Source organism: Xiphias gladius, chromosome 5 (assembly GCF_016859285.1).
Source record: "Xiphias gladius isolate SHS-SW01 ecotype Sanya breed wild chromosome 5, ASM1685928v1, whole genome shotgun sequence".
NCBI classification, from domain to species: domain Eukaryota; kingdom Metazoa; phylum Chordata; class Actinopteri; order Istiophoriformes; family Xiphiidae; genus Xiphias; species Xiphias gladius.
Genome location: NC_053404.1, coordinates 5,768,554 through 5,912,732, shown reverse-complemented (window position 1 = coordinate 5,912,732; position 144,179 = coordinate 5,768,554). Strand labels below are relative to the sequence as shown.

The window sequence follows — 144,179 nt, the reverse complement described above, 5'->3', positions numbered from 1 at the left end:
TGTTCTGGCCAATTCCACTTGCCTTTCTGTGTTTAAACTACTGTAGGTTGCAATCATCAGGTTTGTTTCGGAAATGTCACAGTGTTTGAAACCAGCCTGGGATTTAGTTGAAGTTTAACAGGCCTCCTTTGGCCTGCATCACAGACTTTGTTTCTTCATGGCTTTGTACTCCTGATTAGTTCCAGTGCATTCACAGCTGGTACTGCAAGGATGATGAATGTGTTATTTTCAGCTCGCTGTTTTTGAGATGCTTCCTTCACTCAGTCTGTCCTTTTATCTGTTTTCGTTTCCCCTCTCTCTGGCTTTGATCAGACACATGAGGGGACAGGCATGTCTGTTTCTCCTGGCGGAACTCAACTGGGGCCTGTATATACACAGACTGGTCCTTTCGAGGGAGTATTATAGAAGCACAATAGTGAGAGAAACCTACATCATATGTATATTTTTAGGCAAAACATTTCTCTGCCCCTTTTCCTTGAATTGTTTTATGTGAAAACTAATTCCAAATGATCATACATTTTCAACACTGTAGTTACCTCATAAACAATCTGTGTGGCATTTCTTGCCAGTCTCCCTTTTCAACTGAAACTGGAATGGAAGCTAAAACTGCTGTATTTGAAGCTAAATTATGGGCATTCATCTTTTCAACTTAACCATTAAGTTGGACTGTAGACTAAGAATCCCACCCCTCCCCTAAGTGAGATACTCTAGATTCAGGCTAGTTGCCTAAAATCAACACTCTATGGTGTGATTTCTATTACATTTCTGCTTCTAAGTTTCAATCAAAAAATATGTGCTGTAACAGTTCCATTTCTATATTCCAACCCCTGAATATGGGTTTTCAACAGACTGCGCCAATGCAGAGAATATAAAATGGGTGTAGCCCGCGATGTCTGTAGGGAGCTTGGTTGTGGTTATGAGAGTCAGTGGCAATGAGTACAATGCTGATGACTTGATATATGTAAGCTATGAACTGTGCAGTTCCCTTACTGAAATAGCATGTATACCAGAGGGATATTTATCCCTCAGCCTAGTTTTGGTTGAATTAATTGGGAATTAGAGCAAATATTTAATTATTCTGGTTTCTGACATTACACAACCCAATTTTCTTCGAGTGAAACAATCAAGGGCTCACTTTCAAATATCTGTTTTTTTCTCTCCCACAGTTTCAGTTTTTTAAAGGAATAAACTTTACTAGCAGCATTTTGGTCCTAGGTTTTTACATTTCAGGTAGGCTGGCCTATAATAGCATTTATAAATTGTATTTACTTTTGATTTATTTACTTCTAAAAAATGTTTTTTCACATTTTCACAACTTAAAATTCACTTATTATTCATTACTATTTCTTACAAAGGTTTTCATCATATTTTTCCTAAGAATTGTGGAACTCCACTTCTAATTCCATTTGCTCAAATAGCCTCTCCTATTTTTGCGTAGAGGCACATGAAATTATCATTTCATATGCTTTAGCAGTGTCCTTTATCAAGCTGGGTGGTGCCTCAGGAGATAAATACTCTGTAAAGACAACATTGAGTTGTTACTTTAAATATATTTCAAACAAGGGAAAATGTTTTGCCCAATCTGTTCAATGTAGTGCTCTCCACATGTCCGCTATATCCATGTCTTCACAGGCCTCCTTTAAATGACATGTGATGCCTGGTACCTTTATTCCTCCATTTGTTTTGTTTTCACAGTGACATGCAGGTAGGCTGCCCTAACCATCTGTTTGGTGGTGACTGGTGGTTACCTGAGAGGCTGAAAAGCCTACCCTTACCTTATTTGCATGTTTTTCTGGAAGAAAAAAAAAAAATAAAAATATATAAAAATGTATTATATATTTTAATTTACTAATACATTGTGTATTTTTATAAACAGACCATAAATTAAAGATAGGGAAATCAAAGACGAGTTCTAGCTACACCTGAAAACAAATGACCCCCATTCACTTCACCACCTAGCTTTAAAAAGCCAGGAAAAACATACACATCTCTGGCCCTTAGACTCAGTGACTTAACACCATCCAAAATTACAAACACTGAGGAGCGCCAGAGCATCAAACTGATTTCATCTCAATCACATTATACACATTAAATAAACAGGCAGATGCAGACAAAAACTGTTATCAAAAGAAAACAGGCTGTGTTCTCACAACCATCTCCTAAAAATTACATTCATATATGAGAATCTGCAACCGCAAATACATCTTGTAGGAAAGTTATGTGCTGGCTAGATTATGTCCAGAGGCAATGTATTTTTTGAATGAATGAAGCGCTACATTTATTAATGGCTGCTTAGTAACCAGGAGATGGTTGGGGTGGACGGATTGCATACGGAGTGCACGACTGTCACAACAGACACAGAGGTTTACATCCAAAGTGGTTAGGTTTAGGCAACAAAAGCACTTTGGTTAAGGTTAGCATAAAATCGTGGTTTGAGTTACATGTAAATAAACACAAGTCACTGTGAACTTTTTCTGTATTAAACCAGACCACAATATATCCCTAACATCAACCAAGTGCTGTGAGTGTCTAAAGATAACCATAAAGGTTTAATGATGCTTTAGTCAGCAAAATAACGTAAATTAGCATAATTTATAGAAGACAGTTTTGGTTCTCATTGTGGTCTACAAGCCTTTTAGACAGAGCTTCACTTCCTCACTGAGTAGACCAAATGTTCCGAAATAAAAGAAGAATTCCTTTAAAAGCCAACATCATATATCCAGAAATCCTCCACCACACAAATGAGGGTAAACTGCATCTTGGAAGAAAGCAAAATAGTGTTCATGCCTGCAAAATATGTATCTGCCTGCCACACCCAAAGAGAAGACACATGAGTCCTCTCAGTCATTCTACTTTGTTCAGTCATTTTGTATTTGTGAGCACATGTTGTAATGGATTGTACTGTTTAAAGTATATACTGTATATCCAACCCTCTCTCCTAGAACTTATGTCTATATACAACTAATTACGAACAGTAAATACAATTTTCTAAGGAGACTGAAATTCATGCAATTATCCAATCAGCCAATCATTTTGCAGCACTGCAGTGCATAAACCCATGCAGATACAGGTCGGGAGCTTCAGTTAATGTTAACATCAAATGTCAGAATGGGCAAACACCAATGTGCAAAACACATAAAAAAGTAAAGTGAGAGGCAGCTCTGTGGATCTGAGTATCGTTGCTGACCATGTGGATTCTTTATGGCCACAGTTTACCATCATCTAATGGCTATTTCCAGCATGATAATGCACAAAGTCACAAAGCAAAACTCATTACAAACTGGTCTCATGAACATAACAATGGGTTCAGTGTACTTCAGTTGCCTCCCCAGTCACCAGATCTGAATCCACTAGACCACCTTTGGGATGTGGTAGAATGGGAGATTTGCAGCATGAATGTGCAGCTGACAAATCTGCAGAAATGATGTAATGCATTCATTTCAACATGGACCAGGATTTCAAAGGAATATTTCTAACATCTGGTGGAATCCATACCATGAAGAACTGAGGCTGTTTTGAGAGCAAAAGGAGGCCCTACCCGGTATTAGTATGTTGTTCCTGATAATGTGCTTGGTGAGTGTATGTGGCCAGTATCAACCTTTTTGCAACTTAATGTATCAGTAAAGTGGTCATAGACAATGCATATCATTTGTTTTCTGCCCAAATTTCTGTCTTTGAAATACTATATCCATTTTTATACAGCATTATTAAACTTTGTTATGGTTATGTGTAGGCACTTGTAGCACTGGTTTAATACAGAAAAAGTTTGCAGTGACTTGAGACACATTTTTAAAATTTAACCAAAACCATGACCTTTCCCAAACCTTAACAAAAGTGATTTTGTTTCCTAAACCTAACCACAAACAGCAGTCAGGATTTTAGGGAAAAAAACTGTTCCATGCTTTGAAGGCTCTCCAGGCTCTTGCCAACATAAATTGCTCAGATTTTGCTCAGATTTTCTGAATCTAGGGGTACAACCAGCATGCACGAACCATAAAAATAAAACAGCAGCAACAACAATAACAAAGGAAAGCACAAAGGAAGGCACAACAACAAGCTTCCTTGGTGGGGAGGCTTTGATTTATTGGCCGATTCATGTGCCTAAGTCAGCAAGGGCCAAAAATTTGGCTGAATCCAAATGTTCACACACCAGACTTGCAGACTGAGCCCTCGCGGAATCATGATGACATCTTCACTGTCATCACGTCAAGTCTGTAAGGGTGCAGGACCACAAGGGGGTAAAATTCCTATTCATATTCTGTATGTGCATTATGAAACCTTTCTATCAATAAACCGATACAACAAAAATGAAAAAATATGGTACATATCATTAATTTATTTATACACTGTCACATCCATATTGCCATGGATTATGGGTGATTTCCCAAATGAAGTCCAGTGAAGTTTGCACTGCAAGTGTTGTGAAGTCCACACATTTGGATTCAGCCTTTAATATTGCACAGACTGCCGACTGCTCATGCAGCAGAAAAGTACATTTGATGCTCATGTCGTGCAACATATATATGTCATTATGTATGCACTGTAATCCACATGCTTAGGTCATATTAATTTTAGGCTGTCACATACATCTTTTTGCTGTCAAGAGGTCGCCATCATACTTTCTAGTGAGCATATGTGAAATGTACCCACGTAAACATATCCCTGATTGGAGTATGTATAGAAGCACATGCGCGTCCACTGTCTGCAGTTGTCCGCGTCAGTGTCCGTCCTGGAGTCAGATCAGGGCTTTATAGCTGCCACTTACCTTAGCATAAGAGGAGCTGCTGTTTCAAAGTGAACAGCTTGTCAGTATGAGTGACAGATGATGAGAGGGGAGGAGGGCTAGAAGGACACCCCCTGTCCCAAGGGAAAAGATGCAGAATATAACTGTCACTATAATAAAATCTGGACTCACTGGTGTTAGTCCAGGTTGGTAAACATAAGCATGCTGCAGTTTACTCCAACTGTAACATGATACTGGTACTGTATTATGTTAGAGTGTTTATACCAGTATCAGTACAAATATGTAAAAATGCAGAGTTGTATGTTGTAGTTTTTTGTTTTTGTAGTTTGTTTTCAGGGAAGTTGTGTATTCACTCGTACTAAGAGAAATGGTTGGCATCGTCATTTTTTCCAGCAAATTTTAATTTTGTACTGAAACATCTGTTCCTCTTATTAATTGCTTTTATTCTCTTTTTGGTAGTTTGACATTTACATTTAACCACACAGACTTGTAGGTATATAGGTGTGTTCCACCTACTTGTAGATAAAATAATCATAGCTAAAAACGACATCAAGTTTGCACTTTTTATTTTTTATTTTTGAAATCTGTCTAAGGGTTTTGCACTGTTAGAAATGGTATATTGTTAGCTAAGTTGAATCAATAGACTATGGTTTCTATTGTCATACAAGAAAATTGTTAACTGCTTATGAGAGTGAGCAATATGGGCTTCTAACACTGTTCATACAAAATAGGTACAACATGGATCTGTTTTAAGACCCTTTTTAATTATTTTTTATATAAATAATTTTTTATTAGTTTGTAAATACTCTTTATCCATTTCATTTGCTGATGATTCCAATATGATTTTATCACATACCATACCATAAGTTATTCTATTAAAAAATTTGACAAGTAGCGAGTTGCAAGATGATTTTAATGGAATGTACACATTATCAAGAGCTTGTTATCCTTTGAAAGAAATTGTCAAGGTATTCAATTCATGAAATATAATTAATGGAAAAATTAACTAAATAATAAAGAAAATAATGTAATAATTATTTGTAATGCTCTAGTAAAATACACATACACAAAAAAGACTAAGAAGAAACAAGCAGCGAATGACAATTTCAATTGGTCATGTCAGTCTGAAGGCAGTTGCGTAACATAATGATATATAGTATTGCAAACAGTGGATCATTTGGAACATAATGATTGACATTATTACCCTTTATTTTTGGGTATCTGCAAACCATGTGGGAGAAGGTGCCTTGCAATTTTATGCCTTAGATTTGATCAGGTGGTTTCACTGAGAGCTGCCGAGAGAAATGAGAACAGAGATGAATCACACAACAAAACACAGACACTAAGACACAAACAGGTAAAAAGAGCATCAGAAACAATCACATACATATCTAAAAAGGTCCAAAATTGAAAGTTTAAGTTTGTTCTATTTATATGACGCAAAGTACCAAAGGTAGTCTTCTCAAGTTCAGTATTGGTGGGATATCAAGAGTTATCCAGTTCTGGGATCGTCTCTCATGAACAGTAGTTTTAAATATGAGAAGAGAGGTGAAATACAACTTTAGTTGGAGACATTTATAAACAAAACTGGTAGTCTGCTGTTCTCTGCTTGTTGCTCGAGGAGCAGCCTACTTTTTCATATTGTGCACATTGAAGAGTAAGATATTTATTTCCAGTAATGAAAAAGAGCACAATGGTAAACTGCATCATGTCATTTTAAGGTGGAATGAGCAATGTGACAATAAAGGATACCCTCATAGAGAAGCACAGTCAATTGCACAATGGCTCTCCTGTCTTCAAGAGAAAAATACACCATAACCTGATGTAAGAAACCCATTTTTATCTTCAGGTTCTCTGCCACTTGAGGTTTGAAAGTAAGTATTCTATCTTAGGAAATCAAAAGTATTTATAAGAATAAACAACTTTGACTTCAGTACGATTATGTGTATGGATGCAAGGAAGAAAAATGGTCAGTATTCAGTACAAGTATGAGGTTGCGCAAAGATGTCTGAAGAACATTAAAGGCAAATTGTAATATTGAGTTGAAGAAGAGCCATGTGCATACAAGATTGTATCATCTGCATAAAAAAGGATAATATAGCCGTGTTTTGGATAAATAATATTGTTTATGCAGACTGTAAATAATAATGGGCCAAGCACGGAACCTCGTGGTACCCCCGTGGTTATTAAAAGGAAGGTTGATGTGAGACCATCAGTACAGATAATACTGTGCCCTGCTGTTTGTAAACACAGCATTCAAAGTTGGCCCCTCATCCCCGGCTCAACGAGTGAGCGAGAGAGAGAGAGAGAGAGACAGCAGCGGTGATCAAGTGAGCTACAGCGTAAAAGAAGAGAGGGAGCAGCTTTAGCAAGAACAAAGTGAATCAAAGAAACAAAACAATATTTTCTGATAGTTTCACAGCGGTTACATTCTAAAGCAGAAATAAACATGCCCACACCTCCACACAACCCTGAGGCAAGGCGCTGCATTGCTGAATTTTGTGTGAATGCATCCAAAGTGCACTTTTCTTCCTGTCCACTGTGGCCTCTCTGTTCTGTGTGTGTGTGTCTCTCTTTCATAAACTACTTTTGGGGACAAATTTCAGACTAAAGACCAGTTAATTGGGGATGGTTTTGTCCTATTGGGAACAAAAGCCAGGTCCCCAATTCAGAAAAAGCAGATTATTGGGTCAGTGGTTAAGGTTAGGGTTAGGGTTACATTATTAGGGGTAAGGGCGAGGGTTAGGTAAGGTTAGGTAAGTAATGGTTATGGTTAGGGTTAGGGTAAGTCTTCAGGAAATGAATGCAAGTCTATGTAATGTACCCGAAAGTGACCAAGGTCAACGTGTGTGTGTATGTAGCTCAGCCCCATGCGCGGTCAAACAGACACGCAGAGCTGCAGCTCACACCCTGTGCACCGCTATTGACTGGGCGCTACACACCCACCGCCCAAAGGATGCAGCCCAGAAATGTCCCGAACACAGCAAAATAAGAAAAAAAATTTAAAAAGTACAGGAATAGGGCAGTGTCTCTGCAAATAAAGGCACCGCCAAACACTTCTAGTGGGTATTAGTGATGACTGAGAGGGATTATTTTGTGTGAGTCTATACATTGTTTTTTAGGAAAATCCTGCATCGTAAACCTTTAAGTCATAGTCAAGGCTCCTTTTCAAATCCACATTTAGAAAAGAAACAAAAACCACAGTTTTCTATTTAAATGTAAATGGAGCTCTGAATATACAGTTAGGCATATAGGTATTTGGACAGTGACACAATTTTGCCTCTGTGCACCACCACAATGGATTTGAAATGAAGCCATAAAGATGTGATTGAAGTGTAGACTGTCAGCTTTAATTCAAGGGGTTTAACAACAATATTTAGGAATGTTTGGGAATTACAGCCATTTTTATACATGGATTTTTTCTGCTAAAGTCTAATCTGGCCTTTCTGTTCCTGAGTGTTACCAGTGGTTTACACCTTGTGGTAAACCCTCTGTATTTACATTCATGAAGGCATCTTTTGATTGTAGACTGTGACAGTGATACACCTACAGGCCTTTTGGCTTTGCTGAGCTCACCAGTTCATTCCTTGTTTTTAAGAATGTACAAATTGTCGATTTGGCCACTCTTAAAGTTTCTGCTATCTGTCTGATAGGTTTGTTTTGTCTTTTCAGCCTAATGATGGCCTCCTTCACTTGCATCAACACCTCTATGCATATTGACAGTTCGCTTGACCAGCTACAAAATGCAAATTCACCACTTGGAATCAATTCCAAACCTTTTATCTGCTTAATTTGTCATGAAATAATGAGGGAACAGGCCCAACTGGCCATGAAACTGAAACAATTGTCAGTTGTCCAACTACTTTTGAGCCTCTGAAAATTTATAAATTGGTTGTAATTCCTAAACGGTTAATGAAATATTTTCGTTAAACCTCTTGAATAAAGATTAAAGTTTTTGTTTAAAATCCACCGTGGTGGTGTACAGAGGCAAAATTACAACAATTGTGACACCATTCAAATACTTATGTACCTAACTGTATTTCACTGAAAAATGTTTGGCCAAACTCTGCATACTTGCCACTAACGTCCATGCACTGCTTACAAACAACAGAAGAATGCAGAGTGAAAAAACAATTTGTCTAATTCAAGTCTTTGGGTTATTTCTGCGTTAAAGTGGTCTTGAAACAGCTCCACACCACAAACTGAGTGTTGGTTCTAAATGTGATTTTTTTTTTTTTTTTTTTTGTGGATAGGTCATCCCAGCTTTAGCTGGAAATTACAGCTTGTGTGGTGTCAGTGGAGGGCAGCCCTGAGGTCCAGGGTTTGGCTGAGAAGGAATGGTGCAGCATCACAGCAACTGTAGCGCTTATTTAGGTAAGTATGGCAAGATACACACAGTTATTTACCATACTTATTGCTGATTTTAGGGAAAACAAAAGTAAAAAGAAGATGCCCACAAACCACCACTACAAAACGGTCAATGTTAGGATGTCAATATGCCTGTCTGCAGAAAACTTAAAGCTGCACTAATCAATATCATTATATAACAATGGGTAGAATTACTATGTGTAATGTAAAAGGTGTCACTTATAGTAACAAAAACAAAAAGAATTATTACCAGCTCTGCAGTTCTCTCAGCTGTGCAGAGATTTTTAGTGTCTTCCAGCTCATTGTTTCAGTTTTACGGACCACAACTTTCCTGTTTGGTTCAGTCTCACCACTCACATCAACCTGGTTACCACCAGCAGCAGGCAGCTATTTTAAGTGGAAAAAGCTCTGCTAGACACACTGCATGCTACCAGCCCAGCACCAAACAACAGACGGCTAAAGTGCTAGATATTTTTCTCAGAGACCAAAACAATGATAAAAGGACAGTGAATATTTGACATGACTCGAAATACATGCCCATGTTGCATTGTGTCTTCTAGATGTGTGAACAGGTACCTGTGCTTACAATATATTTTGATAATTTGATATATATATTCTGTTTTAAGCTTGTTTATCTGCTCTTAAGTGGCTAAGAATGAATCTGTAGTTCTAGGGGCGCATGGTGTTGAGCATGTGATTTACATACTCTACATGCTCCGACTGGACAGTTGTTTACTGACGTATCTGCTGCCATCAGACACGGTAATTTGTTTCCTCACGTCACTCTTCTTTTTTATGTCCCATTCTTAAAGACAAATCGTACTGAATTAGGAGAATTGGACCATCCACAATCTACATACTGCATTAAGTTAGAATGTTTTCCACTTAGACATGCAGCCAGCTGTATCCACCCCTATTTATACAGTAGTGGGTCAAATATAGCCACATACAAAGAGCAGAGAACTGGTAATTGTGTCCTTAAAATGTTTTTTTATAGATGTTTTTCAAACATAGGATAGAGACTCTGTGGCAAGATGTATTATTTGCTGCACTGAATAGATGTAGCAGACAGGCTATGCTGAAATGATTTTGAATGGATTGGAGGTTAAATTCACCAGCTGCCTTGCACCATCCGAATGGATGATGAATAAAACAGATAAAACCCATCTACATTTAAGTTAGCTGTCATATTATATATTACAATATAGATCATTATATTATTTGTTTTTTACCAGTTGGGGGGGTGCAGAATATAAATACAACATTGACCATATTTACCAAATAAAGTTGTTAGCAGACATTTGCCTACTTACACACCCAGCAGACATGGATCAACATAAGCAATTATTTGGAGTTGTGTTTGTGGCCACCTAAGGAGTGCAGGTCCTGCATTCTCCCTCTCTTTAGTTTTTGCCCTCACCAAATTATGGAGGCTCTTTAGCGGCAAAATGCTCCACTTTGTCCATCAAGTTTTGGCAGTATAAAACTAAACAATGAATTGCAGAATCCTGTGATAATTGTGGGATCCTCACTTTTATCTCTTGTTGATATGAAAATATTTATTAGTGCAGCTTCAAATTTTAAATGAATACTGAAATTTAGACCTGAAATAGAGACCTGTATTCCAACGTTTGTGTCAACAATGGAACCTAGTAAAATGAACAATTTCCAAATATTCTCATGCAAAACTGCATAGAATCCGATTAAAATGTTCGATCAGAACAAATATGGCTTAATGGCCTCCCATACACAAACAGTGCAGGATTGTACTACAATATTACTGTACTGTAAATCCATTGATTTAGCTTCATATAAACAGTCATATACAGTACCACAAATAGATACTGCTTCATTTCTGTTTACCACATATGAAAAACATATTCTATTTTAACATATTTATATATTTTTTTTGTTTTTCTGACTCGGAGGCACATTGCACAAGCACAATGGTCAGTGATGCACAGAGCATAGTTTCTGCTTTAGGCAAATTCATGACCAGCAACATGAAATAATTATGGCAGAGTTTGACAGATGATGGCATTAGGCCCAGAGGAAGGACAAAAAGATTTTATACACTTTTGAACAGAAACAGCTTGGTAAATCTCAGAGCAAGAAAAGTTGACACCATTACGCATATTTAGTCATTACGGATATTTATTCACTCTACAAATAAAGTGAGTCAGTGTTTTTCTTGTTTATGGTGAGGTTCTTCTTTGTGCTTCAAGTCACACACATTTTCTCACCAAGTCATACCTGTTTGGTCAAATAGAGTAAACACATAAAGAACATGAAAACATAAACCCATTCCAATATATCTACAGAAATTACATAATTTACCATAGACAAAAACTACAGAGGCATTAAAACATGAAAAAGCAAAAGACAACAATCAATTTTAAATCTACAGGACTGATGTACTTTTTTGATTGAGTATTAGGAGGGCAGTTGTTCAAGTGATTTAAGTTATCATTCCTTTAATGGCCAATATAGGGCATTTCAAACCAGGACACTGTCCTGTAAGAAATGACTCCAGAGGTTGTTTGTGCAAGCAGCTTATTACAACCCACAGTTATGTTTTATTGTTAGGCAACCTCTACCAGCCATAATAGTTATGAGAGGAGGAAGTTAATGAAGCATATATGGTGTCAAAACACAATACTTTCACACAGGAGACCACTGTTCCCCGTGTTTCCCCTGTGAAATGCAAAGTCAATGTTGTGCCTTTAATCTATGACAATTCGACAACATTAACCGCATGTTTATTAGTGCAACCATGATAATGAATTTCTCTAATGTTAAGGAAGTACACAATGTAACCCAAACCAGAAACTTTTCCTAAACCTAACCAAGTAAATTTTGTGCCCTAACCTAACCAGACTGTAAACGTTCCACAGCCTTAACCACATGTTTATTATTGTTACCATGACAACGAAGGTGCGGTACACCTGTCACTGGTACATTCATATGGGTTGTATTATGGTTGGAAACCAGGGTATATGTGTACTTCTTGGGCAATAGTTCGATCGTCGAGGAACTATTAGTAGCAGCTGGACTGTTCAAGTACACTAGCGTTTTCTGCAGCATTATTCACCTGCCATTTTTAAAAACCCGCAACTACATATGCTTTTTTTCTGCTTCGCTGCTCTTTTTTACCACCAGGGGACCTACGACAAAGTTCAGACGCCCTTATGCATTTTTGCAGGTGATGACAATCAGCGTAAATTTGAGACAGTGATGCACCAATTTATTGCATTTTATCTTATGAGGGACATGTACCACACAATTTATAATTAAAATTAGTAATTATACATCCAAACGTTACTGGGACATTTCTGTCAAAACCCTAAATGTCATCCTCATGGTGTCACCAAAAAAAAAGTCAGGGGATAAACAAAGTCAATACAATTCATCATCTTGGAATCAGAAATGTATGTACAGAATTTCACAGCAATTCATTTTAGTAGTTGCTGAGATATTTCAGTCTGGACCAAAGTGATGAGAGACAGACTGACTGAGAGAAAGACATTGCCATGCACAGAAAAAACTAAAACCAAACTGTGTCCATGATATGGTCACACTAGCCAGAAGCTAGCAAACTTCTAATGGGTTAGGAAAAAAAAAACTGCATCCAAAGACTGCACTGAAGAGAAAAGGGAAAACAACAACACTATCCAGAAATACAAAGTCTTTTTTTTTTCACAAAAGTTATAATGTCATCAGTCAGGGACATGGTCAGGATTGAGTCTAGGCAAATATTTATCGAAATATGGAATGACTTGGGCCACCACTACCTCCAGCTCTTGTATTCATTATTGTGGTAATGCATTACAGTTGAGAATTATGTGCAGTTTGCTTTCTGTAAATAGAGAAAAGCAGTGGGTGGCGTCTGATCCCAGCATTTGCCTCAGTATGAATGAACGCCATGTTTATATGTGCTGCCCACATTGCTATTTTAGAGTGTTGCACACATATCTAAGGAGGTATTTATTGTGTGCACATACCACGTACGCACGCGCACACACACTCACACACACACACACACACACACACACACACACACACACACACACACACACACACACACACACACACAAGCAGATGTGGGCCTCATTCAATCTTCCTACATGATGTTCAGTATGCTAAGAAGTTTCCTGAGAGTTGTGATGCCTCTGACCTGCTGGAAACAGGTGTTTGTGTGAAACACAAAGAATAATTTCAGTTGTCTAATTTTTTCGTCTTTCATTTCCTTGTCTGTTGTTCAGGAAGCATCAAATAAACTTCTCCTTAGAACTGGTCATACATTAAGCTGTGTCTTTGTTTAGTTGCTTTATGAAAGCTTGACGTTTATCTTAACTAGTAGAGTATGTTACAACCGAGAAATACTAGAGGAAAGAGAAGCAACATCACAGTAATTAGGCAAAATAAAGCTATTTATTGTTGAAGATGATCAGAGATTTAAAATTAGGCACAAACACATTGGGAACAATGAAAGAAAGTTCCTGTCAATTTATAATTTGAACAACTACCTGGCTGGCTTACAAAGTAATAAAGTTTAAACAAAACCTGAGCTGCAGTGCTAATAAGATTTAAAAAAAAATTAAAAATTAAAAAATTAAAAATTAAAACATTTTTTTTTTAAAACTTGTGCAGTCCCTTGATCAAAGGCGCTTCAGTCTGAAAATGATTTGAGAAGTTTAACGTCAAACTACTGACATTAAAGAGAAACTTTCAGATTGGAAAAACGTGTTTCATTGTCCTCTCTTGTTAAAGATTTGTCTGTTTCACCTCTGACCACAGCTAATAGTGTCATGATGTACTGAACCGCCATGTAAAACGCTTATACATCATTGTGGCAAAGGGAAAAATTATCACATCAAAAATAACCATCAAGAGCCACAAATGCAGACTGTTCTGATTGATCAACATTGCACAATAGTCAAGTCTAGTGGCTTTTTGTAGTAAATATAGCACTTTGAAAAATTATTTGACATGAAGTAGAGAGAAGTTCTTATCTTTACAATATCATTCAGACATTAAGGTTTCTTCTGCTACTGTCCAGGACTGAACTGCCTAAGCTGGAGGACGTACTAAATTTTTACTTTAAAGTACATCTTGTGTATCAAACACTTAACAAACGTAAACTTGGAGGTTGCTGTAAAAAGTTAGTTTCATCCTCTGGCACACAGAGGCTGTAGTCAGCATAAATATCAGTAACAAAAGATTCTGCAGTGACCAGTTTCAATTTGTTGTGTTTGGTTTAGTTTGGACCCAAAAACAGAACTCAGACAAAAACAGGCGAGCAGGAAGCCTTGGGCAGACAAACAGGCAGAGGCAGGGACGAAGGCAGGACCGCTCTGTAGTTCAAGCAGGAAAGCAACAGTGAAGGCGGGATATCCCTTGAGGCTGAGCAGGAGGGTGACAGCATAGGTGGTCTTCTCTGGAAGACGGGTAGGAAAAACGACCAGACAGGTAGAGGATGTCCTGGAGACTGGTGACGTAGGTGGACCGCTCTGGAGAAGATTCAGCTGCAGGTCAAACCTGGGCGCAGGGCAGGAACTGGCAGGAGGGCCCCTTGGCAGGAGGGCCGCTTGTGGGATTAACATATTCGTGACCCACACTTCCATCTAGGGGCTCCGACCCCTCAATTTCTCAGGGCAGTAGCCAGACGAGTCCCAAAGAAAGGGGACTGCTCAGGGTCTTCAGGAGCATGATCAGGCTTGGAGGCAGGCTGTGAATCTGGGTAGTTGAGAAAGTCCTTAAACCAGTCAGTTAAGGCATTTTTCAACCAAGGCCACTCTCGGAAAAGCCCCTTTGTGGTCTCTACTTGTGGTCTTTTTCTTCCATTTACCATACAAGCTCACAAGGGAGTAGAACAAATCAAAAAAACTCATCCTCAGAAGACGAGTGTGCTTGGTCGATAGTGGTCAGATCATACTGTCAAGGAGTCACACATGTGGACAAGATGGCAGGCAGGAATACAGGTACAGAAAACATGGAAATAAACACAAGTACAAGCTACAAAGAAAACACAACAGGAACATGAGCAAGACAAAAGCAGGAAAATAGGCAGACAATCCGAAAGGAAACAAAGGGCATGAACTAAATTTTGCAAGGGAGCTGATGAGGGAAAAATGTTGAACAGGTGTGTAGGTAGGAGAAGCAGGTCTTTTGATTGGGACATCTTGTGGCTTTATAGAACCATGGCAGGAGACAGGGGCACAGTGGCCAAAATCAACAGGACTGGGGCAGGAGTCGTGACAATTTTTGGAATATGTTTGTCAGATTCATTTACTGTATACTATATGCTCATCAGACAGCACTTTACACAGAAATACAGACACATACAAAACATAGAAACAAGGAAGTTGAAACATTGCAAATAGACTCATCTTATTTGTGATTGTGTTTTTCTCTGGGTTTGGCTAAATTTCAACTGACAAAGCACACAAAGAGGGTAGGAACTTTGTTTCTGTTGTCAGTTAATATAAAATGTGGTTTGAATTTTTACATGGCCTTTATGAGCCTGTGGTATTTTTAACCCTGGCTGGTAAAAAAGAATGAACACAGAATGGAAAAGAAGAAGAAAACAAATATAGTTGGGTACCAATATGGCTTTCTGAAGGGCTGATAATACCCAAAATTTTAAAACAGTATTAATATTTGTCAATTTGTTCACCATTGATAATTCACCATTGTCCATGATGATATTACTATCAGCATGCATCCTTGTTACCCTAAAACTTTTAGATTAAGGTGTGAGCTCACCTCCAGTAATGTCACAGCAGGTATTTAGTTGATGGAAAACATCTGTTGTGACATCATTGATTGGCATGTTGTCAGAAGTGCACCAGCCTGTGGCCAGCGGCTCAGCAGGAGTGTTTTGCCCTCTGTGATTCAGCTGTGATCAAAGTTAAACTCCCATTTGGGACCTTGGGGACATTATTAGAGGGTAGGATCAGCGATATGAGATTGCCTGCAGTGGGCTAATAACCTTTACTTCCTTGTGCAGCAGTTACCTGAGGCATGAGCTGTAAATTGTTTGTGGTCAGCCTCTTCGTTCGTTGAATCATAATGCCAATGTACGTTAGGATGCTTAGATTTCAAGATGTTAGGTGTCTAAGGCAGTTCCTCTAATGGCCATTAGATGTCAACTCCAAGAAAACTCAGACTGTATTCCATTGACTCTCTATTATTTTATTTTTTTTCAACAAAGGTTTTGACCACCCAAGCCAAATTAAAATTTTCTCTTTGATTTAAGAATTATTGGTTCATTGAAAAAGATTAAAGTGAAAGTATGTAGTAGGGGAGTATCAATATGAATTTTGAGACATAGAAATGGGGTGATGGCACAGATAGTTTTGAGATAGCCTGGTCCAAAACTAATCTTAGTCTAATCTTTCAACACATGAAGACCACCATTTCTCCTGAATGATTTTCAGACTTTTTTATGATAAATTCACAATATAGGCATGTGATTTTCAAATGTTTCTCATCCATTTGATTGCACATGTGATATTTGCCTATGTAAAACATGGGCTTTTCATGTTTGTGAGCAACACATACATGATATTTCACATTATAAAGTCAAATAAAGATTTTCTTTTTTTTTTGCATTTCTGCAATATTTGATAGGGAAGGGATATGGGAAGGGCAGGGGATGACAAGCAGCAATGAGCCTGGGCCAGATTTGAACCCAGGACATTGCATTAGGGACTTAGCCTAGATACATGGTGTGCACTCTACCAGGTGAACTACTGGGGCATGCGCGCGATTGCATGCTCGCACTCTGTATGTAGGCGCAAAAGAGCATCCTGTGCATCATTATTATATTTTGACTATAAAGTATATTGGAGACTACAGACTATATTTGAATTTGGGAGCCAGTTGTTTGTTGATGTTAGCAGACTTATTTCTAAGCTAACGTTAGCTAGTGTTGTACCCTGTTAGTGCTGTAGGGGAGCGGTAGAGAGACATCAAGGCACTCAGGTGCAAGCATGAATGTCTTTACCTTTGGATTTTCCCAGAAAATTGGTCTTGTGTCCATTACATAGAAATCATTCCACAGGCTGTTATAGGCAACTGAGAAAATCTGGGAGGGTCTCATTTTTTAAGTTACATTACAATCCGTTCACACATTGGCAATAAAAAAGCGATTAATACATGTAAATTCCTTCACATTCATACATATCGTACTTTTAAAGAGAAATAAAGAGTAGCTGAATGGTTTCTGGTAGTATGCATCTCACTACTCCACTTAACAGCAAAACAAACTGAATTTAAAGCACACTTATTCTCCTGTGGGACTTTAAAGTTCTACTAACTGATATTTTTAATAATACTTGTTAATGTTTTAATTAGCATGTCTGTGTGATGATTGCTTCTTTTAATGGGATTTCCATGCATTTACACAACATATAAACATGTATTTATCAGAAAATGTTGCAGATTTATAGTTAAATTATTCAATTATGATGCAAAATTCGAATACATACTGATGGCATATACGTAAGTGTGGCGGAAGGAGAATGAAATCCCAAACAGCTTATCATGTGGCTTACTGATGTCTTCCTATAATTATAATAATACCGGAAAGCAATAAATGCCTCGGATGGGAATATAAACAAATCTAAAGAAATGATCATTGCAATGTTCAGTAAAACAGCTGGAAAGATGCTTCAGTCATTTTGTGTCAGTTAGATTTAATCAGCAGTGACATTGTGCCTGGGAAACACGAAAGAAAAAAACAGGGACTGATTCACACTCCCAAATTAGACCAGGAAGAGGAAGTTAGAGCACATGTGAGTAGACCTCAGCTCATTCTGGTTTTAGATGAAATGAGACTCAATCACAGAGTTCTGGCTCATTTATTGGCAACCTGTAACCACTAAGTACAGAGGCCACGTTATGGTCTGTAGGCAAGCTCTACCTATGTTTGTGTGTGTACGTGTTTTTTATTTTTTTCACTCCATGGTGTTTCTGAGCACATTTGGTTCACACATGGCCTCAAGGTGCACTTCCCCCTGGTCCCCCCTCCAACGTACTGTAGCCACACACGCATCACCCTGTGATTACTGTTAAACAGCTTGAAGTAAAAATAAACCCCTCTTTGGCTTTGTTCATGCTAAACACTGATTTATAATTTTAAATTAATCAAATGACTATGTTGTAGTGCAAATAGATGTCCAGACTGAAAAAAAACTAGATTACTGATTCTTTAAACAACTCCATTAATGTTGTTTTCACTGCCAACAATCTCCACTGACATCACAAACTAGTAGGAGAAAACACAGGCTGACCATGCTGACCAGTTTCATCTTAGCTACAGTGTAGCTCATGGTGTAGATACAGAGGCTGATTGTTTAATGCAAAGCTACAAATTCCACTTAAGTGCTATATTCACTGCCCAGCTCTCCACCTCTGTTTTGGTCTTCACCAACTTCTAAGGGAAATATACTGTATGTCTCATTAACAGCTAAATGATGTACTTCCTTAACTAACTAGGTGTTATCTATATCTGGTGTTTAGTGCTTGGCAAGTAGTGTACAATTGGTTTAACAGAGCTTTTTCACTGAAAACCACTGCCTGCTACTGCTGGAAAGGAGGCTGATGAGAGTGCTGAGACTAAACCAAACAGTAAATGTTCAGCTGTAAAACGAAAACATTCAGCTGAAAGATGCTTAAAAGCTTCACAGAGCTGCAGGGTGCAGTGATAATTCACTGTGGGTTTGTTTGCGACCCCTTTCAAACATAGTTATTTAATCAATTGTTGATATGAAAATATTGATTGAAGGACTTTCATTTTCAATAAATTAATACCCAAAGTTGAATGGAAGCCATTATGAAATATAAAGCTATCATTGAAGGATTTCCCTATTTTTCTGTCATTGTGAGAACTTTTGGTCCTCATACATTTTGAAATGTAACAACAGCCAAGGTGCTCTCAGCTGACCTGTCTTGGCTCCTAAGTGGGCCACAGGTGGCTAATGTTATTTTCCTTCATTCTACTTGCAGTGGCATTGTGAGTCAGGGCCTACCCAGCCATGTCAAACCCAGAGCCTGAGAACCAAGCAAACAGCTCAATAGTAAACGGGGATTTACTGGGTAACAATAGCAAACCATATGTTCCTGTTTCCCATCCATCATGGCTGACACCAAAACACTGACAGAGCCTGCTCTTTTTCTGCCCTTTCTCTCTCACTGACACACACACTTTTCAGTGCAAGGCACCCACAAGTATTTGTGTGTGTGTGGGTGCCACTTCAGCCATGGAGCTAGTATGAACACATACTATACATGAGCAGCTGGTGTGATCTTGACAGATGTTGTTTAGTTTGGGAAATCTAGGGTTTCCATTCACACCTTCACTGTAACCCTGGCCTCAGTCTGTCTATGTGTATATGTGTTTCCCCACATACTGACAGGTGGTGAAAGGCCATGCAATGCTGCCTGAGGGACCTACACAGAAACATAGCTCTCATACTGAGGGCATACACACACACAGCTGTACTTTTAATAACCTCAGGTTACTGCATAGGTGTGAATGGAAATCCCACGCACCAATAGGTCGCATGGAGTATCTCTGCTGAAAAGGAGGAGCTTAAGTCTTCCTTTATTTTAACTAAATAAGTCCTTCACTAAACATATTGGAGCGAAGGCCTTGTGTTTTTAACCCATTACAAGATGTACTAATAAACGGTGTTTAGTTGATGAACACCCCAGGTGAATGCATTGGAAGTCCTCTGACAAAGACAGTCACAGACAGATGTTGTTTATGACAGGGAGGTGATTATTTCTTTAGCTATACATGTCATTTATTGTATAATGTAAGTTTTTGAAAGGAAAACACATCAATAAACTTAATGGCCTGTCGAAAAACAAGGATCTTTGTCAACTGTGACATCACAGAGCAGTCTTTGATGGGATGTTCTGAAGCCTGGAATTTTGGTTAATGAAGCCTGAAAATACAAATCTGTCTTAGATAGACTGGCATCCCTGTCAGTCAGCGAAAAATACCCCAAAATGTCACTCTCTAACCCTTAATATCTTGTTATTGAATCACAAGCATTGGCGTGAAATTAGCTAATAAAAACTGAGTTGAGTGTATCTCCCCAAAAGTCCTCCAAATTAAATATCAGAAGAGAGTACTGTGAATGACACGTAGAAGCATTTTCTAATATAACACCAATACCAGCAGGATGACATTATTTGTCTGTGCCCTCTAAAAACATTACAAATCTCTGTTGAAAAATAAATCTGTTTTATGATGTGACAACACAATGGTTAAGGCTTGATTGGGTTTAGATACAAAAACCACTTGGTTTGTGAAACGATGTTTGGGTCAAAATGACTACTTCGCTAAGGTTAGGAGAGCTTTGTCATCATGGTGACAAATGATTAAGGTTTGGAAATGATCGTGGTTATGCTATGGTATGGGGCTCTGGCTGAAACGACTGATGCTTTCGTTTTTCTTGGAAGGGCTGTCTCTATCTTTGGCATCCTTTGAAGGGTAAATATATGATAAATATATTGTTATGAAATAATTTGTTTGCTTAAATTATACATAAAAGGTATCACTCTAGTACTTATTCTGTCCCTGTCTATAATGTAGATTATAATTCAGCTACAGATACTTAAACAGTAAACTGGTTTCACCCATCCAACCTGACTGAATGTGGGTCAGATTAGTATGTGTGTGTCCTTCTACCTTCTACCTCAATCTATCGTTCTCCTTCATGTGACTGATTTCACGATCACAGCAGTGTGTCAGTTGGGTTTGTAGTTCAACCATGAACAGAGCAGAAACTGTGAATGGAATTTATTGTTTGTTATTATATCAGTGAGCTATGTGTGTAAGTGGGCCAAGGAACACACCACTTTTGCTCGTGAGTTTAAATTTGTGTTCCCTTTATCATTTATACCTTTGCTCTTCACAGAAGACATTTAGTGAATGATTAAATCATTTTCTGAATATACTCTAGCTCAACTGATGTGGCTTAGCCAAGTCTCATACAGATACTAATAGTTTTAACTGAAAATGTTGATAAAATTATCTGCCAATATTAAGTATCTATAAATGTCACTTTAATGAAAGATGACTTTTCTGCATGTATTGTTTGTTACGTACCATATATAGGGAAAACTAGCAAACTAAATATACATATATATGTATATATGTGTGTATATATGTATATATATGTGTGTATATATATATATATATATATATATATATATATATATATATATATACATATATATATATGTGTGTATATAAATTTATATGTATATACATATATGTATATATGTAAATGTATATGTGTATATATGTATATGTGTGTATATGTATATATATATATATATATATGTATGTATATGTGTATATATATGTATATGTATGTATATGTGTATATATGTATATATGTATATATATATATATATATATATATATATATATATATATATATATGTGTGTATATATCTATATATATCCGCTAGTTTATAACTTATCTCACCTTATAACCTGAGAGAGTAACTTAACACTTTTAGTCAATAAGAAAAATAGCACTATTGAGCATCGGTTTGCAAAAAATTCCATGGTTGGAGTCCAAATGTTCATTTCAAAATGAGTAGTGTATATGGTCACATACTGTATATAATGCTTATACAGTATGAGACAACTCCAGACTCTGTGACAATCACTTTTGCACTGTAAAATAAAGGCTATCATCAGACTGACATTACTGAAGCCCCTTAATTCATTTCAGTTAGACCACTGTGTTGGCACAGCAGGGCTCTCACAGAAAAATACTGCCCGACAAAAGACTTGTACATTGCTCACCTTTTGTTGCAAAGCAATCCAACATGATTCAGCCATGCATATACCAGACCTATAAAATTATTCTTACAGTATTATAAACTGCTTTTTCAGTTATTTTGGTGTTTAAGAAGTCTTCAAACTTGTGTTTCTGTTTTTCAAATTTGTCCTCCTGGATCATATTTCATACATCTTCACCAACACAGCCACTTGTGTCTATTTAACACATTATAGGTTTTGGTCTAGTAATCCTTAAAAATTAACTTAACACTAAATACACTTTTTTGAGTAAGAACATTTTTTATACGGTCATTTAATTACAGTATCAGTTGATCCTGGTACCATGCTGTAGTGATCATTACAACAGAAATAATCTTCCTTTTTACAGAGTAAATCCAGTGATTCTGATAGTAGGAACAAATGTAAAATATTAATTTCTCCCTTGTGGTTTCTGATTTTTTCCTTAAAGGAAAACACATGGCGAGTGATTTACAGAGCAGATATGTATGCTGACATGTAGACAAAAAATGTGATTTCAATTTCAATTTCAACTGAACTTTAACCATAGTGATCTCACATCATAAACAGATTAATTTTTCAACAAAGACTTACAACAGTTTTAAGAGGCTCAGACAAATGATGTTGTCCTGCTGATAGGGGTATCAGTTCTTGCTCTATTTTCTTTAATTTAGAGGACTTGTTAAAATATCAGTATTTGAGAGTTCAAAAACATAAGAAAAAAAACTAGTATAGTACTTATGATAAGTATCCGTTAAAAATAGTTTATTATTTTAATGTTCAAGATAAATACCGATTAGGACATTTACAGTGTAAAAACAAACTTGTCAGTGACTCTTGTGGCTATACTATGTCATTATAACAGTTTCTGTGTGTCCTCAGTATCGGTTGGAGTCTATCACACACTAAATTCCAGGGCTTATACCCAAATCAGGACATTCAGGGCTTTGGTATTTAATTCGTCATGTGCTGTGGTTTACGCTTTTTCTTGTCAATAGATAATTTTTGTTTTATAAATACTCAGCTTTATTACTTAGGTCTTTCCTCAGTACACCTTACCTACAATATATACAGTCCTGATTGAAATTATTGGCACCCTTGTATTTTAAGTAAAGAGTTTAGAACATCTTCAGAAATAAATGCAAATTAACCAATTTTGTATAATCAGAATATTTAATAAAATGACCAAAGTTACTGAAAAAAAATGTATGCTTGACACAATTAGTGGCAGCCTTTTGATGAACTTAAATTAGTTCTTTAAACAAAAAAAACAAACAAATATAACTCACCTGTGCTTAATTTTCAGTGTTCACGTGACCTGAATTCACCAATCAATTATTGTTTTACTGCATAAAAAGGGGCTAATTGTTTCCAATTTCTTTTTTCAATATGGCAAAGACAAGAGAGCTGTCTGAGAGCATCAGAAATGCTATTATCAAAAAACATAACAATTCCAAAGGCTACAAGGCAATGATGAAAGATCTTGAAATCCCTTTTTCAACAGTTTGTAATGTTATCAAGAAGTTTCACAGTCTTAAAACTATTAAGACGCTTCTAGGACATGGTGCTAAGAAGAAAGTCAATGAGAGAAGTCTGCAATGGTTGATGCGGATTATGTAAAAACACCACGCAAGACATTTAAAAAGCTTCAGGCTGACCCGGCGCAATCTGGATTGGTGGTTTCAGCCTTTACTATACACAACACACTATACCAAGTAGGGCTGACGGCCAAGGAGGACACCACTATTGAAAGAAAGGCAGAAAAAGGCAAGACTAATGTTTGCAAAAACATTCATGGATAAGCCACAGTCTGGGATAATCTTCTATGGAGAGATGAAACCAAAGTAGAGCTCTTTGGAAATGCAGTGTAGTCAGTTCATTTATTGGTTACGAAATGAAGTGCATAAGGAAAAGAACACAGTAAAACATTGTGGAGGTTATATCAGGCTGTGGGGCTGCTTTGCTGCATCTGGTACTGAAGGCATTGAATGTATTAGAGGACTGATGAAATCAGAAGATTACCAAGGCATTTTAGAACGTTATGTGTTACCCAGTGTCAGAAAACTAGGTCTGAGGCGAAGGTCTTGGGTCTTTCAGCAGGCCAACGACCCAATGCAAACAACCAACAGCACAAGAGAATGGTTGAAAAGGAAAAGATTGACTGTTTTAAACTAGCCAGCAATGAGTCCTGGCCTAAATCCAGTTGAAAGCCTTTGGAGAGAGCTGAGATCTGCCATTGCAAAAAGGATTCCTGCAAAGTTTAAAGAGCTTGAACATATAGCAATGGAAGAGTGGCAGAAACTACCAGCAGACAGGTGCAATAAGCTTCTAGATGACTACAAGAAATATTTAGAGGCTATCATTGTAGCCAAAGGTTCTGAATACAAATATTAGTGAAGGGTGCCAGTAATCGTGTCAGGGGTACATTTTGTGTTTTTATTATTTCACAATTATTCAAGTGTTGTTTTTTTAGTTTTTTTAAATTTTGTTCAGTAACTTCTGACATTTTATTTAATATTTTGATTATACAAAGTTGGTTAATTTGCATTTATTTCTGAAGATAATATAAATTCTTTACTTTAAATTCACAGGCACCAATAATATCAACCAGGACTGTAACATGAGAAATACATATTTTTAATTTTGCCGCCCAGCTATAGTGCAGTTGACCGCAACTGCAGAGCAGCTATACCCTACTCGTGTCCTATGAAAGCTACATGAGTCTCATATTTCACCTATAAGATGTTTTAATGTCTTCGGTCATCATCTGTTATGTGAAACACACAGTCAGAGAAATAAAAAGTATGCGTCATGGACCTAGTTCAGTTATAAAATTCTCTCTCTTCTGCTGCTAACAACTCTGTCAGCTGAAGACTCAGTCACACTGTACAGCAGCAGAGGAGGTTGTATCAGCGTGGGTTCAGAGGTAGTTCGTAGTTAGTAGTTAGTACTACCCTCTCAAGCAGGCCGCAAACAGAAATGAGTCGCACTATTCTTTGTCATGATGCCCTCTGTTTCCATACGCCTTCTCTGTTCCAGCACAGTCAGTTTTATAGATTGGTACTTTTCAGACAAGACTTGGTTTGTAAGAGCTGTCAGCCTTCAGGTTTCAATTTTTTTTATTGATGCAAATTATCAAAATCAATTCATGCATTTTCTCCATAAATCATAGATGAAAAATCAACCTGAGTCACACCATTTTTGTGAATTAATAATGACTTCATTGATAGTCATGGTGTGAATGAGGATTTTGAGTCAGAGATAAACCTTATCCTACTAATACATTATAGTGTATACTTAAAATCAAAAGTGGACAACACTGACTGATTCCCATCAACATTTTAATAACTGGCCCACATTGGCTCTATACTTTATATGGGTGTAATTCAGATCCACACAAAGTACACATACACACACCCAGGCAGACAGCTGAAAAGCTGTGTAATAACTGAAATTAAATAACATCTGGTTAGTGGAGGCAGCAACAGACCTGATGGAAAACAACAACACTGAATTCATCATGATGTCTTAACTACATCTGCCATGACAATTGAGCTTTATGCTCAAGCTGGGAGCCGGTTGGTCAGTCAGTGATGGATGGAGCCTCTGGCCTCAGGGTTTGTACTGTGCGTCTGACAGCAAACAAGAGACTCTCTTCAGCAGACACTTCATTATCCAGACTCTTGGTTAGTCAGCTGCTGCTGTGGACAGATGTGTTTGTGCTCATTATTATTACTGTTTTTTGTTATTTTCAAATCAGTGAGAAATAAAAAATATTGACATATAAAATACTGTGCCCCACTTTACATATAATGTACCAGCCAAAGGCATACACACCACTGCAACGGAACTGAGTTTAAATCTACAAAGCAAATAACCAGTTCTGGATAGGATGGAGTGGTGGTAATGGTGGTATAGAATCAATAGAGCGGAATTCCTCTTAAAAATAATTCTAAAATTCAAAAAATGTTGTGGTAGAACAACGAGAAGGGTGCTGCAGGCTTAGATGAGCCATTTCTTCCTCCACCAAACTTTAAAGCAATGGGGGACTGGTAGCTTTCCATTTGAGAAGGATTCCTCTTGCTGGACGTGAAGAGAAAGTCATGGACTCTTTGGGGGGTTGCATGTAGTGGAGTCACCTCTGAGTCACCACTCAGATACCACTATTGTGATCAAGACTCTCCATACAGAGGCAGAACCTAGAAAAAAGTGTGAAGTGAGGCTTGGTGACATCTAGAACCTGAAGGAATTTCATCATTTAATCATGTATACCAGGGGATTATCTCATGCAGCAGGACTACAAAGATTGATAAAGAAATTAGTTTGATGGGGATAAAAAGGCAAATGTATTTATGCCTAATCCAAATGGCCACAGTTGAAGATGGGGCGAAAAGCCTGCCATCACAGAGAGGAACATAAATTAGAAATGCAGATTAAATAATCTTTATTTTTACCCAAAAAACATGTAGATGTGTATTGTTCTCTAGGCCCTGAGTAGTGTCTGCAGGTTTTTCTTTTGGGATGTATATAGCCCCAACAACCTTCCCCAGTAAGGTAGGGCAACCTGTAAGTAGCCCAAGAGATGAAGCTCAGGGCAAAAAAAGCATGCTAAGCCCTCTGCTACTCATAAAGTTTATTGCTCTAACCACACAGTAATAGCTGAGGGCAACTAAAAATGAATTTATCAACATTTTTAAACAACTCCTCTTTTCTCTCATCTGGACTGTGGTGGCTGGACAGTCAGATGGCACTGTTCAGAGGTTTTAGTGAGTATACGTGGTGGTTTTGGAAAGTTTCAATACTCGTCAGATGGAGCCCTCTAATTCACACTTGAGTAAGGTGTGGTTGGAGGGGTTTTCAGATGCTGTTTGGCATGGTGAGCCACAAATATTCAGATAACTTCACTATCCCAATTTATGAAAAAGGGACAAGTCCTGGACAAATGCGGCCTTGTTCTACAACAAATCCATTATGGCAATGGGAACCACCAACCTGAAAATAGTTGTGTCTTACGAGACCTCATCTACACCTGATGCATTCAAGCCATGTTTTTTAGCCACCCCTATAAAAGCGAATGTTGCTGACTGACTGACTGTATGATGATCATTTGGGTCAGCCAAATGGCACGTGACTGAGCGATGACTTTACACCACTGGTCAGCTGGCCATTGCTCTTTCAAAATGAATTGGCGCAAACAGCTTCTACTTTTCAGACCCCTTGAGTAACTTTTTTTCCTCAAAAAATTACCTAGCGACAAATCTAGCGACATTTTGGTGCATGGCAGCTGACATAGATGTGAATGAGCTTCTAACTTTCTCTCTGAGTGATCATTTTACAAGTAAATATAGCCACACAGTAAAGCTATTGACTTTAAGTTATGTGTATGGCGATTTTGTCAGACGACGTAACAGTAATAAAATCATGATTTTAGCAGTGCAGAGCAGCAGCTTGGATATGGCTAGGAAGTGGATGCTGGTTAACATATAGTCTTATAGGGTCACATTTTAGTCACTATTTCATACTTGTTATGTTGTCTGACAACAGAAACAGCAAAACATGTAAATGAGAACAGCTTGGGTATTCAGCTGTATTAAAATACTATGTAATGCAATGTATGCAAATACGATGCAATGACGTCATGAATTCACTAACCAGCGTATTATGTCATCTTTTGACATTTAGCAACTTTTCAAGCAGGTTTAGCTACTTTCAATTGAAAGTAGTTTTATACAGCGGTTCTACAACAGTTTTCAACTCCGTCCTCAAATTTCCAAAATTGATAATACACAGTCCAGCCATATACTAGGTTTTCACCTAGTCTTGTTTTCACATATTTCAAGTTTATTTATCTTCTGGCACTGACACTAACGAGGGACTGTAAACATTAGATTTAAAGGAATGTTTCGTTCACTGCACTTGACAACCATTTATTATGTCTTTTCACTGACCAGAATTCAGAATTCAGGGAATATAAGGTTATTCTCCTTTACACATATACTCTAAAAATGTTTACACCCATTTACTAAAAAACATAACAAAAATCAATCACAAATTTAATTATTGTCAATGATGATTTAATGCAGCCTAACTTTATTTACTGAAATTACTCAAGCTAAGTAAATATCAGTGATAGCAAACATTAAAGCTAATTAAAGGTTCCCTGTGGAGTTTTCTTCTTAACAAGCAAAAGTTACGTTACCATTCAGTGCTACTCACCGAAGCACACTGTATGAATCATTGAGGTCTACCAAACATGTTGAATGAAATACAAAAATCTTTTGATTGAATATGAGATTACAATGCAGCCATTTCATTAATTTTATATGTATTGAGTTAACAGTACATTGTAGTGCACAGAGTGCATGTCATATGTTTTTAACTCAAAGGACTATCTATCTCAGAAGACCTCAATACATTGTAATGAATACATGATTCATTCTCCTCTTCTCTGTTACCAGTTGGTCCTCTGCCTGTGTCTCCTCACAATTCATGCCTATCGACAGCATGATGAAGCCACATGGGGCCAAAGTGCTGACTACAGCCCCTTACATCCTCCTCACTCACAACCTTTGACCCATTACAAAAGGGGGTGTCTCCCTGAACAGAGATTTCGTTGTTGTATGACGGTTGTGTTCCACAAAAAGCCTCCTGGCCTTGTTGACACGGGCATTAAAAAGGACAATGAAGGGACAGACTGGGACAACACTTCCTGTCACTGGATGGGTATATTGAAAAATCACTACCTGAATGGTTATCTTCTCACGCTGAAACTTTCAACTTTGACACACTATCAGATTCAGCATTAGTATTATTAGAAGTGTTATAGTGTTAATAGTAGTAATAATAGTATTTATAGACTATATTTATAGTAGGCCTATATATTAAATGTAAAATTCACAGAGATGTAGGTTAATTGCAGATAGGATGCCTTCCCTTAAGTAGGACGGACTGTTGTTTTTAAGATTTATGATGAGCTATATATTTGATATAGCACCTGTTACCAAGCGCAGTTTTTGCTCTCTTGTAGAACAGCGGTCTCCAATCTGGGGGTCACAATAGCCCCAATGTTGTGTGATAAATCTAAGGGGTCATGAGAACATTTACAGCACAAAAAAAGCAGAAAAAAAGGATTTCTGCTATTTTCATATGAATTACTTGAGAATTTTACCTCTTTGTGCTTTTAAAAAGTATTCCAATAGTATAGTAAATAAAATAGTATTCAAAGGATTTTGAGGTTTATGCAGTAAATTACTTTATTATCAACAGAAAAATACAGTAAAATATTGTAAAAGTGTTAAAGAGTAGGACACTGTAACTTATGGGGCATTAAGGGAAAATTGTACGGCCTAATGCGCCAAATGTGCCCTCACCTCACTGTATTTTTGCATGCCAAATGGCCAATTCACAACTTGCTGACAGATGGGCTGCCGTGAAGACAAACAGCCAAGACCACTTCTCAAAACAGATGAAACAGATTTCAAACTGATTTTTGGTGGACTTTTACAGTGTGGATCTAAGAACAAAGCATTATGGTATTTACAAGTACTATGTTGTATTGTTTTGCTTATGCAATGAGGTCAATTTGTTTATTTTCAACTTTGTTTTCAGTCATATTGGAATTAAGACAACAATTTACACCTTCTTGTTTTCGTTCTTTTGTTTTGTTTTGTTTTGTTTTGTTTTGTTTTGTTTTGTTTTGTTTTGTTGTGTTTTAATCAGACTGGATAGTGGAGAGAGACAGCAGGAAACCTGGGTGAGAGATAAGGAGAAACCTGCAACAAAGGTCAGTAAAAGGACTCCCACTGTAAATATGAAGCTAATACACATACTTGTGTCTCACACCACTGATGCAGGACCCACCTTCTTGTTTTCTTTTCAGTAATAAACCAATATATATTAATTGAATACTGATCTAGGATTACATTTCCCTTGTCCATATGAAACTAATTATGTTTCCTTAAAAAGCTGCTTCTAGATCTTGCAGATGAGACTCTTTGTACCACAGGTGCAGATTAATCTGCTCAGCTAAACATCACAGCCAAGGTTGAAGATTGCCCTTTTTAAAGGCTGGTTTCTCTTCCCATTTCCTCTGCTTGGTCTTGAAATCAGTTATATTTTTGCAAACATCATTCTGTGTTGAGCCCTTCAAACTTTTTCGGGGCATGGTGCTTCAGTTAGGGAGCACTTTTGCCAGTATGTTCCCCTTGAAGACATTCTCAAAGCTCCCTTGAACCAGTCTTCTTTCAGACAACAATACAGTTCTGCCACGGAGTATGCACCAGGGAGCACAAATGAGTTGGAACATGTTAAAGATGGGAGAAACCACAAACGAAGTGGCCTTTTACAAAAATAAATAAATAGATAAATATTTGTTTATTTCTCTCTCTCTCTCTCAATACATGTAGTCTTGTACCAGGATTAATTTGAGGTGGCAAACCCTCCCCTATTGACCTCAGTACTTCTGAAATTCTTTCTACTGCCCATATAATGAGTAGTAATTCTGGTAAATATGAAGGAGGGCATACAGTTTACAGTAAGAAAAACTATTTCATTTCATATTAATGGTATACTCCCTAAAATGTATAAGGCCTGTAATATGTATCAGAAAGATTTATTTTAGCCTTATAGGATGGTGAAGGTCAACTTGCAGTATTACCCCCTACGCAAAATTGTTGCTCTTACGAGTAAAATTACCGGAGCAAGACGATTACAATGACTGTCACTTCTTAACTTTATTGAACTGAATTGAGTTCGGTGTTTGGTACTTTTAAAATCTGCCTTTGTCACCGTTAACCGGGCCCGTTCTCCGTTCTGCGCATGTCCTCTGCGGTCCACACACGAAACCAGGGGTTTGTGGAGCGAGAGCGAGCGAGAGAGAGAAAGAGAGAGAGAGAGAGAGAGAGAGGTAACCGGGGATCCATGGAGCATATCACAGCACTAGAGTTATCTATGTCTTCTTGTCCACGATGCACTTTAGAATTTCAATAAGATGCGTGTGTGTTTCCAGATAATCAGTTTCCTCTTCGCCTTAAACTTTTACTGCCAGCCGCTCCGAGCTCAGGGTAAGTCTGGGTCTATGATTTCATCTCTACAGCTGTAAGTCATATGTCCATACTGCTGTCTTTGTCTGTTTTCATGCATTGATTAACTTGGTGAAAAATAAAAGAACAGCGTATAACTCGCATAAGGGTATCTGTACTGTTGTACACGGTAGGTCGGGGCTAACTTGTTGATTCAGTGACAGCTGGCATCCTGTGTGGCCAAAAGATTACACTCCAGTGTATTGAAAATGTCACGCCAAACTCCATTCACAATTATTAAAATGTGACACTACCTTGCTTATTAGTGAACCTGGGCATACAGCAGACAAGTTATTAGGACGAGTTCTGAATAATAAAAGTTCTGTGGCAAATTCGGGCAAGGGAATGGTACAACAGCCAGCGCTATTTTCAATAAAACCAATACGTTTTAACTAGTTAAGAGCGCTAGCTACCGCCCACCACGGAGTATCTATGTGCGAAATGACTGTGGGAATAACGGGAAAAAACAATTGTAAAAGTTAAACTTTTATGTGTTTATTACACACCGAATTGAACACTGTATCCTTCACGTTCACAAAAAGGTTTTTAGTGGTGTATTTCTGGCATGGAACTTTGCCGAAAAGCAAAGCGGCGATATATGGAGTTAGTTCATTGTTGAGATGACTGTTAGCATGACGCTCAATCCTTCTCGAAGAACGCAGTGTATGGGGGTTAGCATCCTGTGTAGCGTTTTCTGAGAACAAGAAATTTTTTTGGATGAGCCTTTGAAGTTTTAGGACAACTATGTCGTATTTAATACAAACTTTACTCGCTGGATTCTTTCTTTGCTATATTTGTGTGAGGCGAGGCTATAAGTGTTTCGAAAGTAGATTGGGTCCGTTCTTCGTTCGAGATTACTGAGAAATAGCCGGGGATAGAGAGGAAACAGAGTTGACAGATGATCGGAAAGAACGACCGTTACCGCGATGGCAAACGCCATGGACAATTTGACGCCACCACTGGCAAATGTACGCCGCTTCTATGAATAATTCCCTAAAAATATTACGAATCAGTGGGAACCATTCTTCAATTCGGAACCCATCCAATACCCTCAAAAAACACATTTACTTCCATAAAATACCTCATGTTTTAACTGGTTCGTGAGTTATTCCCATATCATTCTCTTTCCAAAATACACTTTAGTATGCCCTTAAAAGCTTCGAACAGAAATTTATTTTAACTGAAACCAGGTATTGATAGGTGGATTGTCTATATGCCACGTGTGTAGCTTATGATTTAGTCCTAAATCATGTTTGATAAGCTTTCTCAGGTGAGAGAGAAAGGACACCAGTAAAGCTTCCGTCTGATTTGAATGAAGTCTGGTCAGTGAAAGAAAGCACAGAATGTAACCAAAATGTGTCTGAATGATTAGTGTATTAGTTTTTCAGGGTGCTAGTTAATTCACTGGGACTTGTTATGGCAGTAACACAAACACAGAGGTGTGTGTTGGTGCTGTAGAACAACAGTCCTTGAATTTGCTTTCACTTGTTAATTGGCTGAGTCAACATGGAGCTGCCACTTTGTAATTTGTTGCTACATTTTTAAGCCATTTGGCAAGGCATCTTCTCAACAGACCTTCAGCTGTTATCACGGTTTAATATTATTTTGGCTAATGCTTATCCTAGCTTCCCTTAGTGAGTGTTTTATCTAAGGGGGCTCCATGGGCAGGGTTATAAATTGGTCTAACATGCTCGTGGGTAGGTCTTTGATGTTTAGTCCACATGGGTGCAGGATGTGGATTTGCTCTGGCTAAATATCACTTTGTACAGTTTCCTGGCACATCTGCCTGGAACATGAAAGAAAACATAGTTCTTTGATCCTCATTTGGGGTGCACATTGTCTCCCAAAGGCTTGTGACAGTAATAAAGGTCTCAAAAAATTTGAAAAGGGTTATCGGTGTGATAAATGCCACCACGTGGAAAAGTGTTTTGCCCTTAGGAAGTTAGGGGTTCTTCTCCATCTTCTTGGCTCCACTTACTCTGTGAACAAATTTTTTACATTTTTTCACTCTTTTGAGTTTTGAATAACTTCTCTCCTTCATTTCTTTTATGTTGTGATTTGGTCATGGACCTAACCGTGAGAGAATGCATCTGGAACCAATTTGACTCCTCAAAGCATAAGGGAAAGAGGAGGGGGAGCAGGGAAGTGAACGGCAGCCCTTTCCTTTCTTTCGTTCTTTCTTTCTGTCCACTGTGAGCAGGCATGGGCTGGAGTCCAGCAAAAGTAATTACAGTTTTGTGAACACAAGATTAAAGTTGAATTTCTTGGCCATCCGTTAGTATAGTGATCGTTGAATTTACCATGAAATATAATGTTTTTCCAACCAGCACTCAAATGCTAGTGTTTTGTCAAGGCTAAATATAAAGAAAAAGAAATACACCCAGTGAATTTATAAAAGGATACACCTCTGTGGTTGACAGTTTACCATTTATATACATCAGGATGAATGAGAAATAAAGTTGAAGTAATACATATTCCTGAACAGAAACAGCATATGCTTGTGACAACTTTCTTTGATATTAGTGCTATTAAAAAAATAGGCTGTAATTCCCTTTATATTCTCAAAAACAGTCTTTAATTGTTTCAGAACAGTTTTGCTTTGACTAAGACCACTGTCCTGACTGTGTTCCCTGGAGACGCTGAGTTCAAAGCACTCTACTATCAAAGACAGCATCAGCAGTCTTGTCATAGTTGAGGTTTACATGGTAGTAAACAGCACAGACATTAGCAGAGCAACTGGAATGCTGTCAGAGTGCAGGTTTAACTGTAGATACACTGCATTAACTACAGTACACTATATCCAGGTGGGGTTATCATTAAGCACCAGCTACTACAGGTAATAGTGCTACTTTAAAGTCTACATGCACCTGCCACTAGTCTCTTAACTCTTTGAACCAACATGGATTTCATAGAGGCCAGGTTAATTAGTGTCAACTCATGTTGGTGGTAGCAGGTGTCCACACAGTACTTCTCTTTGTGACCACACAAATTGTGTTTTAGTTTCACTTTATTGCAGGTACCCTAGAAGAAATAAACATACTGAAGTTGAAATACATTTTCCTATTGCAAGTAAAATCAAATATTAAACACAGGGAAACTATTGAGCTTGTAACAACAATTAATCATTTTATCATCCAATATGTGTGTGTATATATGTATGTATGTATCTCTCTCTATATATATGTGTGTGTATATATATATATATATATATATATATGTATACATGTGTATGTATATATATATGTATGTATACATGTGTATATATATGTATATGTATACATATATTATACACACAGACCTTTTTATAGATAATCCCTCATTTTCAGAGGCTCAAAACTAACTGGACAATTTCACGACGTGGCCTATTCCCTTGTTATTTCATGACAAATTAAGCAGGCAAAAGGTCTGGAATGGATTTCACGTGTTGAATTTGCATTTCGTAGCTGGTCATGAAACGCTTAATGCGTGGTCAAAAGAGGTGTCGATGTAATGAAGGAGGCCATCATTAGATTAGAAAAACAAAACAAACTTATCGGACAGATGACAGAAACTTTAGGAGTGGCCAAATCAACAATTTGGTACATTCTTGAGAAGAAGGAATGCAATTGTGAGCTCAGCAACACCGCAAGGCCTGGCAGACCACGGAAGACAACTAAAATGGATGATCGCAGAATTCTTTCCAAGGTTAAGATAAACCCCTTCACAACATCTAGGTCAAGAACACTCTCGAGGAGGTAGGTGTATCATTGTCAAAGTCTGCAACCAAGAGACACCTTCATGCATGTAAATACCGAGGGTTTACCACAAGTGCAAACCACTGGTAAAAAACTCAAGAACAGAAAGGGCAGATTAAACTTTGCCAGAAAACATCTATAAAAGCCTGCCCAGTTCTGGAACAAGATTCTTTGGACAGATGAAACCAAGATTAACTTGTACCAGAATGATTGGATGAGAAGAGTATGGCGAAGGAAAGAAACGGCTCATGAGCCAAAGCATACCACATCATCTGTCAAACACAGTGGAGGCAGTGTTATGGCATGGGCATGAATGGCTGCCAATGGAACTAGGTCACTGATGTTTATTGATGATGTGACCGCTGATAGAAGTAGCAGGTTGAATTTTTAAGTGTACAGGGATATACTATTTGCACGGATCCAGCCAAATGCAGCAAAACTGTTTGGATGTTGCTTCACAGTACAGATGGATACTGGAAAAGAAACACAAGAGCTTCTCAAGGCAAAGAAATTTAATATTCATCAATGGCCAAGTCAGTCACCTAACCTCAACCCAACTGAGCACGCTTTTCACTTACTGAAGACAAAACTGAGGGCAGAAAGACCCACAAACAAGCAGTAACTGAAAGCGGTTGCAGTCAAGGCCTGGCAAAGCGTCTCAAGGGAGGAAACTCAGCTTTTGGTGATGTCCATGGGTTCCATACTCCAGGCAATTGTTTAAACCATCACTGAGTGCTTACAACCTCCACTAACCAATTTGCGTGCATCCAGCAGACATAGGTGAGCGAATGTGAGTCTAATATTCAATCCCTTTAAGTACTGTTGTTGGTCTCTACCAACTCCTAAGAAAAATACTGTATCTGGCTTGTATAAGCTAACTACTCCACTATGTTCAACAGGTAGTCTCTCTAGCTGTTTCTGTCTGTTATTTGGTACTGAGCAGGTAGTTCACAGTGGGTGTATCAGAGCTTTTCCACTGAAAACAGCTGCCGGCTGCTGCTGGAAACAAGGTTGATGAAAGCACTGACTGAACCTAGACAGTTAATGTTCATCTTTAAAACCAAAACAATGATCTAAAAGATGCTAAAAAGCTCCACAAAGTTGCAGAAAATCAATAATGTAGAAAAGTTTTGACCTATTTCAAGAAGTATTAAAATGAAATTATGTCATGGCAGTTATTACAAAGGTAACCTTTTATTTGTAGAAAATAAAACTATAATAAGGGAAAAGAGAGACAGGAGATCCTACAAGATTTGACATTCAGCAGGTATTCAGCCATCTTGATAGTTCCTGTATTTTGTGATGTAACAACTTCAACTCAAACTTTCACTGCTGTACACACAGTAAAATTGAATCTCAAACTGGATGCTTCATTAAGATTTCCAAAATTCAAAAAAAAAATTTGACCCTGAGATGTTTCCATGTACATTTGGTTGGTGCTCAGGAACCTACAGGTACACATGAACAGTGACTTTATGAATCAAGTCAAGGTAACATTTGAATTGCTCCAAAACAAGATTGTGAAAGCATACTGACCGTGGGTGTGCTTACTTGCATAGACTGACAGCCATGGCATTTGAGTTGAGCAGTTGAAGGTGAAAGTTTTCGAAAAAGGAGGAGGTTTACTCGCAAACAGGTTGGGCATAGATGAGAGGGGTCAGAATGCAGCATTGGGGCATAGCGGGGTTGAGTATCCTTGAAGGCCACGGTCTAAACAGGTAATGAGTGGGCATCCTACACTAACTAAAATAAGCATTTCTGTGCCCAGAACTGACCAGTCGAGTTGCAGATCAAATTGAGGCTTTGTGATATTGGTAGAATATGTTCTTGCCATACTTCAGATTGCTGATTAATGCCATGTATATGTCCAGTTCTTGATGGCGTTCAGGAAAACCGGAGCAGATAACATTGTGATAGACTGCAAATGCCACCAGAAAAACCCCTATTGATAAATCTTTGGATAATCTGGCATTGGCAGATATGAAGACGCCCACGATATGTTAGATGATGTGATGTTTTGATTATTTAATGATGAAGGCAGAATAATGCTAATCAGATTAATATCCTTGACCTATAGGATTTTTTGTCTCAGCCTAGAGGATATATTAGCGTCAGAAGAAATGTATGGCCTACTTGTGGAGGTTGCAGGAATGGCACTGGCAAGATTATACATGGGAAGTGCTTGGCTGTAATGCATGGTTGAGGTGGCGGGAAGATGTGGTGCCATTAAAGATCCGTGGGTTTGATTTGACAAGGAACGCGAGGGATTTTCTAGTGCATGCAGGCATATATCCATTTTGGATATCGTGTTGGTGAACTGGGGGATTGCTGAAAGGAAAACTAACTGGTCAGATGGTAGATTGGAGGTTTAACTTTTTGCACTTGGCAGGTTGAGGAAGTGGACATGACTTTTTTGCGCCCTTATGGCCTTGGTTTGGAGATGGTGCTGGGGTGTGATCATCCTCGACAGGGGCTGCCTTCCTCAGAAAACCTGAAGCCATGGCTTTAAGCTGGGACAGATCCGGGCCGGGTGCTGGATTCAGACCATTTTTGGCTAAAATGCTGATGAGCTGGGCTCGCTCGGATTGTTGGAGGTGATTGTCTGGGATGTGGATTGCTAAATGGTGATGTGTGAACAGCAGGCATTAAACGAAATGGCAGAATGGCTAAAAGTTCAGCATGATCTGCTAGGCCCTCATCAGAATCAGACATTCTGGAGCAAGATCTGTTATTAAAATGGGATAATTCGTGACAGAATTGGTGAAGTTGTGAGTAGCATAGATGGCAATGACAATAGAGAGAGACTATAGTTAAGGGGTTTAAATATTCTTCCACTAAGATGATCATTCAATGACAGGAAAGAACACGCACAGAACCCTGTGAAATCATTGGATAATAGTGGAAGACATGTTTCAGTGTGATGACAAGATAAGGCTGGCTGACAGTTGTCTTCCTGCTAGAACTTGCTAAGAGCTTAATTTGGTTGCAGCGAGACTTGGAGAGTCCAATGGGGACAGTAAAAAAAAGTTAAATAGTGGTAATGGCATTGTCAATAAATTCCAAAAATCCCATATCAAATGACGTGGAATTCTGATAGTCCTATCCAAAAGGAATATCAAGGCCATCATGATTGAAGCAAGAACATGTGAAGAAGTGCCTGTTTGCTTTATGGTGCATTATTACTGCTTTTAGTACCTAATAATTAATTGTTTATATATTTAAATTGTGATTTGAGACAGAGATTTTAATTGCAAGAGCCACAATTTAACTATAATTTGCACAATTAACAGTGTCTCAACAAGCTTTAGAAGGTTAAGTTGAAGCCAGTAACTTTTGAGGGATATAATGTTTTTGTCATACAAAAACTAAGTGCAACTAAGTTGCTGTTATCAATAACTACAGTGTAACATCACTTAAATGTCATGATTATATTGGAATTCTTTTGAGTAATATTAAGGATGCCACTAATGTATTATCGTAGTTGCCATTTTTTCCATTATAGCTACAACATGCAAATTCTAGAAACCAAGCCAGGCAAACCACCCTGCTAATCCCATCCCACCCCTCTCGCTCCCTGGTCCATTACGCTACGCCCAGCCCTACACCTACGTCATGTACGCTATCTCTGTTAATGCGGGAATCTGCCAGCCTGTGAGTCCCCTTACCATACTATGGCCTTCTCTTATTGGTTAGAGGGGCAAGGCTTGCTCAAAAACTTAAGAATGAATATCTCTGCACTGCTGCCAGCCTGTTCAATGAGTCTGCGTCACAGCCTCTCCACATTAAGATATGTTTTGTAGCATATTTCAACTAAAATATATTAGAACATACTGTAGCTTTAAAAAATAGCCACGGTCATTTATGAGTTAACTTTTTCTGACTGACTGATTTGAACCCTGGGTTGACTTTGACAAGAAGCAACTGCTTGGGGGCCTTGATAATTTATAGAAATACAAGACACCACAAAATGTAAAAAAGTAAAGATGTTGAATACTCTCTCAAATGTTGGCCTTTAGCTATTTATTGTATTAGAAATAAATAAAGGGCTATTCCAGGATAGTTACATTTTCTGCTCATTTCCTGAAGGTCTTCTGTTGCTCTTATAGTGTTATGACATACCATAGTTTGTGTATTTAACTCAGCGTATTCTTTTTCACAATTAAAAAATATGAAATAAATCCTTTCCCATGTGCTCTTCTAGTAGAAGTGAAATTAAGCTGTGTGTTTTGTGTACAATCAAACTTTATTTTCCAATTAATTGAAATGGACTACAACTGGCTATGTGTTAGCTTGACTGGATTGTGACTAAGTGAAGACAGATACTAACATAAAAGAGAATGTAGTCTGTCAGTTGATTATTTGGTTTTGAGGAAGGAGACATGGAAATCAAAGGTAACAGGAAAACAACACAGGGAAACTTTTTCTAACATTTTCAGTGTTTCTATAATATAAATCTGCAGGACAGCTGTGTGTTTGTTCATAGAAATTATTGAATGTTAACAGTTGGGAGCAGGTGTTGTACATTTTAGATGCTCTAGTTATTGTGGTGTTTTTACAAGATGTACTGCAGTTGAAAATTAGTCAGCTGGTTAACAGTGGCAAATTTACAGAAATGTTGATTAATGTTAGCTGTCCTTAATGGTAAAGGAGAACAGAAACAAAAGGACAGAAACATTAGAGAAAAGTTTGTGGGACTGTACAGCTTTTCAAACCATTAACTGCAACAATTTGGAAACATGTCAGTCTACTGCCTGTATGGGAATTATGAAATGAAAGTATAACTTAGCCACCACTAGGTTCTGGAGTCAGCGTGCTCTGCTGTACTGTTAGTAAGTCTCCAACAGCCTCTTTGTTAATAGCAGGGAATACCTGTAAAAAAAAAAACATAGTATCCAAAACTCTGTATGGATGCAGTTCTTTCTTGAAATGAAGTGTATTATTAACTGAGTTAGTATCTCATCGGATGAGACTTGGCTTAAAGTTCTTTAAAGGATGCGCTTTGGCTGGCTCGTTTTGTAGAACTGGAGCTCAGAGGTCCACTATGCTGTAATAAGTCTCTGAGTGATGGTGACAATCTGTTAACAAAAAGTTTTATTTTTGTCTTGAGATGTTGGTTTTTATGTTATAAAATCCAAAATGTGCCCAAATGCTTGCCTTCATTAAAAGTTTACTTAATATCTACTTTACTATCTACTTTAATGGATGTTCATTTCTACTGTCATCATCGGGAGTTAACACTGCTCTCGTTACACAGGCATTTTCACTCTGTAAAATAGTAAGAAGAAACCGTGACCTTATTAACAATGTACAAAAACCGACTTTTGGAATCTGTGAATTGATTCAGAATCATAGAAGATAAGAATTGCGATTTAAAAGTTAATTGATATTTTCCTTCTTCCCATAGAGCTTGACGTTAAATCTGGTTGAGGACATCCCTGCTATCACGTTAAATTTATGGTGAAGATCATTAATTTATTATTCATTTATTATTATATCTTTACTTTTACTGAATTAATACATGCTTGAGGAGATATACCTGCATACATTGAGGAAATTGAGAATTGAGCCTTACTGTGAGCCTTTGATCATATTCAGGATATGATATTCACATGAAACATAATAAATTAGTTAGTCATCCCCCTTTATGATTTATTTAATGATATGCAAAGTGTCAAGTGTGTAGTGCTGTTTGAGCAGTGGATTTATTGATAAATGATACGTGTACACTGGGTACCGACGTGACAGTTTTATTGGGATTAGGTGTCTGAAATTGATTACAAAAATTCCTTCTTTCTCTTTGGCACCCATCCAGTGGGCAAATGTAGCAGAAACATTGAACGGTTTTCCTATTGGTAAATCCCTTCTCTTTGCCTCCCTCCTTTCCCCATCTCACTCTCTGTTCTACTGCCGTTTGCCAAACTCTAGATGTCCACATGCATCTAATTTCCCATTACACACAAAGAATACAGTAGGTGAGGTCTGCCTCCTCCTTTGATTCTGCTAATTGAATATGAAATGAGGGGGCAGGACATTGTCTACCATCTGGAGGTCTGGGTCTGTGTGTGTGTGTGTGTGTGTGTGTTGGACATCTGGTCTTTCTCTGATAGGATTCAGGTGTTCCAGAGGTTTTTGTGGCTGTGTGGCTGGTGTGTGTTACTGTATATTGCTCAGTGCACACCTGGTTAGCATGTGCCTGGACTGGTCGCTCTTCTATGCATAACCATATATCCATACACACATTTCCAAAAAACATATCAGAAAGTGCAATTACAGTACATTATTATACAGAACCTGTAATTTATATGGTTAAACAATTAAAAAGGACCCAATTTGAAGAAAGGCAACAGACAACACACTTGACAGATAAACAACAGTTAGCACTGTGTTGTGAGGCAAAGCCCTACATCCTGTGAGCTTGCAAATTTGCATGTCTGATTGTCCCAAAACAAAAGTGAAAATCCATCAATAAACAATATGCCATTCAAATCTATGCTGCAGTCTCTGAGAGGGCAAAAGCCAAATTTTGTGGAAATGACAGATGTAAAGGCATGGTTTATGAGGACTGTAAACTCTGCACTAAACATCAGCTTAGCTGGATGAACTAGGTAATAATCACAGTACAAGCTTTTGCCATCTTTCAACATATAAGCATGGTGCACAAATCTTAATCAATTTGGAAAACATGGGAGACTACAGACATAACGAAACATTTAACTGATTTTTGAATATTCTAATTCTCAGAATGTACACACCAGACGATTGAGTTAAGACGCAGGACCACACACTTGGTGTTTATACTTAACACTTTCAGAGTGGCAATTCCAGGGACTACTAGCTAACTTAAGCTCCTTTTTGGTATATGTTATGTTGTATCTTTGTAACTCTGTATTGAAAAGTTGTAAATTCAGCCAACTGTTGACATGGCACATGGCTAGTGACCAAAGTCACAGACCGCTTATTGTCACACAATAGATCATAAGAGAACAGTGCTTTACCTTCTCAGTTCTTGTCAACAAAGTCATACCAAGGGTATGTAAAGATAGTGACTGTTTGCGTGCAGTCTCCCACCAAAATTCAACTGGTTGTGAGATTCCCAAACTTCCCCACCCTTACTTAATTAGCAAAGTGATGTGCTGATGTAACACTGGACAATAAACATACACACACACACACACACACACACACACACACACACACACACACACACATACACACACACACACACACACATCGTTCTTTTACTATATTCGTTGTGACCCGTCATTGACATAATGCATTCCCTAGCCCCTTACCCTAACCGTAACCATCTGATAAGACCCTCGGTCCTGTTAAAGCCATATTTTTACCATCACAGGAGCGTATTTTAACAGAGCAAGATGTAGGCCTGTACTGCTCCTCTCTCTGAAATCTGTTCATCATGTCCCTCTCACAGATGTCAGTCTGAGGCGTTTTGCAGATGATGTTAGTTCTGTATCAGAAGTAAGTAAATGAAGTAATGAAGTAAGTTTTTCATTGTCTCACATGTCAGTGAATCTTACCAAAAACCAAACATTTACTCAGTTTACTGTTTTCCTCTCCGAATTTCATTCTTTCCAATGTGAAACTCCTCAGAAAAGGCATTTGGACCATTATGGGCTGCAAAAGTCCAAGTTGATACCCTGGGTGAAGAAACAAATTATATAGGCTTGTTTATCTGCTTATTTTCTTTACATGATGAATAAAATGCATAGGGAAAAATTTTTACATTTTTCTGAATCTTCCCCTTGTTCTCTACAACTATCAAAACGCTCTGTTGATTCTTTAATGCTCAACTCTGTATGGCAGATCTCAATTAATCCATGCACAGGAAGTGACCTTTGACCTCCATCCATTAAACTCCCCCCAGAGAGTCTGCAGCGGCTCTGAAGAATGCAGGAAGGAGAGTGGTAGCATACAAAAGGCTTCTCCGCTCTGTGTATGTGTGGCTGTGTACTCCTGCAAACACTCTCACTGACATCTTATTTTTGTCATAATAATGCTCTTTTTTGTCATGTGCATGGTTGTTAGACATTAAAACTTACACATTTGCTATCAGTTCTGTGCTGCTATTCAGTTTCATTATTCTTTCAAGTCTGTACAAACCAAAGCTGTCATATACAAAGTTACTTATATGGTAAGAGATGGGGATACATATGGCCAAATGGGTATTGTTTCAGGACAAACTTTCAAAAATGCAAATCTAACATTTAAAACAAAAATGTCCTGTCACCGTGACATCCCTGGACTCAACTGACTCCCATAAAAGTAAGCCTCATTTTTTTTTTTTGTCACGAGTTAGAAATAGCAGTGTCTTTGAATTTTGTAGAATCTGGTATTTTTATAAAAAGAAGTTGAGTACTGAGGGACAGCTTATGCTGGCAGATAGATTCCCTCAGGTGTACTAAATTCATCACAGCAGCATTTTAAAATTTTATGGATTTTACCTGTAAGAAGTAAGGAGATCTGTAACTACTCACCCTCTGCTATTTCAAAAGCCTAAAAAGACAATTTGCTAATTTGCTAAAAACACAAAACCCTATAATAGTTATATTTTATACCTGCATTTTTGCCTGTGTTGCTTCAACTCACTCACACTTTACATGTATATATATGTGTGTATATATATATATATATATATGTATGTATACATATATATATATATATTTAAGAACATGTACCATGTTAGAACAATATAACCTAAAAGGATAAAATAAAAAACCTCAAAAGAACCGGTTATATGTATACAGTTTGATTTCTTTAAACTCTACTCACAACAAATTAGCAATTCATTCTATCAGTCATTGTATGATGCACTTTGCAGCACCAAGCAAAGATAACATCATGTCTATTCATGCATCTGACAGAATAGAAGTGCTTCTATTTTAATCAATCCAGCTGTTTACACAGGCTGTGTAATTTCTTTAGTTATATGTGTGTAATTAGAGTGATTGAGTGTTGAGCTCTGAGCGCTGCCAAAACGTGGATGACCTGAATTTGCTCCTGCTCTGCTAATGTGCTGATCATACTGCGACCCCTATGTAGATGGTTTGATGTAACTGTACCTTAACCTTTACTTTAACAATAATAGATAGTAAGTAGAAATGATAATCACTGTGAAGGATCAGCCTACTTTTTGGAAGTTTTAAGTTTCTGCAAGTTGTTTTAAATCATGTAGAGAAATGATTGTAAACCAACAGCTGCCTGGAAAAAAGGAAAACACACACAAAAAAAATGTAACAACATGAAACACTGCACCATGCTCTGGAAAAGTCACTGACAGTGGTGTAAAATATATGCAGTTTGTAAACCGTAGTGCTCCATTTAGATGAGTGACCACTCAGATTCATTAGTTCATTATTATGTCAGTGTGGTTGAGAGAGATAAAGCACAGTATTTGACACATTTGTTGTGGTTAGAGGCTCTTGCCAATGTCTGTTGATTGAGAAACATTTCTTCTATGATTAATATGCAGCAATTTATGTCCTACTGTCCTTTTCATGGACTGCCATGCCATGCAGCCCATTTATAGTGCTTTCTGAAACCTGCAAATATCCTGAGAGAGAGTGCCAAGTCACATAGTTATGTTCACTCATACATACACATAGGAAACTGGCTGGCAGGAAACCCAGAGGAATGTTACATTTACATAAAAGGGGGTGCACTGAAATTCCTCTCCTTATCGTCCCAGCAGTTGGCTCCCAGTCATGAGTGTGGCTGCTATTTCCAGATTGTTTGTCATAGTTGAAATAGTACTTTTTATCTTGGCCATTTGAAGTGGGGCAGCCCAGTGGCTCTGATGCAAGGCACTCCAATGGAGGGAAAACAAAACTGAAGAAATTAGTTTCTGTAATAGTCAACATACTGTGTTAAGTTGGACTGGTAACAGTACAATCACAACATCAAGAACTTTCCAAGTTGAATTATATTTATAATCAACTTTATACTCGGTTCTCTGTTTTTATTAAACTTTGCTTTAGTTTTAGTCTCTTTGTTCTGTCCTGTTGCACCCTGTTCTGGATTGATTCCTGTTCTGTCCTGTTTATAATGGTTCAATCTGTACTGTACTTTTCTGTTGGAGTTTATGGTGTCTTGTCCAATACTCTTTGTTTAGCAGGTTTTTTGTTTTCTCCACACCTACGCTAACGTGTGAGTTTTTGCAGTGATCATTTGTCGAAGTTGTGATTGTTTGGTGTGCCATTTTGTCCTGTGCTGTGAATACGTCCACACAAATAGTTAAATTTGAAAATGCATTTTTTTCTCTCCGTTTCAGCCCTCCATCCAGACTAAAACTGTTTTCTTACCCAAAAACTGAGCTTTTCCTTAATGGTTTCCAGAGTATCTTTTAATGGTGTTTCAGTGAGTACAGGGTAAATTGAGCTTTTGCAAAACCATGACCTAAGCTGCCCAGTGAATCAGGGGCTCTGTGCCAGTAAAGTTAAGAACTTTCTGTGGCCTCTTTCTCTGTGGATGTTCATTTTAAATGTCAAAACAGTTGAATACACTGCAGAGATGTTTTCATTAACCTGAATTTATCTTGATTCTGTCAGATAATGTTGCAGATATTAAAAACTACAAATTATAAAAATAAGGATTTTTTTTCCACTGCAGTGCAGCAGCTTGGGTGGTCATTAAATAACTATTTCATACTAATTCAGTTGTCTTACTGCAGAAAAAGAAAAATATGTAAATGACAAGAACTGTAACTGAGAATTTAGCTGTATTAAAACACGTTAAAGGTGACCATGGAGAGCAGGAGGACACTGACAAGTTGTAGCCAAGTTAAGAAGACAACTTTTTATCTGTGTGGCAGCAAGGTTAAGACAACTTTCGTACTCTGTGATTACACATTTTAAAATGTCGATGATACAGCACAGCTGTTGTTATTAATTTGTATTTATGTTGATTTTTTTTTTGACAGCATTGGAACCATAATATCCGATTTGGTCAGCTGTGCTCTGTCTTACTCCTTACCAGATGTTGGCTGTGGTGCAGTTTTTTTGTTTGCCAACTGAAAACAGGACAAAGAAGAAGATATTTTACTGTTTTTATGGTGTTCAGATGTTTCAGTGGGGACATAGGTCTCAAAATGGCCTGGAAACACTGAGTGGATGCATGTTCTTTTGACACAAATACGGCTAAAGTTTCGTGAATACTGCAGATGGAGTCTCTATTAAACAGGCACTCTGCTAATTTTACATATCAAAGTCAGTTCACAAGGAGTACTACTCTTCTTGTGATAGCAGTTGCTGTGGCACTGGAGGAGCCACAGCACTCGAGGCATTTTCTTTTCTTCAACGACCAGTTATGATTAAGTTATTTGTTATAGCAAAAGTGTTTGCAAACAGTTGCCTATTTACACATCGAGCGGACACACACAGCAATATTATCATTCATTCAGAGTCATGTTTGTGTGCACTTGATGAATGTAAGGCCAATATTAACTCTCTTTTTACCAACTTCTGAGAAAAATATCGGGGTCTTTAGCTGTGGCAGAAGAGGAAGAAACTGGTTCATATTGCCTCTAGATTAACTCAGCTGATTGCAGTAGGAATCAACAATCAGAGAATGCCAAACAACACTGAATGGTTTCGGAGTGTAAATGATGAGCCTTTCAGTATTCAGTTTACTAAATCCATTAAACTGTGATTGACTGTAAATGTGTGCTGTAAATCAGAGCTGTTGTCAAGTAGTAGTTGTTAGTGATGCGTTCAGCCTGCGTACAGACTCATCTTGATTTAACTTTCCCATTGGTAAACTGATTCTGTAGTTAAGGAGGCTTTGGTAGATGGGGTCTCTACAGTTGTGGAGTACCTATAAAAAATAGTCCCCAACAAATGCACCTTTCCCCCTTGTTTGAGTAACCTTTGCTAAAAACTACCGTGACCAGTTGTTTTAAGAAATCACTGAGCCTTTTTTTTTTTTTAATGAATTTATATTTTTGACTTGTTTGTTAAAGATTTAAGTCCTCAGTAAGAACCAGCATGGTTGGAGCTGAGATCCACATTCTTAAAGATTTATGAAAATGTTCACCTTTTAGTTTTTTTATTCTAAGGTGTCATTCCTCAATTTTTTTTTTTTTGTACTAATTTGATTATCAAAATAGTTCATTTTTCTTATAAGGGTTTATCCTTTGATTTTAGTCTTTCAGTCTTTAGCACAAACAAGAAATTTGGACCGATAAATCATCTAATATTAGTCTGACACAGACACTGTATATTGGTGTTGGCATATACTGTCTTTGAGCTGGAAAATAAATAGATAGTGTTTGGAAATGCCAAAGATACATTTGAAGCCATATAGAAACAATGTGTCCATCACATAGTTTGTAGAGCACACTTTAACACTTTAAAATGTTTCGCTTGCAATTCTTAGAAAAGAAATTTAAGAGATCCTGGACACAAATGTTGAGAAAATTAGATAGGATTCAATTTTTTTGTTCTAAAATATTGGTATCAGCCTTAAATAATCACTAATGTTCAAGCTCTGCTTCCCTCATTAAATGGTTTTTAATTTGTTAATTAGTGGCACATACTCAAGTAAAAGTATTTCTTATACATGCACTGTAAATCCATGGTGTTAATAGTAGTTAACAGTGAGCCAAAAAGTAACCTTAGACCGATATAATCAAGTCGTAAGATGTAAAATTTGAATCTGACAAATATTTTCTGTAGAAATTGTACAACATTTTATGAAATTTTCAAAGGCAGGATCTTTTCCGTTTCCAGCTTCTGTAATTGTTCCACACAAAGCAGATATTTCTCACACTCCACACTGGAATAATGCTCCTGCATCCAGTTTGGCTAAAAGATGGCCACCGGCTGGCCACCATTTCCCATCTTACACCACATTTCCACCACATCCATGTCACCATCGTCTCCAATGGGAATTCAGGTTTGGAGTTAATGTGCAATTCTCATGCACTTGGATTGTTGTTGCCAGTCAGAAGATGGTTTTTCTATTTTGCTGTTCTCCGTCTCTTAGATACTGCATGATTAGGATGTCATGTTACTTTAGATTCTTAAAATGTCCTTTGATGAACACAAACACGCATGGCACAGATGCAGACATTCATGTATGCAGATTAGGGTGTAACTGATGCTGATATTTGTGGGGTTGAAGCTACAAACACAATTTGACCATCAGGTGCTGAAAAAATAGTGCTAATGTGATTTGCAGGAGGGATTTGAACACAGAAGAAATTTACAGCATGTTGTCTCCCACCCTGTGACTCGCAGTCTTTCTCAGTGTTGTTCTCAGTGTTGTCTCAGCTTTGTTTTTCTCCATCACCCCACACACTTCATCACAGCACACACACACAGATAATAGTTTTTTGAGTAACCCCCACAGTTGGGGCACATGTTCCTCCTGCAGAAATCTCAGACCTCATGTTGACATTCATTATCTCTGGGAGTAAGGCATGTGTGTACGTGAGTGAGTGTGTGTTGTTAAAGGTACTTAAATGGTTCAGGTATCAAAATCCCTTTTCAAACATGAAATTTGTGACATTGCTGGCTTTATCTATCCTTTAAAGCGATGTTTGTTAGTCATTCAGATACAGGTGGCCATTATGTAAACTCACTCACAGGCAAAGGTGTAGTGCTATTTTTTTTAAGTACTGGAACTCACCTATGACATAAACGTATGTGCACATGGCAAATTCACATATGTTAGTCAACTATAACTGACCACATGATCATATGTTAAACTGACTTTATCATGTTTCAGAATATTATGCAGCAGTCAGCCAAACATCTAGCTAAGTAGTATTAGACGATACCGTGGAAGTAGTAAATTGGAATTAGCCTGGCATTAAGCAATTTAGACAAATGAACACAAGTAGTTTGTGTTTTGAACGATGTCATTTACTTACTTCTGCCGAGCAAATGAGGTCGCGTTCGAAACATCCTTTCTGAGGAAAAGTTGCAGTGCAGGCAGAGGTCAAGCTCATCTAATAGGCTAGGCCTTGAAAAGATAAGCAAGCTCATTTCCTGCAGGCATTGTGGATGCAGCACAAGCTGTCTATGTTTAATAGGCTGGCTCTGTAATGTTTCTTTGCAAATGCATCACTAATTAAGAAACCGTTAGAGGAGTGAATGATGAATGAAAGGATGTTTTGCTGCCTTTTCATCTTTATTAATAAACGTTTGCTAGGTCAAAAATAATTTAATTCACTTTGCTGCTCAAAGCCTACCGGCAGCTACTGGCACCTTTTTCTTGGAATGTTTTCTTGCATGTTACGCAATGCATCAGTTCACGTTGTGACTCAATCAATACCTTAAATGGCAATATGACAACTGTGACCATTCCATTTGTTTTTTATTGGCTCTCTTGCATGACATACACTTTAGTGATGATTGGATCTTCAAGCACTTCAAAAATTTATATAAATTTCAACCGGATTATGCAAAGAGAGAATATTCTATTTCCTCACTTCCTCACAGTGGCAGGTCATTGTTCCGGTGCGCTCTAGCAGCACTACACTTATGCTTACAAGTTGTATCATCAACTTCTTAGATATGTTTCAATATATTTGCAACCGAGATTTTGGATGAGACAATACTGGTTATATCAATACAGTTATATGTTGCGTCACATAACCAGTTTCTTCGATAAAGCCTTGCCAGTGTTTACATCTCTCCTCTTTCACACTGTCCCCACAACCCCGCCCACACTCTCGCTCTGCGTCTGCATGCAAACCAGGCCCCGCTCGCTCACATGTTCTCCTGCAACATGGCGGGAGACAAAGTGACGGTCCACACTGCCGAAGATAATTAATAGGTTAATTAATAAATATGTTATTGCTGTTGAATACAACTGCAAGAGCATTCTAAGAGATACAAACAGGGAAGGAAGCCCTGTTTTTCCATTTCATCCTGATCACAGTCTGTTTTAATAAAATTTCTTGTGACATCTCAGATGACTTTGATTTACATCTGAACATTTAACGCGCTTCGTTGAAAATACCGATATTTAATGTATCGCCATTCGACCTAAAAATACCAAGATATGATTTTTGGTCTATATCACCCAGTCCTATGATTGATGCAGCCTGTAATACATAAAACAATTTAATAATTATCATATAATTTTTTTCTGTGGGTCTGGTATTGCCTGCTTTATCAAAGCCACAGTATTCCTGCTGAGTCACTGTCAGCAGTGTCTCAAGAAAAAACAGAATCTCATGAGCAGAATCTCTGCAAACAGTGTGAAATAAGTTCATTCACTGTATTTTGTGGTTTATTGAATTGATTTTATTTTCTTTGTACAAAAATAATAAGTGACAAATTTATCAGTGTTCCTAAGAAATGGCAACACAAAGTTTTTAATCGCTATCTCTCTGTATATGGTTGGTTTTTATTTTGTTATAAGAAAACCCATTCATAACACACTTGTCCAAACATTCAAAAAAGAAAAAAGGAGAGGGAAAAAAAAATGGATTCAACAAAACAAGAGACATATGCATAAGAAGTACAAAATAGACAAAACAGAACAAAGCTAAATCATTGCACAAAATCAGACAAAGTGTTATGCATAAAATTGAAGCATGACACCCCTCCCTTATGGTCCTTATATTCTTCTTACATTCTCCTTACACTTTATCTGCATAAATTTAGATGTGTGAAGAGATGAGTTGATAAACATGTTGATAGACTCATCTGCATTATCTTCAATTATTACTGTATGCTCACAGCAATAAGCTTAACTAGTTTCATTGCCCTAGGTTCCACCTCTCAGGCTAACCCTCTGACAGGCTGAGGTTGTAGCCAAGAGACACTCACTGCAGACATAAGATAGCTGAGCTCAACGATGGAGGATACATGACTCTTGTACAGATGTAGTTCTTTATCATGGTTTTCATGAGACAAGAGTGATTCCAGCAGGTATGTTGCAGCCTGTCTCCTTATAAGAGAAAAGAAGAATCTGATGACTTGATGAATAAAGATCCGCTAACCTGGATGTTTAAACAGCGAACAAAGAAAAGATAATATACCAAGTTGTATTATTTTGTTTAATTCTTTGTCTTAAACATTGTTGGAGAATGCAGCTCACTGTTTAGCTTAGCTATTTAGCTATGGTAACGATAGCAAATATAGCCTGCTAATTGGGACATATGGATAAAATAGGACAGCATTTGTCCTTATTTTTCATTAAATAATACTTGGTATATTACCTCTCCTTGTGTGCTGTTTGAACATTTAAGTTAGTGGATCTAAGTGTTTGTAAAGGTCTATAAAATTATATTAAGCCTCACTCTGGTAAACTCAGTTATGTATCTGAAGTAAGTACTTTAACAATACAATCAAGTAATATATCCATATCTATCAAAGGAAAACATTAGACTCACATTTAACTAAGATTTAAATAACTGCTGTTTCTGAACTGAATCTGCTCGACAGCTGAAGATTTATTAAGGAAATGTGGTCAGAGGTTTATAATTGGCTTCATTCTAAAGAAATAAATGTGGAACATTTTACATTTAAGGATGTTAATTATGGGATAATTGTGGAGAACAAAGAAATTTCTTGTAAATAGCATAGCTTCATCGGTGAAGTATTTCATACATGTGTTTCATACAATTTTATTTTTTGAATATGTTATTTAGGTAATTTAGCTCAATTCTGCTAGGTTTTTTTATATGTACGTATGTGTGTGTGTGTGTATGTACATGTGTGTATATATATATATATATATATATATATATATATATGTCTGTATATATGTGTATATGAATGAATATGTATATATATTGTATATATGTATATGTATATATGTGTATATATATTTATATGTATGTGTATATATGTATGTATGTGTGTGTATGTATACACACATAAAAAATAAGATTACAGAAAGAACTGAATTACTGGTCTGTTTAAACAAAGTATCTTAAAAAAAAAGGTTTTGGGGAATGGGAAAAACACATGGCTGTATTGTAAGAGCTCTCTTAATACAATGACAAAATGGGATAGACTACATCTGCCATAAAAGCTGCATCCATCAGCTGTGAAGGTCACGTGTCCTCCTTGGTTGAGGTCTGCCTGACTTCGTCGGCAGCCAGGTCCCCCACGTTGTACCTGCAGCCTGAGAGGAAGAGTGCAGGCACAAAGTGGTCTCAGACTTTTGGACCCCACTGTATATCATTATATATTACAATGCATTTTACAGTAAATAGATTCCTAAAAGATGCTAGAATTGAACATCAAGTATTAAAGATTAGTAAAGGACAGTTCTCCTTTACACACAGACACTTATTCACTCACACACTCACTCCCAGCATGGCTCCCATTGACTTTGAACTTGTTGTTTTCCTCAGGCCATGGATAGTATCTCAGGGGTTGCTGGAGCTGTGCGCACTGACTCTCCAAATACAATTAGCCTTTATGAATTGAATAAACATGAAATTCCTGAAGGATGTAACAGATTTATCTGCCTTTTTGGCACATTGTTGTCACATTTTTGTTGTTTGGATGCACTAAATGTAAGAAAATACCATACCTCAGTGACCAGTCAAGCCTTAACCTAGAGGTTTGTTCAAATTGTCTGACTGTTCATGTTTCCGGATCAGTCAGATTTCTTTTTTTTTTTATGTCAACGAGTTCAGAGATCTCAGCTATTATTTTGTAAAATACAGTGTTCTTTCTGATTGAAGTGATGGCCAAAAGTATGAAAGACACATGTTTTGATAAACCTGAATTATTCTTTAAGAGGAGTTCAAATTTACTGTAATGTATTCAGTTCACTTTTTTTTCCAAATGTAGACAATGCTGCACTGATGCAGTCCAACATTCTCAAATACAGATTCTTGAGATCCAGGCAATATTTTGTGTAGTACTCTACAAGAAACAGTAAACTGTATTGTGGTTACCTGAATGAAGTGCAACAATGCAACGGAGGGGTTTTGCTACACTGTGCTTCATTATAGTGACTCTGAATGTAACAGTGTAGCTGAGGGGAAGGTCTTGTTCCTGTTGTGTGTATGCTGAGCCAGAATGGGGCCAGTGCTCATTAGCAGCCAGCCAGGGACCTCATACTGTACATGACTGAATGGCCTCCATCGTCCCTCCCCTTCCCTCAAATTATTATGTCACCTGCCATTGTTTGGAAAAGCTGTTTCTGGGTGTGTTTGTGTATCTTTGTGTGTGTGTGTGTGTGTGTGTGTGTGTGTGTGTGTGTGTGTGTGTGTGTGTGTGTGTGTGTGTGTGTGTGTGTGTGTGTGTGTGTGTGTGTGTGTGTGTGTGTGTGTGTGTGTGTGTGTGTGTTTGTGTGAGGGAGAAAGAGAGGGTTCATTTGTTCTCATTTCATTCAGGCCAGAAAGTACACTGACAGATAAAAAAAAATCAGCAAAATAAGGTAAAGAAAACTTGATTTTTCAGCACTACAGACAACATGATTATGAGCCCTTGTAAACTTTGGTCAGTTCATAGCGCTTAAGGGGAGAAAAGTATTTCCATTATTCAAACAGACGTGAAAATAATGAAATCATTGACCAGGTTTGTGGACTCCTGGGAACTGGAGACTTATAAATCGGAAATTAACTTTTTTAGTGTATTTTAGCTCATCGCTTTGGCTCTCGTATTGCAAACTCCACTCTCACTGATATCAGCTCCAGGAGCTGATGAACCCACTGTACACTGCCTCCCCAGCACCAAGGCTGTCGCTTTTTGTTAAAAATTTCAACATTCAAACTCTTATGAGCTGTTTTGAATTCAAAATTTACAGTCTATAAGCACAACTTTGAAGTACTTTGCCTTGTGGTCCAGCAGAGGGTGCTCTTAAAATTCACTATCAGGTTGACGTATCAGTAAACCAAGCTAATAAATAAAGATGAAGGGGGACACTAGCAACCAAAGCCTATTGATCGTGTAATCACAACACCAAAGCATCTGAGAAGCAGTGTGTGGAAGTTGTGTTCTAAACTAGATGGTAAAATTAGCAACAAAGATGAATCTGTTTGCCAACTTTGTCAAAAGAAATTGCCTCACTCTACAACCACAACAAATCCTAGGACTCATTGGATAGCTGCATCCCAGGTGAGGCAGCGGAGTCACCAGAAAGAAGTGGAGAAACATGAAACCGTACAACCTCATCTGACTGCCTATGCCTTATCCGTGATAAGATAGTGAGATCTATATGAAGGATATGTGGACAATTGCCATTGTTTCAGGAAAAGGTTTTCAGGATAATGACAGAACGGGAACCACCATATAAAATTCCGAGTCATACCACTTACATTTTTCTATATAGTGCGGATTTCATTCATATTAATTTGAATGAATTACATGTTAGTTTAAAGTTGTCCGAACTTGACTTTTTGAAACAGTGACAGCGCTACTCAGCACCAAACAGCAGACAGACAAAGTTAGAAAGTAGCTGTTGAACGCTGTGGAGCATTTAGCATATCACGAGCTAGATATTTTTCTCAGGAGTTTGTGGAGACAAAAACAGAGCTAAAAGGAAGGTGAATATTGGACTTACTTTCATCAACTGGACACAAACCTCCCAATAAATGCTAGTGTTGCTCTGTGTCTGCTGGATGACCAAAGGGTTGCTGATTTCTTCTGCCCCCAAGCGGCCACAAAAAAACGCATCACAGCTCTGGCAATATTGAGAAGAAATTATATCCGACAAAATATTTGAGATATCCTAGGATAGAGAGGGAGAGCGAATGTGAATAACAGCGAATCGGCCTGCACAATAACCCAATGACCTGCAGATAGAACTACACTTTTATGTTCAGTATAACCAAAGAAAGGACACCTTTAACCCTAAAAAGCTCAATTTAGGGTACAAAGCAGGTTTCAGTTTTACCCTTAATTATTTTATATGCACACTCTCCACATACACACAAACATACACACACAGTTAGAGCCTGTTCTTCTTTAGAGCATCAAAGATGAATTTATCAAACCCAGTGATGGAATCCAGTAACAACTGCGGCAGGCAGCTGAGGACGCACCACCAGAGGGGTTGCGCGTACACACACACACACACACACACAAACACATACAAATTGTGACAGGAATGTAGTCACACATGCACTTCCTCACGCACATGAACATACTGATAAATGGATGTTATGGTTTTCATCTGCCCATGTCAGGCCTCTCAAGTCTATTCATTTTCTTTAAAGACTCATAATGCCTGCCTGCAGTGGTCAGTTTGGGAGAGTGTAACAAGGGGGCTGTTGGTTGGTTGGGGTAAAGGGGACTTGAAGAGAGCGCTCCAAATAAGAACAGGGAGACAGCAGGAATTAAGTAACCATTATTCCCTCAGCTAGATACATTTTGAACACTTGTTACCGCTGCAACAGCGTGGCTGGTATTGTTTTCACCTTGTAAGTCTCTGTGTGTGTGTGTGTGTACCACAGAGACATTTTTGAGGACTTTGACAGGTGTTTATATGTCTGTCTGTCTGACTGTCTGTGGACAGATTTGGTTATCACGATAGCGCCACAACCGTGCAAGATGCAGTCACAAAACTGTACAGGAGTTGAATGTATTGAGGGTCTGAATGTATTGTAATGTAATTTATGAACTTTGACCTTAACGATTTTTCTAACCTTTCAGAATTTATCTCTAACATTTCTCTCTCATACTTGACTCCTGGGCTGCTTCTGAAACAGTTTTTCACTTTTTCCTTCTGTGGAGTTATATTCAAGCTAATTTAAACTATAAAGCAGCAACAAGCTGGACAGTTAAGATAATGATAATGTAAAAATAACGTTAGGCTCACTTAAGGGTTGTTATATAGCTACTTAAATTGTGACAGATTATTATTTGATGCAACACGTTTTAGATGTCATATGTCTTTCCACTAAACTCTGATTCTCTCTCTGCTTTGTGAAAGCAGCTCCTGCAGTGTTTATAGTCTGACTGCTGGCTTCAGCATGAAGGGTGGTTGATAGTTGCTCTGTGTTAACAGAATACAATGATACAGAAGAAACTGTGGTGGTGACGCCAGTTTTAGTGCTGATGTTGATGTTAAGTGATATTAAATGCTTAGGGGTTATGGGATAAACACTATTTCATAATTTGTTAGGTGGGTAAATAGTGTTTACATGCATTTATCCCACACTACGGCCCTCGTTAGCATGTAGCATTCATGATCCTCAATCAAACCACTGCTTTATACTGATGCATCTGTCTGGCATCAGAAATACAACAATTTTAGTTTCAGAGGTGTTCAGTCCATGTGAACAATGATGTGCAAACTGGTGTGCTTTTAAAGCGAGACTATTTAACTTTTGAAGAAAGAAATAACACATATCTTCTCTTAAAAATGAAAAGTAGTATTCATTTGCAATAAACACAGCTTTCACCAGTTCAACACACTCAGGGGTTTTGCTGCTACAGTCTTACTAACTACATAGTCATTGACTATGAATCTTTGAACTGAACAAAGCAATTCAAATCCTCAGATGGATTTGGGATTTCACCTCTGATATGTCAATGAAAATACCTTTGCTGTGTGAATGGCTGTACTTAAACAATATATAAATGATCAAAGAGAGTTGGGGGAGCCGGTTTGTCAAAACAGTTTATTAATTCAATCACACTCCTTAGATGGTAGCAATACTGGTAGTGCACCATTTTAAAAATGGCTTCGCTTTCTACAGGCCTGCTGGTCAGGGTAGAAGGGTTGATCTGCAATAACTGGTATAACTGCATAAAATTTTGTGCTGCGATAGATCTGCAATACCTGACTCACTTTTTGGTGGACATACCAACTTAAACTGAGTTTCACCTAAAAGGAGGAGGAGTAAACATTCTAATATTTTTGAGTGAACTGTCCTTTTAAAAATACAATGGATAAAGAACAGACACAGACTGTGGCAGACAGAGCATAAAGTGCCCCACTGCCAGCACATCTGAGTAGTTGGATATCTGTTCAGCTCAGCAACTCTGTAAAAGTGATTTCTAGTCCACACACAAGGAGGTGGAAGCAGTTTGTTGACGGCAAAATAAGCCAAGTCACTTACTGGAACCCTGGGCTGGATTGTGGTTTGGACCTCTGTTGCCAGCCAACATTTCTAGTCTGTGTGTGTGTGTTCATTACTCCTGTTCAGCCTTGAGACAAGAGGATATTATTTATATATGTTATATAGATTGTGCGTTAGAGCTTTTGCATGTACACAGGGTGATTATGTCTTTGCGACAGCACCAAGCTCCACCACTGTCATCTCAGAGTCTGGCACAACTTGACACATCCACTGTTTTGGGCTGAGACTGACTTTGGGAGACCAGTGTGTGGAGATTAAGAAAATTTCTTAAACATCAATATTCATACTCAGTAACCACGTCACCTTTAAAAACCCTGGGAAATCCATATATACTGTATGTAATGTACAGTGCTGGGATAGTTAACTCTGTTTTTCTCTCTAATTTTGTTTGAATAAATTTATTAATGTACATCTGTATCCTGGGTAAGATTAAGCTAGTGGTTTTTATACCATCTCAGATGGACTAAAATCTCGGTAAGGAATTTCTCCTGTCCCATTCTATATTAATTTGAAAGAACAGTTCAGTGGGTTCTAAATTGTCAATACTATTTAATGGAAGCTGCTGACAGCTCTGTTTCATTATTTTGGAAATTGTAAAGGGCGGTCACACCAACATAGAGTTTGCATAGAGTTCAACTTTGGTGAACTCTGACACATAAATCCACTTACTTCCTTACTTTTGAGTGTAAAATACAAAGGAAGCTAAGTTGCACCAACTACTTTTAGTAGAAAAACTGCCATAAAGTGGGGACAAGCATGGATAACATTGGGGAAGCCGGAAAAAACAATTTTTGTTTCTTCATTTCTTGAGAGTTCATGAGAAATGTAAAGTTAACCGCTCCAAGCGACCACTACTGAAAATGATGTGGAATATCATATGAAGTTTTCATTCAATTTTTATGTAAAACTACAGTCCTGTAAAAATGATGAAAGGGTTCACTGATTTGATGCATGGAAGGATCTTTCAAAAAATAAACTGCCAAACTGTACTTAAAGTCCCCTGAGGAAGAATTTAAAATTTTTTATTTGTTTACCCCTTGAAGTTCTGCTATCACAACTATCAGTCCAAAATTTCATCTTGTACATACACAAGAAACCTCAATATTCAGCGGGTAACAAATTTACATTTCACGTTCAAGAACTGTTTTGGATACTCCATGACCTTATCTCTAGCACCACCTTCAGGAGAAACTTTACATTCATAGCTCCACAAATTATGTTACTCTAAACTAACAGTGTATTTGTCTGTAGATCCCTCCTGTTGCCACCATGCTGCCGTGTTTTCGTCTTGTAAAGAAGCTTGTGACCAGGTAGGAACACACACACACACACACACACACACACACACACACACACACACACACACACACACACACACACACACACACACACACACACACATACACACAGGCCCACTCATCAGCCCATTATAGTCAGCCCATGAATAGTGGTTTTTGAAGGGGAGCAGTGTAAAGTATTTTGTCTCTCGGCTCTTTGAAGTGCATAATAAAAGTTCTGCCTCACCCTGTTTCAATTGGGAGCAGATGACTCTCTCTCTCTCTATCTCTCTCTCTCTCGCTCTCTCTCTCTCTCCTCTCTCTCTCTGAAGCCCTCATGTCCTTCTTTACTGCGAATGAGACAAAGAAGATGTGAAAGAAGCTTTTCTCTGCAAGCAACAAACAGGCAGAGTTCAAACCTTGTTTCTGCTTTTGAAGTGAGGGGGCTTTGAAGAGGGAGGTTGGACATCATCATTTTGCAAGCCAAAGAAAGACAGACCATGGATAGAAAAAGAAATTAAATGACAGATGAAGATGGACAAAATGTAGTGGAGAAAATGGGAGCGAAAGAAAGTGTGGAAAAAAAGAAAAAGATGGACAAGGAAAGATAATGGCCTTTTAGAAGTGTAATGGTCTCAAAACACCCTTCAGAGGTTGTGGTTAAGGTCTTGAGTGTGTGGGTGTGGTTTGGTGTTGGGGTGTAGGGAATGGGTGTCAGGCACACATTATAATCACCACGACAATTTTAGCTGTAATGGAAGCTGCCTTGTACCTGATTATTATGATTATTAAAATGAACGGTTCTTCAAAGGTTTCGGTAGTTATATATAGAACAATAAAGGCCCAAAGAATCTTTATTTTACTTTATTTAAATAAATTAATGAATCAGAGTAAAGGTCACAATGTCGCTGATAGAAGACCTGGAGGTCTCGTTGATAGAATGTGAAGAATTAAAAAAGAGAGAATTTGATAGCAACGTTCAAACATGTCAACTTTCTTACCTCTCCATATCTAGCCAATTGCTGCCGGAGGTAGGTGTGATTGTTTGATGGTCAATCACTGTTGAAAAGATGGTAGTGGAAGCGGTGTCATAAACTGTTTAAATCCATATACTGAACCCTATCAAACCTCTGCAGCTCAGCTGTAGGTAGTATCATATTTTTGGGCAATATGGGGCATGAAAACTGTAATTATCAATTGTAAATATATCTGTTATGTTGATCTAAATTCCCTCCCTCTTTAATGTATTGAACTTGTACGAATGTACTCACACATTAAAAATAACTTTTTGATCAATCAAGTGGGCTGTCTTACTGGATGTTGTTCATTTAATTCCTAAATCTCTGTGGTTAACTTGTAGAATAAAATGTGATAACTGATAAGAATGATGGTCAAAGCTATGAAAATAAGTCACAAGTTGTAACCTTTGAAGTCCTGTGAAAATGTATTTGTAAATGGTGCTATATATATGGTGTATAGAGAATGTCATTAAAAGGTTCTTTACGGCCAAAAAATCTATAAGTCTGCAGGATTTAATTCCAACTAAACACCACAGGAGTTAATTCTACTGACTGGAATTGAAAGGGAATCACTGGAATTAGCTGTTTTTGACTGGATCAAAACTTGTTGACTTTCAGGTCTCAATGGCACATAGTTGGAAGCCTTTGCTATACTGAACCATTTTTCCTTAGGTATGCAGTGTTTGATGGGCCCAGCACTGAAGAAAGAGCCTGACTGTCGGCCAGCCAGCACTTGTTCACCTTCCATACAGACAGACGGAGAGTCTTACAAATGGCCCATTTGTCAGAGTTGGTCTTTTGTTACATCGATGAGATTTTGTCTTTGATCATCTAACCACAAATCATTGACGCTTCGCTTTGTGTTGTGTTTTTCTGTCAGTTCAGTGGGGATGTAAGGGCAGATGGAAAAGGAGCAGATGAAATTACTGTCAATATGCCTTGTATTCCTCTGATTTAGTTTGCTCCAACCAAGAATAGTCCAGGAACACTTGATTGCAACCACATTATGAGCACCTGCAGTCTGATCTTAAGGAAATGAATAAGCTCCAAAAGAACAGGAGTGTACAAACAGAACTGAATGCTACAGTTGCTGAAAGGCAACGTGATCCTGAGTTGTCTTTCTTACTCAAGTGAAACATTTACAACATCTCTATGTACAACAAATACCATATAAGGTACAAAAGTGTGAAATAGAAAAATAACTTTTCAGCATTATGAAAGCAATATACTGTATAAGCACAATAAGATAATATCAAATATAACCTGCAATAACTTTTGACCCTATAAACACAATTACAATTTATGACCTAGATAGTTGATATGGCGAGATTTGTCAATTTTCCGATGATGCAACCAACAGTCACAGAGTAATATTAGTATTCATTTGTTGCTCTGACAAATTTAAGTCCAATATTCACTCTCCTTTTGGCTCTGGTTTGGTGTCCACCAACTCCTGACAAAAATATGTCTCTTGAGTTGCTACATTTTTTCACAATGGACATCAGCGATAATGATATCCACAGAAAGTGTAACTCCCATTGATCTAAAAAAAATATGTGTATCGCGTCTGGGTGTTCAGATTTGACTGAGTTATGGTTCCAAGAAGGAGTGTGATTTTTGACGCATATTACGGCAATTGGGTGCAAAGGGGTTTCAAAGTCCTCAAACTGTATGAGCTACACTGCCGCAGATCAAACTGCTGACTGTGTTGATAATTTTGCCAAATTATCTGCTTAACTAAACTACTTCCCTTTGTTTTTAGAACTTCTAACATTGTATCTTTGCCTCACGTATCCCTCTGCGCCTCTCCTTAAACTTTCCCGTGCCTTATAATTTGAAAACATCTGTCCTTCACAAAACAATACACTTAGGCTGGAGGGCAGTGAGTAGAGAGCAAGTTTCTGCCTCTACTTAAGAATTTCCTAACTCACAAAGCTTCAGCTCACAAACATCAATGTTTGTTTATTGTTTGTCTTATGGTTTTATTTTCTCACAAAAGCAGACACACAAGATTGAAAACACAGTCTCTGTCCACATTCCTTAGTGAAGATCAAAATCATGACACTGTGGCTGCAGATCATCAAGCATCTTTGGTAATATTTGTCTGTTAATCTTCACAGTGTTTTGAGTCACTGTAATGTCTAATAGTTGTGGAAGAAAAGAGATGATCCAAAAAAATACCAGTCCACCTATCAGTCTGAGTGCGAAGCTGTAAATTTCACTCACTTGGTTTCATGACTTCACACTTCAGCCAGAGACTGTTGGCAGTGGCTGCATTCTCCCAGGCTCTTGCCCTGTATGTTCACATAACACTTGGATGTGTTATGGCTAAGTATGTGTGTGGATACACAGCACATACTTGTGGATGTCTTATTGATGTCTAAGTGAGCATATCTCAGAAGTGTTGGGACTGACTACATTGTCCAACACTCTCCCATGGCCTGAACACATTCCTCTGGTTGGAAAACACCATAATGCAAGGCTAAAGGTGCAACAAGCACATTTTAACCGTCTCATAGATCAAAATGAACATAATATACTGTGTCTGCTGATACTGATCAATACCATTGACTCAAAAAACAGAGTTTAGAAGTAGGAGGGACCGCTGGTTCTGAAGGTGATTTTCCCACTGTAAAACTCAATTTCAAAAGGATATCTGCAAGAAACAAAGGGGTCTGCTGGATAATTTAACCCAGTCGGAGGTGTGAATCAGCTGTAGCGAAATAGAATTTACCTGAAATTACCTGATTCAACCAAAAATCGACCTGAAAGTGAATTTCGTTGATAGTATAAAACAAACAAACAAACAAACAAACAAAAAAGCTTATTTAGTGGATGTTAACATTCCTTTTACTTTTTCTTTGGAATCAATCATGCTTTGAGTAATGTAAATGGGAAGTATAATGTCGCCATGGAGACAGTAAGCACAGTTAGCTTGGCTACATTTTTAAAGTTTGTATTTCTTTACATTTCGGACACTCTGCACCAGGGAAATTCATATTGCATTAGCTAGTGAGGCAAGATCTAAAGTTTTTTTTTCAATGATGTGATTTCACTTAGCCTCACTAGAAAGAGGGAGTCACGCGAATTCCAGGAGTGTGTTTGTGATATCTGTGTGTTCGGAATTGAGTTGTTATTCTGAGGGGACAGGTTTTGCTGTTTGATGCAAATTGCCCACAAATGTTTCAAGCCAGAGAAACACTTTTGACTGCAAAAACTTGTCTTTAATTGCTTGTTTCTCTAATGAATCTAACCTGTTTATGAGCTGAGGTGTGATTGCAATATTTGATCATAGCATAATTAATGCCCCCAGATTGTTCAATTCACAAAAATGTCACCCAACAGTAAAAGGTAGAATTTTACAACCAGGAGCTTGAAGTCCTGTCCCTGGAAATTAGCAGATGAAAACATAAAAGATTTAGTGTTGACAGTTACTTGGTCAAATGCTGAGAATTCTGGTTTGTAATACAGAGTTGAGAAAACTCTGAACCAATTGGAATTAGAAGACACTTTCAGTATCTTACCCCACCCTAATACTTGATGGGAAATACAGTAAGACAATCAAGTAAACTACATTTCATACATTTTTTCATTCAGAAATCACTTTTGTGCACACATACAGTACATAGATTTAAAATGCATTATATTAATTCTGTATTTTGCTCCTGTTCTGCAGCTCGCCACTATAAAGAGTGAGTCTCGCCTGAAGCATCTCCTCCAGAGATTACCGAGTTACTGCCCAGAGTCTATGGTGAGTCCACTGTGTATGCCAACAGCACTGGCGGTATTTCCATGCACAAACAGCCCGATTTGGAACTCACAGTTGTGTGATATTTCATCATATCATGTTGCTTTATATTGCATCAAGAAAGGTCCAAATGGATAAATCTTACATGTGCTGAATAATTAATTTTGTATTAAGGGGTTTTCTCTGGTGTTTTTGCTTTCACTGTATTGGTTTATCGTTAACAAAGTTACTGTTTTCTGGTCTCCCTTAGGCTGCAACACTTGGATTTCTTGTTTTGCTGTCGAATTTCACTGAAAGTTGAATATGTTTTGGTTTGGGACTTTTGCTTGCACAAAAGCAATATACTGTATATACTTAATTTCTGTAAAATTGTGATGATCATTTATCCTTATTATTGACAGAAAGAAAAAATAAGACAAAGCAATGAAGCCGTTAATCAGAAAAATAATAGTTAATAAAAAATATCCTTTATTCAGAGCCCTATTTCACTGCCAAAACAGCCTCAGAATCTAATAGCAACAAATAAATTATTTCAAAAGAATGACACAAGTAAAAAAGTTTTCTTGGTCTTCACCTGTTTTTTTTTTTTGTTTTTTTTTTCAAATTACATGTGGACAGTTCAGGTTAATAGCTAGCTTTTTGGGGTTACTAAGTTACTGCAATGGTACATCAGCAGACTCAATCTACTGATGAACAAATGCAAATCACTGGAAACTAACTGTACTTTTTTTTTGCAGTAATAACAGCTAAGTCATTAGTTGTGTGGGAGTAAAAAGTCGAAATTCCTTGATTTGCTGAATGAAAGTGTGTAATCCACTGTTGCATGTTGTAAAACTTATAGCGGAAACGTTTTTGAATGAGTTATGACAGTGTGAATAGTTATTTATGGTATTAACTGTAATGTAAAATGTAACTTAGACTGAATTTGGAGTGAATTCAATGTGATGTCTTGTTGTGTTGCCGATGGTTAACTCTTGGTCAGTGTTAAGACAAAATTGGTATCAACTCTCTCAATAGACTTATACAGGATGTGGGTTGTAGCACCTGGTTAAATCACACACACACACACACACACACACACACACACACACACACACACACACACACACACACACACACACACACACACACACACACACACACAGGCTCAGTCTTTCCTCCCACCATAGCTAATTACAAAGCAGAGAGGCAGGTTTGGTGCTTGTCTCGTCTCTTTACAACAGTCTACCAGAACCACACCAGTACTTAGACTTAGGCAGCCTTAAATGCCTTTTCTATCATTTGAACATATGTGCTGTTGTTATTTAGCTAAACTGATGCAAACACACTGTAAGCAATGCACACACTGTACATGTACAGTGCATGTACATTTACAGTGTATGAAGATAAAGTCACATATGCACATGTTTTTATCTGTTATTTGCACGCTGACAATTTAAGTTGTTTGCTAGCCAAAAACATGTCATAGTTATCAAAAATTTTAATGCTTAAAATAAAGGACATAACAGTCCGTAAAGGTTTACAATATTTCAAACACCATCCTGATTTAATTGTAGTTACAAACTTAGGCCTACTCGCCGACGACAGCAATGATATCACAGGAATACCTTGAGGGAATTTCTTCAAATTTGGCACAAACATTCACTTGGACTCAAGAATGGACTGATTAGATTTTGGTAGTCAAAGGTCAAAGATCAAGGCCACTGATCTCACAAAATACGTTTTTGGTCATAACTCAAGAAGTCAAATGCTAATAATGACAAAATTCTACACAAATGTCTAATAGGATAAATGAAGAAGTGATGACATTTCATATCCAAAAATTCAATGGTCAACTTCACTGTGACACCATGTTATGCAAAAATTCTTTCCTTGCCATTATTCAATGCCATAAGTCTTCACTATAGATATTATATGAGTCTGAACAGACATGGATTTAAACTGCAAGTTGACTGGTTGGCAGAGGCATAAAACCGTGAGGCGGTAATTCTAGCTTCTAAACATGTTGTAGTTGATAATTAAGTATCAGTTGCCATTAGTTTTAGGTCATAATACCAAAATGTTTGTTTTGATACAACTCCTGGTGATGAATTTCAATACTGGAAAAGGTTTTACTTTTTAATCATTATTACATAAGACAAAAAACCGTCAAAACTTTTTAGCTAATAAAGAAAAATAGCATTATATGAAATTATGTACATTTAAGAGGTTGGTTAAAGTTTATAACTAAGGTAACTAATTTCAACACATTGAGAAGAAAAAAAAGATGACAAAAGAAAGTAAAGAATGGCACTGAATTTAACTTAATCAAGAGTGCGGTTTCCCTCAACCAGCAGGCATAAAACATGACTACTTTGATGCAATCATACTGGAGGTTTCAATAAGGAAATATAATAAAATCAGGGAAAATCCATCTCTCCTCTCATCCACCCGCTCCGTTGTAACTCTCCCTGTGTGAAGTCTGTAAAGAGCTGATTTGAAACCCATATTTCTCATGATCAAGAAATAGCGATTCTCAAGGAGAAATCTACCTGGAGAAAACCAGGTTTCACTAATTCCGTACCTTGATTTACGGATCCGGGTTTTTCTTAACATTACATTTAAGAAACAATCTTACACGGGAAAGCTGAGTGCAACTTGGTTACTTGAGTGCACGAAGCTCACTGACAGTCCTTTTTGATCTTTCTCTGGCTGTCCACTGATCCCCTCGCTATTTTCCTCCTCACTGACGAGATGATGTGCTCTGTGTAGGAGGCTCCTCCCCAACTGATCGTTTATGTTGTAAGGGGTTGTGGAAGTCATCATCAAGATACTCATGTGTGGGCTTCCCGCACACAGTCTTTATGCTTTTATGCCCCTGTTCTTAGGCCAGTTGGTCAGAGTCCACCCTATGACGAAGATCACGAGATGAGTTTGAAAGCCCCAGAGAAAGCTTTTGTTAAGTTAGTGTTTCCAAGATCAGGAATGAACTTACCAGTTAAGAAAAAAAAGAAAAGTGACAAGTCAGTTGTTGAGAACTGACAATGGGACATATTTATATCTACTGTACACTGTTTTTATGCAGAGATTCCAGCTTATAATGATAAGTATGCACAGTATGTAGTATATAAAGTATGCACAGATATGTTTAATATTTATTCACAGTATAGGTATATTCTTTCGCTGACAGATTTTTTTCAAGCCAAGAAGTAGTAAGAAGAGTAATAATGTGATGCTTTCCCAATAAAGCTGAAGCCATGTGACACCAACATGACTGAAAGCCAGAGCCAATGAGGTGTGCGTTTTCTCCACAATGATGGATTTGCACATACTAGTATTTTCATTCATACAGGTTTTGCCACTGCACTTCAGCAGTGTAGTTCCCTATGTGGACATATTTACATCAACAGACTGGAAAGCCGGAAAGTCTAAATCAAAATATTATCCCAGTGTATTGTTCTGAAGTTTATGCGAAGTTATGTTAATTAAAGTTCTAGCAGAGTTAAAACAAAGGCAACTGGACTTGTGGCGGAACAATTGGATGACTGAGAACCTTCAGAGACATACACCGATCAGTCAAAACATTAAAACCAGTTACCAGTTATAATGTTGTGGTTGATCAATATATGTTAATCAAATGTAGTAGAGTTGGTAGAGTTAAACCATCTCAGTGTTTACATCTACAAGGGAAACCAAAGGTATACTGTTCTAGAAAATTCAAAAAGTATTAAACTGTAAAAATTATATTTCAAACACCACTGTCATTTTTGAACTTGTCCTTCCTCTAATTTGCTTAATCATCCTTGCTCTTCGGATACAGTGAAAGCCAACAAAAAACAGGAATGCATTAAATAGAGATCTTTAGTTCTTAGTTAAGTTCCTGTATTTACATTCTCTGGGTTCATAGTCCTTGGAACTTTTTGGTTGAAATTAGTATGTTAACAGTTAGGTACAAGTATAAACGCAGTATATCAGTATCCCAAATTTTATCTCTAGTACATACATCAAACTTGTACTAAAAGAACACAATTTCTTTTTAGTTTTGAAGTAGTGTACTAACAGTATACCTACATATAGTTGTTTTAGGTACAGATTGGTGTACCAGCAGTTTCCTTTGTACAATGCTAATTGTTTGGCTCCATGACATGCAGTTTGTCCAACATGCTGTACATCTGGATGTTTGTTTGACCAAATGATCAGTATTTCCTACGGTGAACCCTCAAACTGTCACCCAGTGAGAAGCATACAAACCAGTTCTAAGATTACGTTCCCTAGACAAAAGAATATTGTCCTGTGTTACCACCAGCTGATTAAAAATGTTGGTCATACAAACCAGGGGACAATTAGCAAAAAGGAGATGTGAACATGATGACGCAACTTTGGGCATCAGTGTTTCAAATTCGCAGAGCTACATGACGAGTCAGCATGCCAGCTGCAATCACGTAATTGGAGAACTTTGTTGATGTATATGAGTGCAAAGACCATTACTAGAACCATGCAGAGGCTCTCAGGGTGTTGTACTAACTAAAAAAATCTGTTGCACTGTCAATATCCTTTCGAAAAAATACCAACATCCCTCTCAAAGTAAATGTATCAGCTCTTGGTATCTTCTTGTTGGAGAAATTCTAGCAGATGTGTGGAAAAATAAATACGCTCATAGTCATAATGCGTGTCCTATTAAATTTTGATATAAATTTTGATTAAATTTGATATAATTTATGGAAGGTTATTTATATTATGATGCAATATTCAAAGGCATCACTTAAACTATCATTTATATCACCGATATTTTAAGATGATCAACTTAATATTTGTGAATCGGACCTCTAGTATTTGGATCAATTAGTACATGAAAAATATTGTGTAAAACTCAGTAGGCTTCAGCTGTTATTTTAATGTGTCAGACACATATTTCATCAACATGTTCTATCTTCTGCTGCACATCGCAATTTCTGATTTTATCATGGGTTTTCAATAATTAACTGCCACTCTGTAGTGTTTCTGTCATCTCAATCAACAAAAAGTTCAGATCTCAATTAAATCTTTGAGTTTTTGTTTTTACTTTTGTTTGAAATGTAGAAATCTGAAGACAGATTGATTCAATAAAGGATTCAACTAGATTCAAATTTTATAAAATGCTATCTAACCCCAACAGTAGTCACAGGAATAACACCTGATCCTGTTGCCTTTAGTTATTATTTTTTCTAATTGATATTTGAAAGTAACAAGTAAAAATTTTAAAAAGTCTATAATTGTGACCCTGTTTAAAAACATAAATTTTAGGACTTAGTCTTGACTTGGGACTAGTTGATCATTACGTGAGACTTAAATTAAGATATCTTCTTTAAGACTTGACACTTACTTGTGACTTGCAATATAATGTCCTTGTCCCACCTCTGGATTCTAGTAAACAGTAGGAGGACAAGTAACTTTACCTTCCTCTTCTTCAGAAGCAACATGGTGTATATTAAGTGAGAAACTCTTGTGCAAATTTGACTGTGTAACACAACACATAAAAATTTTAAATATTTCCTGTCATAATATCAAATGCTGTGTAGCATTCTAAAGTTCTGTGGTAGTTATACTTACATGAAAAAATGTAAAAGCTTTTAGTAAGGACATAGTGTAATAAACCTCAACAGACATTTCATATTAACCTTTCTCTCTCCCTTGTCTTTTAGAATGAACTGTGGATGTGCATCAACTCTACACTTCCAGGTAAGGGAGAGTGCTAATATGACAGCTGAAAGGTGTAAGATATGTACATTTTTGGACTTTGGCATCTGGTAGTAGTAGTCAAAAAAGACCCCCAAAACCAAAACAGAACTAAAAGGAGAGTAAATATTGGACTTAAGATCACCAGAAACATGACTCTTGGTCAAGACTGACGTTGCTCTGTGTCCGCTGGCTTAGCATGTTTGCTAACATGTTAATCATATCAACTTTATAAGGCTGTCACTTGTCAAACATGTGATGTTCAGCTTGCTATGGACGTCTTCTGATTTGCTTAAAAAAAGGAAAAATTCATAGATACACGCAGCGTCAAAGAGACTACTTTTTTTTTTAACTATTCAGATAGGCATACACTTTTCATTCTCATACTTATTCCTATATTAAAACTTGAGTGAGGGTGAGTCTATCATTGTAAAGGTGATAGAAAATAGCTCAATTCAATGTGGAGACATACTTAAAACCTTTTTCTGGAAGGTTTTTCCAATCTTTCTTATGTGAATAAAGTGATTTTGCATACAGTAAATCAAAAGGTAACACCTTTGACATTCAACCCAAGCTGTATCTTCTGTGTGTATCTGGTTGCATGAGAAGAAATGGTAGCAAGTATAGCTGTGGAAGCTTGGAACAAATCTACCTGTCAGAAGCCTAATTGCTTCCAGATAGGGAGGTATGTTATTCTTACCCTTTTGTGCCCAATAAACACTGACGTTCAGACAGCCTCAGGAGTCTGGGAAAGATTGAACCTGCTAAGGAAAATACCTCCCTCAGATCTTCTCAGACTGAGGGGTATCATCAATTCTCTGATGTTCACCGCATTCCATCAGCTCTTAGCGATTTACTGTGATGGTGTAACCACTTCTTCTCAAGACACTAGCTTCAATTACGATTCCTTAATTTCGTAGAATGCCACAACATTTGCAAAATGCAGTGGCAGTTGTTGAAGCTCATATAAAATATAACATAATTGGGGTGTAACGGTATAGAAATCCACAGTTTGGTCTGTACAGTTACGCTTTGGGGTCACGGAAACAACAGCGGGGAAGACAATAGCAGATAACTTTTTTGCCATTTATTTTGAAAAAATGTAAACACAACTCTTTTGATGAAATGATACATTGAAACATTGGCACATGGCAAGAAGATAAGAACAAATATGTAATATGTCAGTGATGCTTTATTGTTATTATGAAAAGCTCCAATGTGCAGATTCACAAATATAAAGTAAATTAAAAAATGTTGATGAATTTAGTAAATTTTTAGTTAAAATCAACCATTAGGCCAGCAGTGAAGCTTTTTGACATGCAATTCAATAGTCTTTGCTTAACCTTGTACTCAGTCAAGACTCACTCCCAGTTTAACACAGTTCAGTAGTTCTCTGTATCCCTAGATGTTCATCCATCTGGATTAAGAGTGAGAGAGTGGCATGGCAGTGGATAATCCCTGGACTGCAGCTTGTGCTGCTTTATACTGGGCAGCCTTAATGGACTGAATGATGTTCCTGTGAGGGAACATTATTGCGGAGTTTAAACACTGTAATACACGCTTTTGGTTAATGCTGTCTTAAATGGTTAAGCATGTTTCTTTGTCTACATTTTAAGAGACATAATAAATATTATAGCCTCACCAGTACTGGATTTTTTAGGCTAATAACAATATCAATATTTGGTATTTCAGTATTTCAGCTAATACAAACTTTTTCAAACATAATTACATGACATAAGTAACAATCTTGATACAGATCCCTTAGATTAGATTTTTTTTTTTTTTTTTTTTTTTTTTTTAAATGTGTCCAACATTCAGTATGCAGTGAACGGGACCATTTACAATGTCAAAAACAACTTGTCACTGTTCTCTAGTGAATACTGTATCAAATTACCTCAAACCTAGTTTGGCATTTCTGTATAGCAGTTTTTTGTTATTTATCCTCCGACTTATAGAGCAATAGCAATAAATCAACAATAAGATAATATCGGTGTGCCTGAGTTATCAGACTAGCTCTAAATAAAAGTGTGTGAGCTAAACTCCATAAAATAAATACACATTTGATTTTTTGATTCTGTGGATTTTGATTTGTCTCCAGGAGTATCCAGAAAGTCAGATGGCTGGGTGGGGCTGGGCTGCTGTGAGCTGGCTATCTCTGCTGAGTGTCGCAGGGAATGCAGACAGGTGAGGAATTGTAAATAGAGTATGTCCAGCTTTTTTTTTTTTTTTCGGAGGATGACTGCCCTAACAGCTCAGACCTTTATTCATGTTTAGGTTAGGTTCATCTCTGATGTTTTTTCTGTTCTGTTTTCATGAGAGAGTTTGCCTGCTTTGATTTTATGCCCTTTCCCCTTACAGGCATCATCGAAAAATGATATAACAAAAGTATGCAAAAAAGTCACAGAGGTAAGTCCAAGAGTTTCAGAGAAGTAAAACCAATTCAGTAGCTGCAGGTTACCTGGTTCTGTCAGCTTTATTTAACATCTGTAACTATTTAAAAATGAATGAAAGATCCAAATTAAGGATATACCGAAGTTGTCTTATTCTTACATAACCAAATAAAAATTAAGAACAAATAGAAGGATATATTACTACCACTATTCGTAATACCTTTACTTCTACAACAGATTTTTACTGCTCATACAACTACTGTGAAAAATAAAATGATACTAATAGGTGTCTATTTTACATATTCTAAGTTTTCTTCAAGTGAAAACAAAATAAATAACATTGTTAAAAAACAACACAAATTGCAAAAAAGAAAGAAAATTGATAACGAAAAATCCACGCAACTTCTAGAAAATTAACTAATTTTATATTAGTCTTGATGAAAAGATAGAGCAGCTGTTCCTGACTTGGGGTGGGGAACCCAAGCGGGGTCCCACTATTAAACTGAGGGGTCACAAAATGAATGAGAAATATTTAAAAAACACATTTCTGCTGCTGCTGCAAAAAAAATATGTTTATTTTTTTATGACTTTTATCAAATTTTGTTGTCTTTCCTTTATCTGCTGGATACTTCCACCTCTTCAGGCCTCTAAAAATCCCTCAGATGAAACAATCTGAGACGGAAAAATCTTTTGGGTTGAACCGCTCATCACTCACAGTAGCCTTGTATGTAGTCATTGTAAGCAGTCAAAAAGGTTGGAAACCACTGAGATAGAGCTTTAACTATGCTTTTTTGGTTTTACACTATGTTAAAATAGTGAGTTAGCTGAAAAGTAGTGGCCAGTATCACAACAGTTTTTCTCTTCTCATTCTAGAATTCCCTCTACAGCTGCATCACCAAAAATGAAAGTAAGTTATTACTCACATACACAAGATGAAGAGTGAAGAAGCCAACAAATGCAAACATTGATCTCATCTCTCCCTCCAGCCAATAAATAAATAAACCCCTGGAGCACATCACTATATTTTCGGACCAATAGATGGACTTGTTTGTATTCTTTCTCTGTTTGTTTCTCTCTCTGTCTCATTCTTGCACTGTCACACATACATACATGTAAATACACAACATGCACAGATGCACACAGATAGCAGAGACATGTTATTTGGAGGCAGGATATGAGGTCAGTAACTTCCTCTGGAGAGGTCTAATGAGTGTCAATCTGCCTTAGCCAGAATAATGAAATCTGAGGAGGCTCAAGGATTTGAGCTCTGAATTAAACATACGTTATATTTGTCCAGTCATTGCCACAAAAAAATGAATGGGGTGTGTGTGTGTGTGTGTTTTCCTCCAGTGGGCTCCACATGTTGCAGCTATGCAGGACGTCACACCACCTGTAGGGAGTACTGCCAGGCCATCTTCAGGACCGACTCAACGCCCACTGTGTCTCAGATCAACGCTGTCAAAGAGTATTGTCAGAGTCACAGCGCTCAGCTGCTCAGCTGTGTCAGCAACTTCACCAAGTCTTACCCCATACGCAGCCCTATAGACAGTAAGTTAATCTATACTCTACACTGTTGACAGCCAATACTCTTCTCTACTGCAATGATGGATTCAACACACAAAAGTAGACTTTTTTTTTATGATGGCAATATCTGATGGGAGTTCTCCTAAAGATATACTCCATCAGAAATCATAGACACTGCCTGCGGAAATGAAAGCTGGTTACAATTAACAGTTACAATTAATATTAATTGTGACCCATAGTCTTAGCAAAATATCTGCTTTAACATCCACAGACACTTCTCAAACCACTTCTGCAGCATAAACCACATCTCTTCCTTTATTTTTTTATACTCTAGTTTGTTCTCTTTTCCACAATACACTAAACTTTCAAAACTAGGGATTACTCTAATGACCAATTTCCCTGTCGATTAAACGTAAATTTAAAATAAGTCTAGTTGACTTATCTAAAAGTACGAAAACACTCAGAAAACAGTCAAAATTGAGAAAAATTGAATCTATATTGTTATCTTTTCACACCGAGCGGGATCCCAGTATCTGCACGTAAACAATGTTATATGAGTTTGTAAAGTGTGGCTCATGTTATTGTGCTAACACCAGCAGCCTTCTTTTCTTGCAGGTTAATATCCACATGCCTGTTATGAATGTGGTTATGCGTTGCTCCAGTTGAGTGGTTATATGCCAGTTTATTCTGACAGCCAAATCGCACTGGGTTTACTAGATGTCATCTGTTTTACTTACCACCTTGCTGGTTTGCAACTTCCGGACATCAGCGTGGGGAGAGGGGGGCTGCTGTCTGCCGGGGTTGCAGCCCCAGCTATTGGCGGGCGGTTGCATCTTTGATGCAACAGTTAACCAGCGTTGTACATTAATAAAATATTAATAATTAGTTTAACCATCTAGTATTTATGGTGCAAACTAGCGAGGGTGGCAACATTTAATCATTCAGTCGACTTATCACGCACATCCTAAATTAAATCAATAGTCAGGTCCCATATGAACATCAAAACAGGTTTGCTTGCTGTAATCATTCCACCTGCTCATTCTCGCCATCATGCTTGAGATGTAAGTAATGGGGGACAAAAAGACAAAGACAAAAGGTACTAAAAACACTTGATTTGAAGTCAGTCTGCTGAAGCTTCTTATAGATTTAAGATAAACTTGATTTTCTTCCCCATCACCTAAATTGGAAGCATGTTAAAAAGGGAATATGGGCACCTCACTATCGTTTTTAGACAGACTTGAAAAAATGTGAACATATCCTTTAAGTCAATAAATACATTAGAAATCACCTCTATTCTTTATATGAGGATGTTCTTGGTGTTATTTATGTCAGAAGACATATATATATATGTATGCATGTATGTGTGTATGTATGTATGTATGTATGAATATGTTTATATATATATATATATATATATGTGTATATATATATATATATATATATATATATATATATATATATGTGTGTATATGTATATATATGTTTGTATGTATGTATATGTATATATATGTATGTATATGTATATATGTATATATATGTATGTATCTATATATGTACGTATGCATATAGAAGAAAAAAAAAATCCCCCCCATCCACCCACCCATGGTGTGTCTTCCTCAAGCTCGGGTCTTCTACCAGAGGCCTGGGAGTTTGAGGGTTCTGCGCAGTATCTTAGCTGTTCCTAGGACTGCGCTCTTCTGGACAGAGACCTCAGATGTTGTACCCGGAATCTGCTGGAGCCATTCTCCCAGTTTGTGGGTCACAGCCCCCAGTGCTCCAATTACCACTGGCACCGCTGTTGCCTTTACTCCCCACATCTTTTCTAGCTCCTCTTTCAGCCCTTGGTATTTTTCGATTTTCTCGTGTTCCTTCTTCTTGATGTTGTTGTCGCTTGGGATTGCTACATCTATCACTATTACCTTCTTCTGTTTTTTGTCAATCAAGATGATGTCCGGTTGGTTAGCCATCATCAGTTTGTCAGTCTGGATCTGGAATCTGTACACTATGCCAGCCACTTGGTTATGGCGTTCCATGTACGGTGTTCCTGCCTGCATCATACACCCCGCTACTATGTGCTGAACTGTCTCAGGAGCATCTTTGCACAACCTGCACCTGGGGTCCTGTCTGGTCTGGTAGATCCCCGCCTCTATTGATCTTGTACTGACTGCCTGTTCTTGTGCCGCCATGATTAGTGCTTCTGTGCTGTCCTTCAGTCTAGCCTTTTCCAGCCACTGGTAGGATTTTTTGATATCAGCCACTTCTTCTATCTGTCGGTGGTACATGCCGTGTAGGGGCTTGCCCCCTCCATGATGGTTCTTCCTCCTCCTCTGCATCATCAGGTTTCTGCTGCCTGAGGTATTCACTTAGCAGTTCATCTTTGGGGGCCATCTCCCTGATGTATTACCTGGATGTTGGTTGTTTCGTCCTGGACAGTGGCTCTGATGCTCACCAGTCTCCCAGTCTTATTATACCAGCGGGGTATCTGATGACTGGCAGGGCGTACGTGTAGATGGTCCATATCTTCTTCTTCCCATTCAGCTGACTTTTCAGGACCTGCCTTACTCTGTGTAGGTATTTGGCTGTGGCTGACTTCCTTGCGGCGTCCTCAAGGTTCCCATTTGCCTGTAGGATCCCAAAGTATTTGTAGCTGTCCTGAACATCAATGCTGCCTTCTGGTAGTTCAACCCCCTCCGTTCTGATCATCTTCCCTCTCTTCGATAACATCTGACCACACTTATCTAGTCTGAATGACATTCCGCTGTCGTTGCTGTAGATCCTGGTGAGGTGGATCAGTGAGTCGATGTCTCGCTCATTCCTGGCATACAGCTTGACCTCATTCATGTAGAGGAGGTGACTGATGGTTGTTCCGCTTCAGAACTGGCACCCGTAGCCATTTTTTGAGATGATCTGGCTGAGGGGGTTCAGGCCTATGCCAAACAGCAGCGGGAAAAGTGCATCACCTTGGTATATGCTGCACTTGATGGTAAGTAGTGCAATAGGCTTTGAGCTGGCTTCCAGAGTTGTTTTCCACAGCCCCATTGAGTTCTTGATGAAGGGTCTTAGTGTCCTGTTGATTTTGTACATGTCCAAGCATTCCGGTATCCTTGTGTGTGGCATAGAGTCATAGGCCTTCTTGTAGTCAATCCAGGCGGTGCACAGGTTGGTCTGCCTGGTCTTGCAGTCTTGGGTGACTGCTATATCGACCAGTAGCTGGTGCTTGGCACCCCTGGTATTACTACCAATTCCTTTCTGGGCCCTGCTCATGTATTGGGCCATGTGGCTATTCATCTTAGCCGCTATGATGCCTGACAGGAGCTTCCATGTTGTACAGAGGCAGGTTATTGGCCAGTAGTTGGATGGGATCTTGCCCTTCTGGGGGTCCTTCATGATCAGGACTGTCCGCCCTTGGGTTAACCACTCTGGGTGCATCCCATCCATCAGCAGCTGGTTCATTTGTGCTGCTAGGCGTTCATGGAGTGCAGTCAGTTTCTTTAGCCAGTAGATGTGGATCATGTCTGGGCCCGGTGCTGTCCAGCTCTTCATACCTGACACTCGCTCTTGGATGTCTGCCATTGTAATGGTTACTGGATATAGTTCTGGAAGATTGCTGTGGTCTGCTTTTAGATTGACTAGCAACTGAGCATTGGTGTTATGTGATGCCTCCTGCTCCCATATGCTCTTCCAGTATTGTTCAGTCTCAGCCCTGGGAGGATCTGTTCTCATGTTATTACCTTGCCACTGAGAGTACACTTTGGATGGTTTGGTGGAGAACATCCTATTTATTATCCTGGCTTGTGCTTCTCCTTTGTATCTCTTCAGGGAGGTAGCCAGAGCTGTGAGCCTTTGCTTGGCAGTCTCCAGTGCCTCAGGTATAGGCAGCTTGTTGTACTTCCTGGGTATCCCTTTCGTCCTCACACCTTGCTGTAGCTCTGAGAGTTGACTAACTTCTCTCTGTGTTGCCTTGATCTTGGCCTCCAGCCTCCTTCTCCATGGGGGGTAATGCTCTTTGTGGCTTATGGTGTTCATCTTGTAGCCAAGCATCTCTAGGATCACTGTTGCTGTGGTGTATATCAGCTGATTGGTCTCAGTTACTGTCCTAGTAGGGATAGTACGTAGCGCAGCATTCACATCCTCTAGCAGCCTTTCAGAGGGTACTTTGTCACTTAGCTTTGGTAATCAGCTCCGGGAGTGCCGGGTTCCCAGCTTAGTCATGATAGTCATTCTTAGGTCAGTTGCACTTGTGTTAAGGTCGTAAGGGCTTGTTGGGACTTGGTACCCAATCTCGGAGTCGGGGAAGGATGATGATCTCTCCCCTCTGACCTGTTGTCCTGGCTCCCCCTTGCCGTAGCATGTTCGTTGTACCTCATCAATCTCTAGTTGTGATAGCAGTTTCCGTTTGCGGATGTTGGAACACTGAGCTAGTAATTGCTTCTTTGTCAGCTTAGATGTTGGGTTTCAAAGCATCCATATATCCCACAATCTCTGCATGTAGCCCCTCTCATTGGGGTTACTTGTATAGTAGCATTCCAACAGATCCCTATTCTCTGCCCTGCTCCATCTATGTCTTGTTCCAGTAGCCCATTTCTCATCAGGGTGTCCTGGTTCCCCAACACCTGACACGGACCTTGTTATATATATAAATATATATATATATTAATATATGTGTGTGTATATATATATATATATATATATTAATATTAATATATGTATATATATGTATGTATGTAATGAGTGTACATACACTTACAGTTGAATGACAACTAGGCAACTCCATCTGCTGAGGAAAATCATCAAGCATGAGCCATTAATAAAGCCTGCACATTTCCTCCAATTGTACTTTCTTTTTCTTTTTGATTTCATGTTCTCTCAATCCATCTTTTTGGATTGCTTTTCTTCGCTTGGGAAACACCCTCGTAATGGAAACTACTGGTCATCTCTGCTTTCAGCAAACTATTACTTGGGAAATTGGCAACTTCCTGAACCATGACTTCAAAAGCAAGCCGTTGTTTATAGGGGAACATAATAATTTCTAATATAAATGACAAAACAAGTACAAATATTTTCCATCACAGCGGTCTCAGAAAATGTAAGGTTGCAATTATATCCTCAAAGGCAAAGTGCGAAAAGGTGATCAGACGCACACAAGAACTATAGACACTCTTGACAGATTGTTATATGAATTTTTCTATTGTTGGAGCTATATTTATCATGTTATAGGACATTTTCAAGCAGTCCATCCATCCTTCACATCCAGGTCTGTACTGCTGTGACCGGGCAGAGGCTACCCACTGTCAGGTAGCTTGCCGGAGAATTCTTCGCACCATGAGCACAGAGCATGAGATCATGGAGGGTTTGATCGAGGAGTGTGGCTCCCAACCCCTCCCTCAGGAACCCATGTGGCAGTGCTTTCTGGGCAGCGCCCACCCTCCTGCCCCACCAGAGGAGGAGACCCCCCATCCCGCCAAGATGGACTGTGCCAAACTCCACTGCTGCTCCAAGGCCAACACCTCACTCTGCCGGTACAGCACACTGCTAAGCACTTCACATCCTCCAGTAGATTTATGCCATGTATTCCAAGTTAGAGTACAGGCTGAAGTTAAATGCATAGGTTTTTCTTGTTCTAAACCAGATTCTGTACTCTATTTTGACAGGGATATGTGTCAAGAGATCAGCACTAACTGGGGCAGCCAGACGTGGCAGGATTTCGACCAGCTGTGTGAGTACAACCTGGTGGAGACAGAGCTCATCAACTGCCTGGCTGATGTCAGAGAACCCTGCCAACTGGGCTGCAAGGACCTCACCTACTGCACCAACTTCAACAACAGGTCAGACTCCTGCCATTCAACAAGGTTAAACTGATGGGAGGTTTTCATGGTAGCTTGCTTCTCTTCTCAATACTCTTTTTGTCATTTACGAGTCATCCTCATATCACTCATATCACTGCTGAAGTTTGTATGGACATGTAACAGATGGTTAGACTTCCTTGCAGCCATCTCCAAAACAACAGAAGTGAATACAATAAAGTTCTTAATTAGTTTAGTAGAAGAGCAACTTAACATCCTGTTTTAATGTTGTTACCTTGTTCTAGCAAGACTACTAGTTAAGGGTTTTAGAAATAATATTTAATAATAACACAGCATTTACAAGTCAACTGATATTTCAGCCAGTTTCATCTCTTTGTCTTTTCTTCTGCTGTCATGTATTACTCTTCAACGGACAGTTCAGCTGCTTCCCTTTCCTACATTTCAACTGACATTTTAACTGCTTTCAGCGCACACATACAGCTGTAATATCAAACTTTCAGTCTACACATGCATTGACACCTCAACTGAGTCTTACTCTTCAGCTGACAGTTCAACAATTTCGCTTATTAGTTTACAATTCAACTGACTTTAATTTCTGATTCTAAATTGATTTCATCTCTTACATTACAACTGACAGTTTAACTGCTTTTAGTGCTTTAACATCAAATGATGTTTCATTTGCTTTCAATGCTTAGATATTAACTGACGATTCAGTTGATTTTAAATTGTACACTTCAGCTGTTCAACTACTTTCAGCTCTTTCATGCACGCTCCACTGCTTACAGAGATTAAACTTGAAACTAAAATTTCAAATGATTTAGACCTCACATTTCAACTGACACCTCAAATCCTTTCAGGGATTCAATTTCAACTGAAATTTCAACTCATGTAAGTGCTTCAACTTAAAACTCAACACCCATACAATATTTCATATGCAAAAAAAACAAACAAAAAAATTTTTTCAACCCGTTTACAGTGTTTACACCTGCAATTTTGAGGACAAGCGACACACTTAAATATTCTTCAGTTTGTATCAACATTAATCTTTTAATTGTACATGGGAACTTCTATGTGAAAATGCAAAGAGAAAGAGAGAAACAAATTCACAGAGAGCCAAAAAAAAGAGAGATTTATATTGAACCCACAGTGACCCTGGAGTTATCAGTACCACAACATGTTTTACACACTGTCTACAGGAGGGGCCAAAGGCCAAAGGAACGACTTCAAAGGCTGCACTGGGAAGTCACACTAACACACACACATCAAAACAAACTCAAATATTCTTCACATATACACACAGCGGTCTGCTGATCACCTGGTGAGTGAGGCAACCACAAAGTCTCACAGCCACTTTTAGAGCATTCTGAAAAGCCTAGGTCATGTTTTGCACCAGAGAGGAGAAGTGCATTTAATTTTCGATTCAAATGAATGTAAAGTCTGAATATCAAACATACTAAATAGAAGTCATGGAAAAATGATGTAGTATAGTTTGTTGAAACATTTGGTATTTATGTTAACAACAAATGTACCTATAAATTCCTTGGACCTTTATGCGGCTCTGTGAGGAGACTTCATTATCCCTTAACATGCTGAACATATCCAGAAAACTTAATGATCTGCTCACTCAGTGTGAACAGATCATTAACCCCATCTGAGGGAAGGAGCTAATAGACATTTATACTTATTTTAATAGAAACATTTTCAAGAAAGTGACAATATTCAGGCATCAACAGAACACTTGAGTGAGATTGGCACTTAAAATTTAAACAAATTGGCTACAATGGCTTTTGGACTTGACACACCTACTGCGTAAAAAGCATTGATCTTTGTTTATCATGAAGAGAAACATATGACTTCAGCAATAAGCAGAACTCTTGGCCCAGATGGTGGCAGAACCCACACCGTAACTCCCGGTTACATCTCATCATAATGCACATGTACAGACTGCACATAGTACAGTTTCTTTCAAACACTTCCGTCACCACACAAATACAATTAGAGTGGATGCAATTTGGTTGTGCTTCCCATTTTGTTTTTGTGACTCCTGTTCAGTTTTTATTATGTCATTTTTAATTCACCTCCAATGTGTTGGGGTGGAGGACATACACCGATCAGTCACAACATTACAACCAGTTACCAGTTTTAATGTTGCGGCTCATCTGTGAAAATCTCAGAAATTCAGAAAAACCCCAAAATTTTAAAACCTGGACAAATCAAATCAAAACTATCTGTATGAATAGATACCACTAATGGCCAAGTAGAAAAAGATTAAGAGTCTACAGGCATGTTAGCCCCCCTTTGAGGTTGTACTTTAGCAGAATGGTGCTTGGAGCTAAATACTAAATGGTAGTTTTGGACAAAAAGTGAAATGAATAGAAATTTTGATCTGATTCATTGTTATATGAAAAATCAGGGGATTAACAAAGTGATTAGGATTCATCCTCTAAGGACAATTCATGTCTATACAAAATGTCAAGTCAAGCCATCCAGTATTTGATCTATTTAAGTCTGGACCAAAGTGTTGAACCAATCAACTGAAACTGCCATCCCTAGAGCCATAATGCCGTGGCTAAAATTTAGGTTAACTGACCCTTTAATATCCACTACTCACCCATCATCCTTGCCACTTAAAGGCATTTATAGTGTGTGTGTGTGTGTGTGTGTGTGTGTGTGTGTGTGTGTGTGTGTGTGTGTGTGTGTGTGTGTGTGTGTGTGTGTGTGTGTGTGTGTGTGTGTGTGTGTGTGTGTGTGTGTGTAAAAATATATTTATATATACATATATATGTGTTTGTATTCACACATAAGTTTCAGTTTCAATTCACATAAGTAGTCAGAACCTTTGCTATGACACTTGAAATTTAGCTCTGCTGTTTCTACATCTTGATTGGAGTCCACCTATGGTAAATTCAATTGATTGGATATGATTTGGAAAGGCTCACACCTGTCTATTTAAGGTGTCACAGCTGACAATGCATATCGGAGCAAAAACCAAGCCATGAGGTTGAAGGAACAACCTCAACTCAGAAACAGAATTGTGTCAAGGCATAGATCTGTGGAAGGCTACAAAAAGGTTTTTTTAGGTCTCCAAGAACACATAATTCTTCAATGCAAGAAGTTTCGAACAACCAGCACTCTTGCTAGAGCTTGCCACCTGGCCAAACTGAGTAATTGGGGGAGAAGGTCCTTGGTAAGAGAGGTGACCAAGAAGCCGATGGTCACTATGACTGAGCTCCAGAGATCCTGTGTGAAGATGGGAGAAACTTCCAGAATGACAATCATCACTGCAACAGTCCACTGATCTGGGCTTTATGGCAGAGTGGCCAGATGGAAGACACATGAAAGCCCTGTTGAAGTTCTTCTCACACTGTGAGAAACAAGATTCTCTAGTCTGATGACAACAAGATTGAACTGTTTGGCCTCAGTTCTAAGCATCATGTCTTGATGAAACCAGGCACTGCTCATCACCTGCCCAATACCATCCCAGTGAAGCATGGCAGTGGCAGCATCATGCTGTGAGGGTGTTTTTCAGCAGCAGGGACAGCAGAATGATCAGGGTTGAGGGAAAGCTGAATGGAGCAAAGTACAGAGATATCCTGAATGAAAACCTGGTCCAGAGCACTCAGGACCAACAGTACATGACCCTAAGCACACAATCAAGTCAACAAAAGAGTGGATTTGGGACAACTCTGTGAATGTCCTTGAGTGGCCCAGCCAGAGCCCTGACTTGACCCCAATCGACATCTCTGGAGAGGACTAAAAATGGCTGTCCACGGACGGTCCCCATCAAACCTGACAGAGCTTGAGAGGATCTGCAGAGAAGAGCCTCGACTGAGTCTAAGCCACCACCTCCATCTGCAAAATGGTGCATTAGTCTTTATCATCAGGAAAATGCCCTAAAAATAAAAAATGAGTCATCAGACTAAATCTCAAGGTAAAGGGGGATATCCCTGTTCAGGATTGTCCCACTTGCAGGTAGGGAAAAAAAGCCTTATATCATAGTCTCCTCCTGACAGCATCTTAGAGCGTCCTTGTCACTTTTTCTGATTTGGAAAGTTACAATAATTGTCAGACCAAAACATGTGGGTGGAGAGGTGATTTCATATGCTGTTCAATGATCCAAACTGAAAAGCATTTAATTTGAAGCATACTAACTCCTACATTCATGTTAAACTTGGACAAGTTTCACTAAGTTTACGGTATGGGATACTTAGTACATACTTTACCAGGTTAATGACGAATAAATGTATGTATTTCCATTTATATGTGACAACATAGGATATGGCTGCTAACAAGAACATTCAGTGGAATTTAAGCCTGGCATTAAAACCAGTTACCGGTTTTAATGTTGTGGCTGAATATGTACATGCTGTATGGGCTCGAAAATGCAGTAATTAGAGAATGCCTGAAAAACCTTTTGGTGGTCTGCATACATGGACATGTTGACAAATTTGTCGGTGTGTTTAGTCTTCACATACATCTACTCTAGGTCTGCATGCTCCCTCACAGACATGGGCCAACAGATTTTACATCATGTGGATCCTTGTGGCCATGCAAATGTGAATGCTAAAAATCTAGTTTAATGCATCCGTTGGATGGTGGTGTGCATTGCTGTCTGCCATATTGCCTTTTTTGATACTAACACTGAAGGTGCCAAAGTCTGAAACTCTTTTTTAACTTTGCAAATCACACTGCAAATTACAGCACAAACCACATCATCTTTTATTGTTTTCATATTTATAGTTATAATGTTTTGGTGATGGAGTTTAAACTCTTATCTGCACTTTTATTATAGTACAACAGTAAAATAGATTTGCTAACATGAAACATGATGTGATGAAAAACCAAACATACAATTTTCAAGCAAACCTTACTAAGCATACTTTATTGGAAATTAATAGAAACAAATTGCTAACTGGATGGGTAGCAATTTGGGGTGGATGGGGGTTTTCTCATGTACCTCTATGCCTGAAATGTAGACTATATTTGTCTTTCCTGATTAACTGCTTAGACTGCCATTCATTACTGAACAATAGAAAGATCTTTAGTGAGTTGCTTTTAATAAGAATTGCTTATTGCCCCATTTAGCATAGTTTTGGTTTGAAAGAAAAACCACTGTTCACCATTTTGGGGTTGAATAAAGTTAAGGATCCAGGGTTACACACACATTACAGACACACAACATACACACTTACAGACATACACAATTACTTCAAGCTAAACAAGCAGCCACTCATCAAGAGCAAATGGAATGATGGAACCACACCCAGAACTTCTGCCTGAAACCTTCTCCCTTTAAACCACCAATTAGCTGACTCACTTACCCACCAAACAGACATCAAAGACACTTCCTGGTGCAGTGGAAGAAGAAAGCAATCCTCACATTATCAAAAGGGACATGAGCTCTCTCTGTAAGGCCTGCAGATCAGACATCTACATGGCTACAGCTGCAAGCAGAGCTTGTTTTGCAAAAAGCCAGTTGCAGGAGTTGAGATACTGACCACAAGTTTGTTTGTTTTTTCTTGAGCAAAACGTGCAAACAAATGTTTATTTCACTTTTAGTTCTTGTAAAGATACTTCTGTCTTTCTCTACTCGCAGGCCGACAGAGCTGTTCCGCAGCTGTAACGTCCAGTCAGACCAGGGTGCCATGAACGACATCAAGCTGTGGTCCAATGGAACAATCAAGATGCCGTTCATGAACATCCCAGTGCTGGACATCAGGAAGTGTCTACCGGACAAGTGGAAGGCTGTAGCGTGTTCCCTGCAGATCAAACCCTGCCACAGCAAGTTCAGAGGGAGTGTCATATGCAAGTAGGTTTACTACAATTCAACATTTAAGTCCTAACCATTCATTCTACAATTTTCTAATGTAGATGTAAATAGGGTCATCTGTATATAAACTGGAGGTATGCAGCCTGTTGATTGTAGCTCTTAATCTTAGAGCTCACTGTGGCTGCTCGTTCTCATTCCATTACTCTCATTCCATTCTCTGTATAGATAGGCTTAAATGTGAAAAATTATTTTATGTTATGTTAAGCAGTGTTACACTGTACAGTATGTACAGGCTTGTTCTGTTTTTTTGTTCTTTTATCTTTTATCTTTCCTCAGGTCAGATTGTGTGGAAATCCTGACACAGTGTGGGGACAGGAAACGTTTCCATGAAGGACAAACACCAGAGAGGATCTGTGAACTGCTCTCGCCCATTGATGACCCAGAACGTTGCATCCCCCTCCACAGATACCTCAGTGAGTTACTACATACCGTACATATTCCTCAGGGGGACTTGAAATATCAGTGTTGATTCGCAATTATTATTTCCTGTAGTGAGATGCAGAAGGGATCAATTATATATGGAAATACCAAAACAGATGCACTACTTTAAGTAGGAGAAAAATACATTAAAACAATTCAATTTAAAATTTTGTATCTATACTGCTTTCAGTCTTTGGATTGTGCTCATTCAGCCAGATCTGCAAGTAAATTGATTTGTGGCCACAAGAGGGCAGAGGAACACAGAAATCCAGAAGCTGACAGACACAACACTTGCATTATTTCATCTTATAAAGCTCGTATGGCTATAATTTTTGCAAAAAAAATGCTATTTATACATTCAACAGACACAGAAAAAAATTATCATCTTGTTGTTTTTCTGGCCACCAGACAAGTTTAAGACGAACAGTCTCTGGCGTCTCTGTCATTGGGTTGGAACACCACTTTGTTCCAGACCACAATAGCTCAACAACTATAGTATGGATTATCATAAAACTTTGCACAGACATTGGTGATAACCAGAGAATGAATCTTTCTCACTTGAGCGTTATTTCAAGTCAAAAGGCTAAACTGTCAAGTGAAGTCACAAGTACCTGGTGTTAAAATTAAGTTATTTTTTGATTTGACAAGTCAAGTCGAAAGTCATCGGACTCATTACTCAAGTTTCAAGTCTGAAACTCGAATCCACACCTCTGCTAAAGAGCTTAGTTGTGGTAATTTGATTCAAAGCTACTATAAATATACACATAATTAATGCAGCTTGAAATCTTTCTGACAGTAAAGTTTTCTACTGGCCAATAGGTAAGTTTTTTTATTGCACCTGTTATGTATTACATTACAAACTGTGACATTAGGGCCAGTTTTCTGCTAATTGGACTATTATTTTGAAACCTAACTAGTACAAATGTTCAAACTGTCACTACCAGAAGATACCGTCATATCTAACAGTCATGTTTAATCCTGCCTTACCTTTCTTTTTTTAACCCTTACCTACACCCCTACTCCTTCACACACTTTCTCCAGCCCCCAGTTCCCTAGGAACCAAAATCGTTGAGGAGGTCATCCATCCATGCAACCCCAACCCCTGCCCCAGTAACCACTTATGCCAGGTCAACAGGAAGGGCTGCCTTGATGAACTCAACTGTCAGCCATACATCTGCATACCAGGCAGGACAACTATTGCTACAGATCAGCAGCTTTACTTTGTTCACTCCAGAATCTAAAAACTGCAGCATGGCAGTCATTTTGAGTGTATATGTGTGTGTGTTCTTAGGCTGTAAACTGGGTGAGGCCTCTGAGTTTCTGGTGCAGCAGGACGCTCGTATCCAGGTGCCGACTCGCACTGGTCCAGCTGGATGCTATGAGGTGTGCAGCTGTGGTCCAAGTGGGCGTCTGGAGAACTGTGTGGAGATGCCTTGTTTGGACACTAACAAGCCTTGCATCGTAGGAGGACAGAGGAAGAGTAAGACGTCCCTCGTGTTTTTCTCTGTCCAAAAGGTTTTCACAGGTCCCTACAATACAAAAAAGTCTTAAGAAGTCTTAAATACAGCAGTAAATTTCTATATATATTCTAAAGGTTTATTAATATTAGGGTTGGCTACCGTTAACATTTGAACTGATACGGTACCAGTACCGGTACTCAACCATACCTTATTCAAATTTTCAATTTCAACATTGTTATTTATAACATTTTGTCACTTGCATTCTCCATTGTTGTTGTTGTCATCACTAATGCAGTGCTTGCATAGTGAACACTGTTATATTTCCCTGTAAATAGTATGCAGTAGTATGCAATTCATGTACTATTGGCTTCATACTAAGGTTAGGGACATACTAAAAAATCTCACGTACTGTTTTAGCATACTAAATAGCATGTTGGTATGGAATTTTGGACGCAGCCAGTGGCTGAGTCTTGGCTAACGCTAGTAAAAATGCTAAGCTAACGTCAACCAAGACAGTGAAAAAAGCCCAGTTATCTCAAACAACAACTTAATCCAACTAGCTAAATAATTACCTGAAGATGTCGATGAAGTTGTTAGTGATGCTTCACTTAATATTTCGTCGTCCATGGAGGGTTCAGTTTTTTGGCTGGCTGCAGGCGTGCTAACATTAGCTGCAGATGCTGCAGGGGACTTGTTTTTTTTTTTTATGGCTATCAAACATGGTACATTCATCAGTTTTTAGATATATTTTGTGATTGATCAGGAGTTTTTCAACAGGTTACATGTGTTGCCCTGGCCAGCTTTGCATTTCGCATTGCTGTGAGCATCATCTGTGTCGATTTTTGAATAGTGTAACCAAACTTGCGACTGCTTTCAGCTCGCCCTGGCCCTGACTCACTGTGACTTGAACAAGCTGCAGGGGTGACGTAGTCACGTTAGTCTCGCTCTCTCCCTTTCTCTCTCATCCAGATGCGCTCTCAGGTACCAAAATTTAGCACTGTTTAATTGAACGTGAATTACTACTCGGTAGTACCGACATAATTAGGTTAGTACCCTTAAAAATATCAAGTTCGGTACCCAACCTTAATTAATACTCTGACGAGATACAAGTGTTCAAATCTGAAAGACTTCTTTCAGTAACTAAATATGCTGATTCTGATAGTGACAGCAGTGTAAGTGAACTGATGTCCCTCAAGAACTCTCATTTCATCAGTCATGAAGTATTTTGAAATGAGTCATTAGATTCATCACTGCCTATGGAGAGGGGTATGAAATTTGGACAAGTATAATTAATCTAAAGCATCTAAATTAGAGCGTTGGAGCACTGATCTCTTCATGCCATGTAATTTCATTAAAATAGAGGAGATTGGAGTGGATGGTTGGCTGTACAAAATTTTGACTTTGATAACAGAGACCCTGTCATTCCCTGCCATGCTCTGCCTCCTACAACAGTCACTATTGGTTTTCTTTTAGTGATACTACATTCAACCCATAAGTCTATTTTTTGTTTATTGATTAAAGCATGTTCCTATCATTTCAATTCCTACAGTTATTTGCCCCGGCTTTTGTAAATTTCAACTTACTCTTGTATGTGTTTACCAAATGGAGATTTACACATTGCTAAAATGACACTGGTTGTACCACATAAACTGACTAATTATTTATACCTGTAAGCTACCCTGGTGTAACTGTTGCCCAGTTAATCAAACCAATCGGTAAAACTATCTTGCTAATATATGACCCATTTAGACTGACAAGTACAAAAGGTAATGTGAGGTAATATGACAGCTGTGACCTGGTACTTGATCAGACTGCTGTTTAATCATGATGTAAACTGCAAAAATTATATTTCACAAAAATAACAACATAGCTCTAATTACAAAACATGCTAATTACAATAATAACAGACTAACCAAATAGCATTAGTTAGGTTACATAATTGGATTTTTCCCACTCATGATGGTGTTGCAGATTTTTCCTAGCAACCAGTACACCTTTGAAATGGGAGGAGGAGTTGCTGATTTAGGTTCCAGCAGTACTTTTCCCCACTCTGAATCAGTGGTATAGCCACAAATATTGTGATGGGTGTGCATTTTTGGGTGGCACAAGGTCAGTTGAAATCTACTACTGAAACAAGCCTAGAACAGGCAAACCCTCAGTTCTGTCTAATTAAATAATATGAAATAACTCTTTTCAGATAAAAGGTGTAACTGTTTGCAGATTGTTTTGCAAAGCCTAGCAAGAGGCCCAGTGTTCCATGAGCAGGACTGAGGAGAGGTACCTTCTGCTGTGTAGCCTGGCTGTCAGTTTGGACATTGGGTGTAACTCTAAGTTCCTGGCCAGCTTTGACAATGTGCCTAATTTTCCACGTGGCACAGCATTTTTAAAAAATTAAACTAAGAACTCTTATTCAACATGTATAGGCTACATGGGGAGTTTGTAGACTGTTTTGCCTTTACACAACTTAGCTAGCTTCATCAATGTAAATTTTCTTCTTGAAGTTCGATTTGATGAGAACTGCTGTTGTTTGCTGTGTGTGCAGTCTGCTGGCGCCCTCCAAACTAACATTTTATTTCATTCATACAGTTAATGAATTAATTTGTCTTTCAAATGGGTGATACTTGCACAAAGCTGGGTGGCACAGGTCTACCCATCACAACGTGTATGTTCTTAATTCCCATTTCAAAGTTTGCTTGATACCTTCAGTACTCAACAAAGAAACACAGGACTCTCCCAGATAATGTAACAATCCTGTACGTTTATGTTATGGCCATCACTTTTTATTATTCCAACTTTGATTCTGTTAGTTTAGTATAGAGGACAGCTCTAAATGCTATCCTACCCATGAGCATCAGTCTCTGTTGCTATGGAAAAGAAGCCAGTCAGAGGTGTCACTCAGAGCTTGTGAAAAATTCAAAACACTTCATGTTTGCAGCTGGGAACAAAACATAGCACCATAAATGTCAAATTCATTCAAAATAGAAACAGCATCCAAAATTGAATTAATTTAGCTATCCCTTGATCACACATAACAGAATTTTAAGTTCAGTGATTGGATGTTTTATTAATGGTGCAATAACTAGTGTGAAACTAATTTGCAGCTATTAACGCAAACTTAGAAGTTAGTCACAAACTCAATGATGGATTTACAAACAGCTGGTGCAACCCAAACGATGTGTCTTTTATGGGTTTATGTCTAGTTCACTTCTTCAGTTTGGTAAACTTTTTTCCTTTTTGGTTGTTAACTTATCTTAATGTCAAGGCTTGTCTTAAATTTTACTTTCTGAACCATGCAGATCGGCCATCTACCCATTCTTATTGCCAGACTTAGAGTAAAGGCGTCTCTGATATCATTAACAAATACTTAGGTAGAACGAGGTATGAAGAAGGATTCAATCTTTCTATTGTTGTCTGCAGTTATCAGTGATCAGTCTCAAAGGTAGCCAGCCTCATAGAAAAAGTATTGTGTCATTAAGAAGCCGGAAGTGTTCTCAATCATCAGCCTCCTCTGCCTACCTAATTACATTGGACAACACAACAATTAATTTACGGATGATTCTATTGGAGATGAATGAGTTGTGGTTCTTTTCAAATAGGTAATTATACTCAAAATGTCCTTTAAGGTGGTGACTGCAGCAGAATGGTATTATCAGACCGTATCAGTGACTGCTGTTAGCTGCACCTGGATCAGAGCAGTAACTTCTTTGAAGCTTTCACAGGCTTAAAATATTTGTAGCCACATGTTTGTAAAAAAAAGAAAATAACTTCTAAGAGGCAGCAGCACAGATTCGACTTAACCAGTTATCACTTTAAGGGCTCAAACACTCCCCGTAGGTCATGAAGACAAGTATGTAGATTAATATTTGTGAATTGATACACTGTTAAAAGAGCCAATTTGCACAACTGTTTATGTTTATATATCATTGTAATTATAGTGGATGCTAGAAAGGTAAAGAGCTTCGTTGTAGATAGTACATATTTATTAAATCAAAAATTTCCAGTAAAAGCCTTATAATGAGATGATTTTTAGGTGTGTTACAGCTCCTTAGGGTGGAATGAAGCAAGTTTCACTGCAGGTTTACAGACTCTCTGGTAAAATCCTCCCACACTAAACTACACACATCACATCTCTGGTGAGCCATCTGTTAGAAACAGTGGGAATAAAAAATATATTGATAAACTTTGGTTAAAGAAAAAACTAGTAAGATGGATAACATTAATTGTACAGTTACATATTTTAAACATTATTTTAAACCATTTTTATGTTCCCAGTGTCATTGTAAAGGTTTGGTCACGTGGATCTTTTACATAGATTTCAAGTTTTGGTACATTTTGACATGCAAACTCACACTGTTGACCAATAGTAAACCATCTTGACAGTGCAGGCCTTAAAGGAACAGAGCCCGAGAGTTCAAAAGAGAGTGAGCTATCATATTAGCTGTGTTGCACTGTGAACTTTTATATAACCATGTTCAGCTGGAGTGTAAACTGCTCCAAAAAAAAAGGCATGGCCTGTGGACAGACATTTGAAGATGGTACAAATATATCTCTGGAAAGAACTGTATTAACTTATTGTCCAGTAAGCGATCAAGCTTGCCAGCTCGCAAACTTTCAGGTGCCAAGCTTGGCTGATGAGCTACTGTGGCTGGCTAGTGCTAGTACGTTACCAGTCAGGTCGCCAGCCACTGTAACTCACCTGCAAGTCACTACGTCACTATGCTCACAGGACATTTTCCAGGGAAGTGCAAAGGAATCTTGCAATGCCACTTCCTAAGGTTTACTGGGTTATCTGAATAATTTTAATGAGCAAAACCCGGAAGAGGTATTTTAGGGGGCTCTGGGTTTCACATAGCAAAGTTATCCACATAACCCAGTAAACCCGCTTCTTGGTAAAAAGAAAAAATACAGAATTCATGCTGCATTTACCTTACATGGGAGGGGTGGAAACGATGGGAAAGATTCCAATGTTAACCAGTTGCGAGAGCGTTCACATCATTTCATAACTCAAGAAGGTTGCATTATCACAGAATTGGTTCTGTGAAGGTTAAAAATATGCATTGACAAATAAAACTGGGTTTAATTACATTAAAAGATGCACTTTGGCTAACATTAGGCATCCACACTTGCTTGGTTTTTAGGCTCTTTCATATTGTTAAGCCCCCAATCAGAGTCTTTAGAAAAGTCCAACTTTCCCACTCATAATTGCAACTTGGATACTGAAACAAAGGCTTTTTAAAAATTGAAAAGTCATGAATGCAACTTGATATGACATGAACACAGCATCACTGTAAGCCCTCATCACTGAAACCTCACAGACGAATTAACATCAACAAGTGAGTGAGAGCAGAAGGTGCATGACTCAGAATGCTGTATGAAGAATAAGACAGCGATTTCTAACATGTCATATTACCTGGACAGAGGCAGTTCCGTGAGCAGTAAAGTATGAAAAAGTATCGCTCTCTCAGTTATGCTTTCATAGAGTAAGGGAAAGGCAGTTCTTGCTGCTCTGTACATGTAATCTTGTTCTACTCAGCTTTTTGATGATTTCTGACTTCTCCTGTCAACAGTTTTTTCAACATCACAGCTACATGATTTAGGGGTTATTCCCTTAAATCAAGTCTGTAGCAATGACAAACACGAGAGTTAAGTGCTGAAAATGTCTGCAGGAGAGCCCTTAGGCGCTTTCTAATTTCTGAAACACACACTTGTCAGGAACTCATTTATTGCACCATCTTCATATCAAATCATCTTCATTGTATTTTTATTTACATTGCACTGCATCTAATTTCAGATTGTTTACTTTTGAAGTAGTAATATAATTGGTAGCGGAATTCAGTATAAACTAAAGTAATATAGAAATGAACATTGGAACCCAGGTTTGGGTTAACCATTACAACTTAAGAAATGTCTTAGCTAGGCTTGACTTTAGTTATTTGTCAATCTGTTACCAGGGGGGGGGGGGGCTGTTTGCCACAGTGTTATTTTTGATACTGCCACTTGGGGGTGCCAAAGTCAAAAAGTTATCAATTCATAATCCCTAAACATTCCACAAACAACATTCCACTAAATTGATCAACTTTTTCTACAAAGACAAAGATACTGGTTTCCAATTTCACTCTGTGTCACCCCCTCCTCCCTACCTTTACCAGCTCACGTTGGTAATAAAGGGTTATTGATCTTCTTGATCTGTGTTTTGATGTTTGTTTGTTTTTACCTGTACTTCTAAAACATACGACTGTTCTTTTCTTATTGAAGACGGATATTTGGGTTGAATTGGACACAATGTATTCTGTGTTGCATCGAGCCAAACTCCATTCAAAAGTCAAAAATATAATGTGCTGTTGTTTCACAGCAGGGAGAGACACTTCAGCGTATCTTCCATTCAGCATTTTTATATGTCAAGAAATAGTTCATATATTTAATTAAAAAATGAAATAGTTGACTAGAGAGAGAGTTCACACCCAAAGGGTAGTCAAGGACTAAAAATGCTATTTGTTTATTATTCCTCTTAATTTAATCTTCTGAATTTGATTGCTTGGCTGGCATCTTATTGGCTGTTGAGTGTAAGGTAAAATATGTTGTGAGGACCACAGTTTTGTTCTGAGTGCAGTGAAAGTTTCTGTAGCTTGATATTACCACATCATCCTCCACAAACACTCACAATGGAAGGTACGAAGGATGGTACGAATACATTTTTGTTGTAAGAATTTTGGCTTGGTTCATCAGGTGTGTGCTGAATTGAAAGTTCTGATCTTAAAAGTCGTGAACATGTCATAAAATTCATGTTCTTTGGGCGTCCTGGTTGTCTAGGGGTTAAGGTACTGACCATGATGCACAGAGTCCCCTGTTCAAGTCCTGCCAAGGGACCTTTGTTTCAGGGTTCTCTCTACTGTTAGCCATCCATTGAAGGCCTAAATGCCCCCAAAACATATTACTAAACTAAACCAACCCCCTGACAACTAAGCAAACTCGTATCACTGAAGACAGTGAGATGTGGTTGGAAGCTGCAGTAAAGCCTAGCAAGTGGACCTTGAGTTAAGATTATTTTGTCAAAATACCAGTTATCACACTGCTGAAAGACAACAGGCCTTACTTATTAAGACTAACACAAGCCAGCTACAATTATTCTGTTCATTCTCTCCTAGCTAAGTTCTTTAAACACAGATAAAAATAGTAAGTGCACTCTTATTATAAAATAAATGCAGCATGGCATTGATATATTAATCCATGATCAGCACTACTATACGTAAATACACATACAGTTGTAATAGTGACCGGCTCTTCACTATGGCAACTGACATCATAATTTACTGAAGCCACACAGTATTTCATTTAAGGCTGACAAATTACATTGAAGAATTAGCTTAACACTTTGGAAAATATGCTCATTTGCTCGCATTTTCTTGCTGAGAGTGAGATGAGAGGATCGATCATTGATCAGGTCTTTGAACAGAGCTGGAGTCAGGATGTTTTTATCTTATCTTAGCATAAAGACTGGAAGCAGGGAGAAACAGCTAACCTGGCTTTGCCCAAAGTTAAAAAGATACACTTATAAAAAACCTCTGAAGCTCACTAACAGATTGTATTGCATGTTTTTACTCCATACTCAAAAAGAAATGTAAAAACAGCACTGCTTGGTTTTACCAGCAGTTACATGCTTAACTGTTCCTTGACACACAAAGTGTTTATCCATATATTGGATTTATCCAAATACTGGTATTTCCGTTCAGCGTATCCACTGTTTGCCCGTACCTAAGAGTGACAACAGGACTTTGTGAAGTCACTGTGCCCAGCTCTTGCTGAGTCAGGCTACCTGTTTCCCTTTTGCTTTTAGTCATTAAGCTATGCTTGGCAAACTTCCTTCTGGCTCCAACTCTTTACTAAATGTATTTGAAAAAAATGTTGAACAGTGCCCTCACACAAACCGTAATGCATGACATTAAGTCCTGGAAAGGTTTCTCTAGAAGCAGAGTAAACTGTGGAAATTGACAAATACTGTATGACAAATTTAGCTGGAAAGTTAGGATGAGAATTAACAAAATCCTTTTAGGTGGCTAAAATCACATTAGTCTAGATTATTTAATCCACATCTGAGGAGTGTGCAGGTTTGTTTGTCAGATTTAATAATTTACTTTATAAGCAGTAGGAGATACGCACTAATGCTAAAAAAACACTCTAAAAGAGGAATATGTGTTGTGTATTCATGCGTGCATCCCTAAGGTTGAATATATAGACAGCAATGCTGTGCCTTAGGCTGTGGACAGTATGAATTAAGAGCTCCTGGTCAGTCTGAGATCAAAAGGAAGTGCTGTGTTTATACTGAACTCTGACCAACCTCTCGCCATGGTTCATTATTTTCTGTTATAATCACTGTCGGTCATTTTAAAGGTATTTAAATGGGGGTGTTTACAGTGGCTAGGTGATAGGTTTGGGGAAGCCTGTATGTAGCCCGAGGGGGAAACCCAGGGCACAATAAGGCGCATAAATTGTTTGTTTTTGCTTGTTTCAAGCTTGTCGCTTGCTGTAAGCACAGGGTAACAATTGACATACTGGATGAGCATAGCTTCATTTTTAGACAATTCTTCTTTCTTTTCTCACTGTTCATAGAAATTAGAGTAAATTACACCGAAAATATATTATCTGAATGAAAATTTGGCTGCTTTTAAATCTAAGTTCCTCAAACTGCAATTTGATGTGAATTACCATCTGAATTATATAACATCCATGAATAAGAAAACGTGTATGAGAGCACATAGCATTCTCATTTAAACTCCTTTATTGTTGACCAGGCAAGCATTTAAGTGTTAAGTGTGTGTCTGCCAAAGAGCATAAGAGAGCACTACCAATATTTACATTCCATTAGCCTAATGCATTTATTTGTTTTCCTCTTCATAAGCAACACGATATACACACTAAAACGTATGGTCTTGTTTCAGTTAAAGCAAGCAAACCCAAACTCTGCAGTATGAAGACATCTAAAGGAGAAGTAGGAGTTTTTAAAGAATTTCCTTTCTCTGGTGGGTCATTAGAAATGGTAGGAAGGTTGGCTTTCTCTGGGTGCAAATAATTCCCGTCGCTTACGCAATATTTTAAGATGTATGAATTTGTAATGTAACTGGTCTCATGTAGGAATGAATAGATTAATGACCATTTTGGACATCAATAAAAAGCAATAAGTCAAGTAACAGTAGGACAGTAGATGTATTATACTAATTCTAATATCACATTCCATCACTCAGTATAAGATGGCTTGCTCCTCTGTACCTGAATAATGTCAAACTCCATGACTCCTCTACCGCTGCACACTATCAAACTTTCGTTTGCACACTATCAAACTTTCATTTGATACTGTGCATCATTAGATCAGATAGCATCATTCATTAGGGACCACTTTTCAGTGGTCCCTAATAAATGATGCTGGTCGCTTTAGACTAAAGAGTAAGGAGCTTAACTATCTTATTCTTGACTTATGTTTAATTTAAGCACCCTTTTAGGACAATATTAACTACAAATAAAAAAAGTGTACATTAAAAAATTGAAAATAAAAACAGAGTAAATTATTTTTTAACATGAAAAGTATAGTGGGCATACCCATTTTCAACCCTGAACACAGTCTTCAGGTCTTCCTTTCAGGCTGCATACATCCCCAACAACTCTCCCCAGTAAGGCAGGGCTGCCTGTAAGTAGCTGCCTAGCACTTGCCGCACTACCCGCTGCTGCTCATTGTGCTCATTCCTCTGAGCACACAATTATAGAATCATCATCAAAAAGTGTTTGTTGAACATTTTCTAACTTGTCATTGGTTGTACATGTAATCACCATACAGTAAATGTCAATCACCTCTTGTTTCAAGTGATATTTTTGAATGTAAACTATGACATTTTGTTCAAATGTTCTTGCCGTGTGCTTTTTTGTGTGTTACCACCAGGCCATGGGACATCTTTCAGGATTGACTGCCACACTTGTTCCTGCTTCGGTGGTAACACCATCTGCTCCACCAGAGAATGTCTCAGCTTTGGCAACACAGATGAGGCCCGACGACCATTTACTGGTCCGTCTATGTAATGGTTTGAATAGAATGTGGTCATTTCAGATAAGGTTTGTCTACTACTAGGAAGTTCTAGAAACTTGAAGGTTGCATAATGCTGTAAAATCCCTTAACAAGATGGAACAAGGTGTAATTCAGTCTGATTCCATACCTAGATTTAACACTTTAACAGTTTACATTACCAGTCTATGTCTGTTTTCACCCCAGCTTGATCATGCATAAATCTTATTCACTGCAACCTCCTTTTCTATTTTATGCACTTTGTCATATATTCAGATCCATAAGTATTTGGATAGTCACAATTTTGCCCCTGTACACCACCAAGATGCCGTCAAGATGTGATTGAAGTGTAGACTTTCATCTTTAATTCAAGAGGTTTAGCAAAAATATTGCCTTAACCGTTTAGATTACAGCTATTTTTATACATAGTCTCTCATTTTCAGAGGCTCAAAAGTAATTGGACAATTGACTGACGAACAGTTTTATGGCTAGGTTTGGACTGTTTCCTTGTTATTTCATGAAAAATTAGGCAGAGAAAAGGTCTGGAGTTGATTCCAAGTGTTGAAGTTGCATTTGGCAGCTGTTCATGAGAATTCTCAATATGTGGTCCAAAGAGGTGTCGATGCAAATGAAGAAGGCCATCATTAGGCTGAAAAAACAAAACAAACCTATCAAAGAAATGGCAGAAACTTTAGGTGTGGCCAAAGCAACAATTTGTTACATTCTTAAAAAGAGGGAATGCACGGGTGAGGTCAGCAACACCACATGGCCTGGAAGACCACAGAAGACAACTAAAGAAGACGATCGCAGAATTCTTTCCTTGGTGAAGAAAACCCTCTTCACAAGATCTAGCCAGGTCAAGAACACTCTCGAGGAGACAGGCATATCATTGTCAAAGTCTAACATCAAGAGACACCTTCATGAATCTAGAGAATGTAGAGAGGCCAGATTCGACCTTGCCAGAAAACATTTTAAAAAACTTCTGTCCAGTTCTGGAACAAGATTTTTTTGACAGATGAAACCAAGATTTACTTGCACCAGAATGATGGGAAGAGAAGAGTATGGAGAAGGAAAGAAATGGCTCACGATCCAAAGCATACCACATCATCTTTCAAACATGGTGGAGGCATGGGCATGGTATGGCTGCCAATGGAGCGGAGGCACTGGTGTTTACTGATGATGTGACTGCTGACAGAAGTAGCAGGATGAGTTCTGAAGTGTATTGGGCTGTACTATCTGCTCAGATTCAGCCAAATACTGCAAAACATGTTAGGATGGAGCTTCACAGTCCAGATGGATAATATCCCAAAACATACTGCAGAAGCAACCCAAGAGCTTCTCAAGGCAAAGAAATTGAAGATTTATCAATGGCTAAGTCAGTTACCAGACCTCAACCAAATTGAGCAATCTTTTCACTTACTGAAGACAAAATTGAAGGCAGAAAGATCCACAAACAAGAAGCAACTGAAGGCAGCTGCATTAAAGACCTGGCAGAGCATCTCAAGGGAGGAAACTCAGCATTTGGTGATGTCCATGCGTTCCAGAAGGATTTTCATCCAAGTATCAAAAATAATCCTTATGTTTATAATTGTGTTGGCTTGTCCAATTACAATTGAGCCTCTGAAAATGGAGGAACTATGTATAAAAATGGCTGTAATTCCTTAACAGTTAATACAATATTTTTGTTAAATCCCTTGAATTAAAGCTCAAAGTCTACACTTTAATCACATCTTGATAGCTTTGTCCAAATACTTATGGACCCAACTGTGCAAGGTTAACAATCATATAAAGGGGAAGTCAAAGAATAAGCAACAGACGGCAGCAGAAAGAACAGAAAGTTAAATATGCTGCAGATAATACGCTTTCAAAACAAACAGGAATGCCAACTCGTTTACTAAATCTAGCCTGATATTCAGAATGAATTGCCATTTTGTTTGCTAATAATACTTAAACCACATTCCTAAAAATAGGTCCAATGACTTAAGAAACATGAGCAATCAGATGTTCAAACAGGTTTTAATCAACCCCACCAGCACTTACTTTGGTGAGTACTGTGTTATCATAACCAATATAACACTGCCCATTATTGCTTACAATGTATCTCAGTCATCCTGTCTAATGTGTTCATATAATCACAAGTGTTAGAATGAATACTTTCCTTCTTCATAATAATTGTCATTTCTCTCCCTGTCTTCCCCTGCTCTCCCCCAGGTCTTCCCTGTAGTTGTCCAGACCGCTTCATCCCAGTGTGTGCCTCTAATGGGCGGACCTATCCCAGTGCCTGTGTGGCTCGCTGTATGGGATTCAAGGACCATCAGTTTGTCTTTGGCCAGTGCCACCTCAGTAATCCCTGTGCCAACAAGCCTTGCCAGAGAAACCAGAGGTGGGTTCAGCTGCACATTTCCCTCCGTCCTTTTCTCCTTCTGTCTTTCTTCCTCCATCTCTTTTTCTGTGGCTATGAGTGCCAACATGATTTATTAAAAAGGAAAAATTTAAATATCACATTGACATAAGTATTCAAACCATTTACTCAGTGCTTAGTTGAAGCACTTTGGGAGACATTTACAGCCTTTAGTCTTCTTGGGTATGACGTGACTTTTTTTACCTTCTTATAAGTATATTTTATCATTATTTTAGACATAATCAGTAAGAGGCCTCCCTGTTTTCTGACCTGTTATATTTTAAAGTTGATCCTGCTTGCTGTAAATGCAAACTCAACACTTATTTCAATATCATTGTCTTGGTAAATTCAGGATAATGTCAATTTCTGGGGCACTGATTCCACCAGTACAACTGAGTCATGTCTTACTCTCCACACTGCTGCTCCCAGTTTCTCTTCTCTAACAGAAACTCTGTTTTCATACTCTAATTTAATCCAGTCATTTCTACTTTGGTGTTAATCTACTGTCAATGAAACTCAACACTCCTGTACAAATTTCACATAAAAGCCTTCCAGCAGCTCAAAGGGCATAATCCCTCACATTCCTGTAGTTTTCCTGTCAACAAACACAGTTATATTTACATTCAGTGTCTTTCATCAAAAAATATTGCGTCTCCTTCACAAGCGTGTTCAGTGCATTATCTTCCTAAAACATTTGCTAATCAGATTTTTTAATAGTTTGAAACCCTCATAATTTGAATCCGTGTTTGCCTTTTTGCAGTCCTCTTCTTAAAAACCTTTGTTGCCGCTCTGCTACGTTTCTTAGTAGATTGGTGGAATAGTGAGAAATTAGTGAGAAATGTTTGCCAGGCATTTGCATCACGTTGCTAATGTGTTTGCTTGCATGTGTAGAGACCCAGTCATCAAAACATTGCTCTATAGCAATATTTGTGGTCAAAAACAGCACAAAATACCCTTATTGTGAAGCATCTACGGGATGTGGAGTTTTTTTGACAGCAGCATAATACCAATTAAAAGAATGGCAAATGCAGAAAGTAGAAGCGAGTAGAATTGGAATTAATCAGTAAATCAAAGCAATATTTCTGTTAAAAAGAAACTGAGAGCAGAAGAGTGATGTGGATGACAAGATTCTGTTGTTGTACTGATGCAGGTTAAGTGTAGGTTATTCCTGCCCTTTATTAGTCACCATCCTTTATGTGTTAATGCCAGCTAGGCTGCATTGTGCTGTTGCACTAGGGAATTCATTTGGATACAGGTAAATGTCTTAAATGCAATGTACACATAAGTTAAGGACAATACCATACAAGTTGTTCATACTGTGATTGTAATGGATGGCATTGTTGTGCTATAGTACAAACGTGTTTTCCTCAGCTCTCTGCTTTGCACTTTTCTCTTACATTTTCTAATTCCCTAAATATTCTTTCAAAGAGAGCTATTTATTTAACAAACACGTCTAAAGTGGAGTTGCAGAACAGAACAAAAGCTTACTTTCAGGTCACTTGAAAGTTTCAGAGCCCTACCACAGACTTAGCTGCTAGCTTAGCCTAGTAAACAAAGCTTATCTGACTGGCAAAAGACAATGTAAAAGCTAGGTCTCCAAACCCTTTAAAATCGATGAGCGGCATGGAGTGTGAGCAACTGACTGAGAGGATAACACAACATGAAAAGAAGATTGAAACACTGCATCAAATACATGAGAGTGAGCAATTCATTGACTCCGTTGCAGCTGCTGCACAAGGTGCCAAGCCACCAAATGCTAACGGACAGACACAGAAATCAAATAAGAGAGCACCAATGCTCACTCCACCACCTGAACTCCCACTGCAAAACAGATTCGATCCACTGACTCTGAATGAAATGTGTGATAATACTAATCAAGTTGAACACAGTGAAGTGTATCACACCACTAGCATTAAGGCTAACCAAAACCCAAAAAATAGGCTCCTGCTACTGCTAGGCTGAGGGCCAGAAGAAACATTGCTCACTCCACACCTGATAAGCCAGACACTGTTCTGAGTGGGGACTATAACTAAGCATGTAAGAATTGCAAAGACTGAAAATCTAACTATGGCTGACACATTTGTCAGGGGGCTAACAGGGCTGCTGCGAGTTATCCTCTATACACATCCAGGTAATTTGAAGATTATTATCCACGCTGGGTCTTTTGACATTCTGCAAAGGAAAGTGGTTTTGAGATCCTGAAAAAAGACTTCCTTGCTACCTGGAGACACTGTCAGTCGCAACAAGTATTCATCTTAGGCTCTGTTAAAAGTTTTGGGAAAGGAATCAAATCTATTAGCAGAGTCCTTGGCCTGAATACATGTCTTACATCAGTGTGCCTCACCCATGGAATAAAGTTTATTGGCAATTTCAATATCTTGTGGGTCTGTAAAGACCACTTTAAACCTGATAGGGTTCATTTAAACATCACTGGATCTAGACTACTGAGTGCCACCCTAAGTAATGCTCTTGGGATGCCTTCCCAAACAAGAATTTGTAGATAACTGCAAATGACAGTACACACACACACACACACACACCAGAGCCACTGCTGAGGCTGCTCCCGAAGATGTCTCCATCCCTTTACAGCTCTCCAGTACATCCCCCAAGGATTTCCTCGGGAGCCAATGCGGCCTCAAGATCACTGACCAAAACTAACAGAGAAAAAGGCAGATGTAAACAATTAATTAATTAACGTACTCGTGATGGCAAGACACGTCATCTACACCTCGAGGACCTATCCACTACATGAAAACACGAAGAATAGCAGATGGAAAATATTCATAACATTCATAAAACTGCATACAAGACCATGTATAGAGCCAACAAATAATTGCTTTGATTTTTTTGAGTTTACTTTAGTTTGACTATTTCATTTCATTTCATTTTATTTTATGTTACTTCAATTTTGATTTATTTTGCTTTAAGTTTATTGTACTTCTTTTCATTTTCTCCATTTTGTGTTTACTGCTTTTAGTTTGGCATTCACTTAATTATGTGTTCCTTGACAAACACTAGGTTAGGGTTTATACAGTGGCAAATTATTGGCACTCCTGAATTTTAAGTACAGAATTTAGAATATCTTCAGAAAAAATTCTAATTGATTAATTTTGTATAATCCAAATATTTTAATAAAAGTTTCAAGGCTACTGAACAGAAGAGAAAATAAAAAAATAAAAAAAACTTTCATAACAGTGAAATAATAAAAACACAAAATATAACCCAGACACAATTCTTGGCACCCTCCACTAATATTCGGTTGCAGAACTTTTGGCAACAATGGCAACCTCTAAACATTCCCTGTAGCCTTCTAGAAGTTTCTTGCACCGGTCTGCTGGTAGTTTCTGTCACTCTTCCTTAGCTATGCATTCAAGCCCTTTTAGGTTCGCACATGTCCTTTTTGCAATGGCGTGGTGTTATTTCCACAATCCGCACCAACCTTTGAAAATATCTTACACGGAGTTTCTTCTCAGCCCAACGTCCTGGCAGCCTCTTAACAGTTTTATGACTGTGAAACTTCTTGATGACATTACAAACTGTTGGAAAACAGGGATTTCGAGATCCTTGGCAATTGCCTTGTAGCTCTTGGGATTGTTATGTTTTTTGGTAATAGCATTTCTGATGCTCTCTGACAGCTCTCTTTTTAAAAAGAAACTGGAGCCAGTCAGCAGGTTTTTATGCAATAAAACCATCATTCATTGGTTAATTTGGGTCATGTGAACACTGAAAAGTAAGCACAGGTGAGGTTTTTTTGTTTTTTATTTAGTTTGAGGAAATAATTTAAATTCATCAAAAGGGTGCCAACACTTGTGTCAAGCGTACATTTTATGTCTGTATTTTTTATGTCACCATATGGAAGCATTTCATATGGACAGACATTGTTGTTCAGTAAATTTGGACATTTTATGAAATAGTCTGAATATACAAAATTGGTTCATTTTCCTTTATTTCTGTAGATATTTGAAATTCTGTACCTAAAAGTGTTGTGTATCAATAATTTCAACCAGGACTGTAATTAGCGGCAAATGTCTGTTTCTGTACAACACTAAAAATATTTATTTACATATTTTGTAAATAGTATGTGAATAGGTATAATGTATCATGATCTTTCTTGGTAATAAAAGAGAAAAAAAACAAGTTATCCACCAAGTCATGCAGTGACTTTGCTTCTTTTTTCACAGATAAAATTCTGAGGATAGGACTGTCTGTAACTCCACTCGGGCAAAATGGCTACGTCACCTGTGCCTCTGCTTAAGACTACTCTAGTTAATTTGGCACATTTTCACCCCCAGATAATGCAGCCTTGACAGACGGCTTCTTTAAAGATGTTTTCATCCGCATAGCAACAGACAGACAGATAGTCAATAGTTCTCTTTAGTCAGGCCATTTTCCTAGGACCCTAAAGACCGCAGTTATTAAAACTGGTTATAAGAAACTCTTGTAAAAAAGTCTGATCTGGATGCCTCAGTAATAAATAACTATAGACCCATATCAAACCTACCTTTTTAGGAAAGATCAAGGTTGTTTTTCAGCAACCTAATACTTTCTTGGTGCAAAACATTTTCTTTAACGCTTTTCGGTCTGGATTTTGACCACACCACAGCACTGAGACTGCACTTGTTAAAGTTTAAAACAACATTCATCTGAGCAGTGACGCATCAAAATTTATTGTTGTGGTATTACTGGATGTCAGTGCAGCATTCGACAGAGTTGACCATAAGCTGCTGCACGACAGACTGGAAGAGTGGATGGGAGTTTCTGGCACCGTGCTAAATTTGTTCAAATCATATAATAGCAATTACTTTGTTTCAATTGGTAATTAAGAATCTAAACAAACAAAAATCACGTGGAGTTGTTCAAGGGTCCATTCTCGGGCCTCTTCTTTTCATCATCGCCATGCTTCCCCTTCCTCAGATTATGCAATATTATAATATCGCTTGCCATAATTATGCGGATGACACACAACTCTACATAACAGTGTCTACATGTGACTTCAGTCTCTTACATTTGCTGAATATATTCATTGAACAAATCACTGAGTGAATGTGCCAGAATTTTTCTACAACTGAACAAAGAAAAAACTGAAGTAATTGTTTTTACTTTTAATCTATGGTTTTAGATTTTAAAATCCTATTACTTGTCTATAAAATAATCTTTGACCTAGATACATCTCTGATTTACTTACATTACAAAGCATCCGGACCCCGCAGGTCATCTGGGACAGATTTACTCAGTTTTCGCAGAATCAAAACCAAGCAAGGTGAAGCAACTTTTAGTTTCTATGCTTCCCACCTGTGGAACAAGCTTCCTGAATAACTGAGGTCTGTCAGCTCATTTAAATCAGGGCATAAAACATTGTATCTCTGGCTTTCCAATAACTTAAATATTATAATTAAACTTAAATATTATAATTAACTTCTTTTTAATATTTATCTATTTATTTAACTATGTACTTGCTTGCTTTTGCTTTTGTTTTCATTTGAGACAGTCCATGCAAACATGAGGTAATCCACAAACACACTCAAAATCCTGTTTACTGCCACCGTAAATATACTGGTGAGGTCCCTGTTACAAGTGAAATTTCTGCAACATCTCGCCAATCTCACCCCCTACCACTCATGGGTCACGGACTGTCTAACTCAAATTCAGCTGCTCCAACTGTAAATCACATCCCAGTCCGTCAAACACCCAGAAACCAAATTTTTTTCTCTAAAGTATCTCGTTCAGTAAATCTTAACAGTCTTATTACCATTACATACACTGTAATTCCTCCTCCCTCCAGATTTGATCTACTTAATGTAAGACCTGTCAAACAAATCATTTATCTGTCTAGATTTTATTTTGTCCCAAAATCTAGACAATTTCCTTATCACTGAGCAGTGGCTTACCCCTGATGACTCATCTCCACTGACTGAAGCCACTCCTACAGGCTACTCTCATTTTAATCAACCGAGGTTACATGCACGAGGTGGTGGGGTTACTGTAATTTACAAAAGTGTAAACAATGTAAACAATTTCATGTTTTGAATTTCTGGCTTTTGTAATAGATGGCACCCCACCAGTCCTATGCCTACTAGTATACAGAGCCACTAAGCCTAATATTGATTTTATTAGTGAACACTCTGATCTACTCTCCGACATTGCTCCAAAATATTACAATATTCCCATCTTGGAGATTTCAACATTCACATTTGCTATCCCTCCAAAGCCATGACCTTTGATTTTGTAAATTTACTTGAATCTTTCGGCCTCCAATAATCCACGAATGGCCCAACCCATGTTAAAGGACATACTCTAGATTTAGTTCTCTCCTCAGGGTGAATGCAGAGGAACAGTTTCTCTATTCAACAGCACTGTTTCAGCCAACCTTGATTCTGTTGCACCATTCAAAACTAAAAAATGTCTGTCTTTGGCCTTACCAAGGTTTAGTGACAGTAATATTACAGAAATTAGGAGTGCATGCAGAAGGTTGAAGCGGAGGTGGAAGCGGATAAACTGCAGGTCTCATGTCAAATTCTGAAGGATCTCTTGGGTAAATACCAGTTAGCTGTCAAAAATGCTGGGGCACAATACTTTTTTGAACTTATTGACAGAAACTGTCACAATCCCAGAGTACCTTTTAGTGTGTTAAACTCTCTCACTCAAAGTACTTGACTACTACTGTAACTACTTTAACCATCTCCACATCTCCAAATTCCCTGAACACCAAAACTGTTCCTCGAACTTCATCATAGTTTTCTTCTATGAAAAACTCCACCTGTTGTCTTGAAATTATTCCAACTACACTTTTCAAAGATATTGACACCATTGGCCCCAGCATTCTCTCAAACATTGATAGGTCCCTGTAAACCAACCTCATTCCACAATCTTTCAAACGTGCAGTTGTCCAGCCACTTTTATAAAAAAAAACAATCTAGATCCTTCAATCCTCAATAAGTACAGACCCATCTCCAAGCTTCCCTTAATCTCTAAAAGCCTTGAAAAAGTACTTTTTGAAAAATTCCAATCTGGTTCCAGAGCCCTTCATAGTACTGAATCTGCATTACTGAGAATAACTAATGACATCCTTTGAGCTGCAGACTCAGGTAACTACTCTGTCCTCCTGCTCCTAGATGTAACTGTTGTCTTTGACACAGTAGATCATTTGACTCTTATTCACAGGTTAAACAAATGGGTGGGGGGTCTCTGGTTCTGCGTTAAACAGATTTTCTTCATATTTATCCAACAGATCCTTCAGTGTCTCTATTACCAACTCATCTTCTTCCTCAGCCCCTATCTCATGTGGTGTCCCCCAAGGTTCCATACTTGGTCCATTCTTCTTCTCCATCTATTTGCTTCCGCTAGGCCAAATTACTCAAAAACACAATATTTATTTTCACTGTTAGGTGGATGATATACAGATGTATCTTCCCCTAGAGCCAAATAACTACAACAAACTAACTAATCTCAATAACTGCCTTCAAGACATCAAATCCTGAATGGCTGCAAACAGTCTTCAGCTCAATGATAATAAAACAGAGGTTAATTTATTTGGACTACAGAAATTGACCAACATTATTTCTCCTCATCTTGGCCCATTGGCCCACTGTGTTAAATCACATGCAAAAAATCATAAAAGTCATATTCGATTCAGGATTGAAGTTTGACAAACAAGTTAATCAAATTAATCATTAATCAAAATTAAGCTTCATGCAGCTCCACCCTCAGATCAATCCTTTCTACTTCTGACCTGGAGAGTGTCATCCATGCCGTTTTATCCTCCTGCCTTGATTACTGCAACTCTTCATATTCATTTGTCTCCGACTAGTACAAAATGCAGCAACAAGAGTTTAACAAGAACAAAAAAGAGGGAGTACATTCCTTCCATTCTTGCTTGCCCACACTGGCTGCCAGTTAGCTACAGAGTTCATTTTAAAATCCTGATGTTTATCTACAAGGTGCTAAATGGTCTCACCCTTTCTTACATTATAGAACCCCTCACCCCATATCACTGTCAGAGACATTAGATCATCTGAACAAACACTTCTGTCAATGACTAAGTGTTACTGGGACAGGGCTTTCTCTATCGCTGCCCTAAAACCATGGAACTACCTTCCCCCCACGATCCAATTCTCCCCCACAACTGAGATTTTCAAAAGTCGTTTTAAAAGACACGTTTACTCCTTAGCTTTTAACTTAACCAGCTCAGATACTTCTCCTGAAATCTCTGTAGGTCTCTTTGGTCAATTTGTGTTTTGTGTTACCATGTGCCTATACCATAAATGTTACTATTATCATCACTCATTTCTGTTGTGTTTCTTTCCTTCTTTCATTTTTGTTTTCCGTTGTGTGATATGTAAAGCACTTTGGATCAACTGTGTTGTGTGTAAAGTGCTATATAAATAAAGTTGAGTTGAGAGTTGTTATTTTTTAAAATCAAAATTTTTAATGTCTTCCTAATGTCTTATTTTAAAAAAAAAAAATTTAAATTGTAATAGACTCTGCTGAAACCCTCCACTTTGTATCTGGTGGTTCATAGGCAAGGCAGGGCAAGGCAAGGCAAGTTTATTTATAATGCACCACCCATTCTATGCCTTTCTAAGCACTTTGAATGGGTGGTGCATTATAAATAAACTTGCCTTGCCTTGCCCTGCCTTGCGTATGAACCACCAGATACAAAGTGGAGGGTTTCAGCAGAGTCTATTACAATCATTGGATTTACAAAGTTGGAAGGTATTATCTCACTTATACCATGGCCACTTACCAACAAAATGCCACATGTACTCAAACTAAAAATATCAGTCATTAATTTACTCATATAACCAATTTTGATCTCGCTACTGTACTGTAGTTCGTGAGCCTCAGGATTTCTGTTGTTTGCTTTGATAGGTAACATCTAACTAAACAGGAAGGAGTGTTTAGACTCCTTCCTGTTTAGTTAGACAAGACTCAGCCAGGAGTTTTGTAATCCTGACAAGTTTTAAAATGGGGAAAGAAAAAATTTCACTGATTGATGTCAACCTCAAGAGCAGAGGATAGTGATGCGTTCTGCTACATGATATTATTAAAACAATGTGTCCAGTAGAGATAACGTTACAGAGCGCTCTCTCTCATACAGGCTGCCCTTCTCTCACCCTCCCTCTGTCACAGACACATTGCACCCAGACTGACTCACCCTCACTCCCTCACTTACCTGTGTATTCGCAACATGTCTTCATTTTTGTGTGATGTTTTGCTCACATTTTATTCCCTCTTCTATCTTTTCTCCTTTCCTCTGCAGCTGTCCCTCAGACTCTACTAGCTACTAGCTTCACCCTGGCTAACATTATTCAGGTCCTCTGTGGAGGTGGTTACACAAATAACCCTGGCTCCAGGCTCTTTACCTGATGTTCAGCTGTTGCTGTCTTTACCTACAGGTTAATAGTTGTGCATTAATGTAGAACAGCAAAAACCACAGCTATCATAATTGTCCAGTTAAGCCCTCTGGTTACTAAAAGTGAATCCACACTTTATAACCAATCAGAATCCAGAATTTTCAGCAGCCATGGTATAATGTTAAATAATGGAATACTAAAAGGCTATGTTTTTTGCATGTTTATCCTCAATGTTTAAACATTTCAGAAAGGGTTTTATTAAGTTTTCCACGGAGGGATGTGGTCTGGAAGACGTTTATTACGGAGATATGTGCAGATACACCCACAAACATGCACACACCAGCTCGAAATCATTTTCCTTTCTTATCTGGGTAAACAATGCAGTAAAAGTCAGCAAGCCAACTCAGATGTGCTGAACACCTGATTGGTGTCCAGCCTTGGAAACTTGGCTGTTGCTATGGTGATAGAGCAGGGTTTCTTAATGTGTGTTGCTTTGCTCTTTTATTTCCACTTTTTTTTTAACAAAACATACTCCTAAATATGTGATATTTAACTCCTTCACTGTGTGGTTGTGTTATGTGTGTTGATGGTTGTGTGTACAGTATATGCATTTAATATGCATGCATCATGTAAAAATATAAATACATACTATACGTAGTCTGAACTTCTCAACTGGTCTCCTCACATTTGGAAAGAGAGTAGAATAGATGAATAAATAAATAAATAAAGCCATATTGTGTCTGTATTTCTAGGTGCATCCCAAAGTATTGTGTGTGTCTGAGTGACTTGTCAGACTGCCCACAGTATGAGTGTGTTGGCCGGCCAGCAGCATGTGATAAGAACAGCGTGGAGCCAGCCTGTGATACTGACGGCCTGGTCCACCCCAGTCTGTGCCAACTGCAGCAGGCTGGAAAAACTCTGGCTTACATGGGCCACTGCCAGGTAGGTTACACTTGAGAGCAGGAGACAGCAGGGCTCAGGGACTGCCTTCTTCATTTTGAGAAGCACAAATTGCTGTACAAAGGTTGACTTTGCTGTTGGTTTTAGGTTTTTTTTTTTTTTTTTTTGATGGGACAGACCTGGGAGCAAAACCATGTGCAGGCCTCACTTATGTTACAGCTAAAAAATACTCAGTATAATGCAGTCCTCCATCAAAATTTAATAATCTCCCCAGTTAGCTATCACCTCCAGAGTCAACACAATATTAGGTAGAGCCCAGAGCTGTCACATTAGGACGGCAATAGTATTAGCCTGATGGTGCCACTAAAAGGGGAGTTCTAAATCAAATCCGTAGTTTTATTCCTGGGTTATTTCTTGATAAAGTTGTGATAGACAGATTTTAAAACAAATTGGTCAAAATTGAAGCAGCAGAGGCTGAGATATTCAGCCTCTATATACTTTTATTCTCAAGTAAGTAACTCCAAAAACACTGGATCTTACATTTCTCATAAAGTAACAGTGGTTTCTTTCCTCCCTGCCTGGTAGATGCCCACATCTTTCAAACTCCACGCAAACATTTTGTAATGCAGACTTTCTGTAATAGATTTGTCTCCAAGCCCAAGCTGAGATAACCCTGATGACATCCCAATGAAATCATAAGAGTTATTTTCTCAGACTTGACAAAGCTCCTTCAGAGACATTATACAACTCAGCAAATGTGACAATTGCCTAGCTTTCCAGAGCATTGAGTCAAATCTAATGGTCTTGTTCAGCGAAGGGTATCTTCAAACAGAGACATTACACAAATGTTTTACAGACTGCCATACACCTCATTAATAGTAGACTGTCTTTGACCTGTGACCTGTGAAATCAGTGAAGTGCACCTTTAAAATTAATATTCATGATTCCCAGAGGATGAATGCTAAAGTTTTTCATAGTTGTCTGAACCTTCCTCCGGTGTCACCATGAGGACAAATCTTCCATTTTAGGCAGGAAGTATCAAAATGTAATGGACAGATTGACTTGAAATTTACTAATCATGTTTATGTTCCTCAGAAGATGATCCCATTGTAGTTTGCACAAAAGCCCAAAGAGACAATGAAATAATGAAATACCAGAATACATAAAGAAATACCTGATATGTGTGAAATTACAATGAAATAACAGCGAAGTAATGAGAAGCAAGAAAAACATATTGTATATAAAATAAAATTACGTGTGTGTATATGCATGTGTGTTCTCAGGATGCCTGTAGGACACAACAGCTAGTTTGTGGCCATAACGGTGAGACCTACTACACAGTGTGTGATGCCTTCTCTGACCGGGTGGCTGTGGACTATGAGGGACCCTGCCATACTGTTGGGGCGGTGTCTGACATGACCCCCGACTCCGCATGCAGTTTGATTCCCTGTCCACCTCTGTCCACTCCAGGCTGCCACCCAGTCACACCACCTGGTGAGTGGACCAACACCTCAGATAGAAAGGTTACAGATAACCTGGATGAACAGTCTAAAGACAGTTTAAAGCTATACTATGAATATAACATGTACATAACATTAGTTTTTGAAGTTTGCATTGTGATAACTCTTGACCTATGACTTTTTTCCAGGCGCATGCTGTCCAATCTGTGCCAGCATGCTGCAGATCCTTTGGAACAAAGAGCAGATGAACACTTTCTCTAAGGTATGGATTTATGTGACTGTGTAGTGCAACTAATTCACGAATCATCCTCATCGCAATGTAAGGGAATATCAAGATTACTGTGTTCTTTCAATGTTGTTGGAAGGTTTTAACTTTATGGAAGCAGAAGAATAGTTACGTGTAATTCTAAAGTATAGTAGCGCTCCACAATAAAATATTTTTTTTGGGGGAACTAATATCTAAATTATAATTAAAGAATATATTTTCAGAAAATTGACTACAAGGAGTTTGGCTACAAAGCAACATAAAATTAAATAAAAGTACATTTTGTTCAAACTAAGAATGAGATTAAACTGTTTTGTATATGAATTCCGCAAGTGGTAAACTACTGTGAAATACAATTTCAGCAAAAGTAGTGTTTCACTGTTGACCCTTTTCAACATCATTTTTCTTTTCTTCTATTTTTTTGTTTCGTCTGTTTCTTCTGAAAAACACACACACACAGCCAGTTAATAACCAAAACAACTCTCCTGTAAGGGGATAAATGCAGCACCTTGATCCAAACTCTGGACTGTCAGTATCCTGGTCAAGTCTGGCAGTATTCGTCACACCCTATTGATGATGGGAAGAAAAAATGAAGGAAAACAATGGTGCCATTAAAATGCTAGTTATTTTTTAAAAAGCAGGTTGCAGCCAAATGCTCTATATTTTTCTGTATTCTCTGGAGGTGATGAGTGCAAGTGCAAACTATTAAGTATTTTGTCAAAAACATGTATGCCTTTGTCGTTGAATTTAATTTCTCAGTTCAAAGTGTTTTTGTTGGTTTTGAGTGCTGTCAAATACAGGATTTTACATATTTGTAACATCTTAACTACCTAAGCATTTCTTCACTTTTACAAGAAAAATGCATTACTTTTATATTGTATTTAAAACAATTAAAAAATGAAAAACATAAAGCTTTCCACATGGTCCCAAAATTGGCATTTATCTACAATAAAAGTGCGAGCACAGTTGTCTGCCACAATTTTACTTAAGCTAAAATGCTGTTACTTTGCTGAAATATAAAACAATAAAACAGACATAGACATACAAGTCCAAATAAAAACAAGTTAAAAAAGAATAGAGGTGGCCAGTCAAGTAAAATGCTGCACAGTACATTCAAATCCCAATCCAAATATATGCCAACATACTGTTTGCTACAAGTCAATACATTTTAGTTCCATAGGTATTATCCCGAGACAAATATTATCATTATAAACTCAACATTCCCAATACACCAATTAGAAGTGGTTATTTCCTTCCATCTTAACCACAGTGTCTTCTCAAATGCCTCCCCTGAGCCTCCCTGAATGTGTGCCCAGCCTAGACACTGACATGTTAGCAGCTAATAAATCCCACTGGCATCTCTTTCTGATCATCTTAATTACACAACAAAGCTCCTTTGGCTGTTAGTCAACTTGGTTGTAATCCCAAGCACAAGTGCACGATAGAAAGACTCAGCATTAAGCCTTTAATAACAAACACAAGCAGGGCAATCTGCAGCTGCTAAGATACATCAGAATTTGAAAGACCAAAGCTAACCTCTACACTGTGTGTTCAACAACAGGCTGCTTATACACACACACGTATATATACAGGTAACCTGGATATATATACATATGTATATATATGTGTGTGTGTGTGTGTGTGTGTGTGTGTGTGTGTGTGTATATATCTGTATATATATGCATGTATATATATGAGTGTGTGTGTGTGTGTGTGTATATGTATATGTGTATATATATGTATATATATAGGTGTGTGTGTGTATATATATATGAATATATATGTGTGTGTGTGTGTGTGTGTGTGTGTGTGTGTGTGTGTGTGTGTGTGTGTGTGTGTAAATATATTTTTAAACCCCCCCCCCATCTTTGCACAGTGTGCACCTGGGGTCCTGTCTGGTGTGGTAGATCCCCGCCTCTATTGATCTTGTACTGAGTGCCTGTTCTTTAGCTGCCATGATTAGTGCTTCTGTGCTGTCCTTCAGTCCAGCCTTTTCTGGCCACTGGTAGGGTTTCTTGATATCAGCCACTTCTTCTGTCTGTCAGTGGTACATGCCGTGTAGGGGCTTGTCCCTCCATGATGGTTCCTTTTCCTCCTCTGCATCATCAGGCTTCTGCTGCCTGAGGTATTCACTTAGCAGTTCATTTTTGGGGGCCATCTTCCTGATGTATTCCTGAATGTTGGTTGTTTCTTCCTGGACAGTGGCTCGCTTAGTTTACAGTCTCAGGGTGCTGGAAACCCTCCATGCATTGTGAGGAGCTTTGATATCAGTGGCCTCTATATCCTTCTTTGGCCAGCTTATTATACCAGCGGGGTATCTGATGCCTGGCAGGGCGTACGTGTAGATGGCCCATATCTTATTCTTCCCATTCAGCTGACTTTTCAGGACCTGCCTTACTCTGTGTAGGTATTTGGCTGTGGCTGACTTCCTTGAGGCGTCCTCAAGGTTCCCATTTGCCTGCGGGATCCCAAGGTATTTGTAGCTGCCCTGAACATCTGCAATGCTGCCTTCTGGTAGTTCAACCCCCTCCGTTCTGATCATCTTCCCTCTCTTCGATACCATCTGACCACACTTATCTAGTCCAAATGTGATTCTGATGTTGTTGCTGTAGATCCTGGTGAGGTGGATCAGTGAGTCGAGGTCTCGCTCATTCCTGGCATACAGCTTGATGTCATCCATGTAGAGGAGGTGACTGATGGTTGTTCCGCTTCAGAACTGGTACCCGTAGCGACTCTTTGAGATGGTCTGGCTGAGGGGCTTCAGGCCTATGCAGAACAGCAGCGGGGATAGTGCATCACCTTGGTATATGCCGCACTTGATGGCAACTTGGGCAATTGGCTTTGAGTTGCTCTCCAGAGTTGTTTTCCACAGCCCCATTGAGTTCTTGATGAAGGCTCTTAGTGTCCTGTTGATGTTGTACATTTCCAAGCATTCCAGTATCCTTGTGTGTGGCATTGAGTCATAGGCCTTCTTGTAGTCAATCCAGGCAGTGCACAGGTTGGTCTGCCTGGTCTTGCAGTCTTGGGGACTGCTCTATCGACCAGTAGCTGGTGCTTAGCACCCCTGGTATTACTACCAATTCCTTTCTGGCCCCTGCTCATGTATTGGGCCATGTGTCTGTTAATCTTAGCCGCTATGATGCCTGACAGGAGCTTCCATGTTGTACAGAGGCAGGTTATTGGCCAGTAGTTAAATGGAATCGTGCCCTTCTGGGGGTCCTTCATGATCAAGACTGTCCGCCCTTGGGTTAACCACTCTGGGTGCTTCCTTTAGCGTTTCTTTAGCCAGTAGCTGTGGATCATGTCTGAGCCTGGTGCTGTCCAGCTCTTTATACATGACACTCGTTCTTAGATGTCTGCCATTGTAATGGTTACTGGATCTTGTTCTGGGAGATTGCTGTGGTCCACTCTTAGATCCACTAGCCACTGAGCATTGGTGTTATTTGATGCCTCCTGCTCCCATATGCTCTTCCAGTATGGTTCAGTCTCAGCCCTGGGAGGATCTGTTCTCGTGTTATTACCTTGCCACTGAGAGTACACTTTGGATGGTTCAGTGAAGAACATCCTATTTATTTTCCTGGCTTCTGCTTCTCCTGTGTATCTCTTCAGGCGGGTAGCCAGAGCTGTCAGCCTTTGCTTGGCAGTCTCCAGTGCCTCAGGTATAGGCAGCTTGTTTTACTTCCTGGGTATCCCTTTGGTCCCCATACCTTTCTGTAGCTCTGAGAGTTGACTAACTTCTCTCTGTGTTGCCTTGATCTTGGCCTCCAGCCTCCTTCTCCATGGGGGGTAATGCTCTTTGTGGCTTATGGTGTTCATCTTGTAGCCAAGCATCTCTAGGATCACTGTTGCTGTGGTGTATATCAGCTGATTGGTCTCAGTTACTGTCCTAGTAGGGCTAGTACGTAGCGCAGCATTCACATCCTCTAGCAGACTTTCAGAGGGTACTTTGTCACTTAGCCTTGGTAATTGGTTCCGGGGGTGCCGGGTGTCCAGTTTAGAGATGATAGTCATTCTTAGGTCAGTTGCCCTTGTGTTAAGGTCATAAGGGCTTGTTGGGGCTTGGTACCCAATCTCGGAGTGTGGGAAGGATGATGATATCTCCCCTCTGACCTGTCGGCCTGGCTCCCCCTTGCCGTAGCATGTTCGTTGTACCTCATCAATCTCTAGTTGTGATAGCAGTTGCCGTTTACGGATGTTGGTAGTTGTTTCCTTGTCAGCTTAGATGTTGGGTTTCGAAGCATCCATATATCCCACAATCTCTGCATGTAGCCCCTCTCATCAGGGTTACTTGTATAGTAGCATTCCAACAGATCGCTATTCTCTGCCCTGCTCCATCTATGTCTTGTTCCAGTAGCCCATTTCTCATCAGGGTGTCCTGGTCCTGGTTCCCCAACACCTGACGCAGATCTTGTTGATATATATATATGTGTGTGTGTGTGTGTGTGTGTGTGTGTGTGTGTGTGTGTGTGTGTGTGTGTGTGTGTGTGTGTGTGTGTGTGTGTATATATATATATATATATATATATATATATATATATATATATATGTGTGTGTGTGTATATATATATATATATATATATATATATACACAAAAACACTTTTCTAGCCCAGGAACAGATGGGGAGATTGTGACCTTATTTCCTGCAACTTGACTGGTTGGTGGAGACATACATCCGCAAGCAGTAATTCTAGTTCTTTTTTCTATTTTCCAATAGTAGGATCTCTATCCTTTGCAAAACCAAAATGTCAGCTTTCCATGAGCTTACACATACAGTGTTTTCAACTTTGTGAGGATGCAGTCTTCAAAGAATCCAGTGGGTTTTTCAAAAATCTTTATCGACCCAAGAAATTTGATATCTTTAAACCCAATAAAGAAAGACTTATTGCTTAACTTCACCTCACTTTACCTTTTTAAAAACACCAAATTTCGAGATACAAGGTTTTCAATGGACATCAAGTTTACACACTGCCAGGAATAAAATTCTGGTGAGGAAATAATGAAGTCTTTAGTTGTTGGTTTAAAGGAGGACAAAATAGAATAAATAAACAAAATATTAGAATTTGCCTATAAAATATGTAGAACCAATGTAGAACCTAAACCTCGCCCGGGTTCCTAAAACCCTCAAATTTCCAGAAGAAATGCTGAGGACATGACCTCAGTGTCCTCAATGGAAGCTATAGCCCTGCTTTTACACTTGTTGATTGAACTGCCTGCCCAGTGTCTTGATTTGAAAAAAAATGGCACACAGGAAGCCATTCAGTTTGTTTGAAATACCTTTAAAAAAAGAAGAGCTGAGAGTCTTTTTATAAGTAGCAATAGGCACTATGGCTATAGGCACATACTCAAATAATAATATTCACATAAAACACACAAAAAACCACCTAAACTGTTGGGACCCTATTGAAATGAAAGCGGAGACAGAAAGAAATTTGCTGTTCCAAAGATGGAAGTAGATTAATACAGCACCACAGTAATGAGAGTAGAGTGAAAAGGTTGGTGTTTGCTGGTGTGTCACATGCATATTAAAGTTTTATATATCTCTAACTTTTCTCATTGATGTCATTATGTTTCAAGGATACAATTCCCATGTATTGATTATTGTATGTTGCATCATACTGTATCTTTACTATATTAGTTCTTTTAGCCCTCCATGTGTCACTGCAATTACGTACGTTCTATTTTAATTTGCATTCCACACCATGTAGTCTTATTATCACTCAGAGATGTGGGCAGAGATTCAGAAGTGTGGAACCAAGTTACTTCTCATTTAATCCCTGTGGAGATTTTGGCCATGTTTGCTGCTCATTGGAATTCTAGTCTTTAAATATCAAAGTAATTGTCAAAGTCTGAGGAGTCTGAGGAGCAAAATGCTTCAGTTAAATATTTAGGCCACACTCACTTTTTCATTCTTACATGGAAGCGCCTCTCAGTCATTCTCAGTCCAGCTCACTTTGCTTTACTGCTGTTAATTATTTTAGTATTTTCATGAATGATTAATAAAAAGATGAAAAACATACAGTTGTTCATATGAACTAGAAATTAGAAATAGAAGTAGAAAATGTATGAAGTGTAAACAGCTGTGCTTGCTGTATATTTATTTGCCAGAGCCACCGTATGTTTATATAGCTGTACTTTTTATTTCATTGTATAGGTTTCAATCCCATTTTTGTTCCTGCTAAATGTGTTTCAAATTTTGTGACACTGACTTTTTTTTAAATAAAGAAAATTCTCAAAAAGCAACAAACCCATTTCTCAGAATAATAATTATGCAGCTACATCCTTTAATTTGTTACCCACCTGTATTTTGCGAAGAAAGTTTATGTTATGAAAAGTCAAAAGTTTGTAGTCATGTTACATTTTTACATTATATGAAATTACTTTTTCTCATAAAATTAACACTATATTTGTAAAATGTTACAACTTTTCTCATAATATAATGACTTTCCTCAACTGACATCTTTTCCTCACAACATTACAACTTTTTATCTAAATGTTTAAACTTTCTCTCATAATGTCTGATTTTTTTCTCCACCTAACCGGGGTTTTAGTATTCTGCTGTAGTTCTGTACGTTCTAACTTTTTTTTTTTAATATGTATTATTATTTGTATTTATTTGTTTTTTAAAATTCTTAGACATTTATAGCTGTTTTCCTTGTTTTTGTCTTTGGGTTAGATCAGGAAATTTGGCTAAAAATAGCTTGCACTTAACAATAATTGATCAAGCCTTTATAAAGCTGTTTCCTGGTGGATATTTATTCTGAAGCTCTGTTCTACATTCAGAAAGCAAGTATATTGCTTTTATCCCAGATGATATGTATAGTATTTCTTTAGCGACGTTTTAAAATTGAGTTAGACAGAAACACAGCAACATACATTTACCATTGTCTGATACCTCTGTTTGACCACTTACACCTGTGTCCAGCTGAATAAGAACCAGCCAGTGACGGTCCATGATGTCCTGCGGAGCCTGCGGCTTCATGTCTCGGTGCCACAGTGTGACGTCTTTGGCTATCTGAGCATTGACCATGAGCTCGTGGTCCTCATCGCCCCGGTGGACCAGCAGCCAACACCACTGCAGGTCAAACAGACACACACACACACACACACACACACACACACATACAAAGAGAGGCTGCCTCTAATACTCTAAAGAAAACCAAATGTGTATAAATCTGCTGCTGAAAATTTCCTCTTGTTTGAATAATGCTTGCCAGAAACTAGTGTCTAGGGAGATTACTGAGCCTTTTTTTTTAATGAAAGAAAAATATACTATAAGACCAATCTTATCCTTTAAGGTGCTGGATGCAGCCAATGATTTTCCCAATCTAGTATTATGGCTCAGGAAATATCATTTTTACAAGCTTAGACAACTATTTTTGACTAATATCAGAGAGATATTCCTGGCCGATTTTATAAAACAAGTTGCTATTCACAGCTATGATCAACTGCAATTGTCCCCTCCATGTTATTCAAGTACTGTATATGCAACATTAAAACGTTTGTACAGTGAGAGCCAAGACCGTCGGCCTCTTTATAGTTCTCCAAGTTACACTATGTGGTCTGATAAATAAATCACTATCATAAATATTCATTAATTAAAATAATTTTCCTCAGTCACAGAAGAAGTTAATTTTCCAGGTTGCAGGTTTTGCCGACAACAGGAGCTCTTTCATTCTTTCCATTTCTTTTTACACATACACACGAACATAAACACACAAATGTGAGCAATTCCCAAACATTAGCTCTGCTAATTACGCACTTCGCTTCTTCTGGAAATAAATATTCATACTCACAGTGATTAAAGTGGTGAACTGAGGGAAGGATCCATCTGTCTCCCTCGGCGTCTCACTTCACCTTTTTTCACTTCATTTGCATTAATTTATTGTCATGATTGTTTATTATATACAGTATTGCCAATTCCAGAAAATATGTTTAAAAAATAAACATTCTCAAACCATAACTAACTATAAATAATATTTACTAATATCATATAAAAATTCATAACAATGTATGATAATTATTTCCATGTATAATTGCAAAATACCCCCTCCATCCTTGACTGATTAGTAATTAGTTCATAATATGAGCGAAATCAAATGATGTCAGTAATAAAAGTAAGTATCGCTCATCATTATCAACACATCAAAAGCATCATTAATGCACCAAAGCATGACCTGTTGAATTAGTGTTATTACTGGCAGCAATCACATCTAATTTTTTTATCCAGAATTTTTATTGAATATTGGTCTATGGGAATGTGCACAAAAGCATCTATAACAACCCATGCTAAAAAAAAATCATACTTGGTACATACATATAATTTACACTACATACACTTGCTTGACATATTGAAACATTTAACCAGTAGCATCACCATGTAGTTATATATACCATAATTTGCATTTAATGCAAGAACTCATGATTCTTTTTGGGGATTCCTTTTTTCTAGTAGTGGCATCTTAATGTATAGGCCAATCCTGGACCAATCACTTCTGATCCTATATAATTAATTCAATTTGCACCATAACTCATGAATACTGTTATTCTGTAAATGATTGCCAAAGGTTTTATAGGCATGGTCATCTTGTAAGTCTTTAGTACAATTGCAATTGCAATATTCATCCGAACTGAAACCGGAACTTTTACACTCTGTTCCAGAAGTAGGAAAACCTAAGAACCTTGAATATCCCATTGACATTTATAACTATTCTAATAAAAAAAATCCAGGCTTGTAACAGAGCCTTTCTCAACATTATGTCATGTGTTTTGCTTCATATGTTTAGATAAAGATATTAGATTCTTTTAAACAATCCAATATCTTTTTTTTTAATCATTTCCCATAAGCCCGGGAATGAGTGGAGGGTCTGTGGTTAACTCAGACATCTGTAATAACAGCAGGACAGAAAGGAGAGAACATTGCAGAAGTTTAATACAGCAGAGATTGCAGCTTGAAAGTTGGAAAAATTACTCTACAAGAGAGCGTTACAAGAGAGAGTTTTATGGATATGGAAGGTCCAAGGTACAGTGACATAAGTACATTTTCTTGAGAGCTGTAGTTTTTTCTGTGCTCTCAAAGTAATCATTTAACATTGTTAAAATCACAGATCACAATTTTTTCGTGAAAACAGATAAACGACTGAATGAGAGACTGCACTGAGTTACATAGCCAGTGGAACAGAGGCTTGAGGGGAAGTGACATCATCACTTTGGCTCTCGTCAGTGCAGTGATTTACTTACATCCTTGTACGAGATTGTTAAATCCTAAACATGATTTGCATTTTCCCTGGGGTTAACCTGGGTTAAGCCTCCATTTGACAAGGTTTGCATTGCTCTGTAAGCACAACATTTTTTTGGGTATGTGCAAATATGGATCTTGAAATACTTGGAAATATACAAAAGGAGTGTCAGTCTAATTAATACTGTGACTGTACAAGGTGTCATTTAACCTTTTTCGCCCTGCACTGTGAGAGAAGAAACATTTTTACAGACCTATATGATGTTAGACCAATGTGCTTAACAACTTACAATTGGCTCAGTCATGATGTTTCATAGTTAATGAAGCCCATTTTATTTCTTTGTGCAGAAGAGGTGATAATTGGGTGATAAATGCATTACTGTGTTCTAGAAGGTGGAACGAGACATACATTTACTCTATCTCTCTCTGGTCATATTTAACTTTATATGGTATTCAGTACAGACTTGTGCTGCATTAACAGTCTTACAGAAATGATGAGGTTTGCTATACAGTAGTAAGATTGCCATATGTAAAAGTGACTGAGATGCTTATTCAGATATAAGACCAACATGTAAAATTGCCAACACAATTACATAATAAACTACGTGTATGAAAGATCCAGCCCTTTCCATTATCAGCAGGTCTAAATGTTCTTAAACCACTTCTCAGTATTAAAGAATGAAAGGTTTGTCGTATGATTGATTGCTGCATCCAGTTGTGTTGTCACGTTCCACAGCTGCCGTCACCAGGAGCACATATCAACCTGTATACTGCTGAGACTATACCTCTACTGACAACAGCCTCAGTTTTTATTAAAGCTCTCTATTGTATGTTAAATCTATGGCTTTAGCGAAGTCATCTCATAAATGATAGTAACTGAAAATATGCTTAAAATTTGGAATATTTCAGCCCACTGTACCCTCAGATCATGAAAGGGGATCATGTTAGGTTATTCTAATAGAAGAGGTTTATGTGTGTCACCCAGTAAGTGGGTTAAAAACACGGAAGTATAGCTGCAGTCTATCTGGAGCTGAGATATCTTCAGTCTGGTGTTTAACTGCTGCTGCTGGTAGCAATCTAATCTAATATTAGACCAGAATCAGTTCATTCCCAAAAGTCATTGAACATGCTTCATACAAAAGCTGATGATACACAATAGATGATAGATGTAATGGAATAATTTAGACATGAAGACATGAAGAGAGAGAATAAGACAAGAAGAGGAAAGTGAGACATGAAGTATGCTGTCACTATCAAAAGAAAAAAACTCAGAAAAAAAACTTGAATTCCATCATCTGGACAATTTTTCACTTTAAAAGAACCTTCAATTTAGAATAGTCAAACAGTTAAACTCTGGACAGTACTTTTACTGTATTTACACAAGTCAGTTTCATAGTTCTGTTTCTACAACATCTGAAACAAAGTAAATATACACTTAGAGTTATCGACTACCTGCATCACATCAGCCGGACTTGATCATCTCTAGGGATTTTATTCCCAATTTATTTATATTTGGCACTTTTCAAAATAACATAAAGAAAGCATCCATGAAAAAAATAAACAGCAGAAACAACTGAAGAGTACATCATTCCCACAACGCTCTTGCATAGGGAATCTATCTTGAAGAAAGGTTGTATCAATTTTGTCTTTTTGTAAGAATTCAGCTATGTACAGAAGTTGAAACATTTCAAGAAACAGCAGGGCCTGTGGGAGGAAAGTATGATGGCGCAGATATTTCAGATTTTGTTAGTGTTCCTGACTTTTTTTTTTTAGCTCAAGGTCTTTCTGTCTCCATAAACAAAGACTGAGACCTCATAGGAACAGTATTTTAAATGAAAAAAGTCACATTGAAAAGAGGTATAAATACTGTATTCAGTATGGAGCATTTGAAAAAATCCACCTTAGTGATTAAATGAATGGCTGTGAGATTTCTTCCTGTCTAGTGTCTTTCCTGTCTTTATTACTCAGTTGCAATCCAATATGAGAGAAAACATAATGTTTTTTACAGTAGTATTTTTAAGGGGGTAGGGCTGCCAAAGCTGTGGAGAGCTGGGATAGGGAATGACATGCAAGAAAGAAACATAAGTGTACTCGGATTGGGTTTACATGGTCGGCGCTGTAAAACACACCAACAGCGCCTTGAGATGCATAAACTTGCAACGACACACGTCAATATGCTAACTCAGGATATGGTCCTATCCTATTTCCCAGCACTGACTTCAGTCAACTCTTCAGAATAGCAGCAATTATGTCACATTCACTCCCTGGATCTACACATCCTGACTGCAGCACCTTGACTACTTCTTTGGCCCATAAGACATGTTTGGAGTGTATGCTATATTTAAACTAAGGACAGACAGTTAATTCACATTGTGTGTCTGTGCCTCTGAAGACTCAAGGGTTCAGACCAACATTAGCTCAGTAAGTGAAAGTAATTTGGCAGCAGCACAGTCATCAGTTGAACCTTGCTCAACTTTTGCGTTAATGCTCTGCATTGTCAAGAGCTAACTAGCTAGCCACTTGTGGCACAATAAATATCTTAAAAACTGAACTGCAACTGACGTGTTTCTTCAGTTTAGATGCTAAATGTTTCTCATATTTGAATACCGCTGCTGTCAACAAAAAAAAAAAACCTGCATGGCTAACTCTACCGTCAAAACCATGGACAGACTAGCTAAGCTGTCAGTCCATTGCCCAGGGGCTTGGAGGCTAAAGCACCATTTCTGATGTGTGTCTAAAGACCTTTTTGATTTCAGTAGGACTTTAGGCCTCATTTACATCTAGTATTAGCATGTAATCCATGTCTGGATGCTTTATCTGGATAACATTCATCCCAGGTCAAAGAAGGCAGTGTCATGAACAGGAGTCATTATTTTTTAAATCACCTTTTGCGAAGGAAGACTATCTAGGTAATGATACTACTTGTAGCTTCTGCCAGATTTGCTTAAGCTAGCAGAAAGGGGACTGTTTTCTTAAGAATGTGGTCACACTTTACACTATGCATTTAAGCCTGGATGAGATCTGAACATAACTGACAACCTTTACAGTTATCAAAATTGCGGCCGATGTGATCACATTGTTATCATACTGCGTGCATCTGTACCGGCAGTATTGAGTTTCACCCTGTCAGATAGAATATCCAGACACACATCACGTTAATACCAGGTAGGGTCTTAAAAAAAAAAAACGGAACATGCATCACTTTTTTGAAATGACAAGTTGATAGAAAAAGAAAGATTGATGGGTGTGATTCATGTGTTGTGAAAATAATACTCCCACCATATGTACTGTTTATTCCCCCAGATGTTTTCAGCTACATTGCCTTCATCACCCCAGTAATGTATCTGAAAACATTTTGGGGAATTAACCTAGCATATGGGAGGAGAGTTGTGCAACTAGAATATCAATCATTTAAGTGTTTTGATGGGCTCAAACGGTTTATGCCTCCACAGCCTTGCCCCTCACAGTTTGTATGCTGCCTAAATGGAAAATATATTAAAATAGTCTGACACAATCTGTTTTCCTGGGCTATATTCAAGTTGATCAGTTAGAATAAAAGCATCTCTACATTCTTCTGTAGCAATCTTGTCTTGTTATCAGGGCTTATTTGCCTTTAGTTTTTGCCTTCAGTTTTAACCTGCAGTTGTTCTCTTGCTTCATTCTTTCAAGGCCAACAATGGACCAAACCTGTAGGACTGACAGATTTACAATTAATCATTTACACTTTTATACTTAAAAATTCATGGCGCCAAGTCTGGTAGGCTTCCAAAAACTTGTATCTGATGAAAAGAAAGATCAGAGTGTAACTTAGTGAAGAAGACCCTATATACTTTTATATTTATTTTGATAGGAAATAAATTTTCAACAAAACCGAAATAAAAGATTAAGAGTACAGGAAACTGATTTAATTTTTGAAGAATATTGATACTTGATTGAAACTATCAGCTATTGTACTATGGTACAATAGCAAACAAAAAGACTTCAAGAGAAGCTTAGGATTAAAGAGGAAGAACGAATCTCTCACAAATAGTAAAATGGCATTGGATTTAAAAAGAAGAGCAACTGTGCTGAAATAACAAGGATAAACTTGAAGGGTAAACAAAAGCATCCAGGGGGCAGAGGAATGGGGCAGGGGATCTCAGGGGAACAGTAGGAGGAGTGGACAGGGCTGGAGCAGGAGACATTGGGCGGAATGGCCCGGAGGGGCAGGATCTCCCTGGAGACTGACCTGGAGGCCGATGGCAAAGACAGGATCCCTATGGAGGCCCAGGGCGACCAGGCAGACAGAGCCTCCCTGGATGACGACTTGGAAGCCTGCGCCGTAGGCGGGACTGCTTTGTAGACCAGGGAAAAGACTGGAGGACTGGTGAGAAAGCCTGTACCAGAAAATTCAGGTGCAGGTGGGGGCAGGATGCAGGACATCTGGAGATCGACTGGGCCACCGAATGGAAACCAGGAGCAGGCTCGACATCAGCCAACTCAGGAACAGGGTTGACGTCGGCGGGGTTGGCTGACCCAGGAACAGATGGGACGTCAGCTGGGACGGCCGACCCAGGAACTTGCTGACAGTCCAGCTGGGCTTCAATCACAGCAAACAGGTAGCCAAGGCTCTGTGAAGCTGGGCAGCCCGGCAGATCAACGTCTCCATGACCCATGCTTCCTTCTATGGGCTCGGACCCCCATATGTCTTTGGGCAATAGAAAGACGAGTCCAGATGAAAGTAGACTGCTCAGGGTCTTCAAGGTCAGGGTCAGACAGGAAGCTGGTTGACGTGGGAGCAGGAACAGGCAGATGGCTAGCCAACGCAGGAGAAGAAGGCCACAGTCTCACGTACCTGAGCTGAATCGGCTGGAGAACAGATTGAAGTGCTGGCTGGAGGCTAGCAGGCCGGAGGCTGGCTGACTGGGGCGCTGGCTGGAGGCTAGTCCACTGGGAGACTGGCTGGGACGCATGAGGCTTGACTGGACAAGTGATTGAGTTGACTAGCTCAAGAAGAAAAGGATTTGAATCATTCCCCCGAAGAACAATCAACCACTTTAGGAAGGCAAAGTCCTCGTCAAGAAACCTGTTCTTAGACACCTTAAAGTCCTTCTAGGTAAATTGCAGGCTACAAATTAGCTTTTGTGCTGGATCCATATTTTGGTCAGTTCGTACTGTCACAGTGCAGTGGGGAACTCAAGGAAAAGGCCTAAATACAAAAACACAGGACATGAGGGATCACACACAGACGAACTGACCAAAAGTGAAGGGAACACCAAGACTTAAATACACAAGGGAGGCAGGGGTAATTTGGAACAGTTAAAATACATCAGGGCGCGGCAAACAATCACCAATGCGGGAAAAAACAAAAACGTAAGTAAAAAAAAACAACCAACACACAAGGAACTAATTTCAAAGTAAAACAGGAAATAAAGAGAGTCCAAAGAGTCACACAGAGGGCAGATCGTGACAGGTTAAGGTAAACTTCTTCTGGTAGGCAACAGTCCTAGAATTGTGGTTGAAATAAGATCTGCTCAAAATTACATTTTACTTGGTTATTATCTTTCTTAAAAGATTATCCCTTAGAATTGTCTTTACATCCTTAATTTATTTCATAGTATTGGTTACACATAGAAGTTAGACCTAAAACTGCACCCCTGAGTTATTACTGATGGATTTAAAATTTTGATAACCATCGTACCCTAAATTTACGCTACAAGTTCCAAAACCAAGTTTCTACATCCCTAATCACATCTGTACACTGTACTGTGCCCTTGTAGTTAGGTCCTTAAATAATACTCTCAAAATTATTAAAGGTTTTTATGCAAAAGCTCATCCAACAAGCGGAATCATGAAACTCAGAGTAGCATTCCATTGATTCACCAGATTTATCTCAATTTGAATTTAATATATCACACACAGCAGACTCAGTACATTCACAACCTAGATCTTTTTAGCAGTGTGAGATGAGATTGGGTAAAAACTGCCTTTCTATTAAGTCAGGGTAACACTAAATAGTTCTGATAGCCTTCTAGAACAAACATGTAAGCAAACATGTTCATATGCATCATAAGAGATTGATGACATTGATTTGCTTGCATCAAGTTTGTAATAAATGTACAATAAAACTAAACTGCATATAAAAACTAATAAAGAGATCAATAAAGAAACAGAGTGGCTGGCAGAGTTCCTGCGCTGACTCAGAGAAAGAAGAGTTTGGAAATCTGAATGTTGTTCTTGTTCTTGTATTTTCCAGATTGAAGCCTGCAGTAAAGAGGCCGAGAAAATCGATTCCCTCATCAACTATGCCAGCCCCACATTGGTCTCCCAAGTCCCCCTTTCTGCCTTCCTCACCTCCGAGATCAAGATCTCCTCCATCCACTCCTCCGGGCACCTTCCAGCTTCACCTCTGCCCCCTAGCTTGTGCTTCCTCCTTGGCCTCCTCATTGCCACAGCCCCTGGCCTCCACCAGGTCTAAATGCTTATTATCCCCTCCCAGCCTCCCCCTCACCAACTGTTGAGTGTTCCAAAGTATCCCCCCACCCCCTATCTAAGATGACAGGGATGTCATGAGGTGACTGTGCTTCAGCAGTTGCAGAGCAGGAAGAGGCAGCGAAACCGTCTTTCGACAATCATTCCAATTAACTCACCTGCGTGTCAAACAATCAAGGCAGTGGAAAGCTATTATTATGGAAATCTTTTGTATGAACAGATGAACAGTATTATTCAATGGATGAGTTACTCATTGGTTTTCCCTCCAGTGAAGTGTGTTTTATTGTGTGCGTGTGTGAATGTGTGTGACCTTCAAGACTTCATACCGATTTGACTTTATACCAGCAGTGTTTGTCCATTAGTTCCAGCAGCAAGCTCTCCTCTGAAAGCTGTTAAGTGGGAATGTAAATTTCATGACTCACTCTGTCTTGTTCTGAGGCTTTGCACGTGTGTTTATGTGTGTGTGTTTGTACACATGTTTCCAGCTGGATTTCGGAGACAGACAAGGACAAAACATCCATGTCTGGCAGCACATCCGTCTGACAAATTACTTGAAATCCCTTGGCCACACACACTTTCACACGCACTCAAAACAAAAAAAATGATTGGTGTTGCTAAATCCAGACTTCGCTGATCGTTGAAGTGACACTTTCGAAGCCTCTGGTAAATGAGAATTCACAGTTTGTACCACAGTGCACCATGTATATACATGTGAGGTGTATATGGACCTAGTGTTTGAACCTCTAACCTCAGCAGTGTTAGTGCCATGCTCATGGACTGAGCCAGCTCAGATTAAACTAATCCAGCCTCCAAAGTCACTTGTAACTACTGACCAAACAGAGTACCTGAAATCTGAGCAGACCAAAAGCCAATCAAAAGTTCAAATATTAACAGAGCCCAGTTTATGTTGTGTTACACACAGCAGTCTACTAAAGCATATCAGAGGTGGATAAGTGATCTAGGATCTAAAAAGATCTTGGAAATCAGTTAGATAACAGTTTTACTTGATGACATGAAGCTTTTTTCCAAAACAAACCTGATAACACTTTTCCCGATGTGGTGTTCATAAGATTTAAAAAATATATTATACTTACATCCTGAATGCAAAAAAATAAATTTAAAAACATAATGTATTACTCACACTGTGCAAGAAGTGTAAAAGTATAAAACTGTCATAGAGCAACAGTATAATTAAATGCTGTGACAAAGAAGCAGTTTATAGACCATACAGTTGTTATCCTGCATGGTAGCCCATTAAGTAGAAGTCATATGCTCTTTAAATTACTTCTTACCTGCTATTGTTGAATCTGATTATTTCTCCTAATAAACAATTCATCATTTAATCTATAAAATGTGAGAAAATAGTGAAAAATTGTCATCACCATTTCCTAGACCAGTGGTTTCCACTAGGTGGTCAGTACCCCCCACATGATGGGAAAAACTGGATATTTTTATGTCTTAGGGCATCTAAAAACTATTCAAATGAAATTATCTGAGAGGGAACCATGGCTCTTTGATTAAACCCTTCACAAATCATAGACTTGTGCGACCTGTGACAAGGACTCTTGACTCTTGCTCCCTTTTGCCTGTCCCAGATCCATGGTAAGGTCTTTAAATGTTTTGTATTGTCCCACTAACAGTTCAAAAGCCAAAGTTTTTGAATTTACAACATTAGATATCCTCATATTTGAGAAGCTGAAGCCAGGGGATGTTTGGCAACAATTCTTCAAAGCTGAAGATCATCTGCCAGAATGCACTGATGAGCCTCATGTTGTCAGAAAATCAATTCCAAAAGACAAAGATTCTGTCATTATGTTTTTTATTTATTTGCTTTTTTTTTTTTTAATGAAAAAGATTGTCAAATGATTCTCAATTTTTTGAGCATCCTTGAATGCATCAGTAGAGTTAGTCCCTGCTTATAGCTGCATAACAACATGATAATGTAAGACAACATACATATGTGTTCAAGGGTTACCCATCTCAACTTTTTCTTTTTCAACTCTACAAGAGGACTTTATAGTGCACTGAAATGAAATCAATCAAATGGCTGTCTGGAAGGGAGGGAACAATTTGAAATCTGCCTGTATGCTTTGGAAAATGGTCAACAGGGATGCCAAGTAAGCAGGATTGGCATTTAACAGAGTTCTCCACCAATCCAGTGTTGCACTTCAGTAAAGTAGGATGACTTGTAAGAGACATATTTTTTTTAAAACAGATTTTTAGCACCTAGTATTCAATCCTACAATTCTCATAATGCTACTTGATTCAGTGTCTTTAAAACGGCACACCTCCAAATTATGAAGCAGACTTTTTATTAAAAATTAGTAGTCTCTTAACCCAACTTGACACAACCTTAATGACATCACCCATAGCATTATTAGGTTTTATTTTCTCAGATTTAACAAAGCTCCTCCAGAGCCACAGAAGACATTATACAACTGTTTTCATAGTCTGAGTGATACTCCCTCTGATGAGAAATGATCTTGATATGTACAAATGGTGGATTGCCCCTTTAATGGGCTAGAACATGCCAGATTGGTGGTATGGTCCTTTAAAATTAGCTTAATTTCTGCATATTAGCTCAAATATCATATTATATTATAGTATGTCTTTGTTTGTACAGGATTAGAATCTGCAGCAAAGGCATCACAGGTACACATGTACTGGAGCATCTTATGAGCACCACTTATATTAAAGCGCTATCAGCTATCAACATTTCCCAACAGCAGGTGAATGGTCTATTATCATATAAAGCAGTGGAAAAGCCTGGATCATCTCTCCCTTTGTGTTAGGCCAGTAGCTCTGAAAAGTATTAAAAGGGATGCTTCCTCTCTGTACATATGAACTAGAAGCCATCTAATAACAAAAGGACAATCAGCTAGTCACTACCCACAATCACCGTTGGGTAGAGAAGATTTTCCACAGTATGCCTTGCATATAGTGTCTTATATGAAGGAATAATAAAAATGCAATAACTTTATATTTGTTAAGAAATGTCTCTATATTTGATATGTATCTGATAATGGATTGAGATAATAATAACCTATGTGCCATGTTTTTTAAACAAATAGTTGCTATCCTTTATTGCATGATGACAATTATGACGTGTTTTTACTCCAGAATGTACTACAATATGTTTTGTCCCGTGTCTGTGTTTGTCCATCTGCCTGTACAGCACAATGTGTCCCATTGTCTAACAGTATTACTGTGCAAGGCAGCTCTGTAGCAGGGAACCCTCACCACGGCTCCTCCATTTGTTATGTGTATTATTATTATTTTTATTATTATTAATATTATTATCATTATTAATATATATATTGTTATGTTTATATCCTCTGGAGCCAACAAGGATTTGGGTACTTTTTTATGTTTTCAGTGTTCAATTTGATTTCATGTCACATTAGGGGAATGAAAATTAAAGATGGAAGAGTTCACACATTCAAACTTAGCTGAAGTTGTAAAGATTTTCTGCTTCTGATGAAGTTTTTCTCACCGAAAAGAATAGTCAACATTTTGGGTTGTAGACTTATTCACTTTCTTTCTTAGAGTGAGAGGAGAACGACATCAATCTTATTTCTGTGCTCTAATTTCTAGGGGGAAACAGCTGGCCTACCTCTGTCAGTACCAACACTTCTAAAGCTGAGCAATTAACTCTCTGTATTTTTTTTTTTTTTGATTTACCCATACATGAGGAGTGTATGGGTAAATCAGTAGTTTAGTATAAGAATATTGTATTGAAGAGTGAAAATTTGTGGTTTTAGAGGTAGGTACTTGTTTTATTTCTTTACAAACAATAGTTTATTCATCCGTTAGCAAATTAATGTTAGCTCCATCAGTTGGTTGAAAACTCATTCTCTGACTTTTGTAATGTTTTTGGTTGACTCATATGAAAATGAGAAACAGTGCAAAAGGACCTCTCTAGAGCCAGGGTTTAGTTTGTCAATTCTGGGCTACTGTAGAAACATGGCGGTGAAACATGGGAAGAGGACCTGCTCCCTATGTAGATATCAAAGGCAATGAATCCTGATTCTTAGTTTAAGGTGATTAAACGCCAATGAAAATATGCCAATATATATATATATATACTCAAATTTCAAGAGGCATGTGCTGGGACCATGGACACAATTATGTAACCATCTTCACATCTCACTCTCAGAAAGAAAACTAGTCAAATTTCCCAAAATGTTCAACTTTTCCTACATTATGATTTTTTTGTTCATATTTTACAGCTAACTTGGCAGCCCTCTGGAAGCCGAGGGAAGAGTATTTTTAGCAGCAAGCTCATTTTGTCCTCTCTTTCCATATGATTTAAATGTAGTGTAATAGAGTGAAACAGAACCAGTTAACTGTCCTGAGCATATAAACCCTCAGGCGAACTGGAGGAGTCAGTCCAATCATCTGAGATGGTTTCTTTAATGATAACACCCAGGACTATCGTCACTCATACTATGTGTTTTGGTCATATCATGTTTGATTTCTCTTACCAAATTGTATATGGTTTTTATGGCTCGTTGAGTGCTCTTCCCTTTGCATCATCACTGTGTTGACTTTGTAAAAGTGCCATGAATTTAAAAAAAAGAATTCAACATGATGCATATTTCATGAAATATAAAAAAACAAACAATACCACAGTGTGTAGTGTGTCATTACAGCCTGTTGTGAGACACAATGTAAGCTCAGCCTTCACACCTGAAATTCAAATACAATAAAAGTTTAGCCTCACTACTGAAAACCAAAAGATGGAAAAATGGGATTCAATTTTTAATCAGATTCCTTGTTAAAGCTTCAGATGCTACAACAAAGAGTATTAAACAACTCATTATCAGTTATTATTGTATTTGCAGACTTGCCTGAAGGCTGGAAAGGAACACTAAGACTTGTTCTGATGTATCATTTGTTACAGAAGTTCCCAAAGCCTCTGCTCACAGCTCAAAACTTTTCAAAATATAAGGTGTGTGAAGCTGCGACTGAGACATTCATTTTTAATCCACTTACACAAAAATACAACCTGGGAGTTATGTTCTCTCTCATTCACATACGCACCTTATCAGATGAGCACCTGAAGTGCATCATTAAAAAAAAAAGGATGACACAGAGGTTGCAAACGCAAACATAATGTGGAAAAATTACATCATTGCTCAAGTATCTAGCTCTAATTTTTTTTTTACTGTCCTGTATTTTGCATCAAACTTTCTTTACCTCATTTTACCTGACGTCGGGTACTTCTATACCAGAAGATGGGCAGCTTGAAAGCCTGATAATACACAACTAGAGTTAATCAAGTAAATCAATAATTAAATTCACTAAATAGTTTACAGTGGGTGAAGCTCAATAGTTGTGTGTTTAAATCCTCTGTTAACAGTAACAGGCTGCCACTGAAACTGGTATTCATTAAAGCAGACATATTTTGACATTTAATGTGCTAAAGAAAAACTCAGCGTTCGTTAAATTGTCATATTTCAAATGTTTTGTCATCCAAATGTCAACTTTTAATGATGTGAGGTTATATTTGACAATCTATTCATAATTTGGCTGTTTGTCTTCAACGAAATAAAAATGGCTTCAAATTCAAGTCAAATAAGCTTCACCGATATAACATTTTGATAAAAAATATGTTGCAAAAGTATACAAAGATCAGCCAGAACATTAAAACCAGTAACCATATATATATATACTGTATATATACACCATTCAGCCACAACATTAAAACTTGTAATTGGTTTTAATGTGGCTGACAAGAGTTATGTGTACATAAACAAAATGACAACACATAAGAAATGCAATTATTGGAAGTAATAAATAGCACTCCGCACTAACTGAGGCTAATGGGAATGTAATTAGTTTTGCAAGCATGTGTTCATAAACTAAAAGTAATGGACAATCTAAAACCTTTGCTTGTCTAGTTTGCAGATCATAAAAAACTCAGTTTATTCATCATTAACTCTGTGTCTGCAAATGAAACCTTACAATAAGCGCACACAACAATGAGAACAAAATAATGTCTATAAAGATAGATACTGTATGGTACATCTTCTTCTTCTCATCATCATTATTATTTATTTTTATTTATTTTTTTGACTGATTAATTAAAGGTATTTTTGTTTTTGGGGTTGTTCTTTACATGGTCGCATCCATATTGCTGTGGATAATTTTCCAAGCAAAGTCTGGTGAAGTTTGCACCCCAAGTAGACTCTCCGGAAGTCTTCAGAAAGTCCACTTGGGGTGCCAGCCATAGGGGCCCCTTACTCGCAACATTATGAGTGTACTCACTTAGACAATCAGTTTTACCTACAAATAAAATGATTTACATATTCTGCCTAATCTGTTGGCTTTTTGTAACCTGTCTGATCGTGTGACTGCTCCTGTTTCTTGCTCGATTGTTGTAGCAATATCACAGTTTTCCCACATCTCAACATTTACAGTAGTTTGGTAAATATGTCATGATAACCACTAGAAACTATGGCCCAAGCTAAGAAAATAAGACCCGAGTTGTAATAAACAACAAAGGATCTTTGAAGATTGGAACACTGTGGTTTAAATAATGCTGCAGAGTGTGATCACAACTGCAGATTGTTTTCTTTGGTCTGAACCATAACAGGAACTCTGACAAGAAATCAAGTGTGAGAAGTCACATGTCTCAAACAGAGCCCTGAAATGTTTACCAGAAGAGTTTGTCTTTACTGAGACAGGACTTGTTTAAACAAAGCATAGTCCATGTTTGGAGTGATAATCCACACACCTACAGTGTTTGGTGAGGATGAAGTCCAGCAGCCTCGCAGCAATTGTGTCTCTAAAAATCCTTGTTCAAAGTACCTATTCAAATCCACATGAATGTCACTACATTCTGTTTGGAGCCAACTGTGAAAAGAAAATAGTTTAGCTAAAAAGTCAAAATCAGATGGGAATTAATGTAGTGAGCTGTTATAATTTTTTAATATTTGATGAATAAATAAATAATGATTCCTTTCAAACAACAACTGATAACTGGCTGTTCTGTAAATATACATCAGTCAGATAATAAACAGAGCAGAGAACAGCAATGCTTGGTCACAGACATTCTGCCGTCCTTGTCTTGTCTTCACTGAGTCTGCTCCTGCTTTCTGATTTGATAAGCCTCAAGTGTAAAAGAATAAATATCACAGAGTATAAGCTTAGAAATGTTAGTAACATCTTTGTTCTGTCACAGCTGTCTGTGACAGAAGGATCTCAGGACATTAACCTGATGAGGTCTCAGTCAATAGCTTCACCATCATAGAGACTCTTGGCTCTTGCTTTCCATTAATATTTGCAAAAATTGGTGTTTCATAAAAGTGCCTGATCTGTTGTAGCCAGAAAGTGCTTACCAGCAACACTCGACACTCGACGATCAATGATGATCTAGTTAATAATCATATAGCATATACCACCGATCAGCCACAACATTCAAATCAGTTACCAGTTTTAATACTGTGGCTGAATACATATATATATATATATATGTATATATATATACATGTACAAGGATTAAAGCAATCTGTCCCTAATGTAAGATTACCTGGAATTTCATTAAAACAACAACAGATAACTGTCTGTTCAGTAAATGTAGTTCAGTCACATAATAAACAGAGTGAGGCTGGGTCACAGACATTCTGCCGTCCTTGTCTTGTCTGGGTTTGCCCGCCATCTGCCGACTATTCTTTGAGAGCTGAATTGTTTATTATCTGGAAACAATGAAGATGCTTCAGGGTTAACAGCTTCACTGAGTCTGCTCCTCCTGTCTGATTTGACAAGCTTCAAGCTTCATTGCTCTGAAACCCAACTGAAAGTATCAACAAGATGATCAACTGTTACATACATACACAAAAGGCTGGATATGATTTAACTACAGTTCATTATAAGACCTCTATTATATTTGCTGTCAAATAGAAGAAAATGAAAACTGATGATTCAGTACATCTTTAGTAGTCCCTCCCCTCCCGTTATTAGCAGTTCCATAACTCATATGTCATCTCTGTTTAAATCGCATTTTTTTTGCTTCCACGAATCAACTTCCCTGTGGGGTCATTAAAACCTCACCTTGCTCTTCCTCCATCATCTGTGATTTCTGCCTTTCCTCTCATCTCTACCCACCTGTGTGCCCATCATCCATGCAGGGGACTGGGCAAGGCAGCAATCTGTCCTTCCGGGAGTGTTAATGGGACCAGCATCCCCATCTGCCCCACCAGGAGCCATGTGTGCCTCCTGGACGCCATCTGTCGCCAACACATCCCTCACCATCACAGTTGCAGGCATAAGGGAGGGGAGGATGGAGAGATGAGAGAGAAAGGGGAGAAAAAGAAGGCAATGTGGAAGGAGAGCTAAAGAGGGAGAAAGAGAGATGGAGGAAACGGATGAGTGAAAATACGGATTAAACTGCTAAAAACTTCTTAGACAGTTCTCACCATGTGTTTCTAATAAAGTGAAAACCTGATGATACCAAAATTGTACAGACGAAACTGGAGGTTGATCTATGTGTTTTGCTCTCAACCACTGCTGCCATTACTGCGGTGGCAGAGTGGAACTGAATCCATTGACGCTAATAGTGAAAGCAGGGATGTTTGAGTTAATCACAGCTGACAGTCGTCCATTACAACAGATGAAGTGTGTGAATATGTATATTCCAGGATATGGAAAAAAAACAACATACTGCTTCTCATCAAATGTGTCATCAAAAAACATTAAACTACATTATTACTCAAAAAACATCATTTAATAAAAATCAGAAGTACGTGATACTGTAAAAGTGGAATTTCGACCAGGAAATGTTACATATGCAGGGTGGCAGCTAATCATTTAGCCCATGTAGGCAGACCTCAGTCTTTAGTGGTCCCTTGTTGGTCCTTTGTCAGCATGCCTCTCATAATTGATCAACACATGAGGAGATTTAGGAAGTAAAATTGATTTCAATCGAGAAATTACGGATTTTAGTAAGTCTCAGTAACAAAGTCTCAGTTTGTTGTTTCAGCAGCTGATAACAGCACAGACCTGAAAAGAAAAACTGGACAAAATTGTGTTGAAAAGTTTCAGTTTTTTATATTATTACTTTAAATGGCCTTTGGTGAAAATATTTTCAACATATAACAGGCTCTAAAGGGTCTGCTAGACACAATTATTGGCAAAAGCTCTTTAAAAATTAAATTCTTTACATAAATCACAGTCTTTCATTTGAATATATTTATTAAAAAAGTTTGTTTCACAGACCAAGTTTTATAAAAATGACATAAATCAATAAAACCAATTTAGAAATAGTTCAAATAACTAAAAATCAAGGCGCATGGATGATTAAAAGTAATGTGAAATGAGAAATTCAAATATTTCCCCACCAATTACTAAAAGTCCATTAAAAGTCCATTAGAACATGGTAATTTAAAGTCTATGAAGCAGAGGAAGTCCCAAAAGACCAGATAAAATGTCTGTCCCACTCAGTACTTCTGGCCATGTAGGGGGAAATGACATCAGGTCATGATCCTGGAGATTTCTGCCTAGCCTGTGGTTTCGCATCACCACGGTGCAGTACACTGTGGTAATTCACCATGGCAGGCCCTTAGGAACACCAGGGAGAAAGGCTCACTTCCAATGTCCGTGTCATGCACTCACAGGCTTCGGCACATGCTAAGTCTGTGAAGGTTCAGGGCTGTTCCACTTTGAAATCAGCAAAGTGTTTGAGGGCTCAGACTCTTTGAGCCCTTTACACTTTCTGTAAGTCTGCAACTTTGCAGACTTTGCTTAAGGAAAAACCCGCGATGCATTGTGATGTGACATTAAAACGGTGCTGACAGAAAAGGACTATTTAAGTGTATTTGTTTGTCTAATCATGGCAGGACTTATACTTCAAACATGTTGACAGAACACTTTTACTTATTAACAGGGAGAAATGACTAATCTCATGAAATATCAGCAGTCTGAAATACCAGCCTCACACTTTACTGTGCATAGAAATGCCTCTGTCCAGGGAATATGATTTTACAAAGTGCTGTCCCATTTCTCCTCAAGAGTTTTGAGCCTTCAAACCCTCCTGCACTTGCAATGATAATGTTGATTAAAGTCTGTGAAGGTTCAGTGTTCAGGACTTAGGGGACATATTGGAACTGGGCCATACACACAGCTATCAGTCATTACACACCTGGTCCTCACCTTCACCGCAGGCAAGAGCAGTCCCCAGCTCCGTCGTTAACGTATTGCTGTTGTCTTAAACTGCCAACTCTGTCATCATCGTTTCATCAATGTTTCATTTAACTCTGGGTTTCCCCATCCAGCAACGAGGCAACATCAGAACCATGAAGGAAGTACTTAATATGAAATTAGATGAAATGGTGATACCCACAGGTAAATTTAGTTATAGTAACAGCAAAAAGTGATATTAAGCAAGGTGAAATGTATGCAATATAATCTAGAAATTAGAATTGGATAAAAGGCAGTAGAAACATTAGAAATAATTTCCAATTATCAAAGTAAAGCTAAGGCTAAAAATAAGTGTTGGAATAATTATATATTTCTTAAGTATAGAGTGAATAGTTTTTGCTTTTTGTGTCCTGAACTATATAAATCTGTATTGCTCTTTATTCCTTGTGACTTCAATGTAAACTCAGTATTTTTGTCCTTGTCAGGATCCTTAAGGAAGGATGATTCCATTTTTCCAGTGATAGGATCGGTCAGTAGTCACGCTGTTTTTTGGCAGGTTTTAATTGTTTGAAATTAACCTGTTCAAGAGTTGTGGCTGAAAAAGTAAGCTTTTAAAGTAGAGGTTTAATTACTGCAATCTTAAAAACCTGCAGTACGTAGCCTGTTAATAAAGATAAAGATAAATTGATCAGATCTAATATGGAAGTGTTAATTAAAGGTAATGCATCCTTGAACAGCCTAGTTGGAGTAGGGTCTAAAAGACAGGTTGATGGTTTAGATGAAGGAACTGTTGAAGTGAGCTCGGAAAGATCTGTAGGAGAGAAAGTGCTGTTCCGTTTCTCATCAAGTCTTTAGAGCCTTCAAGCCCTCCTTCACTTACACACTTGCAATGATAATGTTGATTGAAGTCTGCGAAGGTTCAGTGTTCAGTCCTGATGGTTGATGATTTACATAAAGACACTGTTAGCTCTGAAAGATCTATAGGAGAGAGGCAGTCTAATTATAAATCAGGCGTTAAAGTTGATTTCTGAGGAGGTGATGAATTTTTTCTCTAACTGTGATCATTTCATTTTTAAAGAAGCACATGAAGTCATTACTACCGAGAGTTAAAGGAACACATGGCTCACTGGAGCTATGACTCTGTCAACTTTGCAACAGTACTGAAAAGAAACCTGTGGTTGTTCTTATTTTCTTCTATTAATGATAAATAACAGGAGGTTCTGACATCACACAGGTCTCTTTTATATGTTGTTAGACTATCTTTACAGGATAGGTGAAATTCTTCTAGATGGGTGGAACGCCACAAAGCACACATTTGTTAATTGTGCCACAGAGCTAGCCTCCTCTGATTCGCTACCCTCTTTTTCAGAGGGGCAACGGTGTCGAGTGTTATACGTAAGTTGAGACAGCTAAGCTTAATAAATTCCCACTGAGCAACAGCCACATAAAATTAAATTATCAGGCCTTTTTTTACAGTAATATTTTCAAATATGACAAATATTTAAAGTCAGAACACCGGGATGAAAGTCGAGCTGCCGCTTCCACTTGCACGTTGTTTAGAAGAGCTGGTAGCGAAGATGTGTAGCGATCCCAAGCGACAGAAACATCAAGGACTTTGCCTGAGGGGTCCACACTGGATATGTGTTACCCCGCGCTGGCCGGGATATATATATATATATATATATATATATATATATATATATACACACCATACCAACATCTTAAATAACTACATCTTGAATGTAGTCAAAAAATTGTTTGTTTTCTATATTTAAATTGTTCTTTTTGGGGCATACTTATTTTACCAAGATACTACAGGTAAATAGGGTACACATTTTAACTAATAGATATTCCAATGAAACTTCCCCAGCTGATTACTTATATTAAGACGATTATTTTCTGTATTGTAACTGTTCTGAAATGTTATGTTTAAATATGCAAATGATGCATTGTTTAATAAACTATGCACTAATTTGCATACTTTTCCAAAACAGAAATCTGAACATTGGATAAAGCCAGGTTCAAAGCCAGGTCCCACACCTGCGAAGCCAAAGGTTTTCACAGAGGGGTGTTTTGGATATTGCTCTTTATCTCTCCAGAAATCAGAAAATTCTGTCAACAGCCATGAAAAATCAATTTTTCACAATGTTTTTAGGAATAACATGTTTTATGAATCAGGCTATGAATCATGTAAGAACAAAGCCCTCTGTAAAAACCTTAGGAATACAGATAAGTAGACTTTGGTTTGGGTATTTGCTTTCCACACAATAAAAATAGAACTTCAACCTACTCAAATAACATTTTTAAGAACTGTTGTTGTGTTATTTCTACATGTATGATTTTGTACTTAGTGTGTTAATGATATGCCAGTAGTACCACTTAAAGCATTATTGAGTACACTTCCGTGCAAATATCTCTGCTATTTTGAGAGACCATTAAGTTCTGATTAATTGTATTTAAATACAAAGAGTAATTATTATTGTGTACCAATGCCAAACAAATATGCATGTACAGGGGAAAAAGACAGAAGAAGTGCTCAGGGAATAACGTGGGTAACAGCTTTGTTTTTAAGAGAGACTTTACACTAAGTACTGATAATTGTTATATTCATTGAGGTTTCTTGTGCAACAGGAATACTGTGGTGAACTATTCATAAATTCAACCATTATGTTTAAATTTCCTCATTTCGATTTAAATGTTTGTTTTTCTGTAACTCTACAGGGGTTAACATAAAGTTCTCCCTTTTTATACCTTTGGCACTAATTACAGTGTATTAACAAGTTGTTCAGGCTGTAAAGAAGCGGTCTATGGCTCATTCCTTTTTCAAGGCAAGTAAGTATTAGGCATGCAGGCTGTAATATGTGTTATTACTTATTCTGGTATATTTGCACAGACCTACACTGTATACAGTCTGTCACTACAACAACTACATTTAAACAGAAAAAAAATGTATGCTTATGTTAAATGTAAAACGGAAATTTAATAAATAATACATAGAATGCAGGAGATTACTGTTTTTGCTTGAGGGTCTGTGGCTCTGAACTGTAGTTGGAAGCTTCTGGAAAAAGCTGAATAAGCCCGGCTAACAGGTTTACATATTTAAAGAACATTTAAGTATTTGCAGCATATTATATATACATTAATAGTTGTCCAAACGTGTTGTTATTATAGTTTATACAGTTTTAATATAGTAGTGTATGGCATAACTTCCATGTGCACATGGAAGTATACCACAGTTACATGCAATTTTAATTTAACATACTTTTTTGTGATTGCATGTAATATTAAAGGGTTCACTTGTAGTGAAAAAATGCCAGAGAAATTTCACAATCTTCTGAAGCTCCACAGAGCACTTATGCCTGTTTTCACTCACTGCCTTAGTTTTAGTAAATTACTCTTGTGACCTATTAGTCATTTACAATACGGTTGACACCCACTGTACACTACCTGCCTGGCAGCTGTTGGTCATTGTCCGAATTTTTGGCACAGTTAGCAGCAGTGGCTCTGTTGATTTGAGGGTTCAACCAGGGGCACATATTGTCTTTAGTTGCAATCAATTCTTTAGATGCTTTCATATTTGATTTCAGCACACTGATAAAACCTTTCAAATTTTATCCCCTGTTTCTTCTACATCCTCACGAGGCCTTTTGGATTTCTTAACAGATTTCCTTTGTTGTGATTCATCTCCATCTATCTTATACACCGATCAAACAAAATTAAAACCAGTCACCGGTTTTAATATACTTTTTTATGTCCTTCCTACACTCCATTTCACAACACTGAATTGCACATTTAATGATGGTCCTCATTTAACTATAAATGGAGGCATCTCTGTCTGTCTGTCTTTCTGTCTGTCCTTTGATTTTCTCAACAACCGCTCATCCAATCGACTTCAAACTTCATGTGTGTAATGTTGAGGACCCATCCAAGTGTAGTTTGGACTGTGATGGTTTTTGGATGAGGTTCCCGAAAAACATAAAAAGAGAAACACACGCATCCATATAACAGACTTCACGGGCACGTTTCAAAGATGGCTTCCCCTAGTCAAAGCATGGATTCCCAAGAAATCAAGCTGCAGCTACAGACCTTGCACAGGATCATCTTAAGTGTGGGAATATTTTAGACAGAGACCCAAGCTCTGCAAATTGTAAATGGCTTATCACAGCAGTACAACTGCTATGCACGGTCATTTGAAGCAAAAGCATCCCGAAGCACTTTGTTTAAGGTCAGACGCAGCACCAGCAAGACAGCACCATTTTGTTGACTTTTTAGCCCCACCCAAGCATGATATATTAGGATTATTAGCATGCCGAACAAGTCATTTATGCACCACTGTTGTTTTGATCTCACTAATTCAAAAATACATTTGCCAGTATTTTTTTAACTGCATGTTACTCCAGTAATGAAATAAATCCATGCCATACCCATATTAAGTTTTAAGTCAAGTTCTTCAGGAAAATACTGATTCTGCAGTTCAGGGAAAGGGTTACTATGACACACTGATTAAATTAATCTATACTCACTTACCAGACTGTGTTCCTAATATTTTAATATTTAAATTATATAAATGCGATGGACAAAATATTAGGAACTCCTCTCAGTATAATCCAGTATAGATCCACAGCACCACAAAATACAGCCTCCAAAATCACCATGAAAATAAATCAACACCTCTTTAAAACAGATTAAATAAAAACTGAACATTATAATCCTCATTAAGGGAGGAATTATTGCAGACCTGTTGTATTATACTGCATTATTTTTATCTAGGTGTACCTAATAACTTGGCTAGTAAGTGTATGTGTCACAGCAATCCTTTTGAATTTGTGGTCCAGTATGTTCTGATCAGGTATCTGGTAAATAGGGTCTCTGATTATTAATAATATTAAACACAGCAGTGACGTGGAAATTAGATGATAATTACACGATTTAATAAAATATTGAACAATTAATGAGATAACAAGCACGTTTTGAACAGTGCACTGCACTAGTCAACTTGTAAAGGTACTTTACCTTTTGGTGATGATCTATCACTGTGTATATATCACTTAAATGGAACCAATGAAAAAGTCACTGCAGGATGTAAATAATGGAAAAAAGCAATAAACACTGTGTGTTCTTGTTGACAGAGTGGATATGTTATCCATCAGAGGAAGTTGAAAGGAAGCTGGAAGGAAATTATTGTCCAGTGAGGGATAAACACTAATTAAACTTCAACACATCCTTTCTGAATCACTACTGCTATATGTACATTTTTCTCCAGCCTTTTATTAGTATATATAAGCCTCATTAAACTTATCTGCATCTTTTACATCATTTGCATGGTGACGTGGTGTGGTTTCCTTCCTTGCAGAGAACAGTTCAGAGAAATCCCCTTCAATTGCAGTCATGTGCTGATGTATGGATGCATGCAATGTGTTTTTACCAGGACACAAGTGTACTGTAAGGTCTCCACTGTCTGTTTTTTTCTTGGTTTAAAAAAAGTTAAACAATCTCACACACAGCACAATATCCATGGCTCATTTCTGACTAAACCATCCTCTGCGTACACTGCATTCCAAACTGTATACCACAAGATCAGATTTGGATTTAACAGTATATTTGTTAAATTGCTTTATATCTCGCTATATATCTAAATTCTCTTAATATCAATATTTGCTTTGTGTTTGTAGCATCTGCATCTTGCAGTTTTTGATGCACAGTGCCTAATTTACGCATGGCTCGCACGGTGGGTACCCTCATTAATTATCTAAATCTTCCAACATGGTACCAGACCTTCTAAGTGACCTTCTGTGCATTTTCCTACAAATTTATGAGCCGTCTCACACATACTTCAGGTTTATACAGTAATGTTATTTGTAAAACGGTGATTGTTTACTAGTAATTTAAGTAAATGAAACCTCTTGTGTTAGGAGAAGGGAGTTCTCAGTTAAGGTAACAGTAGTGGCATAGTTGTGCACATGTATACCCTATCATGACTAATCCAGTCATTTTTTTTTTTTAGATTTTTAATGTAATTGTTAAAATTATTTTTTCATGCATTTTGCTTGTATCATATATATCAATATATCTGGGATCTTGAATTGCATGCCATCATGTCCCACACCTGCAGGTTTTCATACGTATAAAGCATTGCAACAGTTGATTTCAGGAGGAATCTGCCAGTGCAATCAGCTGCCGTGGGTTTTGGCAGGAAACATGCAGACTCATGGCTCTATGCGGCACATAGATTCCATGTGCATTGTTTTGCATCCAAGATCCTTTAATAAACTGCCAACAAAATCTTAGATGAGAGAAAATAAGGCTGAAATCCCAAAGGGTCAAGTGAGTAACACAGGATCTCAGTAGTAGCTGGCTGCAGGGATGTGGGTGGAGGGCCTTCCTCTTATCAGCCTCCCACAAGGCTTTTCTCTGTGGGAAGCAAAACAAAACCTTGCTGCTGGATATTCATTACCAGCGTTGATCCTATCGACTTTTGTTTAATTGCTTTCGGATTCAAAAGGAACACACTTTACCAGCACTTTGCGGGCCAAATAGTCAAAGATTTAGCCACTCCAAGATAACAGAGCAGACTTTAATAGCTGATAAACTCCTACTGTTGGGTTTTTTCCATGTGCTGAAAGCGCTGGACTGGTCACCAGGAGCTCTGTCATTGTAATAATTAGCTGGTGTTTGAAATAAATTGAAAAACTGCTGGTAGAGCAAAATGTCACAAATCTCCTGTAAATGACGGAGAAGTAACCTTGAACTCTGGCAAAGGCTTTGTTATCACTGAAGAAAAATGAAAATTATTTAGAGCCAGCTGTCTCTATTTAATTTCTTACATTTTCTCATCAACTGATCGAGTCACCTGACCAGCCAGCTGTATCCTCTATCCAGCACAAACTAAATGAGAGACAGGGTACACCCTAGACAGCTCACCAGTCTGTTACAGGCCTGGAACAAATACACACACATTCACACCCAGATACAACTTAAAGTCCCCAGTTCATGTAACCTGCATGTCTTTGGACTGTGGGGGGACACCCACACAGACAGGCCCCAGCCACCTGGCAGATTTGAATTTCGGACCTTTTTGTTAACCATCTTGACAGCCGTAACCCACATATAAAAACACTAGTTGTGTCAAAGTGCACGTCCAGGCAGCCAATTTGATAATGCCACTGTTTTTCTTGACAGTTGAAGTGTGTCAGTTCTAGGAGATAGGAGTATGGCAAATCCCATCATTACAGAAGCCTTTTGCACAAAGTGAATCTTTCAGACCTTAATACTCTTTAAGTGTTATTGGCTAAATAACAAATGCACTGTGCAGATTTAAAAATATTGACTCTTGACTTGGCTTGACTTGACTCACATGAAAATCATCATGCAATAGCAGCCTCTCACAAAATTTAAATAAACTAATTTTCTAATTTATCACTGATTTCCATTCAACAGTATTGATCAAATAAAATTTAAATATTATTTTTAATGATTAATGATGCTAAAAAAATTATATTATCTATTTTTTTATTTATTAAATGGGCCTGCTCAGGGAAATCAGATGTCCATCCAGTAGGTTTCCTCTGGCAAACTGACTGCCAGTGGTGTGTGTTGCCCTTCTGAAACCACAGAATTGAAAGTTTTCAAACTCCTAGAGTAACTTGTTATTATTAATTAAACATTTACATTTACTATATTTATTATATTTATATTTTTTGTAACATACTAACGCATATGCACCTTTTCTGTACAGTTTGTCTTTCAACTGTATCTCACAGTCTTCATCAGTGGATACAGTTTAGTTGTTCAGTCATCGTGGAGCTTGTCCAGGTGTCATTTCATGCTCTAAGGATGGAACTTTAGAATACAGCACAATGTAATAATGAGATTAATAATAAACACTAATAATTATAATAATATGGCTAATAATAATAATAAGACTAAATATAATGATATAATGATATGACTGAAAGCTCAGAAAAGT

At 38.1% G+C, this 144,179-nt stretch overlaps 1 protein-coding gene across 1 annotated transcript; it reads left to right on the top strand.

Annotated features, from left to right (window-relative positions):
* The first annotated feature begins 30,802 nt into the window (after window positions 1–30,802).
* reck (reversion-inducing-cysteine-rich protein with kazal motifs) lies at window positions 30,803–129,521 on the top strand. The gene is made up of 21 exons (XM_040126884.1): window positions 30,803–31,003; window positions 58,025–58,083; window positions 62,746–62,820; window positions 68,478–68,514; window positions 70,610–70,695; window positions 70,870–70,917; window positions 71,775–71,808; window positions 72,252–72,449; window positions 77,680–77,944; window positions 78,077–78,250; window positions 83,826–84,038; window positions 84,336–84,472; window positions 85,521–85,664; window positions 85,771–85,959; window positions 95,868–95,990; window positions 98,199–98,370; window positions 108,494–108,683; window positions 109,925–110,135; window positions 110,290–110,363; window positions 117,290–117,445; window positions 125,838–129,521. The coding sequence occupies exons 1-21, from the start codon at window positions 30,931–30,933 to the stop codon at window positions 126,057–126,059; spliced, it is 2,880 nt and encodes a 959-aa protein (XP_039982818.1). The 5' UTR covers window positions 30,803–30,930; the 3' UTR covers window positions 126,060–129,521.
* The last annotated feature ends 14,658 nt before the right edge of the window (window positions 129,522–144,179 follow it).

Bases quoted from the DNA above. Each gene is read 5' to 3' on its own strand.
- reck (XM_040126884.1), top strand. From the start codon at position 30,931: ATGCGTGTGTGTTTCCAGATAATCAGTTTCCTCTTCGCCTTAAACTTT. The intron at 68,515-70,609 runs GTAAGGGAGAGT...ATTTGTCTCCAG, and splicing joins CATCAACTCTACACTTCCAG to GAGTATCCAGAAAGTCAGAT. The intron at 78,251-83,825 runs GTCAGACTCCTG...CTCTACTCGCAG, and splicing joins TGCACCAACTTCAACAACAG to GCCGACAGAGCTGTTCCGCA.